Source organism: Oryza glaberrima, chromosome 2 (assembly GCF_000147395.1).
Source record: "Oryza glaberrima chromosome 2, OglaRS2, whole genome shotgun sequence".
NCBI lineage: Eukaryota > Viridiplantae > Streptophyta > Magnoliopsida > Poales > Poaceae > Oryza > Oryza glaberrima.
Genome location: NC_068327.1, coordinates 14,448,375 through 14,569,083, shown reverse-complemented (window position 1 = coordinate 14,569,083; position 120,709 = coordinate 14,448,375). Strand labels below are relative to the sequence as shown.

Genomic DNA, 120,709 nt, shown 5'->3' with positions numbered 1-120,709 from the left:
CATGCGGGTCCCGCTTGCCGGCGCCGCCCCCTCCATGATGATGTCAGCCCTGGGTATTATTGCGCAATAAATTGAGTAAGGACTTTTCTTTATTAGTAAAAACACAGTTTATCTTCTAAAATTCATAGGTAATTCATCCGAGCTCCGTTTAAGTCCATTCAAGTCTCAGTAAATTCATAAAAATGCAAAGAATCCATTAAAAATGGTTTTGTTTCCTGTTTCAGTAGTCTTATAGCATGTTTTGCTTGTGTGCTTTGTTTGTCGCGTAGATTTCGGCCGTTTCGTCGATCCGCGGTTTCTCGAAGACGTTGCTGTGGTCTCATCAGTGCGAGAGCAAGGCAAGTCATGCATTACAATTGATCATATTGTACCCAATTTACAAATATCCCTCATTTCTATTAAATGTTGCATTCTTTTACAATGTAATGTGGGATGGGTCCTATTCCTTAGCCACATATTGGTTACCTTATGCCATTGATAACTTGGGTATCAAAATGACTAGATGTTGGCTTAGGAAGTGCTTAGCCATGCTTAGTTCAACTAGTACACAAATGGGGATCACATTATTACATAGATTCTAACTATTAGCATAGCTTTGGACTGGTGCCACCGCAAGGGTGTCAGTTAATTAAAATATTCTGAACGGCGGGCTGTGGGTGCATGGTTTTGCTGGTCGCACCCATAGCAGTTAAGGACCGGTTCACGGGAAACCCTGGGAGACTTACCGTGCTTACCACAAGCGGGAGTGGGTAACTGCTTGATCTGAAGTATAGCTCGACCCTTTCCTTGGCACCGATGGCGAGGGTGGGCGTGATGGAGTTGGGTCGGCCGGGGTGTCCGGTTGTCTAGCTGCTGGATTCACCGCGGCGCAAGAGGGGACCACCCACTGCCTTTTGAGGGGTGGGGGTGAAACCTTAGCGTGGTGTGGATGGTTAGGGGAGGGTTATGTGGAGGGTCTTATCACGATTTCCCCCTTTGCAGTATCATGGTGATACTTCGGGGCATGGCGACATGTGTGGAATCGTGTCTTGTGGGTACAGTTGTACACCTCTGGCCAGAGTAAAACTATTCGAATAGCCATGCCCGCGGTTATGGGCGATCAACCAGATTCACCGTGATTAGTCTCACCCTAGTTTAGCTTAATGAACTGGTGTAGTTCAGGTGGTTGGTTGGGCCTGTTGCAACGTGGTGTAGCGTTGGACAGTGTTTGGTTAATATTGATTAATTACTACAATTGTTTTACTGCTTTCAACTACTGATTTTAAATGCCTGCTTTGTGCAAAGAGCCTTTAGCCTCCTTTGGTTATATACTGCATCATACCTCCTCTTCCAGTATGACTTGCTGAGTACAGTGGGTAGTACTCAGTCTTGCTCTCTTTTCCCCCACACCAGAGCTGAAGATCTTTCTAGTTGTAGCTGTCTTGTTGAAGTTGGTTTTGTCGCTGCCGTCAAGGATTGCCTGTGGAGTGGAGTCGCCCCACTGCTGAAGTCAAGCTTCCCGGTTTAGCTCGTTTTATCTTTTTCCGCTGCATTTGTAATCTTTTATATTTTTGTAAGACGTGGATCTGTCTGTCAACAATTGTCATTTGTGTACCCTGGCTGGTCCTGGACAGAGATTTAAAGCACATTCAGCTTAGAAATTCTAGTTCGTGAATTTCTGGGCATGACAAGTTGGTATCAGAGCCGACGTTGTCCGTAGGATAAGCCAACTGGAAAACCCTAAGAGCCCTCTGAACCCCTTTTCATCTACATATGCTCTTTGCACTTGGATTTGTTTCAGGAAAATTTGGCGGTTCGTTCTTTGATTTTTGGGAAAAATCTTAATCGCTACTTCAATTGGATTTCTCGACTAGGGACAGTCTAGGGTTTTAGAAAGATCTTATTTGGAGTTAATTCGATAGTTAGTCGAGAATTTATCGGGTGATATGCACTAAGTCGTGTCTAGGTTCGATGGGGCAGCTTTATGTGTATCATTATGGCTATGCATCTATTTTATGCATTAAGTTATTGTTTGGTCAGTTGCATTAGTGTGTTTATTTGAGTTCATGAAAAATGTTCTATGCATAAAAATCATCATGCTTCGTTGTTTATTTGTGTCATTTGTTGCTTTGTTTAATTTGGAGTTGAGCATGAATTGGCCCCTATCCCTTGTCCATCTTTAGATGTCAGACCTGTTCCTCGATCGCAAGCGCCGCTCCGAGCTTCAGAGTCGCGGCCCTTAGCTTTCTCGTCTTCTTAGTTTTGTTTGCTTGCTAGGTTCCGTGCTTAGGTTTGTTGCTTGTGGGTTAGTCGGCGGTCGATATCATGTGTCAGTGGTATGGCTGCCTTAATTAGGAGTTATGTGCCTCTTTTTCAGTGTTTTAATCAAGATTAAGATAAATGCACTTAAACTTATAAGAAAGATTAGTTTCTGAGCCCCCTGCTTTTCTTCCTTTTCTCATATTTCTACCTATCCCCCTCCAGATGGTGAAGACAAGGAATGGTTCCTGTGACTCCAACAACGCCAGTGGCAGCAAAGAGCAGATCAGTGGAGCATGTGCCAGCGATGCACCTAACAGCAGTTCATCCCCACTGCCCGAGAACCTAACGATTGCTCAGGTGTTGGACAATCAAACTCAGATGATGACGATGATGATGCAACAGATGCAACAACAGTACCATCAGGTGTTGCAGCAGGTGCAGCAGCAAGCACAGCAGCAGCAGCAGAACCTGCAGTTTGGTCTTCAACCACCCCAGTCCAAACTGTTAGAATTTCTCCGTATCAAGCCACCCACTTTCTCAAGCACCACCAACCCAATCAAGGCCAACGACTGGCTTCATGCCATTGAGAAGAAGCTGAACCTTTTGCAATGCAACGAACAAGAGAAGGTTGCTTTTGCTACACACCAGCTGCAAGGTCCCGCTTCTGTTTGGTGGGACAACTACATGGTGACCCGTCCAGCTGGGACAGAAGTCACTTGGTCAGAGTTTTGCCAGAGTTTTAATAAGGCACAGGTTCCCGAGGGAATCATGGCACGGAAGAAGAGAGAGTTCTGTTCTCTGCAACAAGGAACCATAATAGTTATAGAGTATTTGCACGAGTTCAACCGCCTCGCGCGCTACGCTCCTGAGGACGTGCGCACTGATGCCGAGAGGCAGGAGAAGTTTTTGTCGGGTCTTGATGATGAATTGACCAACCAGTTGATCTCCCGAGATTATGAGGACTTTGAGAAGTTGGTGGACAAAGCTATCCGTCAGGAGGAGCAGGGTAACAAAATGAACCGAAAAAGGAAGGCATCTCAATTCAGAACTACCCAGGGGAACAGTCAGAAGCCTCGCTTCATGATGGAACGTCAGGGTGGACCTTCCACCATGATTATCCGGCAGCATCGTCCCTACCACCCGGGTAGCTTCAACAAGAACCACCATAGTGGCAGTCACGGCAACAGCGTGAAGCACAGCCTCAACCCGACTCCAAGTCCACTAATGTTTCCAACTCAGTCAGTTCAGCCAGCTCTGCCTGCTTAGTCAAAACAGACCAAGGAGTTCGAAGGAAAGCCCGAACTCTGCTTCAATTGTAACAAACCGGGACACGCAGTTGGAAAGTGCCCGAAGCCAAGACATGCTGGACCCAAGTTTGTGCAGGCCTGTGTCAATCATGCGTCTGCAGAGGAGGCACAGTCAGCACCAGAGGTCATATTGGGCACATTTCCCGTCAACTCGACACCGGCAGTAATATTGTTTGATTCTGGTGCAACGCATTCCTTCATTTCCAAGTGTTTTGCTGGTGCACATGGGTTATCTTTAGTGAAGCTTAAGATACCTATGCGAGTTCATACTCCTGGAGGTGGCATGACCACAACTCACTATTGCCCGTCAGTGACAGTTGAAATCCAAGGGTTGATTTTTCCAGCCAACCTTATTCTTCTCGATTCCAAGGATCTAGATGTTATTCTAGGAATGGATTGGCTGACAAGGCACAGAGGAGTGATCGATTGCGCTAGCCGCATCATCAAGATGACCAATGCGAAGGGAGAAGTGGTTACCTTCTAGTCTCCAGTGCCACAGAAGCCAGGGATCAGTCTGAACCAGGCTGCTGGTGAAGAACAAGAGGTAGCAGTGGAGAAAACCACTAAGAAGTTGGAAGATATTCCCATAGTCAAAGAGTATCCAGAGGTTTTTCCGGACGATCTGACAACAATGCCACCAAAAAGGGATATCGAGTTCCGGATTGACTTGGTACCTGGAACTGCACCGATCCACAAGAGGCCTTACAGAATGGGAGCCAACGAGTTGGCGGGAGTCAAGAAGCAAGTTGATGAATAGTTACAGAAGGGATACATTCGCCCGAGCACGTCGCCTTGGGGTGCTCCAGTTATCTTTGTGGAAAAGAAAGATAAAACCAAAAGGATGTGCGTCGACTACCGCGCACTCAATGAGGTCACTATTAACAACAAGTATCCGTTGCCAAGAATTGATGATCTGTTTGATCAGTTGAAAGGAGCTACTGTGTTCTCTAAGATAGACCTACGATCAGGCTATCATCAGTTGAGGATCCGCGAAGAGGATATTCCAAAGACAGCATTCATCACTCGGTACGGGTTGTTCGAATGCACAGTTATGTCTTTCGGACTCACTAATGCACCTGCTTTCTTCATGAATTTGATGAACAAGGTGTTTATGGAATTTCTGGACAAGTTTGTCGTGGTTTTCATCGATGACATACTTATCTACTCCAAGTCCGAGGAAGAACATGAGCAGCATCTCCGGCTGGTACTTGAAAAGTTAAAAGAGCACCAGCTATATGCCAAATTCAGCAAGTGCGACTTCTGGCTTAAGGAAGTTCAGTTTCTCGGTCACATCGTGAATGCTCAAGGAGTAGCTGTGGATCCAGCAAATGTGGAGTTGGTTACCAAGTAGACCCCACCAAAGACGGTCACTCAGGTTCGGAGTTTCTTAGGACTTGCGGGCTATTACCGCCGGTTCATTGAGAACTTCTCTAAAATTGCTAAGCCAATGACACAGCTATTGAAGAAGGAAGAAAAGTTTATCTGGTCCGCTGAATGCAATAGGAGTTTTGAAGAACTCAAACGACGGCTGGTGTCTGCACCAGTCTTAATCCTGCCTGATCAGACGAAAGATTTCCAGGTCTATTGTGATGCATCTCGTCAGGGGCTAGGATGTGTGTTAATGCAAGATGGCAAAGTGGTTTCTTATGCTTCACGGCAGTTGCGTCCTCATGAAGGCAACTACCCGACGCACGATCTGGAATTGGCCGCAGTTGTTCATGCTTTAAAGATCTGGCGGCACTATCTCATCGGTAACCGTTGTGAGGTATATACAGATCACAAAAGTCTAAAGTACATATTCACTCAACCTGATTTGAATCTCCGACAGCGAAGATGGTTGGAGCTGATCAAGGATTACGATATGGGAATACACTATCATCCTGGCAAGGCTAATGTGGTTGCAGATGCCTTGAGCAGGAAGAGCTACTGCAATGTTGCATGGGTAGAGCAACTATGTTCTGAGGTTCAACGCGATTTGGAACATCTGAACCTTGGTATAGTTGAACACGGATTCGTGGCTGCCCTAGAGGCACAGCCCACAGTGGTGGAGCAGGTTCGCATAGCTCAAGCAAGTGATCCTGAAATAGTAGAGCTCAAAAAGAACATGAGAGTTGGAAAAGCCCGAGGTTTTGTTGAGGATGAACAAGGAACAATCTGGATGGGAGAAAGATTGTGTGTACCTGAAAACAAGGAGTTAAAGGACTTGATACTGACAGAAGCTCATCAAACCCAGTATTCCATTCATCCTGGCAGTACCAAGATGTACCAAGACCTCAAAGAAAAATTCTGGTGGGTCAGCATGAGAAGGGAAATAGCTGAATTCGTCGCACTCTGTGACGTTTGCCAGCGAGTAAAGGCAGAACACCAAAGGCCAGCAGGTTTGCTACAACCACTTCAGATTCTAGAATGGAAGTGGGAAGAAATCGGAATGGATTTCATTACGGGTTTGCCCAGGACGTCATCGGGGCATGATTCTATTTGGGTAGTCGTTGATCGACTCACTAAAGTGGCTCACTTCATTCCGGTGCATACTACCTACTCAGGGAAGAAGTTAGTAGAGCTTTATTTGGCAAGAATCATGTGTCTACATGGTGTACCTAAGAAGATCGTGTCTAATCGAGGAAGCCAATTCACCTCAAAGTTCTGGCAGAAATTACAAGAAGAATTGGGAACCCGGTTGAATTTCTGCACTGCTTACCATCCACAAACAGATGGCCAGACCGAGCGAGTCAATCAAATACTAGAGGATATGTTGATAGCCTGTGCACTTGACTTTGGTGGAGCATGGGACAAAAGCTTGCCGTATGCTGAGTTCTCTTACAATAATAGTTACCAAGCTAGTCTGCAGATGGCACCGTTTGAAGCACTGTATGGACGGAGGTGCTGTACTCCGCTCTTCTGGGATCAGACAGGGGAACGCCAGTTGTTTGGTACAGAAGTTTTAAATGAGGCAGAAGAGAAAGTCAGAGCTGTTAGGGAAAGATTGAGAATCGCGCAATCTCGACAGAAAAGCTATGTAGACAACCGCCGAAGAGAACTCGTTTTCCAAGCAGGGGATTATGTGTATCTCCGTGTCACTCCGCTCAGGGGAGTACACCGCTTCCAAACCAAAGGAAAGTTGGCACCACGCTTTGTGGGACCATATCGGATTTTGGAACGCAGGGGTGAAGTTTCTTACCAGCTTGAGCTTCCCTCCAACATGCTTGGCATCCATAATGTGTTCCACGTCTCCCAGTTGAAGAAATGTTTGAGAGTTCCTGAGGAACAGGCAAGTCCGGATCAAATCGAAATCCAAGAAGACTTGACGTATGTGGAGAAGCCGACTCGTATCCTCGAAACCAGTGAGAGAAGGACCAAAAACAAAGTAATCAGATTCTGCAAGGTTCAGTGGAGCCACCACTCAGAGGAAGAGGCCACTTGGGAAAGAGAAGATGAGTTGAAGGCCGCCCATCCGCACCTCTTCGCCAGCACTTCTGAATCTCGGGGTCGAGATTCCATTTAAGGAGGGTAGGTTTGTCACACCCTGAAGCTTTTCCCCTTTTTCTTGCTTTAAAAATTGGTTAAATAAATTGCCCGAAGAAATTATCTTAATTAACCTAGAGCTAAATCCCTAATTAATAAATGCATTTAATAATCAAATTCGGTGTGGTGGAATTTTTCTTGGGTTCCACACGTCACAATACATTAACAGGATTTTTAGTGGAATTTTCAGAGCCTTGGAAATAATTTTAACCAATTAAAAATGAGCAAGCGCAATATTTTTAATCCCAGGAAAATCCTTTTTCTCTTTTTCTTTTCTTTTCCCTCCTTTTTCTTTGTTGGGCCGTCGGCCCATCCCTCTCCCGCGGCCCCTCCTCCTTGTGGGCCGGCCCAAGCCGCCCCTCCCTCCTCTCTCGGGACGCTGACAGGTGGGCCACACCTGTCGGTCGTCTCCCACCTCCGGCCGTTGGAGCCGGAGCTCCAACCGCTGCAGCCGAAACCGACGTGCCGCCGCCTCCTCCGCTACTCCCGCGCCCACGCCGCGCCGCTCCCGCGTCCTTCCCACGTTGCCGCCCTCTCCCCCACATCTCCCGGCCCTCGCGCGCGCTCGTACGGGGCGGGATTCGAATTTGAATCCCCCCCATTCTCTCTCTCTCCACGCCCACGTCGCCGGCCAAATCGGCCACCTCCCCGGCCACGTCCGCCCTCTCCCGCACCTATAAATCGCTCCCCACGTCCCCCTCTCTCGTTTTTCACACTCGCCGCGCCCTCCCGTGCTTCCTATCGTCGCCGCGCCGCTCGCCCCTTGCGCCGCCGCCTACCGCCGTCTCCGGCCGCGCGCCACCGCCGCTAGAGCCGCTACCGCGCCGTGAAGCCGCCGTCGTCGCGCTCGCGGGTGCTGTCCGCTCCTCGGCCGCCGCTTGGTTGCCGCCAATCACCCCCGAAGCCCCGTTTCTCTCGCTCGCCGGTGAGCTTTCCTTTTTCGTCCATCTCCGGCCGGCCACTCTGGTCGTCTCGGTCGTCCTCTCCACCCCTAATCCCTCTCCTCCTTTCCTATAGGTGTCGCCGCCGCCCGTCCGCCCCTCCTCGTCGCCGGGTCACCGCCGCCTTTCATCCTTCACTCTAGTCGCCGTGCTCGCCGGTGAGGCTCCCCTCTGCTCCCCTTTTTCCCTCTCTCCCGTGTGCGCCACCGTCCTTCGCGCGTGCGCCGTCGCCTTCGGCCGCCGCCGCCGCTTTTCGCGCCGCCCGCCGCCGCCTCCCACGCCGCCAGTTGCCGTCGCCGGCGACCGCATGCCGTCGCCGTTCGCCATGCTTGCTGGCCGGCTTGAAGCCGAGGCCGAGCCCGGCGGCTACTCCCCGCACCGTCCGATCGGCTCGGGCCAATCCAGACCCTTGGTCTCGTGGACCGGCCGCCTTGAGCCGCTGACATGCGGGCCCCGCTTGCCGGCGCCGCCCCCTCCATGATGACATCAGCCCTGGGTATTATTGCGCAATAAATTGATTAAGGACTTTCCTTTATTAGTAAAAACACAGTTTATCTTCTAAAATTCATAAGTAATTCATCCGAGCTCCGTTTAAGTCCATTCAAGTCTCAGTAAATTCATAAAAATGCAAAGAATCCATTAAAAATGGTTTTGTTTCCTGTTTTAGTAGTCTTATAGCATGTTTTGCTTGTGTGCTTTGTTTGTCGCGTAGATTTCGGCCGTTTCGTCGATCCGCGGTTTCTCGAAGACGTTGCTGTAGTCTCATCAGTGCGAGAGCAAGGCAAGTCATGCATTACAATTGATCATATTGTACCCAATTTACAAATATCCCGTATTTCTATTAAATGTTGCATTCTTTTACAATGTAATGTGGGATGGGTCCTATTCCTCAGCCACATATTGGTTACCTTATGCCATTGATAACTTGGGTATCAAAGTGACTAGATGTTGGCTTAGGAAATGCTTAGCCATGCTTAGTTCAACTAGTACACAAATGGGGATCACATTATTACATAGACTCTGACTATTAGCATAGCTTTGGACTGGTGCCACCGCAAGGGTGTCAGTTAATTAAAATATTCTGAATGGCGGGCTGTGGGTGCATGGTTTTGCTGGTCGCACCCATGGCAGTTAAGGACCGGTTCACGGGAAACCCTGGGAGACTTACCGTGCTTACCACAAGCGGGAGTGGGTAACTGCTTGATCTGAAGTATAGCTCGACCCTTTCCTAGGTACCGGTGGCGAGGGTGGGCGTGATGGAGTTGGGTCGGCCGGGTGTCCGGTTGTCCAGCTGCCGGATTCACCGCGGCGCAAGAGGGGACCACCCACTGCCTTTTGAGGGGTAGGGGTGAAACCTTAGCGTGGTGTGGATGGTTAGGGGAGGGTTATGTGGAGGGTCTTGTCACGATTTCCCCCTTTGCAGTATCATGGTGATATTTCGGGGCATGGCGACATGTGTGGAATCGTGTCTTGTGGGTACAGTTGTACACCTCTGGCCAGAGTAAAACTATTCGAATAGCCGTGCCCGCGGTTATGGGCGATCAACCAGATTCACCGTGATTAGTCTCACCCTAGTTTAGCTTAATGAACTGGTGTAGTTCAGGTGGTTGGTTGGGCCTGTTGCAACGTGGTGTAGCGTTGGACAGTGTTTGGTTAATATTGATTAATTACTACAGTTGTTTTACTGCTTTCAACTACTGATTTTAAATGCCTGCTTTGTGCAAAGAGCCTTTAGCCTCCTTTGGTTATATCCTACATCATACCTCCTCTTCCGGTATGACTTGCTGAGTACAGTGGGTAGTACTCAGTCTTGCTCTCTTTTCCCCCACACCAGAGCTGAAGATCTTTCTAGTTGGAGCTGTCTTGTTGAAGTTGGTTTTGTCGCTGCCGTCAAGGATTGCCTGTGGAGTGGAGTCGCCTCGCTGCTGAAGTCAAGCTTCCTGATTTAGCTCGTTTTATCTTTTTCCGCTGCATTTGTAATCTTTTATATTTTTGTAAGACGTGGATCTGTCTGTCAACAATTGTTGTTTGTGTACCCTGGCTGGTCCTGGACAGGGATTTAAAGCACATTCAGCTTACAAATTCTGGTTCGTGAATTTCTGGGCGTGACAGTGTGGGACAGAGGGAAGGAGGGAGGAGAGGAGCTCCTCACCGATGAGCACGGTGGCCGGCGCGAAGGATGAAGGCGGCGGCGATGACCACGATGCGGAGGCACGGACGGGCGGCGGCGACACCCTAGGAGAAGATGGAGAGGCGTTAGGAGAGGAGATAACGACCACGGCGGCTTTAAACGCCGGCCGAAGATGGGGTGGACGGCGCGACTCACCGGCGTGCGAGGAGAGAGGCGCGCCGGTGGGATTCCGGCAACGTGAGGCGGCGGCCGGGAAAGCTCTTGCGGCGGCGAAACTAACGGCGGCGGCGGCTTGGCGCGGCGACGGCCCTAGCAGCGACAGCACGCGGCCGGAGATGGGCGGCGGCGGCGGAGCTCGGCGAGCACGGCGCGACGGCGGTAGAGGGCGTGGGAGTGGACGGTTAATGGGGGAAATGAAAGAGAGAGCTCGGGGGAGGATTTTTATGGGCTCTTTGGGGGCGAAAACGGCCGGGGATGGCCCCTATTTGGCCGGCGACGTGGGGAGTGGAGGGAGAGAGAGAGAGAGAGAGAGAGTGGTGGATTCGAATGCGAATCCTGCCCATTTTTGGGCGTGCGTGAGAGCGGGAAGAGGTGGAGGAGGTGGGCGGCGATGTGGGCACGAGCACGGGGCGCGGAGTGGGGTCGGGGAGGCGGAAAACACGGCGGCGTGGGCGGTTACTGCTGGGGCATGGTCGGCTGGAGGAAGGGGACGACCCCGACAGGTGGGGCCCACCTGTCGGCGTCCCGGAGGGAGGGGGAAGGGGAAACAGGCCGGCCCAACAAGGGGAGGTGGCGCGGGAGAGAGATGGGCCGACGGCCCATCAAGAGAAAAAGGAAGGAAAAGATAAGATAAAGAGGAAAAGGATTTTCCTGGGATTAAAAATATTACACTTGCTCATTTTTAATTGGTTAAAATTATTTATAGGGCTCTGAAAATTCCACTAAAAATCTTTTTAATGCATTAGGGCATGGGGAACTCAAGAAAAATTCCACCACGCTATTTCCAATTATTAGTTGCATTTATTAATTAGGGATTCAACTCTAGGTTAATTAGAACAATTTCTCCAGACGATTTATTTAACAAATTTTTAAAACAAGAAAAAGGGGAAACTTCAAGGCGTGACAAAGGTTACCCACCTTGATTTTGTGCCTACTTGAAATATGAAGCCTCAATATGATTGTTCACCATTCCAGCTTACCAACTATATTGAAATATCAATCTATTATGTAAGCTGCCTTTACAAATTAATTATTACTCTTTGTTGATAATGTTCAGAGTCACTGAGCTTGTTCTTGCTTTCAAATATGGTGCTGCTCTCATGAATATTGATAAAGTTTGCCATCTCTTCATGGTAGTTTTGTATGTTTGTGCAGGTCTTCCAAATTACACATAGTTCATTATGCTTGGGACAGAATAATACAATAGTTGATATAAATGTGCAGAAAAAACTGAAAGAAATTTCAGACTGCTTAATATTTTGATGTGAGTTTATCACGGGTGCATATTGGAGTGACTGAACAATGATTCTCATTGGTAATCATTTTCTCCTACCTTCTACTTCCTTCAGTTTCTGATATTCCTTTTTTACGAATTATATACCTCCGTATTTAAACAGCTTTTTATATATTTGTTTTCTATAAATATTAAATGATAATTACTCATTTTTCATTTTTTTTCGTGGTGGTACACTATGAGAATTTTCCGAAATACTATGTCCTGCTACATGGTTGCTGAATACATTCAAGGGCATTGCACTGTCCATTCCATTCAGTACTGGGCATATGCATTACATTAGGCACACACAGGAGAAACATGCCATAGATTAAGTCATAGAGTTCTGCCTTCAAATTTGGAAAGAAAAAGATATTCAGAGTGGCTTCAGCCTTCAGGTAATGTTACGCAAGCGGACAATAATGTTGTTATTAATTTGATATATTTTTAAGTGCTATAGAAATCGATGAAACTAATTCAGGTTTTGTAGACAGCTTGGTGATCAAGGCCTACCAATATTTAATGAGTTATGTCCCTTGATTGATACACTAAAGCTTATTCTCATAGGCAATTTTGATCTAGCAAAATATGTGTGCAATGGGTGCAAGTAATAGAAGCTGCAAGGCATATTATGAACAATCAAATTGTTTCTGAACTGAAGTAGCAGGTTTAATTTTGGTCAGGTATTTAATACAGACCAAATTTATAGTGGTAAGAAGTAACGAGAAATGCCCGTGCGTTGCACCGGGTATTGGTGGGGTGGCTGAAGTTTGATATTAACGACTTATCAAAAGCACACGAGATGATTATAAGTACAATGATAAAAAGGTCATGTTTGTTTTTGATAATTAATTTACTCTATATTTGGACGACGTAGATGACGCTTCTGACGTGTGTGGGCTTGATGGTCATGGCAAGGGAGGAATGAGTGGCGAACAATTAATGTGTCTCCTTTTGCATATAGGGCGACATATGGAAATTTATGTGATGAAAAATGAATGGAATTGACCTAAAGGCACCTCCCCAGATTTATATTTCCCCATATTTATATTTGTAGTTTAATTAAACTTTCTTCAGCATTTATTTAATAGAGTTGTAACCGAACCAAGGGATTTCTTGAGATTCTTAAGTTATCAATGGTGAGATTCTGTCAGGTAACTTCTAACCTTGAATTTGTTTCAGAAGTCACCAGATTGTTTAACACGCTAGATGCTATCTCACTGCAAGATCCTGCCTTTTTTTTTATCTGAAGTTATACTGAGCTGCTACCTCCTCAGGCTTCATTCTGTCCCCATCCGCACCTGCCTCGATGATGATAACCCTACCGCAAGGTAGTTGTCATCTTCTTTGGGTATTCACGCACATGTGGCAACACAACAGATTGGTACATGTGCTTTTCTACAGCCAGATCATTGCACAATGTCTAGAATTTTCTACTTATTTGCAGGGTGACATGAGAATTAGTTTATCACCCCGGTCGAAGGTATGCCCCAAAAACTAGATTGAATATATATATGTCTCTATAAAGGGATATTGTGTGGATTCTATGCAGCTTTCAGATTCGTATGCTAAATTCTATATAGATGTATATGCTGAATTTTATGCCCCAAAAACTAGATTGAATATACAGAACTATATTCAGCTTTTACTCTTTGAAGGTGTATATGCATGCTACCATGTTTCCTGCTAAGCTGTATATAGTGCAATTTACTACGTCCTCTCTTTTTTTTTTTATATATACCTTCACAGAAGACAGTAATGGATGCAGGTAGCTAACTGCGTGGAAATTGGTCTTCCGTCACTCATTCGCAAAAATAAAAGAGAAGCGTCTCCATTGCTTCTGAATTCTGGTGCCTTGCATTTGATTTAACCTCAGGATAAAAAGAGTCTTGGGATATATGGCTTCTTTACTTTACGGATTGCTCTTCCTGCCCAGTAAATGTATTTTGCAGCCTTCAAGCAGATAAGGATCATGGAGGCTCTCCAAATGATATATGCTTCTGTTCATAATCTGCTTGTGGGTTACTGTTTCTGTTGACACGGATAATTAGTCCATCTCTGTAGTCACAGATGACAACTTTTTTCCCTTCAATGCAGCCACATTTTTGTGATGCTTTACAATCTTGACAGGCAGTGCAAAAGGACCAATGCAGAAATCCATAAAACTGAACAAACAAATGGTCTATGTTAACTGAGATTATAAGCAAGTTATTTTTATACTGAAATATATTTGTCGCCCTAGGAATATTTGAGGGCTAATATATTTGTCAAGCTTAAATATTGAATTCCAATCCATGTGTACTTGGCTTCAAGGTAAACATAATTTTATTTCTAAGATGTCATTTTAGTTTACAGTAGATGTACACACTTTAACTAGGTATGCTGTTTTTAACTGTGAAACTCAATAGGTGTAACTCCTACTATTTAAATGCAGATTTCAAAACCAAGTATACCAAAATTGGCGTTGTACAGCAATACTGACTATTATTTGGTTTTTATACAATACAACTCTGCTAATAAGTATAGAATCACACCAGACATGTAGGCATATATGTGCACATGCGTAACCAGGTGACCAAGGAAGCTATACTATAGAATAATGTGAACTCCTTCCTTTTCTTTTTCTAATTAGACACTTTATTACATTGTATTGTGGTTTGAATGTAAAATAGACAGATCTGTTGCTCGAGGTTTCCAAACATTTATCAAGCTATGAAAAAAATTACATATTTGGTATCATTAGATGGAGTTGTTTGAATGTAAAATAGATAGATCTGTTGCTCGAGGTTTCCAAACATTTATCAAGCTATGAAAAAAATTGTATATTTGGTATCATTAGATGTCCTTCATTTTTATAGTTAGTGTAAAGGGAGAGTTATGTGGCATATTAATATTAAATTTTGTATTTATATGTCCTGTGTGTTACACGTCGTCGGAAAACCATATAAATTTGATTGTGTTTATATGCTTACTATGATATATAGTGCGGGAACGTGCCTTGCACGTGCACTCTTACTAGTATGGAATTAAATTAAGAGATATTACTTATACTCAAATTAAATATTATATCTCTATCTATACTATTCTAAAAATTAAAGATTCCGCTAAAATTTTGGTAGTCCCTCCATTTCATATTACTCCCTCCATTTCTAAATATTTGACGCCGTTGACTTTTGCTAAATATGTTTGACCATTCGTCTTATTAAAAAAATTAAGTAATTATTAATTCTTTTCCTATCATTTGATTCATTGTTAAATATACTTATATGTATACATATAGTTTTACATATTTCACAAAAGTTTTTGAATAAGATGAACGGTCAAACATGTGCTAAAAAGTCAAAGGTGTCAAATATTTAGAAACGGAGGGAGTATAAAACTTTATAACATACATTCATTAACATTGTCGAAACAAGATTTCGGCAATAATAAAAGGGGGTAGCTGTCAAGCTAGGAAAGTGGATGGGTTTGGAGACAAGAGATTTTATATAGGTTTAGGCCTTCTTATTAAAGAAGTAATACCCTACTCCTGTCCGGGGATGATTCCGCCGAGTGTGTTATTGATTGTATAATTGGGAGAAAAAAGAATCGTGCCCCAAGAGGCACACGGACCCTCCTTATATAGGGGAAGGGATCCGTAATACAAAGTACAGTCCATATCCTAACGGAATATGGGATTACAGATAAAATACAATCGTAGCTGACTAGGATCCCGGGTATTTTCTTGACATACAAGTTTAGAATCTAACCCGAGTCCTCATAAAGATATTCTATCTATATTTGGTATCATATATCCGACTAAAGTATAACTGTCATGCAGATATGGGGTATCCATAATCTCCACAGTAGCCCCCGAGACCTTCGCAGTTGACGAAACAACCTTCCCGAAACAAAAACTAGTAGTCCGAGTGCTTCAATTCAACTTGCTCCAGCTTGTCGAGTACTAAAAATCAAAAACTGTGAAGGGCAAAAAATAAAACATGGTGCATCGAGTAGATGCACCTAATTAGGTGTAGCCCCCGACTATATGATTAGTTGAAAAACTAAACATATAGTCAAGAACCGAGTGGTTTTATAGCGAAGCACGCATGGTACTTAGTAAGACACCCAGCCGACCGCTTCTCAACTTGAATATATCAAGGACAAAAAATACAAGAAGGGCCGAGTGATAAACACTTAAAAGGTCCAAAAATAAACATATTTGATAGGAATCCGAGTAAGAAACTCTTAAAATGTTCCACCAAATCATGATAAAAAATCATGGTAATTAATGAGTTCATTAGCCTAGGCTATAACCCTTACCATAATCAAAATAAGCATATAACATGCCAGGAGAATGACTACTAATAAACCAGTCATCTCAAATTAACCCAACAGCTCTTGTAGCCTAAAAAAGGTTACAAAAATGGTATAACACCTTTCTGTCAGGCACCTTTTCATGTGCATCATAATAATTCCAAAGAATTATTGAATCGCGTTAAAAAGGATTTTAATAGCATCGGGCCACATCATTGTGAGCACATATTGCCAAAGCAAAAAACGCCTAAGTCCCTAGGGATCACAACGGGCCACGTTGAAAACATATTTGGGCTGAAGTACTGTACAGGCCCAGGCCCATTAGTACTCCCGATACCCTAAAAATACCGAAGTCCAAACGTCATTTCGTCTTCCCCGCCGAGACTCTCACCATTCCCCACTCCATGCTACAGTACAGAACCGCGCCGACGAAGCTAGGGTTCATCAATCTGTTTCAACCCACCCTCAAAAACTTCACAAGATTTCTCCCCGCACCTACCGCTCCGATTCCCTGTAACACCCTGAAAATTCGACCGATGAAATCAAAACACTAAAAATATGGATTTTCAAAAACTTTTTAAATAAATTGCATCATGCCGATTTTGTTCGACTATTTTGTTGGATTCGGATTTCGGAGTTCATAACTCTCAAATAAAGAACAATTGATTAGGAATAAAACCCGAAATTAAACAAGTAAAATAAATGACTAGAATATAATTTAAAATAAGGTCGAGGTGAGATTGGAAACAAATAAAATATTGTCGCGACCAAATTAGCAATAATCAAATTTTGGTACGATGAAATAAGAATTAACCCTAATTAAAAATTCAAATAAATTATATAAATGTAATATGGGTGATATGAAATTAGGGTAAATTTTTAATTAGGATAACACAAATATGGAGTAAACTTCAATTATGCAAAAATTGGAATTTATAGGGCTATATTTAAATAGAAAATGGGCTAAAATTGGGATAAAATAGAAAAGTCACTGTTCATTGCACTCCAGGTGCTCGACACGGTCCCCCTAGCCCCGCCCCCCGCCCCTGCCGCGCGCGCCGCTCGCCGCGCGCCGCCCGCCCGCGCGCCGCTCGCCCGCCGCGCCGCCGTCGCCATCATCGCCGTCGCGTCGCCGTCGGCCTCGCGCCCCGTGCCGCCGCCTCGAGCACCGTATCGCCGCCTCGCGGCCCGCACCGCGCGCCCGCCTGCCGCCGCGCGCCCATCCCGTCGCCGCGCCGCGCGCTCGTCCCGTCGCCGCGCCATCGTCCTTTCGCCGTCGCCGTCCCGTGCCGCACCACCCGCCCATCGCCATCGCCACCTTGCGCCCCGCGCCCACGCGTCGCTCGGCCGTCGCGTCGTCGCCTCGCGCCCCGCGCCCTGCCGCGCCGCTCGCCCGTCGCATCGCCGCCTCGCGTCCCGCGCCGCGCCGCCCGCCCGTCGCCATCGCCGCCTGCCGCACCGCGCGCCGCCCGTCGCGTCGCCATAAGCCGCTGCCCTCCCCCTCTCCTCCTCCCCTCTCTACAAATACCCCCCTCCCTCTCCATTCTCCCCCACTTTATTCCCTCCTCCTCTCCCTCTTCCCCTCCTCCACACGCCGCCGTCACCACGCCGCCGCGCCGCCGCACTAGGCCGCCGCGCCACCGCTTTGAGCCACCGCGCCAACCGCGCCGCCGTCGTCCGCGTCGCTGCCGCCGTCGTCATCGTCGCCGCCGCTGCCGGTGAGCCGCCTTTCCCCCCCTTCGCGTCCACCGCCGTCGCCGCTCGGGTAGGGAGAGAGGGAGCCGAGAGAGAGGCAGGGAGGAGCCGGGAGGAGGAAGAAGGAAGGAAAAGAGAGAAGAAGAGAAAAAGAAAAGAAAAAGAAAGGAAAGAAAAAGAAAAAGAAATAAATAGGAAATTAGAGGGAGATTAGGGAAGTTTAGAAAATCTAAAATAATTAGAATTTAGTTATAGATTAGTTATAGTCGTAGGATTGTGAAATTTAATATAAAATATGGATTATTCTTGGTAATTTCTATAAGAAATCAATTCGCGGTAGTAATTTAGATGTAATTAATAACTAAGCAAATAGATGAATTTTTATAGACTATTGTGGATCATTTTTGGATAATCTCTATAAGTAATCGATTCATGGTAGAAATTCGGATTTAATCGCTAGGAATTTTTAGACGTATATTATATTTAATCGTTAGTCATGGACTAAATTAAAACGTATAATATTATAAGATAATTTTAGGATTCCGTCCGACATTTAGCTCGCGATAGAAATTTCTAACCTATTATATGGACATAATGCTCGGGTAGATTAAACTAAAAACTTATGATAACAAAATATTTATACCCGCAAAATAGTTTAGGATATATAAATCGAAAGTGGGTGTGCCCTAGTTCGCGAATAGTAAAGTTAATATAAAAGAATCGATTTTCGCGTTCGACTTCCATTTGGATTTATTTGGATTTTTATTTGAATTCTAACCGAATTCAAATCAATTTTCGCACGTAGCTATAGAGCCCGAGGGAGTTGTGGATCCAAGTGAAGGCCAAGACCCGCAAGACTTTGAGCAAGGCAAGTCATCACTATTCCTTGAACATGTTGATCCCAATTGCGAAATTGTTTTGTTTACAAATAAAATTGCATGCAATGATGAACATCCCACTTGTGATTATGCCATGCCTTGATTATTGTTTACCCTTAAATCTTTGTAACCATGTTTACGTATGAGTCCCTAGTCAACTATGACAATCGCTTAGAAATGCTATTCTAGAATCATGCAAACTCATATTTATCAAATGCTATATGCTTGAGAAATTACCTTTGGGAAGGTAATTGAGATGCGGCATGTGGAGACATGAGCGCCACATTGCCATGATGTTGAAGACATGATTTGTGAAAGGGGAAATAAAATTAGACAACTGTTTTCGACTGGGGCGGACGGAGGATTTGGGTGGTATCTGGAAAAGGCTAGTACCATCCCCGGTCAATTAAGGACCGAGCCATGAATTTAAGCATGAAACGACCCCCGTACAACCGTACTTCTCGTATGGGTATAGACCTAGCGGATTAGATAGCCGAGCGGAGGCAGTATCCCTGCATAGATGGTTCACCCCTGAGTGAGGCAGGTGCGCTACGGTGGGACAGCCGTTGAGGTAGGGCCGAGAGGCGTGCCCTACATCGGTGTCGCCATTGGTAGGACTGCCATGAGTGTGTGAGAGAGAGAACTTAACTTGAACCATAATTTAATATGTGTGTGAGACTTCTCTTTCCCGGGAGCGCCAGAACTCCTCTCACTGCTAGAAACATGGACGCCTAGAGTGCATGAGGATTTAAGTTCATGGAGCGGGTACTGCCAATGCGAGGTTATCGAAAAGCTTTGCCGTGACGCGTCTCATGTGTTGAGACGAGGCTCATGTGTTGGGTAGTCGCGGAGTGCGGGTAAAGTGTACATCCACTGCAGTGTGAGTAAACCAAATCTATTCGAATAGCCGTGCTCGCGGTTATTGAGCACCGGGACATGTATTACACTTGGCTAGACTCTAAATTCTTTAACTTGTGAGGGATGAGATATTGCATGATGATTTTTATGCTGATGGAGCCACTTCCTGAGAGGTGGGAATGTGGACGTTCTCAGAAAACCATGACGACTCAATGGCGGGAAGCTATCCTTAGGATCACAATGGATGGTGGACAGAACCATCATTGTTTAATATGAACACTGGTACTAAAATTTGATCAGTCTGTGCTAGGTCTTAGGCTTGTGAAAAGAATCACAAAACTGGCTTTGCGCAAAGGAACCATAGCCATCCTTTGAATACCCCTATCATGTGCATTCTTGCTGTGATGACTTGCTGAGTACGGTTGGTACTCACCCTTGCAAATATAAAATTAATCAGAAGCGGGAGATGAAGCTTCGGAGGATCCCTATGCCTACTACCAGGAGGGAGATGAAGACGATGGCGCTCAGTAGGTCTTAGTACGGTCGTTGCCTGTGGCAATGGCATGCCGCTGCCTGAATTCCGCTGCCTCATCTATTTCTGCTTTTGGATGTATTCCGGATCGCTTGGTCCGATAATTTAAGACAATGCCTGCGGGCCTATGATGTAATAATTAGCACTAGACTCTCGTGTATGAGCTTTTGGTATTTCAGCTATGAACTCGTGTGTACCAGACTACTTGATCCAGGGAAATGGTACTGTTTACACGAATGATTCCTGTTATAAAAACGGGGGTCTACATTCCCCATCCCTTTCCAGCCATATCTCGAACTAAATCAATCCATCCAGTTCACATTCATGGCGGAAGAAAGAGAGCTTCGAGAGTCAGTGGGCGCCCTCCGATGTGACGGAAGACAATCTGAAGGAGATGGTGGCACACGGTGTTCTTCCAGCAAAAGAGATCATCGGGTGGCGACCAGCATTTGGTGAGGCATTCCCGACCCCCGATACACACGAAATCGTGGTATTTGCTCATTTCTTCTATGGCGGATTTTCTCTTCCAACCTCGAGATTTTTCCGGGGCATTCTGAACTTCTACGGGATTAGCTTGCATCACTTGAACCCAAACTCCATAGCACATATTGCCAATTTTATCCACGCCTGCGAAGCTTTTCTGGGCATTGGGCCTCATTTCGCCTTGTTCCGCCGCATCTTCTTCCTCAAGCCCCAGCCAAACAAAAGCAACCCGTGCGTTGTTGGGGGAGCTGGTTTCCAACTCAGAGGAACCTTGAGCCAAAAATATTTCTCCATGCCCTTCAAAACCTCGAACAAAGGCTGGCATACGAACTGGTTCTATGTTCAGAATCCTGAGTCCGCACTCCCCGAGTACTGCTGTCTTCCTCCGGTTTACCAGGACACATGGAACTCATTGCCTATGGGAGATGAAGCTGCTCAGGCAGTAGAACTGATGGAGAGGATGATAAAGCTGAAAGAACAGGGTCTTCAAGGAGAGCAGATCACCCGGCACTTTATCAAGTGTCGGTTAGCTCCAATCAAAGAAAGAGCCCGCACAGCTTTTGAGTTTGATGGCAAGCATGATCCAAATCGGGAAGATCCAGATTCTCTTGACTTTAAGGTCATGAAAGAAAGAATGTACAAAATCTTCTCAAACGCTATTGTTGTCAGCTATTCACATCTGCTGCCCGTTGTGCCATTCAACGCATTCAACCCTCCTCCACCGGTATGCGCTCAAACATTTCATCCTTCCTCAAAATATGATCTTGTCTTCCAGTTGAATTAATTAACAATGAAAGATATTACATCCAGGAATTTGCTTCGATGAATTCGGATCCCCCAATCGCTCAACGCCGATCTCCCCGCCACCAAACTAGGCAAGGCAGCGGAGGACTAAGAATTCGGTCTAAAACTCAACCAAGTGCTTCTGATCCAGTCGGCCAGTCAGACTCTCGAAAGAGGAAAATGGTTTTAAGTGACGACGAAGCCGATGATACTACCAGGAGGCCTGGAGACTGAGAGACAACCAAGAAACTACCAAAACAGGCTACTCCAAGGAAGAAAACGTCCAGTCGCCCTGCGCCAAAGATCAGGAAGTCTTCTAGGTGCAACTCATATAACGATCTCTCTTGCATTGATGCGCATCCATTGCGGCAATAACACTGATAATCAAATTTGCAGGAAACCATCTGATATAGATCCGTCTGGGAAAGATTCTGACCTGACTAGTGTGGACGCAAGTTCTTCTAAAGAAACCGGGCCAACTGCCGAGGACCGTCCGAGTGACAACCAGCCGGCAACCGATAATGTAAAATCCGGTGATCAACCCCCGACTGGAAACCAGTCGGCCGAAGCCGAAGCCGGAGTTAATCAGGAGCCCCCGACTGGAAACCAGTCGGACGCAGGGCCAAGCCAAGAAATTCCAGAAGGTGGAGCTCAAGCAGACAGCCTTCGCGGTCAAGACGCCAGCAATAACCAGAGATCTGGATCTCCTTTAAAGGCATCCGAATCCACTCGTCCTTGTCTAGAAATCATTACGGGTAAAACACTTTGTCTGAAACCATGCCAACCCAAATAACTCTGACCAATTATCTAACCTCTGTCAGTGGATACATTAGGGCCAATGATCAGTGATGAAGAAGAAATTCCCCGCATACAAGCAGCTGAGGATTCACGCCCTCCGATTCTGGTCAAGTGGTGGGATGACAACATGCAGCCTCAAGGGATCGTGATAAATAAGCAAAAAGAGGACGAAGAGTTATGCCTACTGAAGAAGGCACTTGGTCAGGCAACCCGCATTGTAAACGTAAGCCCTCTGGTACCTGATCTCAACCATCTTGTTTGCCATTTAACTGATGCGCTAATTAAACTGTCTTGCAGAGGATTCATCTTAGGAACAAAGCTAAAACGGCAACCTTAGAGAGGCTAGTCCCTCATCTCGGGACCCTCGAAGCCACCAGGAGTCTGCTGCACGAGACAAAAGAGCTTGCCAGGAAAAATGAGCATGATCTGAGGAATTGAATTGCTGAGCTCCAAGAATCCAATTTTGAACTAAGTGGCTCATCAAAAGGTTTGCGCAGACTATGCCCAACTGACTTATACCGTTATCTTTGCAATCTTAATTTACAGTAATCAATGTAGTGCAAGCTGCCAAGATATCTCAGTTGGAGAAGCAAATTCAAACTCTGGAAAATGACAAGGCAGAATTGGCAAGTCAAAGAGACCTGGCTTTGAAGGAAGTTGAAGGTATCAACAATCAATACCTCAAAAGCCATTATCCTCCATATGCTGACTTATTAATATGAATCTGTCGATGCAGACCGCAAGATCAAATCTCAAGCTCAATTCGACGTCCTGGTTGGCAAGATCAAAAAACTTGAAGGAGCCCGGGATGAGGTTGCTAACGCTGCTGCCCCAATTGTTCAAGCGATGTTCCTTAATAACAACGGCCCGAGAACACTTGATACTTCTGAAATTTTCGACAAGCTGAGAGTTGCTCCGGATATATATTTCAAGAACATCAAAGAAGCTGGAAGTATGGGAGCAAGTATGGCGTTGGCGATGACTAAATCCCTTTATCCGAGAGTTGATATTGACGCCATTGATGGCTTTGCAGATGGGACGAGCAAAGAAGCTGCTCTTGACCTCATCAGTAATGCGCAGAAAGCGGCTGACAAAATTGCTGCTGATGTAGTTGAGAGATTTCAGGACACCGGTCTCCGACCGACTGGTCCTGATATTTCTGATGATGAAAAGACTGATACTGATTAATGTACCGATAGTCTTGATGATTAATGATGATGGAGGCACAATTTGTACAATACTGATGAATTTATGCTGTGCTTGATATCTTAACTTAGCTCCTGATTTCTTAAAAGTTTTTGTCAAACCTTGTTGAGCCTAAAACCCGCAAAAGTTGTTAAAAAACTTTCAGTCCTCATTGACTAAGCCAAGGAATCAAACAGGGCAATGATACATCAAGTAAGCAAATTGAATTGATAAAAATCACACTCCATTATTATTATAGTAGCCCCCTGACTGAAAACTTCGAGGAAAAACTTGAAGTTAGCAGTCAAAGAGGAAAGATACAAACGAAATGCCTAAGCGTAAAATCGACGAAGGTGTTCAATATTCGAAGAATTGTTGATGATAGTACCATCTTCGCGCTTGAGTCGATAAGAACCTGGCCGAGTGACTTCAGAAATTATGAATGGTCCTTCCCATAAGGGAGATAATTTATGCCGATCCTGTGTTGTTTGAATTTTCCTCAGAACCAGGTCACCGACTAAAAAGGCTCGCGATCGAACATTCCGATTATGATAATGATGCAACCCTTGCAAATATCAAGTCGATTGAATCAAAGCTGCTTCGCGGGCTTCTTCTAGTCGGTTGATGTCGTCTACTCGGCCCTCTTCATAGCCCTCCTCGTTGAAGTTCCGAAATCATAGTGATTCAAATTCCACTTCACTCGGCAACATTGCTTCTGCGCCATAAACCAAAAAGAACGGCGACTGGCCGGTAGCCCGACTAGGAGTACTGCGTAAAGACCAAAGTACGGACGACAGCTGATCTAGCCACTTGCCAGCATAGGGGCGTAGTCAGTTGAAAACTCGTGCTGTGATCCCTTGTAGTATCATGCCGTTAGCGCGTTCAACTTGTCCGTTCCTCATAGGGTGTGCCACGGAGGCATAACAAATTTTAATGCCGAAGTCTTCACAAAAGTCTTTAAATGCTCTGCCAGTGAATTGAGTGCCATTGTCAGTGATGATTCGATTAGGTACCCCAAACCGATGCACAATGTTGATGAAAAAATCTCTAGCTTTATCTGCTGTGATCGAGATGACCGGTTTAGCCTCAATCCACTTGGAGAATTTGTCGATAGCCACAAAGAGATGTGTGTAACCGCCGACTGCCCATTTAAATGGGCCGAACATGTCAAGCCCCCAGACCGCAAACGGCCAGGACAACGGGATGGTTTGCAACTCTTGGGCTGGCAAATGGGTTTGTCTGGCAAAAATTGGCAACCTTCGCATGTCTGCACAATCTTGTCCGCATCGGACACAGTTGTAGGCCAGAAAAAACCTTGTCGGTAAGCTTTGCCGACGATGGTCCGTGCAGCCGCATGATTACCACAAATACCAGAATGTATATCCTTCAACAATTGTCTCCCTTCCTTCGAAGATACACAGTGCTGAAGTATTCCTGATGGACTTTTCTTGTACAGCTCAGTCTCATAAATAATGTAAAGTCTGCTGCGCCTGGAAATCCGCTCGGCTTCATTTTTGTCTTGAGGGAGTTCTTGTTTGCTCAAGAATTTTATAAACAGTTCTCTCCAGTCGGCTTCGATCATGCTTACGCCTTGAGTATCCATGGTTTCAATTGTCTCTTTTCTGGGCACGGTTGGTTTGTAAAGACGTTCGACGAACACATCTGAAGGAGCTGCTTCCCGTTTTGAACCAAAATTGGCCAGTCTGTCAGCTGCCTCATTGTTATGTCGGAGGACATGGGTGAGCTCCAGTCCATCGAATTTATTTTCCAACTTGCGTACCTCTTGTCGATAAGCGGTCATATTATCATCTAGACAAGACCACTCTTTCATGACTTGATTAACAACCAACTGAGAGTCTCCACGGACGACTAATCGGCGAATGCCTAAAGAGACTTCAATCCTTAATCCATGGAGTAGCGCCTCGTATTCCGCCACGTTGTGGGACGCAGAAAAATGTATCCATAATACGTAGCTCAATCTTTCTCCAGTCGGGGAAATCAAGACGACCCCAGCTCCAGTGCCTGTAAGCCTCTTCGACCCATCAAAATGCATAGTCCAATATTCCATCCTTTCCTCTGGCATGTCTTCTTGGCACTCGGTCCACTCGGCAAGGAAATCAACCAAAGCTTGTGACTTGATCGAAGTTCGTGGTTTGAAAGATATGTCCAAAGACATCAATTCTAAGGCCCACTTCGCAATCCGTCCGTTTGCTTCGCGATTATGAAGTATATCCCCGAGTGAAAACAATGTGACCACCGTGACTGAGTGACTTTAAAAATAGTGAGATAATTTCCTGACGGTAATTAAGACACCATATAATAACTTTTGAACCTGAGGATACCTTGTCTTGGAGTCGGCTAAAACCTCGCTGACAAAATAGATTGGTCGTTGGACTTTTTGAATATGGCCTTCCTCTTCATGCTCGACAACCAGGACCGTACTCATAACCTGGGAGGTCGCCGACACATATAACAGTAGCGGCTCTTGTGGATGTGGCGAGGCTAAAACTGGTGGAGTGGTGAGAGATTTCTTGAAGTTTTCAAAGGCTTTTTGTGCTTCGGGTCCCCACTGGAAATTGTCAGTTTTCTTCAGCAGCTTGAAGAAGGGCATTCCCCGCTCGCCGAGTCGTGAGACGAACCGGCTGAGCGCCGCCATGCAACCAGTCAGCTTTTGGACGTCTTTCTGGGAGCTTGGCGGTTTCATGTTGACGATGGCGTTGATTTTCTCCGGGTTGGCCTGTATGCCTCTCTGAGATACCATAAATCCGAGCAACTTCCCTGACGGTACTCCGAAGATGCACTTTTCCGGGTTTAGTTTCATCTTGAAAGCACGAATGCTTGTAAAAGTTTCTTCTAAAATCCGGAATCAGGTCATCCTTCTGCTTGGTCTTGACGACTACATCATCAACATAGGCTTCAACATTGCGACCGATTTGAGTTGAAAAACACCTCTGAATCATGCGTTGATAGGTTGCTCCTGCGTTCTTCAATCCAAAGGGCATGGTGATGTAGCAGTAGGCTCCAAAAGGCGTAATAAACGAGGTCTTCAAACACTCGGATTCTTTTAGTCGGATCTGATGATATCCCAAGTAACAGTCCAAGAAGCTGAGTAACTCGCAACCGGCCGTTGAGTTAACCACATGATCAATGCGAGGTAACCCAAAAGGGTCTTTGGGACAAGCTTTGTTGAGGTCGGTATAATCGACGCACATGCGCCATTGCTCCGTCTTTTTCCGAAACAGGACTGGGTTAGCCAGCCAGTCGGGATGAAGGACTTCCTTAATGAAGCCTGCTGCTAACAGCTTGGTTAATTTCTCCTTGATCGCGTCCTTCCTGTCCTGTGCAAAACGGCGGAGTCGTTGCTTGATGGGTTTGGCGTCTTCCTTAACATGTAAAGAGTGCTCAATCACCTCTCTGGGGATACCAGGCATATCGGATGGTTTCCACGCAAAAATATCTTTATTATTCTGAAGAAAGGTGATGAGTGCGCTTTCCTATTTACAATCTAACTCAGCACCTATTACAACAGTCTTGTCAGGATCGGAGGGATCTAAGGGAATCTTTTTCGTCTTGGCATCACTTTCTTCGGTCTTCGTCAGCTTGGTTGCAGGCACTTTTCCCTCGCTTGCCGTGGACGCGGCCAGTCGGATCTCTTCGCGGGCGAGAGTGGTCTCGTGGGTTTGAGCCATCTCGCAACTTTCTTTGTCACACGTGACGGCTTGCTTGATGTCGCTCCGTAGTGATATGACCCCTCGAGGACCGGGCATCTTCATCATCATATAGGTGTAGTGCGGGACGGCCATAAACTTGGCTAGAGCCGGTTGTCCGAGTATAACGTGATATGCTGTCTCGAAATCAGCGACTTCGAAACAGACATTTTCTGTGCGAAAATTCTCCTGAGTGCCGAAGGTAACTGGAAGGGTGATCTGACCGAGTGGTGTAGCTGACAATCCTGGAATAACACCATGGAAGGGTGCATTACTCGGCTTTAATTCTGTGCGAGGAATTTGCATATCGTCCAGGGTCTTAGCGAAAAGGATGTTGAGTGCGCTGCCACCATCGATGAGAGTCCGTCGGAGCTTGACATTCCGAACCACTGGGTCTAGTACCAGGGGGTACCGCCCCGGGTGGACCACTCGGTTGGGATGATCCGAGCGGTCGAACTTAATTGCTGTCTCTGACCACCGAAGATATTGGGGCGTGTTAGGCTGAATCGCATTGATCTCCCGTTCTGTTAGCTTCTGTTTTCTCTTGGACTTATAAGCCAGGGGTCTGCCGAAAATATGATTAAGTTCTTTGCGATGATCTTGAAAACCAGTCGGGGCATCGTCTTCATCATCTTTCTTCTTTGATGTGCCCTAATCTCCGTCTGCAGGTTTGCGTGCGTTCTTGACGTATTGCTCCGCGAACTGTTTGTAGACGAAGCAATCTTTGGCCACGTGGTTGGAATTGGGATGATGCGGACATTGGGAGTTCATTATCTTGTCGAAGGTGTTGACGCGGGGACGTTGTCGGGAAGATGGAGATGTGGTCGCCACAAGTTCTTCGGGCTTACGCTTGCGATCCTTGTGGTTGTTACTTCCACTCCCCTCTGCAGTCGGCATGTCCTTCTATGGCTTTCAAGTGGTGCCCGACTGTTTGGACGCGGTGATAGCATCTTCGGCTTTGGCATACTCGTTGGCTTTTTCGAACATCTGCTTAACCGTCCTAGGAGGTTTACGTCCGAACTTGCCGACTAGGTCGTCGTGGCGAATGCCTTTAGTGAAGGCGGCGATGATGACGTCGTCGGTGATGTCGGAGATCTTGTTGCGTTGTTCGGAGAAGCGTCGGATGTAATCTCGAAGGGATTCTCCAGACTTCTGAATGACGTTGTAGAGATCAAACTGTGTGCCGGGGCGTTCGAAGGTGCCCTGGAAGTTGGCGATGAAGTGATCACGAAGTTCCGCCCATGATCCGATCGTGCCACGGGGTAGTCCGTGGAGCCAGGATCGGGCGGAGTCCGCTAGGGCCACAGGTAGATAGTTTGCCATGGCCTTGCTGTCTCCTCCTGCTGCGCGGATTGCGAGTCCGTAGACGGTGAGTCAAGACTCTGGATTGGTGGTGCCATCATACTTCTCGATTCCAGTCGGCTTAAAGCCGACTGGCCAATCCACTCGACGCAGGTCATTAGTGAAGGCAGCTACTCCATCCACGTCATCGTCGTAGTGATTTGGCGAATGGCGGTGACCTTGCGCTGCACGGCGCTGGTTGATCGTGTCGCGAAGGTCGACGGGACGCTGGCGAGGTGGAGAACAAGGCCGTTCAGTTCGGCGCTCCCTGTGATGTTCGGGAAGCGAGTGAACGGATCGTTCGTCGTGACCCCTGCTGTTGCGACTAGATCCTGTGCCGGTGACGCTGAGGCTTGGCTGATGATGAGGAACTCGGCTGCCAGTCGGGGTGCGGGTGCTTGCAGAGTTAGCTAGAACCGAGGCAGCGATCATGGTCTTCGTCTGGTTCAAGATGTTGACAACATGATCGGCTTGGTTGAGTGCGTCTTCCTTGAGGAGGGTGTCGAGGAGAGTGATTGCTGCAACCACGTTCTGCTGGGGGGTGCGAAAGACCGCTGTTCCATCGACGTCTTGTTGCCCAATGAGCTCTCTCGCTCGTCGCCCGAATTCCAAGGCGTGTTGCCGTCGATCTTCAGCCTCCTTTGCAACCCGTTCGCGATCTTGTTGCTCACGCTGTAGTCGTTCTCGCTCCTGTCGCTGTCGCTCTTCCTCCAGTCGGCGATGTTCAGCTTCTTGCCGCGCGCGATCTTGGTCCGCTTCTCGGGCTCGGCGCTGTTTTTCCGTTTCGTTGTCAGCCATGAATACGCCGAAGAAGAGGGGCGTGTAGTTATCCTCATAGCTGTCGTCGAAGTTGTCGAGGTCGCCGTGGTCGTAGTGGTAGCCGAAGTTGTCGTAGTCGAGAATCTTGGTTGGTCGAGAACTAACGCCGGGAGAGCTGCGGTAGCCATCCAACTCTTCCGTCGAGACTGTCCCAAGAGGTTGAAGTATAACGCCAACCTCCCTGGATCTAGACTGGATCGGGGCCGATGCCGGAGCTCGCCTAGATCTCCGAGTGGGAGATGTTTTGGCTGTGAAGATGGCCAAGTCATCAGGAAGTTTCATCAAGATTGCGGGATAGGACCCGTCGTCTTGATTTGGTCGCGGAAGAGTAGATTGGATCTCGTCCGAGTGGTTTGAAGCCGACTCGGGAAAGATGATCTTGGAGTAGGCCTCGGCCGAGTTCGGAATACCGAATGGCACGGGGACCTGGTCTCTCCCCGACTGGTTTGAGTCCGAGTCAAGGAGAGAGATCTTGCCGAAGTCGTTGGTGATGAAGTTGAGGCTGCCGAACCGGAACGCCTGCCCGGGAGGGAAGGTGAAGTCGTCGATGCCACAAACGAAACCCATCGCACCTAGTCGGCGAGAACTTGACGCCGCCCCTACCTGGCGCGCCAACTGTCGAAACAAGATTTTGGCAATAATAAAAGGGGGTAGCTGTCAAGCTAGGAAAGTGGATGGGTTTGGAGACAAGAGATTTTATACAGGTTCAGGCCTTCTTATTAAAGAAGTAATACCCTACTCCTGTCCGGGGATGATTCCGCCGAGTGTGTTATTGATTGTATAATTGGGAGAAAAAAGAATCGTGCCCCAAGAGGCACACGGACCCTCCTTATATAGGGGAAGGGATCCGTAATACAAAGTACAGTCCATATCCTAACGGAATATGGGATTACAGATAAAATACAATTGTAGCTGACTAGGATCCCGGGTATTTTCTTGACATACAAGTTTAGAATCTAACCCGAGTCCTCATAAAGATATTCTATCTATATTTGGTACCATATATCCGACTAAAGTATAACTGTCATGCAGATATGGGGTATCTATAATCTCCACAAACATCTATATGATTATGGACAATGCTAGAAAGTCTTATAATATGAAACGGAGGGAGTATGTCATAAGTGTTTGAGTTGGTTCTATGTCACCGTATCCAATTCGAAGTGACTCCACCCAGCTTAATCCAACCGGCTCACACCACCCTGATGCTCCATCCCGCGCCGCGCGCCTCTCCCCGATCGACGTCTTCTCTCTCTCTCCTTTTTTTTTTGCTATTTCTCCTTTTCTTTTCTCCCAATCATCATGTCCTCTTCCTCCCCTTTCAATCTCCTCTCTTTTCTCCTCCTTTTCTCTTTTTCCCTCATTTTTCTTCCAAATTTCTCTCCTCATAAATATTTTTTTAAAAATTATCATTAAGGTGTGTATGGGGCAAGAGTGTTACTTTGCAAATGTTTTCCATCTACAGTTAAATTCTTTTACTAATTGAATAGTCAAAATTTCAATCTTTGATCGATGACATATAGCAGAAAACATAAACGTCAACTTATGGAATAGCCACCCGATCGATTTCTGAGACTATGGAAAGGTGTACATAAGAGATTCTTCATGTGATGATGCATGAAGCGAGTGCAACCGGGTTTAATACTATATATGATTTATGACTTTGTTTTGTCATTGTTTTGTTTTTTTGTTTGTCATTTAAATTGGTAAAGTTTTTATCAATCGTGGAAATTGTCTTCACCCGTTGCAACGTACAAACATCTTTGGTAGTATGCATGGCCCCTACTCCAATTTGCATCTTTGCTACCGAATATGTTTGGTTTCTGCTTCCAACGTTCCCCCTTCCCCTTCTATTAGGTCTAGGTCGGAAGTCCCTTAAAAAATGTGATGGCCTTCTCCACATCCAGGTTGAATTACAATTTACACCAGATCGAGCAATCTTTTGTACCCTCCTAACTCCATCTCCCTCTTCCTTCTTGCTTCATCCTCCCGCCATCGCCGCGAGACATACAATCCCATGAAGCTTGCTCACTCACTGAAAAGAGAATTAATCGTCCTAGCTAAGTGTAATATCCCACATCGTACGAGATTGAGTCGCTAACGACGAAGAAGAAAGCAAATACTTGAAGAATGGGAAAGGGATTCTGATGTGACCATCAAATATATGCATACAACCAAGCATGAATGGACTTGTTCTGGTTGGTAGCCACGTCGCAAACGTCGCACTCGATCAAAGCGAGAGTTATCCCCTTATTAGAAGATCGAGCCACGAGAGAGAGCGTCATCAAATTCAGAGAAAAGAGGGAGGAGGTTGTCAACTTACTTCATTTTTTCTTGCCAAATCCTATAAATCTATAAGTGATCCTCACTTAATGTAGCTATTACCCAATTTCCTATCCTGTAGTTCATCCACATCATAAAAAAAAACGTCAATCATTGTATGAAATCTCAAAGGTTTGGATGCACCCAAATCCCAAAGGTATGGATCAGAACAGCCCAAACGAGAGAGCCCATGAGCCCATTTGTACGTAGCCTCCCGCCCCGCGCCTACTACCAAAAACGATTTTCTTGTACAAGGAGCTCTTTAGATTGCAGATAGACAGCACAAAATCGATTTTCCTATACAAGGAGCTCTTTAGAAAATTGATTTTCGCAGGCAGGCCTCTTAATGGTCCGCACGTAAAAATAAGCCTATTTTTGCAGGTGGACCTCTTAAGGGGCCGCATACGAAAATCAATCTTCGCGTGCTGACCTCTTAAAGGCCCGCCTACAAGTCTATTCCCCCTCCTATCTTCCCTCATATCAATTTCAAAATTTTTAAGTCCCATTCTTTATCTCCTCACCTCTCATTCCACAGCCTTATCTCCTCTCCCTCGTCAAGCGCGTTGTGTAATAGGGTAGCTGGCCCTCGGCTACGGAGTTCGTAGCCGCGCGCCGTGATGTTGGGCGAGGTTTTCCCCCTCGGCACCGATAGACAGAGGCAAAGAGGAAGAATAGAAAGTTTGTGATCAACTCCTTTTCTTCCAAATTCTGAATACAAAACTTAAGTAGGCTCTCGGGCCTTAATTCTTGGCGCTAATCAAATCATTGTAACTAATTATTCCTATTACTAAGGATCTGATTGATCCTTCTGTTTTCAAATCCACGCGCTAATCCTGCTCAGCCGCGCGTGATCGCGTATACGCCGTCGACGGCGCGCCTTCAGTGCCCCTGATCTTGCGGCCCTTCCTTGTATAGGTGCGGCCCCACATGACATCTCTCCCCCCCCTTGACGAGCAGCTTGTCCTCGAGTTGGAATGCTGGATAGCGATCCATGAAGGTGTCCACATCTTCCCATGTTGCCGATGTTGCCGGTTCTCCCTTCTACTCGATGAGGACTTGTCGCACTCCTCGAGCAAGCCGCATGCGGGTGGCACGTTCAGGTTCTAGCATGGCAGCACCGTTGTGGATGGCCGGCAGTGGTGGTGGTGCGTCCGGCGGCATTCCCACGAACTTCTTGAGAAGGCTGACGTGGAACACATCGTGAAGACGAGTGCGCGGTGGTAGTGCCAGCCGCACGGCAAGGTTGTTGATGAGCTCAGTGACTTGGTAGGGGCCAAAAAATCTTGGCTTTAGCTTGCCTTTTGTGACTTGAGGAAGCGAGGCCGGTTCGCGGTGGCGTAGACGCAGCCATACCCAGTCGCTGACCTGGTAGGAGACGTCGCGGTGGTGCCGGTCGTAGAAGGCCTTTTGAACTGCTTGTGCTTGCTTCAGCCGGTAGCGTACGTCAGCTAGGAACTTGTCCCTGTCTTCCATGTTGCGAGCTACTGCCGCCATCCGTGTTTCACCTGGTTCATATGAACGGATGGTTGGTGGGTCGCGGCCGTACACCACGCGAAACGGGGTATCCCGTAGTGACGTCTGGTACGGCGTGTTGTAGGTGTACTCGGCCCATGGCAGCCAGTGGATCCATTGTCGCGGCCGGTCGCCGGTGAAGCACCTGAGGTACATGACGATGACTCGGTTGGCCGCCTCTGTCTAGCCGTCGGATTGCGGGTGGAATGCTGTCGTCATGTGTAGCTTGGTGCCCATGAGTCTCATCAGTTCTCGCCAGAACAAGGAAGTGAACACTGGGTCACGATCGGAGACCATGGACTGCGGTATGCCATGCAGACGCACAATGTCGGTGAAGAAGGCTTGGGCAACCGACTCAGCAGTGTATGGATGCGCCAGGGGGATGAAGTGGCAGTACTTGCTGAAGCGGTCGACGACTGTGAGGATGACGGATTTCCATCCTACGCGCGGCAGTGCCTCCACAAAATCGAGGCCGATGTTGGCCCAGACAGCCGTCGGTACCGGTAGGGCCATGAGCAGTCCGGCCGAGTGATGATGTTCTGACTTGTACCTCTGGCACGTGGCGCATGCCTTGATGTAGTCCTGTACCATTCAGCGGACGTTGGGGATGTGGAAGTCGCGCCGGATGCGATGGATGGTGCGCTGCACCCCCTCATGGCCGTCGTCGTGGATGGCAGTCAGCAACTCTAGGAGCAGTGGGGAGGACGGTGGGATGTATAGACGTGTGTCGAATGCCACCATGCCGTCTATCAGTGACCAAGGCGCCGCGCGTGTGCCGGCTTGGATCTCATCCCGCAAGGCCCTGATGGCAGGATCGGTATCCTGTGCTTGCCGGAGTCGCTCGACGTAGTCGAACCATGGCGCAGAGATGGCGAGGATCATGCCGTCGTCGGTGCCGCGGCGTGAGAGGGCGTCGGCCACCGTGTTCAAGGCACCCGGCTTGTATTCCACAGTGAAGTCAAACCCAAGGAGCTTGCCGACCCAGTGGTGTTGTGGGATTTTTGCGAGATGCTGGTCGAGGAGAAACTTCAAACTGTAGTGGTCCGTGCGTACCAAGAAACGGCGTCCCCATAGATATGGCTGCCAATGCCTAATGGCATGGACGAGGCCGATCAGTTCACATTCGTATGCCGCGAGAGATCGGTGTCGAGGTGCGACCGGCCTGCTGAAATAGGCAACCGGGTGCTTGTCTTGGATGAGTACGGTGCCGAACCCGTGGGACGATGCGTCGCATTCGACGACGAATGGCTTGGTGAAGTCGGGCAAAACCAGGACCGACGCCGACGTGACAGCCGTCTTGAGCGCCTGGAATGCCGTGGTCACGTCGTCGTTCCACAGGAACCCCTCTTTCTTGAGCAGTGCTGTTAGTGGTGCAGCTATGGTGCCGTAGTCGCGGACGAACTTGCGGTAGTAGCCCGTCAAGCCGAGGAAGCCGCGCACAGCTTGAACAGACCGTGGTTGGGGCCAGTCACGGACGGCCTGTACCTTGGCGGGATCCATGGCGACGCAGGACTCGGTGATGATATGGCCTAGGTAGGAGATGGAGGAGACCCCAAACGCGCACTTGGAACACTTGACGAATAGCCGATGTTTTTGGAGAGTGTCGAGGACGGCCCGGAGATGTCGGAGATGGTCTGCCCACGTGACACTATATATGAGAATGTTGTCGAAGAAGACAAGGACGAACCGACGAAGAAACGGCCGCAGGACGTCGTTCATCAATGCTTGGAATGTGGCCGGCGCATTGCAAAGTCCGAACGGCATCACCAGGAACTCGTACAGTCCGTCGTGTGTGCGGAACGCCGTCTTGGCGACATCTGCTGGATTCATCTGGACCTGGTGGTACCCTGAACGGAGATCGAGTTTGGTGAAGAACTTGGTGCCATGAAGTTTGTCCAGTAGTTCGTTGACGACCGGGATAGGAAAAGCGTCCTTAACGGTGATGGCATTGAGGGCGGTAGTCGACGCAGAAACGCCACGTCGCGTCGGCTGTCTTGACGAGTAGGACCGGTGAAGAAAACGCCAAAGAGCTCCGACGAATGATCCCTTGCTCCATCATGACCTTGCACTGTCGTTCGAGCTCATCCTTGTGTGTGGCCGGGTACCTGTAAGGCCGAATAGCCACCGGCTGGGCACCCGGGGAGAGGACGATGCTGTGGTCGCGGCTCCGTGGTGGAGGAAGGCCTTGAGGCTCGGAGAAAACATCAGCGAACGCGAAGAGCAGTGCGTCAAGCAGGTTGTCGCCGGCTGTGGTGGTGTGGAGTGATGTCGTCTCCTGTCCTGCCACGCCCTGCCAGCGAACTTGACGGTCGCTGCGCCAAAACGACATAGTCCGGGAGGCGAAATCCCAGAGAATCGGCCCTAGAGACGCGAGCCAGTTGGTGCCGAGGACGACGTCATAGCCGGCCAGCGGTAAGACGAATAGGTCGGCCGTGAAGGTGTCCCCATTGATGACGACGCTGCTTGCCGGAGTACGCCGAGGCAGGGAACTCGCTCCCCATTCGCGACGGTCACCTTCATGCGAGCGCGCCGGTGTAGCGTCATGGCCGTGCGTGCGGCTGCGTCCTCGTAGATGAAATTGTTGGTGGAGCCCGAGTCGAGTAGCGCCAATAGGGTCGTGTCGCTGATCTTGATGTGCAGCTGCATGGTGGCGCTGAGGCGGATCCCGGCGATGGCGTGGAGGGAGATGTGCGGCTCGCTGTCGTCGTCGTCTTGAGACTCGTCGTCGGTGTCGTCTGCAGTTTCCAGCAAAAATAGGCGCTAGCATACCTTGTTGTGGCCGCGGCCAAAATTTTCGTTGTAGTTGTAGCAGAGACCGAGTCGATGACGCTCCTCCATCTTGGTCTGTGACAGGCGCTTGACAGGACGGCCTTCCACGATGGCCGTCGGCGGCTGAGCGTTTGGCGCAGGCAAGGCGAGACGTGGTGCCGGCGGTGGGAGCAGATCTCGTTGTTGTCGGACTGGTGGTGTGGCGCATTGCGCTCGCAGCTCCAGCTTGCGGGCCAAACTCATGGCGTGGGCGAGCGAGTTGGGATTGTGAATCTCGACGTCGAGGCTGAGCGGAGGTTGTAGTCCAGCGGTGAAGAGCTGCACTTTCTGTGCTTCCGTGAGGCGGCCGGCGCGTGGCAGCAGCGCCTCGAAACGGTCCTGGTACTCCACCACGGACCCTGTACGCTTGCAGGCTGCAAGTTCGCCCAGGGGGTTGGAATAGAGCGGCGGTCCATAGCGCAGATGAAGTAGCTCGGTGAAGCGACGCCAAGACGGTGTGCCTTCCTCTCGCTGGACTTGTATGAACCACATTTGCGCACCATCCTCGAGGTTGTACGAAGCCATCCATACCTTCTCCTCCTCCATGACGTGTTGCTGGTAGAAGTAGGACTCGCATCGGTTGATGAAGGCGAGTGGATCAGTCTTGCCGTCGTACCGCGGAAAGTCGAGCTTCTGAAACCTCGGCGGTCTGGGTGTGTTCGCCCGAGCTTGTCCTGCCGCTTGTAGACCCGGTGCGCTGATTGTTGAGGAGTTGAATGGCCTGTGAGTTTGCCTCGACGGAGGCTTGCAGCGACTTGATGGTGGCGGTGAGGGCTTCCAATGATGCTTGGATAGCTGTGTCTCCCATGGTGGTCAATCGCTGCGGCGTCGTTGGAGCGGAACTGGAGCGTGGTGGCTGCGGAGGTGGTGTAGCGCGGCGCGGCAAGGATGGCCTGGATCGTGATACCAAGTTGTGATAGGGTAGCTGGCCCTCGGCTATGGAGTTCATAGAGACGCGCCGTGATGTTGGGCGAGGTTTTCCCCCTCAGCACTGATAGACAGAGGCAAAGAGGAAGAATAGAAAGTTTGTGATCAACTCCATTTCTTCCAAATTCTGAATACAAAACTTAAGTAGGCTCTCGGGCCTTAATTCTTGGCGCTAATCAAATCATTGTAACTAATTATTCCTATTACTAAGGATCTGATTGATCCTTCTATTTTCAAATCCATGCGCTAATCCTGCTCAGCCGCGCGTGATCGCGTATACGGCGTCGACGGCGCGCCTTCAGCGCCCCTGATCTTGTGGCCCTTCCTTGTATAGGTGCGGCCCCACATGACATCCCTCACCACTAACTTACCTCTACCTCTCCCACTTTCCAACGGCGACCGACGGCGACGGCTCAGGAGATGGAGAGGCGCGGTGGCGGGTGTCGGACCCAACGACGGGTGCGGCTGCGAAGGCGGTGGAGAGGTGCTCGTGGCGGCCGCCGGATCCGAAGGTGGGGATCCGCAAGAGGCTCGACCTCTAGCGGCTGGATCCGTCACCGGCAACCGTTTGTAGAGCGGATCCATCGCCGGCCACCACAGGGAGGGCGGATCCATCGCAGGCAACTGCAAGGACGATGACGGCCGGCCTCGGGCAGGGTGAAGATGATGACGATGGCTAGGTTGGCAGCAGTGGTCTCCCATCAACGGTAGCGCCGAAAACAGTGTTAGATCCGCCGTCGCGGGGCCTCGGGCGGCTGGATCCGTAGCCGGCGACCACAGGGAGGGTGGAGCTATCGCCGGCGACCGCGGGGACTACAACGGCGGGCCTCGGGCAGGGCGACGATGACAACAGTTCTGCCGGCGACAACGGGAGGTGCGGATCCGCGGCGACGACGATGCCGAGGAGGAGGTGGCCGGGAGCGGGGTCCTCGGCCCCACAATAGCCGAATCTGCGCCGTCCCCGCCGATGATGAGGAAGAGGCGGACGGGAGCGGCGCCACCAGCCCAGCGCGCACGCGCGCTGACCAGATTCGCGCCTCCGCCATCGGATTCCCATGGTTTTGATTTTTTTTTGATTTTTTATATTTTTTTCGGATTTTTAGTTTTCCTTCCGGGCGACATAAGCATCCGCACGCGAAAATCCAATTTTCGTGTGCGGGTACACCACCCGCACAGAAAAATCAGATTTTCGTAGACCTTTTGGCACAGGTGGGCCAGGCTTCCACACACGAAAGTAGGTTTTGCTCGCACAGAAAAATTGTTTTTGTACTAGTGTGCCCCCCAGCTCTGTAACGCATGTTTCTCCATCTCCCGTTCCGCGAGAAACAGAAACCGCCGCCGCAAAGTTAGAAGACTTCATGGCTGTCATCAAGACAGTGGCATCATTTCCTCAACTTCAAGAAACCATATTTTCTCCACATCATGCCCCTCACATTTCTTCTATTAAGGTTCTGAATAAATTATATTTTTAGTTTTTTACTGCTTTGACCAAGTTAATTGAGGTTCTAAATGTAGAGATAAAATTATGAAAAAAAAATACCAGTGAGTTGCAGAGGTTGAGTAGCATTTGTATGAATTTTTACATGATTTTATCTTGCACCACTTACTTTTAAGATTTTATATAGGCTTGACATTACATATATGTTTTATTGTTAAGATGCAACTAAATGCTAAATAAAATTATAACTAGCTTATGTATGACCTTAGATGTTGTTGTTATGCTTGATTTCTATCTTTCTTGTTCATGTTTTCATAAGTTGCATGTATGCATATTTTGTGTCATAATAAACAAAGGTTAAGGTGAAATATGAATTATGTATGAGTAAATGTAATTATATAAATTTGTATTCATGAGATGTATTCAGGTGAATTGCCAATTTAGATGATGGATTCTAACATATGTCATGTTGTAATTTTAAGTCATAATAATTTTAGGAAATGATTTTCCATATTAGACGTAGGGTCATTTACTTTAATTACTATGTGATACTCCGCACTTTGCTGCAGTATTCATGGATGAGTATACGTTAAATATTGTCGAAATGATGAAAGTTGAAATGTTGAGAAAATAATGTATGGAAGATGATTAGATGCATACTTGTCGATCTCTATAATATAATATTGTAAATGATGTGTAATTGTTAGTGAGTGAAGATGTAGCATGCTTGCATGGAATTTAAATGGGTTAGAATAGTAATTGCTAGTGGGTGATCATGTGGTATGCTTGCATGTTGAGGTTTAGCTTCTAATAATTGTTAGTGTGTACCAACTATATTGAAACAATAGATTTGCTTCTAGTTTTAAGTAATGCACACGAGACCTATTATGAAGTGCATTTAAAATCCAAAAACACACAAAGAACTCAAATCACACCAAAACAATCATGCAAAAAATGCAAGCACACTCTATGTTTTATTTTATTCTAGAACTGCAATGGAAAGGTTTTAAGGGCATGTTCACTTTGATGCCATTTTCAACCTTACCAAATTTTGGTAAAGTTAACAAAAAAAAAGTGGCTACATTTAGTTTGCAGCCAAATTTTGGTAACTATATAAGAAATCCTAACAAAATTTTGGCAAGTTGCCAAAATTGCCAAAATTTGGTAAGGTTTTTTTGGCATCAAAGTGAACAGGCCCTAAAATTTTAGTTGGTAAAATTTTACCCATTTACCATGGGCGCTTAAGCCACTTGAAACCTTATTCCGGTTTAGGTGGTAAACTTTTCGGAAATTACCTAAGAAACACACTTTTGGTTATGTTACATCCGATGGCCCACATGTCATTCTAAATCGACTGAATTTGAGCCAATCCACTGCCAACCGTCATAGGGGCCAACCTATAATCCACTAGGAAAAGTTAGTGGCCGAAGGTGGTGGAGGTGGTTCGGCCGAACCAGCCTTGGCGGCCCCGGCTGCTTCCTTGCACATGGCAGCTGCCCATTAGTTGGTGATGGCGGTTGTGGGTGAACCGACCTCCACAACCGACATTCCAACAATAATTGGAAGCTATAATAGGATAAGCTCACTCACTTTCGAAATGCATAACAAAGTGGAGTACAACTCATTTTTATATTCTAGGCATCACTTTAGTATGTGGAATTAGGTAGAGAGTGAGGGGGAGCTCCGGAAGGAGTGTCCCAAATGTTGGGTTTGTCAACATTCTTCCACTGGAGTTTCGGAGAAGCACTGAAGTTATCGGCTTTCTTCTCTCGCTTGTACCTCGGCGGATGCTTCTTTGAATGAAGTAAGTATTCGAGACGTTTATATGGTATTTAATTTATTTGCTTAAGTGACATATATTCCTATCTTTGCGGGTTCCTCGCTTAGTATTATTATTGAGTGCTTTAGTACTAGGACTCTTGATAAAGAAGGAAGTTCCTGCACAATATAGTAGAGTAGTAATCAATAACTTAGACATGCTATCTAGGTTAGCGGTTATCTTCATTTGTTGTGTACTCCACGGAAAGTGAAGTAGACAGCAGGAGGTGATAGTCATATCCTTCAATGTTCAAGTACATTATAGAGCCGTAGTCCGGACTCTGCTTGGTAGACCGGGGGAGTCGGTGCCCGAAGCCATCGATAGTTTAGTAAATTAACCCATAGGAATCATCTATGGCCTAAACCTACCATTAGTTGTTGTACTTAGATAAAGTACTATTCTTACGCTATACACATGTTCCCTGTGAATTAATACTCTTATCTCTTAGAATACTCTAAGGTAAGGTGCTACAATGGAATCCCCATGATTCAGTACATTTGGAATACTCTGAGGAAGGTAAGGTGCTACAATGGAATCCCCATGATTCAGTACATTTGGAATACTCTGAGGTGAAATGCTACAATGGAATCCGTGCGCTTGCTGATTTATTTGTGAGCGTATCAAGTACCAACAGTGGTGTGTTATTTTTGTATTCTGTGTAGCATGATCCTATTCTGGTCTAGCAGAGGGAGAGGGAATTAAGTTGGGGTCCCAACAAAATTGCCTTCAAATTAAAGTTTGTGGAATATACCATCAAGTAGAACTTGCACACCAGTAGCTTAATTAACTTGGCATACGAGTAGTATTTATAATATTGAACGGAAACTAAACAAATTAATGGCCGACAATTAGGTTCGCGGCGTAACAACTAGCGTAACTGATATAAGCTAGTATCATATATGTTGTCGAATAGCAGCAGTATGTGAATCAGAGGCCCATGCAGTGTGAGGTTGGGTGGAATTAGAGCCTCTCGCCACGAATCCTCCTGGCAAGCTGAACGTCCTTGGACATGACGGTGACGCGCTTGGAGTGGATGGCGCAGAGGTTGGTGTCCTCGAACAGACCCACCAGGTACGCCTCCGCCGCCTCCTGCAGTGCCAGCACCGCGTGGCTCTGGAACCTCATGTCGTGCTGCACCCACCAAAACATCGCAAAAATCAATTAACGTACATACAAGCATCCTTAGAATAGAATGAATCGATCGACATAATTTAAACGTTTGGTTACCTTGAAGAGCTGTGAGATCTCCCTGACGAGCCTCTGGAACAGCAGCTTCCTTATCAGCAGCTCTGTGTTCTTCTGATACTTTCGGATCTCCCTGCAGTTGGAGCAAAATTACTTCAGTCTTCATGAGGGTTAAGCATGTGATGGTATGGAAAACATTGCTCTGAAATTTTCCTCAAACAATTTGCTTCATCAGAGTTCGATCGATACAACAGAAAGAAAACGCGGAGATGCTGGATTGAATTCTATTATTGAAATAAAGGAACAACCAGCGTGAAATTAGACGAAAAAAATTGTGAATATGTATATACCTAAGGTTACATACCTAAGGGCTACGGTCCCAGGACGGTATCGGTGTGGCTTCTTAACTCCTCCAATGCACGGAGCAGACTTACGAGCGGCGGCCTGCATGTTGATCGATTGTAATATATATACATCAACGCACGTGTTGGCAAGCGAAGCAAAAAAAAATTATGTACGGTAAACTATTAAATAATGTATTGTGGAGGTGAAGGATATATTGTACATGTATAGCAGCGACGAGTTGCTTTCTAGGCGCCTTTCCTCCCGTGGACTTGCGAACAATCTGCTTAGTACGAGCCATCCTGCAGCAAACCATGCGCACGCATACACATATATAGACAAGAACATTATTCACACGTTGGCTATATACAATAGTAATACATCGGCTTTCAAGACTCTTATAAGGAGAGCAAGCTTTTTTTTCATCGCACGGAGGGGAAAAGAGATTTATAGATGTCGGTTTTAAATGAATCGGTTTTTATGAATCGATACATATGAGAGATTTTATAGTAGTGAAGTTAGAATGGCGAGAGAGATCTGAATTTATAAACCTTATCCCAAGACCTTGCAATGTTCGCAATAATACTACCCCTATATATTTAAATAACTTTTTTTGGTACTTAGCGTGCAACTTTAACCACTATTTTTGAATCAAAAAATAATAATAATAATAATAATAATAATAATAATAATAATATAAAAGTAAAACAAAAAATATAAAAATCTACCCATATGATTTTTAGTTATGTTTTAAACTAAGTAATTTGAGAGCTAGATTGTTGAAGTTTAAGAAGTTTAACCGAGTAAACTCAATATTGTCACATATTTTTATACGGAGGAATTAGCCACTCGTTCACAAAATTAGAATGGACACATTACCTTTCGAGAAAAGATAAAGGCGAATCCTACAAAAGTATTTACTCCATCTATTTCAAAATAAGTTTATTTTTAGTCTTCATTATTTGTGGCCAATTAAATGAACCTCTATCGTTTCGTCTAGTTACCTATCCACCATTTTTATACTATTTTTTTATTAGTAGAGTTATTTTGGATAGAGGGACTACAAATTAGTACAATTAAAAGATGCATGAAACTTTGCATCACATCAAAGAGCTATTGACGAAGCAACTATGCTTGAATAATCAATAAGTCAAAATAAAGCTAATTTTGTTATAATATTTGAATTGAGAACTAAGAATATAAAACACCAAGAGAAACTTTATAGAGATCTTGGGAAGCTAACGTGTGCGGAAGAATGGATGATAACTCGTACCTCTAACAATTCGAGGGCAGTAACCGCTTTGCTCTTTCAGGGATGGCCGACTACTGATCTGTTTCTTGGTGATCCGGACGGAGAAAGAGGGCAATTTATAGGCAGTCAGGAGGGAGGGTTTACCATCTTGTGAACCGACTTAATTACTCATGAGCCTTTAACGTGGGGTCGTTTGATTGCCGTCGGTTTGATCGGACGGCTAAGAGGGTTCGATTAGGTGGTGGCACGGATCAGTGGTGATACATACTGCCCTCCTATTGGCTGTCGCTAGTAGCACAAGGATCCCTGTGTAGCCCTCCTATTGGCTGGGTACGTAGCTTGTCGAGGAATTATGGGATCCCCATCTTCAAAAAAGTTGTTTTCCATTTTTTTTATCGTAGGCTATCGAGAGAGACTAATTAAGATATTGCATACATTCATACAGAACAATTGTGCTATTTTATACCCTACAATCGGTACTATAGGTGCCGGAACAGCTAAAACCACCTGTAATGCCTTTTCCTCCTCCGCGGACTAAAAACACATAAAACCGGCACATTTAAACAAACCATAGGTGCTGGTTTTTAAAAAACCGACACCTTTAATATAGGTGTCAGTTAATTACAAACAAACAACACTCATAAATTATAGGAGTTGGTTTTTTTAAAAAAACCGACACCTACACCCAACTGAGCTGAACTGGTGAGCTAAGCATCGACCTTATCCATTCCACACGTCTTTATCTCTCTCTTGTCTCTCTCTCTCACTTCTCTCGCTTTTCTCTGTCACGGCGGCGGCCCAAGGAGGTGCCAGCGGTGGCGGCCTCACCCTCCCCTTCGCCAGATCCAGCTTGAGGGGAGGTAGCGGGATGGGAGGCGACGGCGGCCTCTGGTGATGACGGTGGCGGCAGCCGTGCCCTCCCCTCCACCAGATTCGGTGGGAGGGGAAGCGGCGGACCACGGTGATGGCAGCGGCAGTGGTTGTGCCCTCCCCTCTATTAGATCCAACAGGAGGGGAGGCCACAGTGGTCTCCAGTGATGGCGGCGGCGGCGCCCGCACTCTCCCCTCCGCTAGCTCCAGCGGGAGGGGAGACGGTGCACCTCGGCGACGGCGGCTGCGCCCTCACCATGTTAATCTTTTTAATGTTCATTGATGTTGTTGATGTTTATGTGTTGATGTGTGCTTTAATCTTGTATGTATTCTTTGATCTTGTCGAGATGAAGTGGAGCTGCTCGATAGATCGGCTCGAATTGGGCCGATGCATTGAGTCGTTTTTTCTTTGTTCATGGAACCTCAGAGGTGCCGACTAATGTGTATCGGTTGAAAAAACCCGACACTTTTAGCTATTTATGTACTAATGAATATTCATCGTATTTCTAATGAGGTGTGAGACCTAACAAACTAATTAGATGAAGATATAGTGTCTTCTAGTCTCCCATCTTTTCATCCCTATCAAATAGCCTTCCTTCTAATCAAACTCGCACCTCATATGTATGCATGCAGTGTGGTCATAAAATAAGGTTATATTCTGATAATTTGTGTATGCTGCTAATCCGCCTCTAATGTTCTAGAAATGTAACTGTTCTGGGATGGAGGCAGTTAATAAAAAATATTAGGATTCAGAAAATAATGTTAGTATGTTAAAGCACTTTCACATATGCAATGTGGTCATAAAATAAGCTCATAATTTGTGTATGTTGCTAATTTATCTCTAATCTTCTTGAAATGTAATTATTCTGGGATGGAGGTAATAATTAATAAAAAAAAATTAGGATTTGACATCAGAAAATAATGTTAGTATAAACTAAAGACGATGCGGGATGCCGTAGAGACAAGACGGTTTGCGATGGCACCTAAGAGTGAGAAGGAGGAGACAGGCGGGAGGCTTGTGCGATGAGGAAGGAGTGGGGAGCCGATCTGCAAGGGTGAGTGGGCTGACGTGATGGGGCCACGGCGTCATGTAGCGAGGTTGGTGGTTGGCAAAAGAGGACGTGTGAAGGAAAAGGTGTAGGAGATTGATTTGCGTATTGTAGATCGAAACTGAGTGATGAGCACATGCGTGATTTTCTACCTGGGTGACCCTGTGATGGCGTCATAGTGGAGAGGTGGGGGTGGTAGTCTGTGAGGAGCAGCGATGGCGGCATAGTAGAGAGCGGCGGGCGGCAAGGTGGAGACAAATTTGTGAGGAGGCATGATGGCGGCATGGTGGAGGGTGGGGTGACGTGGTTTCTGGGTTGGTGCAATGGTTACTGCTAGAGAAGATATGGGAGTGAGGAGGGGAGGCCGATAAAAAACATGGCTGAATTGTTGGATTTGGTGATTTTGGGATGTTGGATTTATTTAATGAATGGGTGAACTATACGTATACGTATAAGATACGGTGTATATAAGATGAATGATATAATATGTAAATTTAAATCTCTCATATTATATCATGATAGCACACGAGCACCGGAATGAAGACTACAAAATAACACAGGAGCAGAAAAAATAACGTGTATATACATTCACAAATATAATTTAAGGTCATTACATGTAAAAAAAAAAGAAGCCATTCTCATTTCAAGGCTCCCCACCTCAAACCTGAACCTCTGGACTCAAACACGCCAAGGGGGGCATTATAAATACGTCCTTTGTACAAACAGCCAATAAATAGTTAATTTACAAGCGCTAAACAAGATAGTAAACATATTAACTTAGAGAGCAAAATGCATACTTACAATATGAAATAATTGCAAGGCGTCTTGCAGACAGTGGGCAGTCTCCTCCATTCTGGATACGAGTGATATGACTATGCTTGCTCAGCTTCATCCGGCCTTGACCACGCGCAGTCTTGCACGATGAGATTGATGCCTCTGACCCATAGCTCGACGCTGGACGCGGAGGTGGCCTCGAAGTGGATCTCCCTCCCGGTCACCGTCTCCACCATTAGGATCAGCTGCTCCTCGCTGCCCGTCCTGATGATCCTCCTGTTCCTCCTCCTGAACGCCGCGCTGGGCCCCGCCCGGGCCTCCCTGCAGGCCACGTTCCTCCGGCGGGTCGCCCCCCACGTCAGCACGCCGGACCGCATCATCCGCACCGCCTTGCGGTGCGGCGGACCCCGGCCCCCGCGCGTGTGCTTCGTCAGCTCCTCCCCGGCGAGCACGTGGGCGCGCGCCACGTGGTCCAGCAGCCACTCCTCCGTCGCCTTGTTCGACCTGCCGCTCCTCCTCGCCACCGACAGCGCCGTCTCGCTCCCCGCGTCGGCGGCGCCGCCGCGCGACACCAGCGCCCTGCACGCCTCCAGCTTGCCTGCGGCGGCCGCGTGCATCAGCGGCGTGTAGCCATCCTCGTCCATCGCGTTGGGATCGTGGCCCATCTTCAGGAGCTGCGTCAGGGAGGAGGTGTCGCCGATCCGGGCCGCGTAGTGCAGGGGTCTGAAAGATGGCTGCTGGCCTGCGATCGCATCCGCGAGCGAAGCCTGGAGTAAGATCTGTTCGAACCGATCTCTGGTTTCAGGAGCTCTGCTTCGGATGATCGACATCGCGGATTTCCCTTCGGCACTCGTGGCAGCGATATCTGCCCCCGCCATCACTAGAAGCCTGAAAATGTCAGCATGGCCTGACTCTGCAGCAACCATAACAGGAGTGAGCCCTGAACCATCAGGCCTGTTCAGATCTGCAGCTGAGTAGTGTAGCGTCATTAGAAGAGCTTCTGCACTGTCACTTGCAGCGAAGAAGTGCAGCGGAGAGAAGACGGTGATATCCGATGAAGTGATGCAGCCTCCGCAACTCAATGCTCTGGAAAGAATGTCGATGATGGTTGAGCTAAATGAGCTTTTCTTAGCAAGCATTATTGCTGTGTCACCTGCATTGTTCACTATCCCAAGGTCTGCCCCTGATTTGATCAGTTCAAGAAAGCAATCGGAGTGTCCACACCTCGCAGAGACCATCAGAGGAGTGTCCCCAGTAGAAGTCTGCGCATTGATATTAGCCCCATCCAACATGAGTTGTTTCAGTACGGGCGCATGACCCAACCTTGCAGCAAAATGTATTGGGTAGGAGACGTGTGTGCCGTTTGTCATCATTATGGGAAATCTGGGATTGGCACCAGCATTTAGAAGCACGCTTACTGCATTCGGGTTCTGACAGAGTATGGCATGGCAAAGAAGATTTCGACCCTTGCGTGGGGTTTCCAGCAACCATGGTGCTTTATCGAGCAGCAATTTGAGGATTTCACCACTGCATTCGTAGTACTCTACTGCACACCAAATGGCGTTGTATTTTTCCCCAAGGCATGCACCAACACGAAGTTCTTCACCCGTTGCAGAGTCCCAACACCAAGAACCAACTTGCACAAGACAGTCCAAGTAAGAGCCTTCCTGCACACAAATTTTGATACAAGTATCATTCTAAGAATGTGGAAACATTCTAAATTAGCATAGTACTCCTAAATAATGTGGAAAATTAGACTGCCTAAAATTTCGTTTACTGAAAAAGGGACGGCCAGTGCGTTTAGCATACTGGAGTGGAGTGGAAACAAATTTGGATTGCTTGGCATACAGAACATAAACTTAACGGGGAAAGTAGTCGGAGAAACAAAAATCATCCAGACATAATGCATCCCCACTTGTCATATATATGGCTGCCTTGAATCTACAGAAATGGTTGGAATTGTTGCAAATAAAAAAAAATGGGTATTATTAGATAATGAGTTTTTCTTCAAATAAAAACAGTGAGTTAAGTAGGAATGGCAATGCACAACTAAGCATTGTGAACAGAGTACTACATCCATCTCTGTACCTAGACTAATAAGAACGCTTAAAAGATATTCAGTTATTGCAGATACCTCAATCAAGAGTTTCACAGTTGAAATTTGCCGGCTCATTACTGCTGCCACCAGTGGAGTGCAATTCACATTAGCATGTAGTGCAGGCTTAACAGACCTCAAGAGGACCCTAGCCATGGAATTAACGTCAACCCCATTCTGACAAAATGAAAGTGAACCAGTAAACACACACATATATATATACACAAGAAAATGTTATCTTTGTAACTGGCTGTATATAACTGATATCATTTGATCAGACCTGCAGTAGTATGACCACAACATCATCAAAGCCTCTTGAAGAAGCAGTCACCAAAGCATGTGCTGCAGCTTCAGGCTGTATCATCTCTGAACAGACTAATAGCCGAACGGCTTCAGCCTCAGCAAAAAGAGCAGCCTCTGATAGGGAATCTTCACAAGCTTCCCGAGTGACTCCAGCCTGCAGAAGCATCTCTAGAATATGGATGTTTCCTTCACGTGCGGCAGCTGTTGTTGCATAGCCTAGAAATAACTTTTGATTAACATCAGCTCCAGCAACCTGTATTCAAATATCAAGTCAATTACTCCATGAACACAATTTTAGAGTATACATAATTCATAATACAATATATTTACTAAGATACTGAATAATTCCCGGCTGTCCTGTTAAGCACAAGCGTCTTCTTTTCGTCTTCTAGATCTTATCTCCTTATGGCTCACTCGTGCCGGCCTATACATCATTCGATCAGTTTTTCGTCATAATTTTCGTGAGAAAGCAATTGTAATGTTATCAGATAGTTTGAACAAACCAACTCTAGTTAGCACTATGCAATATTTTCATCATGACACTTCTCATAACTGTTTAGAACTGACTGACTGGCTAGGTCTGTTAACCTGATAAACCTGTCTTTAGGCATGTCTATGTCACATATATCTAGATACTAATACGGCTCCAATATATATGCAGGAAACAATCGAATATCTGTATTATATGAAAGAATCTAATGGTGCATGTGGCTTCTAACGATGCCATTTATGGACTGATGAACCTAAATCAAGACAACGAGAGTACGAGACAATATCAGCATTATGTCCTCTGTGCGACCTCGTTAAACCTCTACACTGAACCTAGCTATTTCTGTACCTCAAATACCGAGCAGTATACTTTTTTACAACTTGATACACCAGCCACCTTTCCACCACCTCCACTCTAATAATCAGCCTTAAAATTAAAGCTACTGTAGTTAGAAATATTCCAGCTATTTATCTCTATTAGAAGGCCGCTTAAAATTGCCAGGTTTGACATTCCTATAGTATGCTAGCTATCTCGCTCTAGTATAAAATCTCATTGCAAACTTAGGTCCCTTTTTTTGGCTTATCATGTGAAGGTTTTCCCAAGTTCTTAATTAATGGTACGTTTTCTTGAAAGTTTTTCTTTACCAGCATTTCTTAGAAAACTTTTTTTTAGATGAACATTTTAATATTCAATTCATTCATTTGTGCCCTGGAATAATTGTCATAAACTCAGGTTTAGCCATCATCCATCAACTATATCAAACGGAACCGTGCACCTGATACATATCTTATTGTGCGGTTCCTGTATTAGCGTATAAAATATACATGCATGTTCAATATACGTGTAAAAAATATATCTACTATTATACTTCATATGCCAAATAAGAAAGCCTTAAAACCGCTTACATGGCTACCTTCCCAATGAGCTCTACGAGGTGAGGTGACCACACGGGACTCCGCTTACTACCTTTTTAAGAACATTATCATCTATAATATTAAAGCACATGGATAACAAAAAATATTTCCCTCTAAAAATTGGGCCCACTTTCTCAGTAAAATCAGCTTAGAGTTAACAACAGTAAAATCTGATAATTTATATATAGCAAAGCTTGGAAAATATACTACTGAGAAATTGCTTAGCTTCCCAATTTCCAAATTTCGAGAATGTGCTCAAGGTGAGTTGTGATGTATCTCTTGTGGGCATTGGACCTGTGGTAAGTCAATAGCAAGATCTGCCATCTTCTCAAGGACACTGTTGAATGCAACTACTAATCTACCTAACTTTGTAAGGGGCTTCACAGAACAGGTCCAAGGAATCCCATCTGTTTTGTATCACATCAAAGGTTTGAAGTCCACTTCAGGCACTTGTATAGTGGGGGCACTAGGAAAGATTTGAGCATCGGAACACCACCAACATGAAAAAACTCATAAAACAACATAGCTTGTGATGAGAAAAACATTTTTCATTAGGCACTGCAGAGTTTTAGCCAAGGAGTACATGCTAGTCAAATTAATAAGTGATATAGAAGCTTCAAAGTGGAACCGAAGCCATCACATTCTTGTCTTGAAAACAACCGAAGAAGATTATCCATCCCATTCCAGAAGGGAGAGCAGTTGCCATCACACCATACCAAAAGGTGTAACAAGATTACCCATGTCCCTAATCCTAACTCAATTCAGTGATATGCATTGGCAAACCTGCTAATATTCTATAAACCACCATTAGAATAGACTGATAAATCTCTCCACTACAGTAATAATTTTAACAGGAAAAGAAGGGGATCAGCAACAGCCATTCGTTTGAATGGTTTTAGTTTATTCTTAATAATTTAGATCAGAAAACACTCATTCATAATTTGTGCGAATTTATTTTGGATTACTATGAAAGGGTACAAGTCATCCAGAATGTTTTTTTACTAATCATTACTTCCAATTTATTCAGAATTCCCTCCGAACGTACCTACTGAACAAATTTGAAAATTTTGTCATGACAGACAATGCGCACAAATTATTTCGCTCTAAAAATATTTGGTCAGATGATTAAACCCTTGGAGATTGAATGTGAGGGGATTCAAATCTTGGAAAGTGAGAGAAATGACCAATCTGTTGACGAAAATTTGGTTACGATCCTTACCAGGAGGGTGCGAACAACTTCGGCATGACCGGCGTGCGCGGCGGCGAAGAGCGGCGAGACGTCGGTCTTGAGCTCGCGGGACTCCACGATCACCTCCCCGGCCGCCTCCTCGCGGAGGGCCACCTCAGCGCACCTCACCCGCAGGCGCGCCACCCCGACGCGGCTCGCCGCGGGCACGCCATCGTCCGTGTCGTCATCCGCTGCGGCAGCGGCGGCGGCGGCCGCCAGGCACGCCTCCACGGTCGCCACGTCCCCCCGTAGGGCAGCCTCCACGAGACGCTGAGCGGGCGACGCCTCCTCCTCCTCCCGCGCCGCCGCCGCCACAGCGGCCGCCCTGCGGCGCGACATGGCCGCCAAGTGTGGGAGGCGGCGGCGGCAGCGGCGTCTAGGTGGTGGCGCTCGCCAGGTGTTTGCGGTGTGGTCGGCGAGGAGAGCGAGGAGGCCGCTGGTGCTGCGTGGCTGCTAACGTTCGGGTGGCGAGGCGACTGGCGAGACTTTGGGGAGTAGGTGGAATTCGAAGTTTGAAACTAGTCGCACTGGTATAAAAGTGCAAACGCGTGATTTTCTGAAGTAAATATCTGAGTCAAATTGTTTTTGTTTTTTATTTCTTGAATATTATTTTTAAAAACAAGCCCCGTTCAGGTCTAGAAGCTTTTACTAGTGTTTTTTTAAGCAATTTGGCGCGCTTTATTAATCTGCAAACATAATTACATCGTTCACTATAACGTTCAGCTAGAAAATTGGAGTCTCATCAATCCAATTACAAGAATTCTTAAACTTAAAAGTATAATTAGCTACAAGCCTACAACATGTGCCACACAATTTGCTTCCCTATTACAATGCTCAACAGAGACTAACAAAATCATATATCAAAATCTGGCATTCATATAAAATTGCCGCTGCCGTAGTTGCTTAAAAACCTCCATCTTGCATCGTCTCCACCACCTGCAAACAATCTGATTGAGTAAATAGTACTCCCTCATTTCCTAAATGTTTGACACCGTTGACTTTTTTAAATATGTTTGACCGTTCGTTTTATTCAAAAAAAACTTTTGTGATATGTGTAAAACTATTTGTATACATAAAAGTATATTTAACAATAAATCAAATGATAGAAAAAGAATTAACAATTACTTAAATTTTTTAAATAAGACGAACGGTCAAACATTTTTAAAAAAATCAACGGCAAACATTTTTAAAAAAATCAACGGCGTCAAACATTTTGTGATGGAGGTACTATCTTGACAACCAATCTGCTGGGCGAGGATGAGTCCATCCCTGAGGACGTAGGCTTCTGCCATTGCTGCATCAGCAACATGAGACAAGTACCTACAAGAACTAGCTAAAAAATTCCCTTGTGAATCTCGTTGACAGCTCTGGTTCCTCCTGTACTCGAGACGATGTCAAAGGAAGCATCTATGTTTACGAGAATTCCTTCAGGAGGTTTATGCTATCCTTCCCATGGTTTTGCATCCGACTTTTTCTTCGCCATCTTATAATTTAGTGTTAGAGCAACAATAGATCTAGCAGCCATCTGAATCCTTTCACCATTCACTACTTGTCTTCTTTCCCACCAAATGTACCATCCCCTGTTAAAATCAATTCAGCAAAGCTTTTACCAGTGTTTCTTTCAGAACATGTGCCATTCGGAGTGAGAGTTTCAAACTTATAGTCCCTCGTTTTCTTTGTACATGCTTCTCAAAATGCTAAATGATTTTTTAAAATAAAATAGAAAAGTTGCTTTCAAAAATAATATTAACTACTTTTAAATTATTTTAAGCTAATACTTAAGGGACTACTTATTGATCTTTCAAGAGAGAAATCTTTCAAAATTTTCAACTAATGGATACAATCCGTTTTGAATGAAATAAAAAAAAAGATAAACATTGATGAGGACATAACTAGCTCGGATATAACCATGAATACCTTATGTATTAATCAAATAAAGGTGCATATGTTCTACATTAGATTTACTTGTTATATATTTGAACAAATGTTGCTACACAATGAGTTCTGTGTGTTTTCATTTGCAGAGGTACTTGCTTGGGCGAAGGAAAAGAGACCGAGCGTAACTAATGCATGAATGATTAAAGAAGTTGATTAGGGACCAAACCAAGAACTTCTCCAAGTCTACTTCTACCTCACCACGTCACTTTTGGCCCATAGAAGACAAGAGATCAAGTTGTACACGTTTTGTATTCGGATTCGGGCCTCCTGACAGCATCAACTTCAAACGGACCTAGCCACTGATATAGAAGGAATTTCAAGGCCCATGAGTACTTGTTGAAAAACTTATGGAGTATACTTTTAGATGGTTTTGGTCCCACGTCAAAATTCCTACCAAACTGCCGGGAATCTGCAAAACAAGCCACGTACCTCATCCAGTCCGAATCTGATTTGGGTGTTGGGCCTTGTAACTGTGTCGTGGGCTTAGCCCAAGGAGGTGTGCGCCCTAGGGCAACCCTAGTACGTCCCTAATCATATTAAATCAGTAGCTGTCATCGTTTAGAGTCGGGTTTTGCTTAGATTAATCTGTTAAGAACAGTTTCGCCGCTACATCGGTTTGTGGAACCCCAAATTCGAGTGTTTAATTATCCATATGCAATTTGGTTGCAATCTATCTTGTTCTTGCTTGTGTTCTTCGATTCGCATGCAGGGATTAGCCTTCTCGACGAGGTCAACCGGGTTTCGGCATGGTTGATAACCAGAGGAGACGTGGTGCTGCGATTGCGGGGCTCAGTAGCATGTTTGTTCAGAAGCCGGATCGAGTTATGTCGCGATTCCGCCCAAATTGACTGTTTATCAATACTTATCGGAAGATCGGGACCTAACACCCTCATCAGTTGGTACCAGAGCATGGTTGCCCGTTAGGTAATTTATCTTCCCGTAACCAGAAAATTGCCACACAAAAATATTTATTCTTTACCTAGACAATTTGAGCCGTTGCATTGTTCTATTAGATTTTGCGTTGTTGAATTCTAGATTGCATCGTCGTGTCGAGTGCTGGTTTAGTTTTAGATTTAATTTTTAGTTTTGAGTATTGCATCTGTTCATCACTTTCACTTAGGTGTAGGGTTCGTCTGTGAGTTGTACGTCAGTTTTGGGTCCAGTTTTGTATTTCGTCGGTTGTTGCCGAGACCTTGAAAAATTGAATTGTCTCGTCATCGAGATTCCGTTTTTATACTTTTGAGAAGTTTTTTGTCGGTCAAGTTTGGAGTTGCGGCTAGGGTTTGCGCTTTTGCCGAATTTCCCTTTGGCCGTACCCCTCCCCATCCGCAACTACCACCTCCCCCTCACGACCGACCACCTTTATCACATTGTTTGGTATTTTGGTGGTTGTAGATTTGAGATATTTTTACAAAAACGGAACCTACATGATGTGAGCATTCCATTTTTGAGGTGATCTAATTTTAGTTTTACACTTTGCATTTGAGACCCTGTAATATTCATATTTACATTTGAGTCCTTCTTCGAGGTCAGTGGTTCAATTCTTGTTGAAAAAAAGTAAAAAAATAAAAAAAGAAAAGACAGAAAGGTGCAAAGAAAAAGAAAGAAAAAAAAAGCCGCACCTAAAAAAGAAGAAAAAGGCATAAATGTGCTTAAAAAAAGCCGCACCAAGAAAGAAAAAAAAACCATTCATCCTTGGAGTATGTTTTTAGAGTGCAGAGTTGTGCATTGATTCATATATAGTCCTTAGTGTTGTCGGGTGCTTGCTTGAGCTAGAGTTGAATCTAGACTAGGCCAGCACATTGACTAGTACTTTGAACTATTATTCAACTTTGCATTTTCTGATTAGTATAATTGCATTCCTTTGCTACTATATATTGTGCCTCCCAAGCTCCACATATATTCTTCTGGTCAGCACCGCTTTGATCCTTGCAATCGCCACATCACGTTCTTCAAGGTGTCACAAACCAGCCACCGGTTGTATCGTCCTTAGCATTGCTGGTAAGACACTTGTAAGAGCTTGGTAAGGTGCTCTATTTGGCTGAGTTGTTGAGGGGCACCACTACACTGCGTAGCAGATTATTAGGGATAACCTTCATTGTTTGTTGTTGTTTTTGTGTTTGCAATGACATGTATGAGTGGCGCTCAAAATCAGCGATACCAACAAGGTGCACGTGATGATAGTACTTTGGTGCAACAAGTGCTAAGTTCTCAACTGGAGAAAGCGGAGCAATGGCAGTACCACGAATTATTTGAAACAAAGTTTGTGGTTAAGGATAGAGCATGTTGTACTATAATCGATAGTGAGAGTTGCAATAACTTGGTGAGTTCAGATTTGGTTGAGAAACTTGAGTTGCCTACACAACCGCATCCTCATCCATATTACATCAACTGGTTCAACTCTTGTGGTAAGTTCAAGGTAAATAGAATTGTGAGAATAAACTTTTCGATTGGAAATTACCATGATACTGCCAATTTTGATCTTGTCCCTATGCAATCATGTTCTTTGTTGTTTGGTCAACCATGGGTATATGATAATAGTGGTTTGCATAATTTTGTTGCTAATACATACGCATTTAGACATAATGGTCGAAAAATGAAATTGGAACCAATGAGTTTTTCTGAAATTTTCGAAGATAATCTTGAAAGTATGAAGAATGGAATCGAAGAAATTTTTAAAGATAGTATTGAAAGGACGAATAATAGAATCGATGAGATTTTCAGAGATACCAGGAATAATACTAATATTGTGAAGCCTTCAACTAAGTCTGAGTTATTACAAAACGAACGTAATGTTGTGCCTATTGTTTTGGATACTAATATTTTGCAGGCATCTGAGAATAACCAAGGTAATGAGAAAAAGAAGAAAGATGAAGAGGAAAAAAGACTTATCTATAGCTCCATGCATGCTTGAAGAATGTTCAATTGACCAAGCACTGATAATTTCTGAAGATGAGAAAAAAGGTAATGATAATGGTGCTACAGCTACTCAAGGTATGCATATTTATGATGTGCCAACTATGTCCACTACTTATGCTACGTTAGAGCAACCCATAGTGGAACCGATTGTTGAAATACCTTTGTCACAAAACAATTTGCTTGATGTTTCGTGTGATAAAGAAGAGTTGTGCGATGCTTCACTTATATCCATGCCACAACTAGTGAATGAACATGTTAGTTCTAAAGTAGAGCCACTATGTGTTGAGTTTAAACATGTTATTCACATTTCTAGCGAGAATGAAGAGCTTAAATTGCTATCTTCTTTAAATACTTGGGGTTATATTCAATTTGATGATCTTTGTCCACTCAACAGCTTAGAGAAGAAATTATTTGCTAGATTTGAATTGCCATGTCCTTCTGATGTGATTTTTCATGTTATTGGCAATTATTATAGTAAAGGAGAATATAATGTGCATCGAGTATATATTTGTTCGAATTTGACTATACCTCCTTTTCATGATATGCATTGTCTAGGGGACCGCATGCGTATAAGTAATTATCTATCTAGTTCCTATAGTTGTTTAAATGAGTTACAGGTTGGTTTGCAAGAAGGGGAGTGTTGTGGTTTTTCGACTACAAAGATTTTAGGATCCAATCATATGGCTATCAAGAAATGTTCCTCACCCGATGTTGTGATAGATAAAGATGAGTTCAATACGCTCCATGAGAAGGTGAAACCGAGGACGGTTTCCAATCAAGAAGGGGAGGATGATGAGGACATAACTAGCTCGGATATAACCATGAATACCTTATATATTAATGAAATAAAGGTGCATATGTTCTACATTAGATTTACTTGTTATATATTTGAACAAATGTTGCTACACAATGAGTTTTGTGTGTTTTCGTTTGCAGAGGTACTTGCTTGGGCGAAGGAAAAGAGACCGAGCGTAACTAATGTATGAATGATTAAAGAAGTTGATTGGGGACCAATCCAAGAACTTCTCCAAGTCTACTTCTACCTCACCACGTCACTTTTGGCCCGTAGAAGACAAGAGATCAAGTTGTATACATTTTGTATTCGGATTCGGGCCTCCTGACAGCATCAACTTCAAACGGACCTAGCCACTGATATAGAAGGAATTTCGAGGCCCATGAGTACTTGTTGGAAAACTTATGGAGTCTACTTTCAGATGGTTTTGGTCCCAAGTCAAAATTCCTACCACTCTGCCGGGAATCTTCAAAACAAGCCACGTACCTCATCCAGTCCGAATCTGATTTGGGTGTTGGGCATTGTAACTGTGTCGTGGGCTTAGCCCAAGGAGGTGTGCGCCCTAGGGCAACCCTAGTACGTCCCTAATCATATTAAATCAGTAGCTGTCATCGTTTAGAGTCGGGTTTTGCTTAGATTAATCTGTTAAGAACAGTTTCGCCGCTAGATCGGTTTGTGGAACCCCAAATTCGAGTGTTTAATCATCCATATGCAATTTGGTTGCAATCTATCTTGTTCTTGCTTGTGTTCTTCGATTCGCATGCAGGGATTAGCCTTCTCGGCGAGGTCAACCGGGTTTCGGAATGGTTGATAACCAGAGGAGACCTGGTGCTACGATTGCGGGGCTCAGTAGCGTGTTTGTTTAGAAGCCGGATCCAGTTGTGTCGCGACTCCGCTCAAATCGACTGTTTATCAATACCTATCTGAAGATCGGGACCTAACACCCTGATCAAACATATCAACAAGCAGTTGTAAAAAAGTTGTAAAAACTAACTGAGTGAGTGCTCTATAACTAATATAAATGCTTTGTAACTTAATGTAACTGAAAGATGGATGTTGAGGAACACGAATCTTGATGTAAGATCCTACAGATGAAACATTGAAAGACAGATGGAGTGCAAAAATCTATCACAGATGAAATAGCAAAACCTAATACTTAATTAATAGAGTGCTAATCCGTCGCTCTATTTTACGTGCGTGAAGAAGGTTCCCATCTTACACTAACGAACAAAGCTGCAGCAATGTTAACATAGCGAGAGTGTCGAAGCAAGATAATGTAAGCTTTTCTTTTCGTCAAGAGCATTCTTACACAACTTTTAGTTACCTATATTATATAGCTAACTTCACCATTGCCTAGCACAGAAAGTTAATGGGATACTAACAATGAAAGAATAGTTCTCATCACTGTTAACATTGCTAATCCTGCTATAGTATGGCCATGTACATTATTGCTAATCCTGCTATAGTATGGCCATGTACATTATGGTTCGATTGACATACCAATTCATTATCAAAACAATAAAACAAGTTGAAGAATGTAATGTAACCACAAATTAGGCTACATTGCCTAGCAATTCATCGTCAAATTAAACGATGACACGGGCATGCCTAGCAATGTTCCTTCAAATTGATCCAGACTTTCTAAAAACCTTGGGATAAGAAAATCGTGATGGATCCAAAAACCTGAGATGGTTGAGTTGAAGCGTAGCCTTGTGAACTTTATAATTATGGTTTAAACCAAGATCGTGTTTTAAAATATGCTTTAAACTTTGGCTTTATGCAAAATGAACCATATTATACCACTTCTTTGTTCCTGTTGGCACGCGAAATTGATCCGCGCAACAACACGATACTAACCGTGCTTATGTGATGATCACCGGAGTCTTTCCGAGCAAAGCAACAAAGATTCCTCGCTTTCGTGGAGGAGAACCGACCGTTTTCCAGCGCAAAATGGCAAAGATCCACCAAACCCTAGAGCTTGGCAGTAGAGAGAAAAAGCACGGGAAAGAGAAAACAGAAATAGATGAAAAACTAAATAAGTAGATTGATTTTGTTCGATTGGTCCCCTTCCAATCGGCCATGCACCTGATATATATACAGACGTGCTCCGGTCTTTAGCAGATGTATTCGGCCCACGTATATAGAAAGTACCAAGTAGCGATCAATTCTCTAAGCCGAATACAAAACAAACCAAATCAAACAATGCCTTATCTCAGTTGACATACGTGCCACCTTGTATTCCCTTCCGTATAAGCTTCGGTGTCAAAACAACTAGCCTCATCTCTGCACGATCCATTGGTCTTGATATAGCCCAAACCCATGTTGTTCTGTGCATGATCCAATAGGCCCACTCAACTGCAGCATACGTATACGGAATCATACGGCAAAAAGACCCGCATAACGTATATGCACCTCCATGCAGATATACAGCACACGCACAGTCTTGTGAAGCAGACCATCATGCATGAATCTTCCAAGCCATCAATCTGCTGCTGCTGCTCTCCAGATAATAGCATCATACCTGCACTTAGAAGACAAAACCAAACTCCTAAAGAATATATTCAAATCATCTAACTACTCATTAAAAATAATCTGGCCATTTGAACTACCTAATCGGCCAAATTACATTATTAACAGTTCCCCTTTGCATTATTGCACATCTCCGGTATGGCTTGGTAAGTACCATGAGTGGTACTTATTCTTGCTCACATCTAATTCAGAAGATGTATGCTCTGTAGAAGATGGCTTGGATTGCTAGCTTGTACCGCCATCAAGTGCCTATTCAAAACTACAAGAAAGTTACATACAAGCTAGATATCAGTTATATGAAAATTATAATATAATTACACTATAAGCGCATTGTATTTACATGTGAGATATTTTTAGAAGATAATTTCTCGACAAATGTATAGCAAATCTACCTAGAAATTCTCATACTAAATCGACCTAGCAAATTTATAGAAAAAAATTAGAAAAAATAATTTAAAATATTTGAAATTCGGATTGAAAATAAAGGGAAAAAGAACCCAAGTAGGAATACAATTTTTAAAATATCTATAAATTCGGACTAAAAATAAAGAAAAAAGCAGAAGAGTTCAAGCAATAATACAATTTAAAATATCTAGAATTTAGATAAAAAATAAAGGAAAAAAAATAAGAGTCCAATTAGAAAGACAAACTAAAATATCTGATATTTGGATATATAAGTTAAAAAACAAAATATCAATGTCATTTAATAGTGTGGCTACATTTTTAATATATGAAAAATAGCAACTGGATTGCCATAAAAATTTTGTAAAACTTGTAATTGTTGTAATATACTCCCTTCATTTCGTATTATAAGTCGCTTTGACATTTTTAAGTCAAATTTCTTAATACTTTGATCAAGTTTATACGAAAAATATAGCAACACTTATATGACCAAATTAGTTTCATTACATCTAACATTGAACATAATTGAATAATTTATTTGTTTGGTGTTGAAAATATTCCTATATATATAATACTTAAAATGTTAGTAGTGGTGGTGTCCATTCCCACACCACCCCTACCACTAACATCTGGGCACTACAATCTATACTATTACACCACCTTTCAACAAGTCATCCCCTATTTCCGATATCTTAATGGCACAAGAGATTTTGGACTTTAATGGGATATAATAACGCTGGCTATCTATTTGATCCCCACAACGCCAGATCACAAATAAGATTTATATTATTATAATGTGGAATTGCTATTTCATGGAAGTATTCTAAGCAAACACTAGTAGCCACGTCCTCCAACCATTCTGAAATATTTGCATTATATGAGGCATCACATGAATGTGTATGTCTTTGCAGAATGATAAACCACATATTAACATCTTGTGGTACTGGTTCATTAGAATCACCTACCATTATCTTGTGGTACTGCTTGTGTTGTTAGATGGAAATTGGTTATATCGAGAGCAAATCACTAAGAATATTGCTCCTAAATTGTCTTATCCTCACGAGCTTCAGCAGCATGGAGACAAATATCTTGCAAACTAAGTCATGTGATAATCTTGCTGATTTATTCACAAAATCTCTATGATACTACATATTATTTAAATGTGTCGAACGAATTGGTACGAGACATCTTAAAAATTTGGAGGATTCAGAGAGAGTATTTCTCTCTAAAAAATATCTTTATTATATTACACTCTTTTCTTTCTATGAGTTTTGCCTTTTAAGTTTTCTCATTCAAAGTTTTTAATGATGTAATATCAACATAAGATATATGTCTTATCATTTTACTTTTCCCCATTCAGGTTCTTAATAACTGTAATTATACACATCCTACTATTTTTGGACTATATTATGAGCCTTACTCATAAAAGTCTAAAGCAGCTTCTCATCATTTTCCCAATTGGGTTTTTGAGGAGTTTACCTAATATACCTAACGTAATAATTATTTTTAAGATTTTGCTAATAATTGACATATGATCAAAGGCTGGATTCGATCAAGGGGAAGTGTTATGAAACGTTGGGGGTGATCTCATCCATACCTTTGGATGGGATTAACTCCCGATGAATAGGCACGGTGGTTGTGCCGTGGCTCCTCGCTCTTATGCTCCACGCCAAGGAACTGCAGCAGTTGGGCCACGTTCCCTCACCCTCTTGATGCTTCTTGGCAACCGGCTCGATGCTTCCCATCCATCATGTTCTTCGGTTACAACCGATTCCCTGCATATATACATGTATGATCAATATACGAATTCACTCTCTCACTCAAACCCTATCGCTTTTGCTTTGATTCTCAACAGCCCCTTCCTCTCCTCAGCCAGCACCCGCCTCTCCATCTCAATCCACGGCAGGCACTCCATGTCCCTTTGGTTCGCCCCTTGAGAGCATGGTTACTACCCGAGCTATTAAAAGATGGAACTTGAGTAGTCGGCGAGATATGTAACTGATGAGCAGTGCAAAGACGATAAATACTCGGAAAGGCAATGTCATCCTTGGCCATCTAACAATCCTGGACCATGGCTAGACTTTCTTTTCCTTGAGCTGGGGGCTCACAGAACAAACCATTGAAGGAGTCCGGTATGGATTAAATCCACTGCACTCACAGGATTCAAATTTTAGATGTTCAAGGTCTTTTCGTCATCCATTACGTGCTTGCAAGCCTGCGGCTCTCCAAAAGGTGAGATGAAAAGTGAGGTTAGTTGTTCACCAAAAACTGTCATGCCCGCTTCTTCTGTTGCCCAACTCTAATCCTATGCATCATGGTCTGTAGCTCTTGATGCTACACTATGTGTAATATGACTACTCTACATTTCTCATGCTGATCTATATTGTTTTTATTTTATCTGAAGGGAAATCACTTTTATAGCCCTTGTATCAAAGCTGTAAACAAAGAAGAAATCATTCTTCTTGAGATTGAATTGCATTAGCAAACAAAAGAAGCAATTTTTATCAGTTCGGGATTGTACATAATTTATTTCTCGTTTCGTTCTGCCAATAGCTATTTGGAGAACTATTTCAATATTGAAACAATTTTCTTTCTATATACTACATCCGTCCCAGAGTACTTGTCTCTTTAGGATTCAAATTTTGGCCGTGTTTAGATTCAATTTTTTTTTGCCAAAAAGTCACATCGAATATTTGGACACATGCATGGAGCATTAAATGTGGACGAAAAAAAACCAATTGCATAGTTTGCATGTAAATTGCGAGACAATCTTTTGAACCTAATTACGCGATGATTTGACAATGTGATGCTACAGTAAACATTCGCTAATGACGTATTAATTAGGCTTAATAAATTCGTCTCGCAGTTTACAGGAGGAATCTGTAATTTGTTTTGTTATTAGTCTATATTTAATACTTCAAATGTGTATCCGTATACTTTAAAAATATTTTGTCCAAGGAACTAAACACAGCCTTTGTCCCCAAATACTTGTCACTACGGAGTACAACTTGTCCCATCAATCACTTTCTATTCAAAAGTTTTTCTATTTTACCCTCGATAACCATTCCACTTCTCATCATACATTACTTAATAAGGGGTATTATAGACTTTTTATTAAACCTTAATCTATCCTAAACAACCTAGAATGACAACTATTGTGGGATGGAGGGAGTATGTAGCTACACAAGAATTAGTTATGGCAATTTGTAGAACTATTTGGTTACCACAACAATTTATCCAAGTTATAATTCATGCGCCTCAAACCTCTCTTCCTTAATTATATAAATCCTTTTATTCTAAGAAAATAAAAGAAATCAAGAGAACATTTGGTTTTCCATCACTCTTACCATGTTCAGATAGTCATGGTCCACAATGGTGAGCATGACTCTTTTGTTCGTTTGGTCAGTATCGAAACAAAGAAAATTAGTTTTGTACGATAGCAATCAAATTCCTTTGTTAATCAATTTCAGCATTTTACTACTATGTTTAGCACAATCACTTTACAAATTTAATACTATTCACAAGATTTCCCATTACAACATGCGGGGTTTCATCTAGTTAATTCTAAATTCCATTCCCTCGCTATCCATCAAAGAGTCCCCCATCCCTTTCCCTTCATTTTCTTTGTAATTGGGATGCTCCTCTCTTCTGTGCAACCAGCACATGCCTTCCACGGGCTAGATCCAGCACCAAGCCGCACCACATCACCACCTCACAGCTTCGTCCCTATCAACATATTCTGCATTAACGGTGTTGTCTAACTATTGGCATCCGACCCTGTTCGGCTGCAGGGGATGTGGCTGCACCATAGGCAAATGGACCACTGCAGCCATTGCCTGCTGAATAGGCCCAATAATGACACAGGCTTTCTCTCTCCTACGTGTTGCCCCACACTTTTGCCGTCGTAGACAAACGTGCAAAAATGTGAATTATTATTTAACACAATCCTGTTTTACCAAGTAATAGCCCACCATTAGAGATCGCATCAGAGAAATAGTTAGAATTACCTTTAATTCGTCCCTAGAATTCTAAAGGCCATCACAACTCCATCTTGTACTTGCAAAGAGCAAGACCTGGTCATATAGCTCTAAGTCAGGCATCAAATAGCTTTGATTTGCATTATCCGTAGGACTCCTTATATGTATCAAAATAAAAAAGATGTACAATCCAATTTCTCGATTCAATAGAAGCCCAAAGAGGTGCAAAGGGGGGTTATACAGCAAGGGTGAGTACTTCCGTACTATACAGTACCTTATGTACCATCACCATCTTCATTATTCATCAAATGACAGTCTATTTATAAAGGGGTTTCCAAAAGGAAGATTTACAAAAGCTAAAATACACTCGTTGAATAGAGTTTGTAGCAACTCCTCATAGCCTCCAATCCAGGAGATAGGTGTGAATCACGATTTAATTTAGCACTACACAGGCTTGTATCCTATACCCATAGCTACTCTTAACATGTGTCACATTTCACTAAATGTGTTATCATGATAAGATTACATAACTTTTCCCATATTTCCATCTATTTTACTCCTTGGTTATGTTGAGTCTAACAACTCTCCACACCACCATGCTAGGTCTGGGTCCAGTCCGTGTATTCGACCGATGGTTGGCACGATTTACATGGTTCCCTGATACGAATGACAGGGTGATTAGTCCTTATATAAGTAAACCATATGTAGAGAGAGCCCTCACTTCCATCATCAATCATTGCATACCTAAGCTCCTCCTACCTATCATATTATTGTCCCGATGATCACCATCATCATTGGTTTGTCAATCATCTCATCATTATCAATATTATTATTTTAGAAATATATTTTGATGCAATTATAGGAGTAATATTCTATAAAATAGATTTTTTTAGTTGAAACAGAACCATAATCATCTATATGATCAAAGAGGAACTTGCGTGAGCACCAAAAATAGAAGTAGACCCGGTCAGCTGTACCATGTATTTCATACCGGACATTGTGTTATGTAATTCCAGCACAAATATTTATTATTAATTAATCTCCCAATTGTTGCTGCTCGGTTTTGTCTCCTCGTGTTGCTAAAGTCCAGCCCCTAGCTGAACCGGACACCAACAGCAGTACCCACCGCCAGCGAGTTCAGTGGTGCATCATCCTCCTCCACCCTTAGCCTCTCTCTGTTATGGCGGCCGCCCACCTCCTCACCGCTACAATAAACACCAACACAGTCGCCGGCATAACCATACTACCGGTGAGTTCTTGCTTCCTCTCTATCTCTACTACTTCTGCTGATAGCGCTGCTATTCTCTTTGTATTTCCTCACCACTTCCTTGCCAACTATACTACCAAGGTGGTTTAGTGGAACTTCAAGATTATTTACAGATAAATTACTATGCTTGGAAGGTTTCCTACTTGTACTGCCAGTTTGGTTGCTAGGTTGCTTTGAGATTGTGACATCTGCTACTGCTTGCCTTTGAATTGGGACATTTATCTACCTCACTTTTCTCCATCTGAACTAGTACAAACTCTCATTAATTGGCACCTAGTGCTGGTACCACTGCATGGTAGTTGGCTAGGAGATGTGTCTACTTGTTGTAACCATGCTTTGACCGACTGACCATCGATGAAAGAGGATGTGCTTTGAATAAGAACTAGCGACTCTTGAATGTATGCTATAGACTACCTGATGCAAGACGACCTACGAAAAAAATGTACAGTCAATTGACATGGCCATAGCCACTACAAAGGAAATTGAGTGATGTTAAGCAAAAATGGAATTCCTAAGTAAAAAATTCGTGGGTTAACCAACAAATCACCCCTTAAACCTCGACAGGACTTTGAAGTCAATCTTCTTGCGCTGCTCCTAAAAATGAATGCGTGAGGACATTTGCAATGCATTTATATGATTAATCATGCAACATAAAGTGAATATGTACGCGCACAATACCACACTGGTCTGAATGTCCAAGATATTACTTATTTTTAATGAACAAAAGCAATACATCTGAAATCTACATTAGAACATCACATATGTAGGTTGGTGGTGGCCGATGAAATACATGAGACGAAAGACTAATTATCAATAGGTTGATGCAAAAGTTTCTACGAACAATGAGTGTATCCTATCTTTTAGGTTCTGACAGTTTGTGAATTTGTCATCATGTTTGTACATAAACTCCATTGTCCTTGCCAGGTTGAAAATCCTCTCCAATAATTGCTTCGGTTGGACATTAGCTAGGGTTAACCACTCGTGATTAAAATCTTTCCATGTGTCTTCTATCAGTTCCTTGATCTTTTCACATGCATTCTCAACCGAGACATTGTGCTCCTTCATGTAGCTGCCAATTGTTGGGGCAACATGTAACTCAACTTGCTCTCGCTACAAATACAAATGCTGAGTTAAAACATATTGGTAAAATAAATAAATTGCTCCCCTTATCTCTTCTTTTTAAAAAGTTCAAAGGTTAGGCCAAGCAAGAGCTACTAGGTCCTTCCTCGTCCTCGTCAAGCATGCAATTATTGGTAAAGCAGTAAGCATAACGCAATTACTCTGTATATTATTTTGTTTTCATCGAATCAAGTGCCTAAATACCAAATCAACTACCCCCATCTTCGTTGTATCTTGTTGTTAACAGTGGCTCCTCATGTAGAGTCGATGTTTTTCTCTCTACGCCCCCTCTCTCTCTCACGCACACACACATCAGATCAACATCTAATCTACGTGACAGAGCTATATGCTGGTGCACTACCTAATTGCCTTTGTACATGCTCTAATATATATTTTCCAACTACTTCGCTAGTTACTAATGATAGTATCTCAATGATCCTTGGTTATATATGCAGTAGCATATAATTTGAATTGCTTTTTTTCCTACAATTTTTCATGGTGAATTTGCCGCGAGTTAAATTTCCCGTAAAGTCATCAGCGAATTCCCCATGTTTTCAGCCATTCGTAAGTGCAAACCACCATCTGCTACAGTATGTTCCCATTCTACCAACTCAGAAAAAAAACACTTGATGTGCATATAATTTACAAGGAAAAAATGTAGTATACAGCAAGAGGATCGATATGTACCACTACACAACATAATTGGAGTGTAAAATGCAATATATACATGGACAAACAGAAAAGACAAATGCATACTTCCTATCATGTCATGCTTTTCATATTCATATTTTCGTGCATATACATGAAGTATTGGATCAATTTGTACATGGTAGCACATACCATAGATTGTTTGCTACAATTTTGTAATGGGGTGTTTTATACTCGATTATGTGTATTTTTAATGTTGTTAGCATGGAAGTGTACTAGCAGTACACTTGATACTTTCCCATGAAGCATTACACTTGATACTTTCCCATGAAGCATCATCATGCTCCCCTATTTATATTTTGAAATTACTATTTCCACCCTTTTATCTGATAAACAAATTTAAATAATCACCGAATAGTAGTATTGCATAGTTAATTACCTCGAATGTCTCAAGATCATCTGATAGCCTCAAAATTGTGCAAAGTGCACACACTATTCTAGGTGCGCTGGAAACCCAAATAAATGATTCTGCTGTTGCAATGTGGTCCATCCCAACAAATGAAGCACACGATAATAGGTAACATCCGCCGGACCTTGTTGAAATCTGCAAGTGCTCCTCAACGGTAGCTGGGACATATCTTGCATCACGCCATTTCACCTCTATATTAAATGCTCTAACCAGATCTATTGTCTGTGAAATGAAGTTTGGTGGTTTTTAGATTAGATGCTAACCTACTATCTCACTCGTTGTATATTCTTGAAGTTAAATATGTAATTTCCTGGTGTTTATAAAATACACGAAATGTATAGGCATCAAGATGCATACAAAGTTTCTGAGGTAAGACATGCGGAACTTCTCCTCGTCTGCCAGCAAATCTTCGATATATTCATAGGCATCTAAAACCTTTTCATAAACAAACTTCATGTATTCTGGGATATCATGAGCAGCCTTGCGATCCCACCTGAACATAGAAACATTAGCAAGTTATATGAATATTGTATTCATCAATAACAAAAAAATGGTTCAAAAAAGTACATATTTCAACTCTACATAAAATGGCACATATCAATAATTGAATACATAGTTAAGAAAATAAAAAAATCGTTCCAACTCCTAGCTGCAGATAATTCTCCTTTTGGATAGGGCATTGTGAAACAACATCAAAATGCTCAGAAAACATGAAAAAAACATTAACTTAAGTTCTTTTGCGGCAGCTGCCATTAGCGATGGTATAGTTAGAAATATTTACACATAAAATTCTGGAAGTATGTGACATTTGAATAGATATAATAATTCAAACAATTTACAACATAATATTATATGGTAATCACATCTAATTTATCATCATGGACTCCATAATTTTTTGTTTAAAAGAAAAGAAAGATTATGTATGGATATTATGCTAATTTAAGTTCAAGATTTTTTTTGCCAGATATACAAACAATATTAAGAAATATGGAATATCCAATATATATATATATATATATGTATATATATGTATATATGTATATATATATGTGTATATATATATATATATACACATATATATATATATATATACACATATATATATATATATATATATGTATGTATGTATGTATGTATGTATGTATATGTAATGTGTGGACCAATAGATAAGTATGGGCTTGTCCATTGTTATAGGTTTTCTTTGGGTTGTGTGCACAAGGCATAGAGGTTACAGCTACAAACATATTACAATCATCTAAAAATAACTCTTTTCTATGCCCACTTGCCCACTTGCAAGCTAAACAACCTATGGTTATCATTTTGGGACAACAGATACATAATGAAGCTAAAAGTGTTTATTTGGCTATTGCTAATGGAATAGACTTAACACGGTGTCATGCTATACAAAGAAGACACTATTCATTCCATGATGAACATGAATGTGTCATGAAGATATGGTCCACCTTTTTTTTGTCATGTTGATTTGCAACCTATTATTGTTGGAACTATTTGGGCATTACATGGTAACTACATTTGAACTTCACGAATATGATTATGCACATAAGCCAACTGCTCCAGATGTCTTTATTTGTATAAGTGGTAACAATTGCAGCTTCATATAAGAAATGCGAAGGTTTTTTTAATAATGTGCAACTATTTTTCCATGTATGGAAAATGCAATTCATGGAGTTTTCCATAATTCTATTTGTACTTTTTTTTTATTTTTTCCTCCATTGTAAATATTATACATAATTCTGTTGGAGCAGGAACGAATTTTGCAAAAAGATCCAAAGAGTGCATTTGGTTGGGGGTGTTTTTAGGAGGGGTTGGGAGTTTATAGGGATAGAGCTATATATTAAGTACTCCTTTTGGTTCAGGGACATGTGGATTTTGGTAGGATGGAGATGGGGAATTGAGGGAGGAACTCCCTGCTTAGTTCTTGTTCGGTTAATCCCTCTCAGATGGGGACCTATTGTGGAGTGGAATTATTCCTTTCTAATTCCCTCCCTCTTGGGGATTAACCAAACAATGCTTTAGGGGGTGCGAATTAAGAGAGAGTTCCTCCTTTATGTTGCATAAACAAATGTTAGCCACCCATTTTCACTTAAGATCTAGTCTCCATCTAAACTCCTTTTGAATTCCCACTACCTCTACCAAACAAAACATTCGAATTAAAAATTAAATTATCATGTTAATCTCACGATCAATTCACTCATCTAAACTCTCAATCCTCTTTTCCTAAGTCACCAAACAAGCTGAAAATTAATAGCTATAGGAAATGGGTTTGTAAGTGTTGAAGATGCTCTACTAACAATAAATAATCTAAGGTGAAGTTTTGCATTTTAATCAGCACTATAATATGGCCATTTCTTTAATAGACACGTTGGAGGAATCGAGGGACCTCACTGTACCCGAATGGAACTTTAGACAAGTTATTAAGGAAAAAGCCCTTATGTAACTTAGATATAAGCAGGAAGATGGGTAAAAGAGATGCACGATAAGATGGACAATGCTGGGTGAAGAAAACACAATGTTCTTTCATGCAATGACCACTAAAAGGTAAAGAAAAGATGTTCTGACCCAAATTACCACCACTGATGGTAGGGTAATACCATGCCTCAAATAGTTGCATTAGTCCATTCTACATGTTGAGCATGCTCACAGACGTATAGTACCCCACTTAAACATTCGTACTCATTTCATGTAAAAGGGTTAACTGGGGATACCAGGGTTGGAGCACTAAAGGCTTATAATCATGCTCTCGCCCACTGTTGGCGGCTGTTAAATGTCAATTCTATACCGCCAACATCTGCATAAAGTTCAGACAATAAAACATCCAACATAGTGATAGGTGTTTAAACTCACATATTACACAAGTGTTGGTATATTTTTGTATGCAGATGATAAACCCTAAAGTTGGGAGGAAAATCAGACTAAAGTAAGGAGAAATGTGTATCCATGCAAGGATGGGTTGTGAACTTCATCAAAATACACAGAATCAACCCAAAATCCTGAGAAATAGATAGAGGAGGTCCAGGGGGGAAGATGGGCCAAGAGCTAGGCCAGATGGGCCCAGCCCCCTGGTTCGGCCGAACCAAAATCTCATCCATCCATGCTGGGGTTTGGCATGGACGGTCCTAATTATCTCCTGATGGTGGTTGAGGGGCATTTCCGATAATTCGCATTGTATAACCGTCATACCTACCCCTATATAAGGACATCATCTCACTCACTTCAACACACACTTCCAAGCTCGAGCTGAATTATAAGAGGCTCTATTGTACTATATAGTATACTAGAATAGGAAGAGAGTAGAGCAGAGGAAGTTGGAAGAATTCTGGAGTTGTCGGTAATCTTCTCCTATTTCTTTTATTTTATTTACTACTCTGAATTCAATATAATATTCTTCTTGAGTAATTTAGATTTATCTTGTGAGAATTATCTCTTGGTAAGTTCCTAAATAGCATACGGGATTATTGTTCACTATAATCAACTAAAGTGATTGCTTTGGTGAGTTATAAACACTAAAGTAGATATTAATTGCTTAGACGTGGTGTTTAGGTAATTGTTATCCAGTAAATGTTGCGTATCCCACAGTACGTTTGAGGTGGGTGTAGAGGTGGTGATAGTCCTCGAGATCACTTAAGTTCTCCCTGTTCGGGTACGTAGTAGAGCGACATCTGGGAACAACGGGTTGCCAGTGCCTGAAGTATTGCATTAGGATTAAAGTTAAGCTTTCCTTAGACACTGTTTCTCGTTAGTAAATCCTCTCTATCCTGGCCTATCATCTGCTTGGTGTCCTTGGATGAACCGGAGGAAGATCTGACCACACACGTTCCCTTGGATTCGATACCCTTGGAATACTCCGTAGGGGAAGTGCTATATCGGTATATCCGTGCGCTTGCGGATTTTATCTGTGATCGTAAGAAATACCAACACCCACCTAAACTTTAGTACTAAACCATCACCATGCAACACCATACCTAGTAAAATGGGCATAAACCACACCATTACTACTGGCTACAAACGGGCTGGGGTGTTGCAGGTTTTTAGTGAGCATGGTGAGAAGGCTGCTACCATATGGCAAACTTTATAGCAGAGGATGGGCCCTATCACCTTCGTTTTTTGGTCTAGGGGTTGTAAGTCTCATACAATAAATATGCTTTCTATGCTAATCCATGTATCTAATGATGATTTCCAATTATCTAGTATGTTGACACACTATTATTCATGAATGCCTCTAGAAAAGAATTGCATTGTTTTAAACTAGTATAGAGGTCAATTATCAAAAATCCTGCAAAATTCCTTTGAAATAGACAATGAGAAGGCCTATACTCTCGCTATTGTATTTGGCTGTTCAATTGGCTCCTTACAATTTACTATCTAGGTTTACCACCGGGAACACTAGACTAAGGTTATTAACTTTGCCCTTATGGTGGACATAAGTGAATGAAGATGGGCATCTAGTGCTTCCTTTCTTCTTAATGGGGGTAGACTAACTTTGGTAAATTCAATTCTATTAGATTTACCCACGTACTACATGTGCTTCTTGTCCCTGCAACAATCAGCTATTGAAAGTATAGACTGATCTAGAAGGCGTTGTCTTTGGAGAGTCTAACATCAATTCCAGCAAAAAGTTCTTAGTTTTGTAGCATAGATGTGATGCAAGTACTTTGGATGATTACTGGTACCGTTGATTGATAGACGAAACAACAAGGATGTGTCGCATTGGAAACACTATGCACCTCAATGAGCCACTTTCACTTGGTGTCGTTTGTGACCTTTTGTAGAGAGAAACCTTGCAGCATCTTTTCTTCAGTTGTGCATTTAGCATTTAGTGTTGGGTCATGATTGTTAATCATTGGGATACATCTTCCAATTTCGTAAACATGCTTGTTTTAGCAAAATATGCTTTCCAGTTCTCCAATTCTTTTGGAGAAAGTTCATCATGGAGCCTGGCATAGTTGGAAGAAAAATGAACTAGTGATTTTTTTTTTGGAAACAAAGCTTCACTTGCTGACCAGTGATGTCTTTTTAAAGAAGATCTCTTTCTTCTTTTATATAGCCTAAAAATCCCATAGAATGACTTTGTAGCTGCCTGGCTTTCTTTTTTTTTTTTTGTGCTTGGTTTGTACATGTCTTTCTCTCCTTTATTTACTACGGGGTCTTGCGTTATAGTGGTTTTAGTCAAATTGTTTTTTGCTTTTCATTGCATTGGAGTGGAGCGAATATGGTCGATGGCTTCACACTTTTACTTTCAAATAAATATACCTACCAATTATATAATATTTTTGTTTTTCTTGTGTACTAGTTTTATTCCTACTAAATCTTTTGTTTCATGTAAGAGTATAAATATATATAAATGGATGATACGAACCTTTCCATACATCTGGTGAAAACTTCACACTCCTCTGTTGATCCATATATATCATAAATATCATCCAAGAGTGTCACAATTGCAATAACCATTGTTAGTATAATTCTGCCTCGTGAGTGTTTTGGTTCAAAGTACACTCCTACAATCCAAAAATAGCATTCAACAATTCTATCTCGAGCAAATGAGAGCCTTGATTCAACCTGTAGATCCTTCCACCACCTGTACATTTTTACGTAACTATTAATTTCACTATTACCAATTAAATTATATAAGCTACATATTTAATATTAAATTAAAATTGAATATAAGTAGATTGTTCCTAGAGCTTTATCAAGGAAAATAATTAGAATTAACATTAATACTGTACCTTGAAATTATTTTGAGCTCTTCCTGGTAATGGAGTTGCATAATATTAGAACTCAACTTTGCAAGTTCCAATATAACTTCATGAGTTGCATGTTCTTTTTCATAAGTCAAGATATGGTCCTTTGCCTCATATATTCTTACTCTCCTTGGCAGAGGGATGCTAAGTGCACATTTTGTTTCATGGGCTAACAACCCTTCTAGATTGGGCAATGTTGATTCAAGATACCTTTTGGCGAAGGAAATAGCTTCACCAAGTATTATCTCTCCATGGGTTCCGAGATATGCAGCATTGTACAGGGTTAATATGTCCCTTGGACTATTTACAGCAAAACAACCCCCTTCATCTTTAAACTTTACAAACACGTCTATAATATGGAATTGAGTGTTATGAATAATATGATGTTATATATCAAACTATAATATAATATGAGCTGGAAAGAATTATCATCATAATGTAAATTAAAGTGAAAGGAAATATCAATAAATTTGTGAGAACTCAGAAGGCATATCCCAATTCTCAACTTCCAAGAGTCCTTTTGGAGTTTCTTAGGCACAAAAGTCCAATACATAATCAAATATGTCAAGCATCATTTTCTGAAATTATAGGCATAGAATTAAGCATAAACAAAAGCCATGAGAGGTAAAATTCAGAATGAAAATACCATTGCTATACCCAGTTGTGGGCATAACACAGTGAATAAGATGAGCAAAAGCACAAAGGTGGTTAATTAAGCACTGAGAATAATGAAGGATCTAGCCATTTAATTAGATTCTACGTGTATCACCCTTTGCTTCCAAAGACCCACATGTAAATTTTTGGTATGGTTCAAGTTTATAGGAAATTTTAAAAAGCCCTTTTTGAAGGAATCCATAATTAAATTGCATTAACGGTAATGAACTTGTCAGCAATTTAGTACATAAACTTATAAAAGACTCGTTTTGGTGCACGAACTTGTATAGTTCATGTGAATCAGATCAAAATGTCTTGATAATGCTAATTTTATCAAATTGATGTTGATTAGGACATGATGTGCACACATATAATGATTATGCACAAGACATGATATATTTGCAGACTTCATCATCGGAATGATCCTTCATCATCGGAATGATGAATTCATTTATTTCTAACCCTTGCATATTTGCTCATTTTCATATCTTTGTTTATCATCACTATGCCTCATTCTAACTATATAAATTGCACCTACTTGACCAGTTTATATATCGTCAATGCAATTTACCGTAAATTAATTAATTACTACACTACAACTACAATAAATATTAAGTTCCTGATATTTGTCAGCTGACAATCGCCATGATGTTAGTGCTACCAGATCAAATGAACTGCTGACAGATCAACCAGATCTTTTTGGTGCCTTTATCATATACAATTATATTAGGACACAATTATTTTGGTTTTGTTTTACCTTGTGAAACCCTGTAGCCGTGCTTACGAAGTAGATAAAACCACAGAGCTACCGTATGAAGATCGTCACAGTCCATGACATTTGTGCTGCTTATTTGCACTAGCAAATCATTGATCTGCTCCTCAAAAAGGTGGTCAACACAAAGGCGCTCCAATGCATCAACGAGTTGCAGTCTTTCAAGAAGGCTACAGGCAATTGAACTTGTTATCATAGTTGCCACTTCTTCCTTTAGTTTCTCTAGTCGTATCATCCATGCCTGCAAATAATAATAGAAATTCATTTGTGACCCACAAGAAAATTAGCTCATTACAAAATTTCATAGTAATTTTTTGTTGTGCAGAAAAGTTTGTAGGGAGGAGGACGAGTGAAAATTCCTTCCAGCATTGTGAGAAATTTTTTCCCGTTGGCTTTTGCCTGTGACTTTTTCATACTAATAGGAAGTTTGCAGGGAGGAAGTTGTTGCAGGAGAACTCATGTTATTTCGACTAATTAATCTCTCTAAAGAGTGACCGAATGCTATTGCAAAACTCGATCTTACATTGATCCCTTCGGCTAAAAATTAATTAGGAGGTGTCTGGTCGTAGAATACGAACGTAAACGGTAATAGTAACGTATTCAGGGTAATCCTATCTTATTATAAAGTTATCCCCCACTAACTTCTTAAGCTTAACATGCAAAGATGCCAAATCATCATCCACTAACAAGATGTCACATCATCATCCACTAATCCACTAATTAATAAGATGCCACATCATCATCCACTAACAATAATCACATTTAAACATCATGCAAACATGTTATATTATCTATAATTTTATAGTTTTTATAATTTAAGAGCTTTTAAAATACAAGCATGTTAAATTATCATCCCACATAATTCAAATAATGTTTCAATGTATATCTTTATAATGTTATCATACTGAAATCCCACAGCAACGCGCGGGGTTTCACCTAGTTTCATGATAAGTAAGGCCATGCTAGAGAGATCTTCAAGCATATAGAACTTATTCCAGAATCTCCAGCTCTCTTAGACTATGCAGAATCTTATCTAGATTCTAAAAGTATATAACTATAGAATTAGAAAATAAATTAGAAGACAGAAGCTGAAAAACCCATCGTTTTTAGATTCTCAGAAGCTGACTACCAACCAGCTGTTTCTCAAAATCTTAGTCATCGTAAACAAGACCTAATACTCTAGATACCAAATCCATGCTGAACTTAGACTTTCCAAGTTATATTAAAGTAGTTTATTAAAATGTTACATTTCATACTAAATAAGAATATAATAATTAATCTAATGTTATCAATCATGAATCCATACCTGTGGAACTTTTAAGCTTGAAATACCCAAAAACTATAGGAAATCTGGAATTGGGAGCTTACATAAATATATCATAAATGTCATGAGTAACTAGTAAAAAAAAGTAGGCAACATGCAGAACCATAGATTAAAATATACGCATACCTTAAAATAAAGGCATAACTAACATATTTTAGTCTCTCATGCACACCGAATTCTTAAGAAGTACTACTCTGTCCTAGAGAAAATGAATTCCTACCTACGAAACTAGGCACACATGTGTCTAGGTTTGTAGGTAGGATTGGTCTTTTTTTTTTGGGGGGGGGGGGGGGGGGACGGAGGGGTAAACTAGATCGTACGTAGTACAAGGTATAAAAATTAAATAGCTAATGTGTACTCCTTCCATCAAAAATATACTATCTCCGCTTTTTAATAGATGACACTGTTAACTCTTGGTTACACGTTTGACCATTCGTCTTATTGAAAAAAATTCTATGTAATTATCATTTATTTTGTTGTGAGTTATTTTATCAGTAAAAGTATTTTAGGCACAATTTATATCTTATACATTTAAATAAAATTTTTGAATAACACGAATTGTCAAACATGTGGCTAAAGTCAACAACGTCATCTATTAAAAATGAGAAAGTAACAACTTAAAATATGACAACTAGTACCTATATATCTGGATAAATGATATTTCCAAATATTCAACTAAAAATTGGTATCTACTGGATGAGGTAGTAGTTGGTTTAGCCCAAAGTTAAATAAACTTTATTGTAATGGGCCATCCTATAATGCATCCGTATTCATATCCAAATAAGATTACAGTTTTTGCTAAAAATATGCTGTCATATATTTCTAGTTTGATTTCAGTTATGTGTAATACGTTTGTCTATTTCCAATCATTTTTTTTCAAGCAGGTACTCAATCATTTGTATGATGTTTCCTTTATATAATGACTAGTCGAAAAATTAGATAGATCTCCCACCCGTCGGACCCAACGGCACAACGGATCTTGACCGCGCCCTGATCGGGGGCACCCAGCCCAATGGCTGGTGGGCCCCCGTCACACTGCGCCATATAAAAGAGGGGTGGAGGCCGGCACGGCACACGGTACGTGATTCATCGCCGCCGCCAACTCCATCCTACAAACCCTAATCCGATCGAGGGGGCGCAGCCAATGACGGAAAACGCCACCGCCGCGCCACGACCTCGCCGGGATCGCCCACGACCACAGCTGCAACAACAACCGCCGCCATCAAGCAATCCGTCGCCGCCGTCCATGTCAAGCCGCGATGACAACGACGATGTCCGGTGCTTCTTCCTCCACAAACACCTCAACCGGTCGGTATCTAAACCCCTCTCCCTTTCATCTACAATGTCGTTCATCAATCCCAAATAGAACCACCCGACTAGATCTAACCTAGGTGATCCTAGTGCAAAGTCTAACAGTGGTATCAGAGCCACCCTAGTGATTAGATCGGTTCGGGGATAGAAATCCAAAGAAAAGAAAAGCACAAGATCCGCACGGATCAAAAGATTGAAACCCTAACCCTACCTTGTCGCCGGCCGTCGCCGGCAAAAGGGGGAGGGCAAAGGGCACCGCCGAGGAGCCACTCGACGACCGTGCGCGCACCTACAGGTGCACGCACGCACCGGCGAGGGGGCCCGTGGCGGCACCGCCATCTCCGTCGTCGCTGATCTCTCTCTCACACTTCACGCGGGTGGGGGGAGAAGAGAAGAGAAAAGCACGCCGGCCATGGCGCGCCGGCGCGAACGTCGCAGGCGACAGCGACGCCGCTCCGTGCGGTCGCGAGAGAGAGAAGAGAGGCTAGGGTTCGGTCGGCCGGCGGCTGGGGTCGGGGTTTTGTCCCTCTGATCTCGGCGCCCGGCCGTCGGATCTAAACCCTAGCCGATCGGACGGCCGACGGCGGATGGTCTGAAAGCGGCCCAAGAGGGGCGCGCGCGCACGGCGGTTTCCCGGCCCAGGCCCACGTTGTGGCCTGGGGGGTAAAAAGGGGGAGCGCCCGCGCGGGGCCGACCGAGAAAAGTCCGTTTGAGGTCCCTCGGGGGCCGAAAATAAAGAAAAGAGAATAGTAGCAATTTTTCCTTTAAATTTTGTTAATTTTGATGCAAATTTCAATAGAATTTGATTAGATTTTTGCATGTTTTACCTCTGTTTAAATTTGAACCAACGGGAGAATTTTTACAGAGAGTAAATAACAGAGTTTTGCTACTGTTCATATGAATTTTATATATTTTTCCGCTGCAAATAGATGAAATTGATGAAAATTGATGTTTCTAAAATTAAATTTCGAACCAATGGGAGAATTTAATTTTAGGAACATTAATTATGTGCTATGATGTTGTAATTTTCTGACCAACGTTGATAATTGCAATGTTATAGTTATGGCTATGTGTTATGTCTAATTCTGCCCAATGGTGATGTTGGCTTAATGCATAATATTTAAATGTTAATTTTGTTCTCACCGCACATGGTTATTTCAGGTGGCTACTCCTTGATGGGTTGCATTAAAGATATCCCGACCCTGAAAGGAGATAACTACGCAAAATGGAAAAGAAAATTCGACCTTGCTTTTATCTTGGGAGAGGTGGACTGGGTGTTGACTATCCCATGTCCTATAGAACCTGCTGAACTTATCAGAGGTGAAAATGAGTCAGATGCTGACTGGCAAAAGAGACAGAGGGACAATGCTCCTCTCATCATGTCGTATGACATTGAACAAAAGAAATGGTCCTTAGCCAACAAGAAATGTTTGGCTGTGGTAAAGAACACGATTGAGCCAATCATATTGGGCTCAATCCCAGAGTGTGATGCTGTCTCAGAGTACCTTGAAAGAATAAAGAGTCAGTTTACTGGCTCTTCAAAGACTTATGCTACACAGCTTGTGACAGAAAGGTACCATGGAGGTGGTGTTAGAGACCACATACTTAGGATGAGCAACATGGCTTCCAAGTTGAAGCCAATGGATTTGGGCATAACAGATGACTTTCTGGTCCATCTGGTTATGGCCTCATTGCCAAAGCAGTTCGACAATTTTATTATCAACTACAACATAAGTCCAGAGAAATAGAACTTTGAAAAGCTCATTGCTAATTGTGTGCAAGAGGAGGAGAGAATCAAAGAGTCAAATGGTAGTTTAATTAACTATGTTAAAGATAACAAGAAAAAGAACCATAAGTCTCCCACCTCAAAAGCTAAATAGTCTCAGCATCTGCCTCAGCAACAACAGTTCGCTATTGAGAAAGATCAGTGTCTCCACTGCAAGAAGACATGACACTACAAGAAAGACTGTCCTGACTTCTTGAAAATGATCATGGCAAGCAAAGGTGAGAACATTATTACATTTGTAAATGAATCTCATTATGTTGGTTACTCTAGATCCACATGGTGGATTGATTCTGGAGAAACTATTCATGCTTGTAATTGTTTAAAGGCATTCCGTTTGACGAGGACTACGCAAAAAAGAGAAAGCTCCATTAGAGTTGCCAATGGAGTTGAAGAAAAAGTTGAAGCTGTTGGAGATCTTCCTCTAGAGCTTGCGAATGGCTTCACACTTTTACTTCGAGATGTCTTTTATGTTCCTTCTTTGCAAAGAAACTTAATAAGTGTATCAAAGTTGGATTTTGATGGATATGGTTGCCGCTTTGGAAGTGGCAAATGTGAACTATGGTATAATAATGCATGTATTGGTCTTGCTGTGTTGCGAGATGAGCTTTATTTGTTATCTCTTTCTGAGAATGTGAATGTTGTGTCCTCATTGACAAGAGAAAACAAGAAAAGAAAGAGAACTCCCGATGTCTCATCGAAATTATGGCACTGTCGTTTGGGCCATATTTCGAGGGGGAGAATTGAGAGACTCGTTAAGAATGAAATTCTTCCTCCATTGGAGTTCTCAGACTTAGAACAATGCATAGAATGCATTAAAGGAAAATTTGTAAAGAGCATAAAAAAGGGTGCAAAACGAAGCGCGGGAATTTTAGAGATCATTCATACAGATATTTGTGGTCCATTTCCTGTAAAAAGTCTGGATGGCTATGACTCGTTCATAACATTCACAGATGATTACTCCCGCTATGGTTATATTTATCCAATTAAAAAGCGATCAGAAGCATTGGATAAATTTAAGATATTCAAAGCTGAAGTTGAAAATCAGCATGATATAAAGATTAAAGTAGTAAGATCTGACCGCGGGGGGGAGTACTATGGTCAACATACGCCTTATGGGAAGTCCCTGGACCTTTTGCAAGGTTTTTGTTAGAGAATGGAATAGTAGCCCAGTATTCAACACCGGGCGAACCTCAACAGAATGGGGTAGCTGAAAGGCACAACCGTACCCTTATGGATATGGTGCGCAGCATGATGAGCTACTCCACACTACCACTGGGTTTATGGATGGAGGCGTTAAAAACCGCCATTCATATTCTCAACAGAGTTCTAAGCAAATCGGTGCCCAAAACACCGTATAAGCTATGGACAGGAAGAGTACCCTCGCTAGCTCACCACTGTGTGTGGGGGAGTCCTACAGAGGCTAAAGTATTTAATCCAAAAAATGGGAAGTTGGACCCCAAAACAGTCAGCTGCCATTTTATTGGCTATCCTGAAAGATCAAAAGGCTATCGTTTCTACTGTCCAAACAGTTACACAAAGTTTGTAGAAAGGAGACATGCCGTCTTCTTGGAAGACGAAATGATTAGGGGGAGCTCGGTAGTTCGAGAAATTGATCTTAAGGAGAGGCGGGTGTCTGTACCCGCTCTGTCAACTCAGGAACCTTTCTTCTCTCTACCTGCTGATGTTGTGCCTGCAATGCCTATCATTGCGGTACCAACACCTGTTGTTACCTCTCCTGTGGCAACAATAAATGAAAATGAGGAACCTGTTATAAAGGATTCAATGGAAATCATTGCCACACCAGAGGAGGAGCTGCAACAGCCTCAAACAGATAATGTGCCAGTACAGGAGACTCAACAAGAGCCTCAGTACAGGATGTGCCAAATGTGGTGGCCCCTAGAAGTTCTGAAAGAGTCAGAAGATCGGCTATCCGTGATGACTATAAAGTTTATAATATAGAAGAGTCGCATATGGAGGATGATCCCACCTCATATGAAGAGGCCATGAGAAGCGCTCGTTCATCTGAATGGTTGGAAGCCATGAAAGATGAAATTAAATCAATGAAACTAAACGATGTTTGGGATTTAGAAGAAATTCCTAAAGGAGCCAAAACAGTAGGTTGTAAGTGGGTCTACAAAACCAAATATGACTCTAAAGGGAATATAGAAAAGTTTAAAGCGCGACTTGTGGCAAAAGGCTTCACGCAACGAGAAGGGATTGATTACAATGAGACATTTTCTCCAGTCTCTTGTAAAGATTCCTTTAGGATTATAATGGCACTAGTGGCACATTATGATTTGGAATTACATCAGATGGATGTAAAAAAGGCATTTCTAAATGGAGATTTGGAGGAAAAAGTATACATGGCGCAACCGAAAGGTTTTGTCATGAAAGGAAACGAAAATATGGGATGCCGTCTAAAGAGATCCATTTATGGATTAAAGCAAGCTTCGAGAAAGTGGTACTTGAAGTTTGATGGGACAATAAAGAAATTTGGGTTTCAAGAGAATGTCGAGGACAACTATATTTGTTCAAAGTTTAAGAATGGAAGATTTATTTTCCTAATTCTGTATGTGGATGACATTCTACTGGCTAGTAGTGATGTCAGTCTACTGTAGGAAACAAAGAAATTCTTGTCCTCAAACTTTGACATGAAAGACCTCGATGAGGCTTCATATGTTTTGGGCATAGAGATTCACCGAGATAGAACAAAATATGCATTGGGACTTTCTCAAAAGACATATATAGAAAAGGTGTTGAAGAAATTCAACATGTACAGATGCAGTGCTACACCTGCTCCTATAGTCAAAGAGGAAACGTATGGGGCATCGCAATGTCCCAGAAATCAGTATGAGCTCAATAAAATGAAAACAAAGCCATATGCGTTAGCTGTAGAAAGCCTACAGTACGCGCAAGTGTGCACACGACCTGATTTGGCATTTGTTACCGGGTTACTTGGCATATTTCAGAGTAATCCAGGCCCAGAGCACTGGAAATTGGTAAAGAAAGTCTTGCGTTATTTGCAAGGAACAAAATGCCTCATGCTGTCTTATAGAAGATCAAAATCACTCCAGATAGTGGGGTATTCAGATTCTGACTTTGCAAAAGATAACACAAAGTCAATATCGGGATATGTGTTCACCCTGGCAGGAGGAGCTATTTCATGGAAAAGCTCAAAACAGACTATCACTGCAGGGTCTACTATGTATGCCGAGTTTATAGCATGCTATGAGGCAACGGGGCAGGTGAATTAGCTAAAGAAGTTCATATCCGGTTTAAAGGTGGTTGACAGTATTGAGAAACTACTAAAGTTATACTGCAACAACGAACCCGCAGTAATGTACGCTCACAACAATCAGTCAAGTGGTGCTACCAAACACATTGACATAAAGTACTATGTTGTGAAGGACAAAGTCCGGGATCAAACAATCAGTCTCGAGCACATTAGAACAGAAAGGATGCTCGCAGATCCGCTCACGAAAGGCCTACCACCCAACGTGTTCATGGAACATGTAGCCGGCATGGGTTTAAGGGAAGCCTTATGAATCCTGGACTACAGGGCCCAAAAGTAAAAGTATCTATTTCTGAATAGAGATGTGTATAGTGGCTGTCGAATCCATCGGTGATTGACCGTGACGATGAAACATGCTCTATTTACAAATCTGTGATGGAATAGAAAAAGCTAAAAGAAATAGTGAGATCAAGGGGGAGAATGTTAGATAGATCTCCCACCCGTCAGGCCCAACGGGACAACGGACCTTGACCGCGCCCTGATCGGGGGCGCCCAGCCCAATGGCTGGTGGGGCCCCGTCACACTGCGCCATATAAAAGAGGGGTGGAGGCCGGCACGGCACACGGTACAAGATTCGTCGCCGCCGCCAACTCCACCCTACGAACCCTAATCCGATCGAGGGGGCGTAGCCAGTGACGGGAAACGCCACCGCCGCGCCACGACCTTGCCGGGATTGCCCACGACCACAGCTGCAATGACAACCGCCGCCGTCAAGCACACCGTCGCCGCCGTCCATGTCATGCCGCGACGACAACGACGATGTCCGGCGCTTCTTCCTCCACGAACACCTCAACCGGTCGGTATCTAAACCCCTCTCCCTTTCATCTACATTGTCGTTCATCAATCTCAAATAGAACCACCCGACTAGATCTAACCTAGGTGATCCTAGTGCAAAGTCTAACAGAAAAATTACAGTCTAAACATATTTGACTGTCTTTTCATTAAATATAGTTAGTCCCACAAATTTATTATTCTAGTTCGTTTCCATGCCAATAATATCTGTTATGTGTTAAATTTCATTGAATAAACACCGCCAACAAAAAGGTTAGACGGTATCGGCGTAGTTAAGGTGAGAGAAGAGTACTATAGGCTGAACTAGTCAGTCTAATTTTATCCAACATCCAATCCAACGTTCTGCGTATCGGCGTACGAAAAGAAAAATGTGCAGGCTGGACGGGAAGTTCTCGAGCCATTTTCCCCTCTGGTATGTACTCATTCGGTCAAAATTTTAAAAGAACAAATAAATACAAGTGAAGCCATAGAGAGAAAGGGATCCGATCGAGATCAACCTGCTGCTGGGTGGAATCCGTTGGGCTGGAATAGTGAATGAAGAAATCACCCCACACGGACGGCTGGAAATTGCCCGGATTATTACTCATGCCCAACCGATCGCCCACAACCCCTGTAAGCTGCTGCTGCGCTTGCCGGCGGCACTGCAAAGCGCCCCGGCGCCGCCGCGGCTGCCGCCACATCCATGAGAGACTTGAGCTCCGTCTCTGTGACGCAGCAGCGGCGAGCTGGCCGTTGCTGCTCCACTGCCATGACTGCATGGAGAAGGTACTGGTGGCCATTGCAGCAGCTGGCTAAGTGGCTAGCGCTCTGCGTCTTACTAGCTAGCTAGCTACCCTGCACCTTCTGCTTTGCCAACCTGAGATTGTTTATATACTGGGAACATGCATGGTGCAATACGTGACTCTTGGAAAAAAAAAATAACTGCAAGAAACACTTGAACTACAGACAATAAAAAACACCTTGATAAAATTCATCCAAGGTGGGAAAGGGGCCGGGCCGGCCAACACCTCATTTTATAAAACCCCACGTGCTCCTTATAAAATTCATTATCCAACAATTTATCTTCCCAAAATATTATTTGAGAGCCGTTTCTAATACGAAAAGACCCAAACCAAAGAATCTTCCGCTTTCCAAAAGGCTTGAGATAAAGGTTGTGATCCCAAATATTTATTACTCTCCACCTATATATAAAATTTCATATACTCAAATCTTATATTTATCAGCGATAAGAATAGACAGTTATAAACTTTCCACAATCTTTCTCTTTTTTGTATGTGTTGTTTATAAAATTCATCCAAAATACAACTGTGCTTTTCATCCAAAATAGTTGTACAACTGTGCTTTACCCAACACGACCGGATCTATGTTTAGATTTGTTATACATAAACAACACATACAAAAAAGAGAAAGATTGTGGAAAGTTTATAACTATCTATTCTTATCGCTGATAAATATAAGATTTGAGTATATGAAATTTTATATATAGGTGGGGAGTAATAAATATTTGGGATCACAACCTTTATCTCAAGCCTTTTGGAAAGCGGGAGATTCTTTGGTTTGGGTCTTTTCGTATTAGAGACGGCTCTCAAATAATATTTTGGGAGGATAAATTGTTGGATAATGCCTCGTTAAGAGTTCAATTTCCTTGTCTCTATTACATAGTTAGGCACAAATAGTCGACTATCTCACAAATCTTTCAAAACAATCCTCCAAACTTTTCATGGAAGAGATTTAACCGGAGCAAAATTAGCTGCTTGGCATAATTTATGGCCTCGCATAGCTGATTTGGTTTTGACACACAGGAGAAAGATGAATTTTGCTGGAATCTCACCCCTAATGGGGTCTTTTCAGTCAGTTCTCTTTATTTAGCTCTTGTCCATAGGAGTATCCCAAATATTAATAGACGCATTTGGAAGATTAAGGTACCGCTCAAAGGGAAGATTTTTCCATGGTACCTACGTCGGGGCATAACTCTAACCAAGGATAACCTAGTTAAGCGAAAGTGGAAAGGTAACAAGAAATGTTGCTTCTGTCATAAGGACGAAACCATTCAACATTTGTTCTTCCAATGTCATCTTACTCGCCTGGTTTGGTCTTTTATTCATTTGGCCTATAACTTACAACCTCCTCAAAATGTGACATATGTTTGGGCGTTGGCTTACATGTGTTCCTAATGACATGAGAAATCTAGTTTTGATGGGTGCAACGGCTCTTTGTTGGTCCATTTGGCTAAGCAGAAATGGGGTATTTTTTGATAACAAGATGGTGTCTTCTCCTTTGCAGGTTATTACTTTAGTCACCCGGTGGCTTCGCACTTGGGCTATCCTCCATAAACCGGGTCTTCGGGATACAATTGTGGTGCTATCGCGACGTTTAGACCAGGTAGCACAGGAGTTTTTTACCCAGGAGTATGGTTGGCGATCTAGTCTACGGATTGATAGCCACTAATATTTCTGTTTCGTGAGATGGGTCTTCATAGGTCTTTCTTTGTGTGTGGCTGTGTGTATCTTATGCAAAGGCTGGGAGTGGGCTTAGTTGAAATGTATCATCTTGGTGTATTTGACTGAGTTTTAATAAAACTTCCATTATCGAAGAAAAAGGTGGGGAGTAATATATGTAGAATATTGTTTTTTTTAAAAAGTACACTTAATTTATACACTTCCAGTAACTTGTGCGCCATAAATTCACCCCTGCGGCGATCTCATCTTGGCTGGACCATCTTAATTGAGAAAATTCCCTACATACCTCTGAAAAGTTTCCAATGTCTTCTATACCCTTGAATTTTACCTCATCCCCTACATGCCCTTGAGTTTTCATGCCCTTCAATTTCTATTTTGATCTCCTCTATCCCTATTCCGTTAGTTGACCGTGAGTTGACTGTTATTTTTTTCTAAAATGACCATATCGCCCATTTCCCGTTCTTACAGATACATGCTATCTACTCTACTTCATAATTCACAATGTGAAAAATTTTAACTCATGATAAAATCAAATGGGACATAATTATTTATTGAAAAGAAAATTTAAACTATTGAACAATTTTTTTTTTTGACAAAATCCATATAAGAGTTTTAGCTAGAAATTGTGAACCAAAATTATTATTTGTTGGGTACAAATTTTGATGAGAACAATGTATGAATATCATAAAAGTTAATTTAAAATTTATTTTAAATTTTTTATATTTTTAAAATTTGTTGTCAAATAATTATATTCCCTTTGTCTATTTACAAATAGATCTTTTTTCATATAAGAATTGTGTTTTTATCATTAAACTAGCACATAAGTATAAGAGAGGGGTAATATAGTCATCTTCAAAAAATTTAACGGTCAACTCACGGTCAACTAATAGAATGAGCATAGAGGAGATCAAAATGAAAACTAAGGGGTATATAAGGGATGAGAAAAAATTCAGGGGTACATAAGAGATTGGACGAATTCTCAGGGATGCATAAGGGATTTTCTCTTCTTAATTTGCCAGTCCCCTACCCTTTTTACCTCTCCCACCACCTTCCTAGCTACTCGTTGTCTTTGTCTTTCAACATCGAACCAGGGACGGATTTAGCGTATTAGCAGTGGGGGCCCTGGACCCCACTCAAATTTTACATATATTACACATACCCCTAATCATATTACCAATAGGCCCCCACTGCACCTGACAAGAAGGCCCCCATTCTTCTGGTTTTCCTTCCTTTGCAATCTCTATGCGTGCGGTGAGGACAGTGTTGAGGACTCGAACCGTCCACTCTCCTTCCCTGGATCCCAATCTACAAATCGTAATTACCGGAGCGATTGAGGCCATCAAAATCTGGTGCTTCCCGCAGTTCGTCGTTTCCCACAGCCTGCAAGTGCCGGCGCCGAAGGAGGCCACCGCGACCACCGCCTGGAGGCTTCACGAGAGCCACGGATGGCGGGATGTCGGCGTCCTTCCATCGCTATCTGCCCAACAACGCATCTCCGTGCCAATCGCGTCACGCCGCAAGTCGTGGACAGTCTCTATGGGCTATGGCCACGGCCCATGCGGCCATGTCGGCAAGCCTCATCTGGTGCACCTGCAGCCTGAAACCCTCTCTAGTTGCTGCCCTTGGTAAGTAGCCACGGTATGTTTTATGTTTACATTAGCAATTTTGTCTTTCAAAATTTTGAGCCGTACTCCTCTAGTTTGTGGTAGCACTAATATCGTAATGCAACATCTCATCAATGATTTGGTAGGAAAAGATAATGTCATATATTTGTAATAAAAAAACAACAGCAATAATGAACACTAATGGAAGGAATCTAGTGCAAATGCATCAAAACCAATAACTAGACAAAATTTTGAAATGCCTCAAGCCCCTCAACCTACTGAAGTACTGATTCAGACAAGCTTCCTTGGAGTAATGTAATATGTCATAGTCATTTTTATGTAGGATCTGCAAAATAGGTGAATTTACTTGGGTTTTCTAACTTGCTATATATAAGTTATAAAGTTAAGTTAAATAATTTACATACCACAGATGCCCCCAGTCAATTTTTATCCTGCATCCGCCCCTGCATCGAGCCCTCCACATCCGTACAGGATATCACCAACAACTCTAGTGACCCAGCCTCCATATACGGAAGGAAGATAAAGAGAAAGAATAGGAACGTAGACAGTGGAGATACGATGCAATAAGTGCTTAATTAGAACATAATTAAGGAAAACAAGGGACCGCCTACATGGCATATGACGGAAAACACCTCCTAAAATCTTACGAAGTCTAAACTGTTGGATCACTTCTCTTCTTCCACGCACAATCAACCTACCTCCTTGACCACCACTGCGACACATGCCGCCGCCCCAGCCTTTCCGGCCAGCCGGAAGGTGTCCACGGTGTTGGCGTGTCCAAGCCCCCGGTCGGCCTCCTCCACCTCCTTCCTCCATCTCTCCTCGTTAGGCTGCCGCCTTCCACAATGATCCCTCTAAACCCGGCGAACTCGCCCCTCTTCCCCCTCCCGCCACAACCTCTCACCCTGAACCTAACCGGGACCATTATACATAGGTCCTGTTAGAATTAATTGGGCCTATCTTAGTAAATTCCAAGGACCCACCATCAACATTAGAGATTAACACCATAAGGAAAACCATGCCGCACTACTAAAAAATACACAGAGGTCGGCACTTAAGGTGTTAGAATAGTTAAAACCGGAACTATAGGTATTGGTTCTAATGAAAAACAACACCAATACTAAAAATGCCGGTGTTTTAAAAAGAACCGACACCTATAATATATTACAGTTATTGGTAAAAAACCGAGCGACCGATCGACACCCATGTAATACCGTCCTTATCCATACTCGCGCAGTCGTCGCTCTCTCTCTCTCTCTCTCTCTCTCTTGCTCTTGTTCTCCCCGCCCCCTCCTCCTCTCTTTCCGCACCCTCTCGTCTCTCTCTCTGCCAGCCCTCTTCCCCCTCCTCCTCTCCTTCCGCCCCCTCTCGTCTCCCTCACCGGTGGTGTCCCACGGCGGATCCAGTGGCCCTCTTCTCCCTCCCCCTTTCCCTCCGTCTCCTCTAGCCTCCCTCCCGCTGCGGATCCGGTGGCGGTGGCGATGTCGGTGGTGGCCGTAGGCGGATCTGATGGCGGTGGCGGTGTCAGCAGTGGTCGTGGGTGGATCCAGCGGCAGTTACTCTCCCGCACGTGGGCAGTGGTAGTGGCGACTTCTCCCGCGGCGGATCCGACGACGGATGTTGTTGTTGTTTTGTGATTTTGTGATGATGACTGTGATATATGATGGTGATTTTAATTGTTGGTTGATTGTGGTTGATTTTGGGGAGAAGCGTGGTGGATGTGCTTGGTGCATTGGCTCGAATCAAGCCAAAGTTTTTTTTTTTGGATTGTTGGGACCTCAAAGGTGCTGTTCCAAAACCGACACATTTGATTTATATCATATGTGCCGCCTTTCAGATGGGAAATCCGACACTTATCTTGGATTTTGAACAGACACCTTTCTAGGTTTCTATAGTAGTGATGGGTAAATATCTTAACTTAAATACGTTGTAATTGGAGTGCACCTATTGACCGGTTGAATTGGTGGATGGAGTGCCGCATGCACGCGCCAAGCCAGGGTGGGGGTGTGGGCGTGTTGGGTGATGGAGATGGAATGGGCTGGCTGGTCGGGTGCCCGTTTTGTTTTTAAGAAGGAAACCGATGAGCATTGATGGCTGCATTACTCCTGTAACATGGGGGAGGCATGAAGTGCCAGCAAACCTGTATGTTTCTCTTTTGAGTGTCTTCTTCTCTCCACCTTGCACGAGATAGAATCACCAAAAAATTTGACAAATGACCCTTTACAAAAGCTAATTCCGAAAATGAACCACGCCAAAAACTTATTCCAAATCTGAACCGGGTGCTCAGCGCCTAATAACCTGGCGCTGAACCTAGGCATGTCAGCGCTAGGTCAACTGGCGCTGAATACCGTTCCACCGTGGAAGGCTTGCCGAGTCGGACGTCCGACGTGTCAAATGTCAGCGCCACCCGACTCGGCGCCGAGACGCAAACTTAAGCGCCACGCTATTTGGCGCCGAAGTGATTAACTTCAACCAGAAAGGGTGCGGGCTGGTTTTGGTTAGAGATATCAGCGCCAAATAGGTTGGCGCTGATCTAGTTAATGTACGTGCCATTCTATTTGGCGCTGAGGTTCGGCAGACAGGTATTTGTACAGCTCCTTATGTCCCTACTTTTAGGAGTTGAAGAAAACAGAGCATTTCGCTGGTGATGGGAGATGAAGAAAACATAGAATAAAACAATGGCATGAATTGAGTGGATAAGCAATTTGCAACCAAAACATTGTTGTGAATTGAAAAAAAGAAGAAAGCGAACCAAAGCTGGGCGAAATACAACCATTAGTTCATTGGATCCATAGAAGTCTGCAAGCATTAGCTACATACGTAGGTACCAACATGTGCGTAACAGCCATAGCATTACATAAGGAGTTATGAGAGCCTTACATTAGGAGGTCTATACAAAAGTCATTAGCATTGGCATTAGTAACTTACTAGTAGGCCAAATCCTGCAGTACCATTACACTGACTAGAGGACTACCATACTTACAGAATCAGTAGCACCATGTGCAACACAAAAGTATACTAGCGGATTAAGCGAAATGCCACGCGGCGATGGCGATGATAGAAATGAGGACGACGACAAAGGCAGTGCCGCAGGCTTGGAGGATATGGAAGCAGGTGCGGAGTTCCTGAAGCCAGGCCTCTAGTTCCTCGTTGCGGTTAGCTAGGTTAGCGAAGTGCGTCACGGTACCTGGAACGGACTGCGCAAGTGATATGTGAGTAAGTAAGAAGCATGTTTGGAGCAAACGTCAACAAGGGTTTAGTTCAGTTATGGATAATGAAGTCGTGCAGAAAGTTATAGATAGTAACATTGAAATAGTAAATTCCATTGAATTTGAGAGGTGATCAGAAATGCTTGAAAAGAATGGGAGAAAAAATAATTCAACATTCAATTGAATGAGTTAGCATCCCTTTGCATGGAAATAAATGATTGTAACAATTGTAATTTAATTTCATCTTTGAACGGAGAGATTTTTTCTATTCAAAACATACATTTCAACATTAATTTGAATGAGTTTGCATGAATTGCCAGGAGTTATTAAAAAAACACTGCAGGGAATCAATGAAGCACCTAGTTGCGTTACCTGAGCAACAGCACGGCGAGAAGCTGGAGATGGCGGAGGAGATGGATCGAGGAGCACCAAAGGCGCAATCTGGGCGTTCTGAGGTGTCCACATTGCCAGCGGGGATGAATCGGAGCTTCCTTCGGTGCTCGTGTCCATAGTTGTTGATGGGGAAGTTGGCGCAGGCTGGGAAGGGCCTACGATACCCAAGTGGGGGTAGTGTAGCCGCCAACACCACGGGAACCGGAGGCCCTTCCAGCCGAACTGACGGCCGACGGGGGAACCCTAGTGGTCCTCCTCCCCGCGGGGGATGCCGACCCAAGGGCGGCATGGAGTCCCCTCGAGCTCCCCTCTCCAGCTCCAACTTCCCCGTGAATCATGCCGCTTCCCCCAACGGAATCCCCTACCAAGCCCTGCTCAACCTTAACCCTAACTATGCCGAAGCCCTCCGGCGGCGTTAGACGGTCACTCCGGAGACGCATGGACCAAGCTCGTGTGTGAATGGAAGGTGAGGAGTGGTGGGAAGGAGTGGGCTAGGGTTGAGAGAGTGTAGAGCGAGGAGAAGTGCAGAAGGGAGACCGAGAGAGAGAATGAGGGGAAGAGAGAAGACAACGACCGGGCGGCGGTTGTCCAATATATATTGGGGGAACTCGACGCCATGGCGGGTGGTGCTAAGCCAGGGTACCGGCTTGTAACCTAGAATCGTTGGTCGGCGCCAAAGTATTTGGCGCTGACCTAGATCAGTTCAGCGCTGGCCAGGGACCGATGACAGGGATTGAGTATTTCGGGGCAAGTTGGCCTCATCCTCAGCGCCAAATTGCGTGGCGCCGAGGAAGGCTAGGCCAGCGCCGCGTGCCTGGAGCGCTGAACTGGTTGAGGCAACCTGCCATCAAGGCTCGTATGTCAGCACCAAATGATATGGCGCTGACATGCGGCATATCCGCGCTGTATACCTGGAGCGCTGATGTGAGAACTTAAGCTGGGTTGGGGGGGTGACGACCTCTGCGCCAAATATGGCAGCGCTGTCATTAGTAGTGTCAGCGCCATCTGATTTGGCGCTGACCATCGCCATCCAGGAAGTTTGCAGAGCAGGTGCATGCAAACTGGATAGACAGCAATTCACAGGCAGCAAACGAACACAGCAAGCAGTAAACAGCATTCACAAGAAGTAGTGCATCGACACATCCAAAGTTTAACACATTAAGAGTAAGTTCAGTCGTAGGCAGCATATCCCTCGAAACATAACCATCAGTTCTACACATAACCATCAATTCCACATAGTAATAACTTGGGGTTCACCCTAATAGTGACAATTGAGAAACACAAACGATGGAAAAGCTAGTTCTTTGACTTCTTCCTGACTTGACCTGGTGTCCACTTGTCCGGCTGCTTGACAACCCTACGTGGGCGACTCCCCTGCGATGGTTGTGGTGCATCATGGAGTTGGGAAGGGCCAATCTCGTCCTACTCCTCCTCGTCCTCCTCTTCCTCTTCTTCCCCTCCAACCTCCTCATCCTCCTCCTCATGCTCCTCAACCTCGTCGGCTGCATGGGGGCCTCGTGCAGTCCTTGATGACTCGCCAGTCGTCCTAGCTGTGCCACGGACCTGGGGTTCAGCAACATCGAGAGCCCTGCATCCAAGCCGTGCAGCCAACTTCCGACAACGCACACGAAGTGTCTGCCACGAAGATAGATGTCAATACATAATCATTGCTATGCATAGTACGGTGGGAATGAGTGCAGTACATGAAGAGCGCTACGCAGGGTTGAACTCTCCCCCTCAGACTCGGGAGCAACTCCAAGGGCCACGCCAGCATCGTTCACTATTCTGAGGAGTTCGTTAGCCTGGAACAAAAAATTAATGTGAGGTCTAAGAGTGTTAACATGGCAATTGTCAAAAATTTTGGGAAAGACATGCAATTTCTCACCACTCTATCACGCACTGGCCCATGCTCAATGGAGGATCCTGTACAGGTTCGGCGGTCGTACTCATTGTCGACCTATGGCTCGTTTGCAATATCATCTTGCGTCCACGCCGGTCGAAGGAAAAGGCGGTAGTTGTTCCGTAACCATTGGAGGTACTCATCGAATTGGCGCTTGTTGTGCATAGTGCCGTCCAAAACTCAGTTCCGCTTGTAATCCAACCAATCCTGACAGTGGCGCCAGTGGTACGTCCGCCAATCTGTTATGCGCTTGTTCTTTCTCCTGTCGAGCCTACACCAAGAAAGGAACATGTTAAGTTATCAAATTGAACTGCAACTAACTAAATTATGTATGTGAGAGTATTACTTGTGCAGATCAATGTCTGTCGAAATGACTTGGGGGGGGGGGGAGTTCTGCTATCTCCCGAACTGACGCATAACACAGTGGCATAGAAGGAACTCCACCACGTAGAAGCATACCAATGGTGTCACGCCCAGAAATTCACTAGTAATTTCCGAACTTATTTGTGCATAAAATCCTCGTCCAGGAATCAGCCGAGGAACACAAACTGACAATTTAATATACAGATTCATCATAATAATAGCGTTACATATTTACAAAAGAAAAGAAAAACAGCAGCGGAATAACGGTCTAGCGAAGCTCCGGCTCCACTCCCACAGGCAGCTCAACTGGGGTATATGCCAAACGTCTTCTCCTTCGCAGCTTGTCTTTAACTGAGGTTTGATTGATTATTGCAAGGTGAGCATATAACATACTCAACAAGCCACACAGCAAATATGCAAGTGCACAAGGATACCAAAGGATGGCATAATGTAGGCTCATTTGCGAAAGCAGCATTTAGCAAACATTTAAGAGTAGTAAAACAGTAGAGTAATTAATCAATAATTTTAATCAACACTGAACAGCACACCCATGCTGCACATGCCCAACCATCTTGAACAACCATACCCGGCTGAACAGATCTATCTCCAAACCAGGAATGTATCATTCCATACCAGGAGCTAATCAAATTATTACCAGTTATAGCATCATTTATTATGGTGAAAAGTGTGGGACTAATCACGAAAGACATTGTTAGACCCGCCCATGACCGCGGGCACGGCTATTCGAATAGTTTTACTCTGGCTAGAGATGTACCTCTATACCCACAAGACATAGCCCCACAACATGTCACCATGCGCCTCAATACCACCACAGTACCTCGGAAAGGAGCTGTGGCAGTACCCCTCGCACAACACAATCCACCACAGTGCACCATTCCTAGATCATAATCAGCCCCTTATAAACAAGGCATGGACTCCCCAGCGACCCCCGTGGGCTTATCTCCGCCACTTCTCAGTCTGGTGCCTCGCAATGAACCATGCTATACAAAAGGTAAAGCCGTTGCCCATGCTGGCTTGTGGTTGGCACAGTTAATGTTTCACAACCGAAACTCGTGAACCGGTCCTTAATTGTCATGAGCACGACCATCAAAACCATGTGCTCACAACCCACCATTGTCAAGTTTTAGTTGGCAAATTAATTAATTAACAAATCACGATTAACCATCGTGAGCTACTATTAAATATCCATTATTAAGTAATAGTGAAACATTAGTTATCCCGATCGTGTGCTAATATTCTTAAGTATGGCTAAGCAATTATATCTAATATATCTAGTTGAACTAATATATAAATCCAACTAGTCAAATATAACCCGAGGTAATCAAGAAATAGGGTAATCAATGCAAATTGGCCATAACAAAGGAACAGGTTTGCACCACCCGGTGAAATTCGAAAATAAATGCAAAGTTGAAATAAATATAGAATTTAAATATAGGATCAACATGCTCAAAGGAATTGTGTTTGGGATCTGTGTGACTTGCCTTGCAATATTCGGTCTTCAATTAATCTTCTTGAATACTTCCGACGCACTCACAAACCTTCGAAACGACGGAAACGACAAGCTAACACGCAAAACGAGAAAAACACTTAGAAAATCCAAATAAAGAGTACATATAAAGTAAACAAACTTATAGATCATGATTTTAGATGAATTTTGAGACTTGAACGGCCTCATTCCGATTTTATATGAATTAGTTACGAATTTTATAAGATTTAATTCCAATTAAACCTACTAAAGAAAAGACTATTCCAAATTAATTAAACCATTTACAAATAATTTATAACTGAGATAAAAGATTAAAACAACCTCCGGAAAAGATTAGGTTATATTTGGTAGATGATATATATTAAAAAGAAATAATATGTCACTGAAAAGAGACTTATATTGAGATTAATTTTGACCGAGAGTTGACCAAGATCAAACGTTTTATATTTTCAATCTAGGGTTTTAAGAGCTGCAACGTGGGACAGAGCACGTGGGCGCCATGGAAGATGGACAGATTGACGTGGCGGCTGACATGGCAGCCACGCGGGCACAACGGTTGGTGGCTCTGGACAACAGCGGCGACAACCAACGGTGATGCTCCAACGGAAACAAAGGGCACAGGAAGGAATAGGAGGACACAGCGAACTCACCAGTGGTGGCGACGACGAGAAACAGCGACGGGAGATGGCCGGCGACAAGCTCCAAAAGGCGAGGCGACGAGGTACTGTCCATGGTGGCGACGGCGTTACGGCGTCCTTCAGCGAAGGAAAACCGGTGGCCGGGCTTTACCTTGCTCCTGTGAACCCAACGGTGTCGACGGCGACCGAAGGCGACGACGGACGACGACGAACGGCGCGGCTGGAGGCTCGGCGACGATGGCGGCGCTCCGGTTCACGACGACGGGCAACCTCCGGTGGGATTTGGCGCAAAACAACCAGCGGCCGGGGTAGAGCTCGACTTTGCGGAGCCGAGGGAGGTGGCGGCGCTGACCGGCGACGGCCGAGGCAACAGCGAGATGCGGCTGGAGCGGCGCCGGCGCGGGGAGAGCGATTCCGGTGACTGCGGAGAGAGGGAGAGATGGCGGCCGAAAGAGGGGAGGGAGGGGGCTCTATATATAGCCATGGGAGCCCGGAATCGAGCCCACATCGACGGGAAAAACTCGGGAAAGTTTAGGATCCTCGCCGGCAAAGGAAAGATTGATCCCCGAAATTGGAAATGATTTCCATAGAAACATTTGGAGATTTCTGGGGGAAATTGTAGAGGAGATTGAGAGGATTCCATTCCCGCAAATACTTTGGAAAGAGGAGAAACGAGGAGGTCGGATTTTGAAAGGGGATCGGCGGCAACTGTGCACGGGACGGCTGGCTCGGCTCTGCCTGGAGCTTGAAGAAGGTACTGTAGCGATAGGGAGGCAAAGCAGACTTCCAGCTGGGCTTCTTCCAAGGACTGATTAAAGGAGGGACACAAAGCAGACTTGACAGAGACAGGAAGAGGAGCTGCTGGATCGGCTGGGCTGAAGAAGAAGGGAATGGGCTGAAAAGGGCCCAAGACTAGGAAGAGGATTATTATTACTTTTCCAAATAAATTAACCAATGAGATGATATATCAATTGTTAAAAATACTTCCAATGCTCAAATAATTCCAAGAAAATTCTTGAACATACTTGGACACTCTAAGTATTTACAAAATTGAAACCAGCTCATTTAATGATTAATTTAATATGTGAATAATTACTGAAATATTCTTTGTATTATTAAAATTAGGAATTGAGCTCCGAAAAATCCGAGAAAATGCAGAGAGTATAATTAATCATGGAGAATTTAACAAAAATTAAATCCAACCATGCTTTATATTTAGGAAATTTTATTTCCCACATTTAACTTCACTTGTAAATTAATGAACATTTAATATAAATTCTAATATTAATTTATTAAATAATTTATAAATCGTGAAACGAAAATCAGGATGTGAAAAATGGGCAAATTAAGGCCTTCATCTCATGTTCCACATTGCACATCGCGTTGAGGCCCAACTCATTTACTTCCTGTGGGCGGTATGGCTCCCATTCAACCTGTCCAAACAACAAATAAAACGAGTAAGATTGTGGAAGTTACGCTTATCACATTGCAAGCTAGTTCGTTGGAATTACCTGTGAGGGCTGGAGGCTGTCTATCTCGTTGGCGTAGTGGCGGTACATGGAAACCTTACGACCCGTCGGTTGGGGAACCTCATGAAACAAGTAGGCAACTGTGGGACGCGTATCACGGTCATCAAGAGGCCATGGCGGGTGATGACGCCAGGACGGTCTAGCAACAGGCAAACGCAGCCACATCCAAATATGCACAATTACACATTATGAAATTCATCGATTCGATTGCAATATACTAAACAATACAAGGACACTAAATGTAGCTTCGAACAAACCTGAAGTAGCCACAGACAACCACTAAGGTTGGAGTCCTTACTCCTCCTCCTGCAAGCATCGCAAAGCTGGCAATAAAGCCAAGCCAGGGCAGCTGAACCCCAGCTGTACCCTCCCGCCTTAGTCCAATCTCTGATCAAAGGTAGCCACATCCATGATGCCATGTCACCTCCGGAGTCGGGGAAAAGCACGGTGCCAAAAAGGTGAAGAACGTACGGCCTACAGTGCCTATCAACCGTGGCATCGTCCGCCTCAGGGGGGCATTCCTCAAAGGTCTGCCGCAGCCAGAAAAGTGGTACTCCAGATGTCTTCGACAACTTCTGTCCTTCAGGAGCTTCTGGAGGTGACTCTCCCAACAACTCCTCCACCATACCTCTCTATCCACCTGACCTTGTATCATCCGAAATAGCAAAACCCTTTATCGGGAGGCCTAGAATCTTTGCAACGTCCTCAAGGGTCACCGTCATCTCTCCACACGGTAGGTGAAACGTGTGGGTCTCGGGCCGCCAACGGTCTACCAGTGCTGTCAGTGCCGGCCTGTTGTACACCGGCATACCCCCCCTGGGCCATGTTGGCGAAGCATAGAAGCTTGGCAGCTCTCAACTTCGGGATGAAGCGACCATCCAAAGTGATGGTAGGGATGTGGCTGCGAACTCGAAGCACCGGGAGCACCTGCACCATAAACAATATGAAACATGTAAGAAATCATATATTAATGTCCGTTGATTTGGATGAAAGGCGATATGGGGAACATAATAACTATTTTACCTCCCCTGTTGCTATCCTAGGTGCCCGATGCTCCGCTTCGTAGTACTCCTCTAGAGCTAGCGGGTGCTCCATCCTGCACAAAAGTGAAATGCAATATATTAGGATTGACATGTATGAAGAAAATAGTAAGAATAGATATTGCAATATTAACAATGCGCACACGCCTTACCTCCCCTCTAGCACTAGATGCATGCCCCCCTTCTAACTCTACGCCTAGAACACCTTGAGGGACGATCCTTCGATTTGTCTCGCCTTGGACACGTGGTTTTCTTGTGACCCTCTTGATGGCATATGGAACATCGATTAGGGATGGGTACTTCTGAATTGGTCGGGTTAGCATGTCCTCCTTCTACCACGTCTAGTTAACAATAGTGACATGTCCGACACGTAGAATTCTCCATCGTACGTTGGCCACTGCGATGGACTTAATTACGGCTCAAACCTAGGGGCATACGTGTTAATCAAGGCTCGATTGCTGAAATCATTGCACAACCTTGGCGGAACCTCGACATCCAACCCTCTTACATACTATTATCATGTGTGAGCATGGCATGTGGTAGAGCATCGGCCGTTGGCATGTACAAGAATTCCGGGATGCCACAACACAGTAGAGTCTTCCTCCCCACTGAACTCCCCCCGGGGTGACTCCACCTTGCTCGGTTACCTCATATTTAACAGACTCAAAATCAAATAGTATGGCACGTTGCCCCAACGTTCTTCTCTTCTGTGTCTTTAGTTCATTCACGACCCTATCCGGTCACATCTTGCCAGCTCGAAAGTTAGCGGTAGCTTCCTTGTGCCTATCCACGAACCACGAATTGCTCTTACTAAAAGTGTAAGCCACAATTGCGGTCACAGGCAATTTCCTAATACCGCGAAGAACATTGTTGAAACTTTCTGCAAAATTATTTGTCATAAAACCAAATCTGCGGCCTCCCGTGTCAAATGACCTCGCCCACTTCTCCTTGTCTGCCATATTGTCCTCCAACCACTGCCTACCCGCTCGTCTATCAACTCCATCAGACGATTAACTTCTTGAAGGAAAATAGGCTTCTCATTAATTTGGATGATACGTTCAAGATCCCCCGTGCTGAAGAAGTTTGCACAGAAGTGACGCATGCACCATCTATGGTTAATTGGAGCATGTCCGGGGATTACATCGTTGATTGAGTTCATGATTCCAGGGTGCCTGTCAGATATTACACAAGTGGCTCTAGCAGGTCCAATCAACCGTGTCCTTACGATACGCAAGAACCATCTCCAATTTGGTGTGGTCTCCTTCTCTACTAGCGCAAATGCAAGTGGCACAAGACTATTTGCAGCATCAATCCCAATCGCCGTCAACAAGGTATCACCAAACTTGCCTGTTATGAACGTCCCATCTACTGCAAGCACCGGTCGAAGATGTACAAAAGCTTCCACGACCTGCCCAAATATCCATGCGGCTCTGCCAAACACGCGTATTGCGACCCCCATTCACATTTATTGATTTCTCAGGATGTGGCTCAACACAATAGTACATTGATGGATTCCTTGTCTTCATAGCATTCAACAGAGTTGGCAACCGGACGTAAGCCTCATCCCATTCTCCAAAAATGACCCTCATAGCCGCTTGCTTCGCTCGCCAAACTTTACCATATGATGGGCGGTACTTGAAGATAAATTCCACAGCTTCTACTATAGCAGCGGCAGAGATTGTAGGTTCAGCCCTTACAAAAGGTTGCAACCTATTGCCAATGAAATTTGACGTTAGCTGCAAGTGCTTCCCCAATGCCACTGCACTTCCACAAGTATGCCCTTCCCCCACCCCGGTTATCTTCCACCTATTTCCATCCACCTTCCGAGCTCGAACCTCCCATTTGCACGATTTTTGCTGACATGACACCGTGTACCTAACAACTGCGTCCGAATACTTGACACGATATGGCCGGTGCACACGAATTGAGTACCCATGTAGCCATATCTTTAATTCATCCATGGATCGGAATTCCAACCCTTTCCTCGGCTCGGCACCCATTTCATCCACTCCACCGTCGTATTCTAGGTCACCATCGGCAACCACAAGGTCGGCATTACTAAGATCTTCAAACATTACAATGCTAGCGTCCCTTCCCACAACTTTCTTGAACACTTCCCTTTCTTCCATTGACATCATGCATACCGGACGGTCATCTTCTAAGTTAGAAGCGTACTCATCCTCGTATGCTCCATCAGAATCATCGGTCCTTTCATCCAATAATGCAGGGTCCAGCCCATCATGGTCCAACACTTCAGCACACTCACTATAAGTACACGCCCCTTGCCACATCAGATCTCGAAGAGCACTTACTTTCTGACTATCAGTTATTTGTTCAAACTCCTCCTCATAGTCACTATCTCCCTCTATTCTTTCATCATTTCTACTCGGTTCATCCGGTCCTAAGTCTTCTGTCTCCTCCCTCTCACTATTGGGCACAACGGTTCGACCTGACGCCCTCGTGGACGAACCACTCTTTGATTCATACTCATCATTGCCCGTTGCTTCATTGCTAGGCTCATAATACAAATGTGGCTCATCTACTTAGGGGGCTCATTTTGCTTTTACGATACAACCCTTACGTACTTCTCTCACTTCTATAGTGGCAACCACATCAAGAGACTTGAACCGTGAGTCCTTCACTATCTCAACGTATGCTTCCCATTCGGTCTCGCCATTCAACTCTAGCATTTGCTTATGTGAAATTGGCCCTCCCCCAACATCATATCTACCTTGCATGCAAAGCACCTTGTCGGACCAACCCAAAATATCCTTCGTACGACACACGAGCTCTTCAAATCTAGGCTTAGATGGAAAAACAATGGTCTTCACTGACATCCCTTCGAACTTACTACCACCATGACTCGACTATTTCACACTTCCACCATAGTGCACACGAACAACTCTCTTCATCTACAAATTACGACCACCATCGAAAATAATCACGACTATTAGTACAACTATTTCAATTCAATAGCACAACACGAACGATAACACTACGGTCACTCATACGAATTCTCTATGAACTTTCCGAAAATGTTAAAAACAACCCCTTACACAACCCTATCCAATCCCTAAATCAAAACCTAATACCAAACCCTAATCCTAAACCCAAACCAAACCACCAAACCCTAACCCAAATCCCTCATTCCAACTAGGGTTCCTTAGCAATGCATCATATTCCCCTGTAAATTACCCTATCCAACTCAATTAACCATTGAATCGATTAAACCCTCATCCCTCATCTCTTCAATCCCACTTTCTTCACCCAACCAAAACACCAAATGCAAAGAAATTCGGATGTTTTCGAGGGGATTACCTTACACCACAACCTCCACCACTTATCCCCTCCCAATCCCCTTGATTCCCCAAGGAATGGAGGAGTATTATGGCTTTGAGGGGAGAGGCGCCGTCGCTGTCGCCGCCTGCGTCGCCTGACTGAGGGAGGTTAACTGGGAGAGGATACCTCTCCCGGCCGGCCCGTGCGGGCCTAAAAGATTCAAAGTTCAGCGCCATACCGACTGGCGCTGAACTTTGATATCTCAGCGCCGAGTCGGGTGGCGCTGACATTTGACACGTCGGACGTCCGACTCGGCTAGCCTTCCACGGTGGAACGGTATTCAGCGCCAGTTGACCTGGCGCTGACATGCCTACGTTCAGCGCCAGTTTATTTGGCACTTAGCCCCCGGGTCATTTTTGCAATAAGTTTTTGGTACGGTTCATTTTTGGAATTAGCTTTTGTAAAGGGTCAATTTGTCAAAATTTTTCTAGAATCACTGTCTCCCGTGCAGATTCCTTTGCCCTGTTCATGGGAGCAACGACTGCATCCACGATTCTACACCAACACCGGGAACATCACCACCGACACCGGAAACGACACCACCAACGCTGCTTCTGGATCCGGACTATTCTATTCTAGGTATGTGTTCCTATAATTGATTTTAAGCATGTTACCGGATGCTTTGGTTTTGGTTAGCATGTATATGTTTACATTAGATTTGGATCACTCTTATGCTCAAATTCATACTTATTCTATTATTTTTCTAAATTAAATTATGCTGAATATAATGACTAGATTTTCTATAATATATAATATACATTAATCCACATATCTCGCAGCAAAACGCGGGGTATCAACTAGTAGAATAAGAATAGTAGCAACCCATTAGCTAGTTTAAACCATAATTACTGACAAGCGTGTACAAGCAGATTTCACGTTAGAGGGCGTTTTCCTCGTGTTGCACGTGAAAGGTCCACCACTTCGCTTGGTAGTTGATCGCTCGTCGAACATCAACACAAAGAGAAATTAATGTTAACTTTATGATGGTATCCATCTTTTCTAATATAGTATATCCTGACATTTTTTTAAGAGATGTTTTATGGTGGTCTCCCCGTTAAATATAGACCATTCATATTCTAAATTAATAGGTCATATTTATTTTTACTACACTCAGTAAGAACTTATAAATTATTTTCTGCTAGTGATAGTACTTGCAGTAGAATTAGTGCTACCGATAGAGACCATCATAAAAATATTTTATTTTTATTTTTCAACCTCAACTATTAGTGAATATCTTTTCTTGTACAAGTAGAATTTATAAATCAATGGTTGATGATAATATTGGTAAGTAGAATACCAAAAATAGATGCCACAGTAAAGCAATACTCAAAAGAAATTCAGTTCGTTAGCTAAGTATATAGGTTGCGTTCGATACTGTCGATTGGTTTGCGTTCGATACACGGTCCGGTTGTATAGAATAACCGTACATGCATACATGCGAACGACTTTGAACTGGTGGAAGCGGACGGTTTTTATCAATCTGGTAGCCAGGGGCATATGTGGTGTACAGACAAAAGCTTGGGACAACCTATAGAAATTTGATAGTTTTTTAGCTGAAAAAAATTCAAATATAGGCCGTGTTTAGTTGTTTAGGTATAACAATTTTGAAGTATACGGACACACATTTAAAGTATTAAACGTAGACTAATAACAAAACAAATTACATATTCGGCCTGTAAACTGCGAGATGAATTTATTAAGCCTAATTAATCCATCATTAGCAAATGTTTACTATAGCACCACATTATCAAATCATGGTGTAATTAGGCTCAAAGGATTCGTCTCGCAATTTACATGCAGACTGTGCAATTGGTTTTTTTCGTCCACATTTAATATTCCATGCATGTGTCCAAACATTTGATGTGACGGAAGTTTTGGAAGTTTGAAAGGAACTAAACACAGCCATAACCATAGTATAACTGTAGTGTAATTGTATTATCACTTAAATGTAACTACGGTGTATAACTCATATATATGTAAGTTGTATATAACTAATTAGAAAGCTGTGAGGGGGTGTTTGGCTTCATAATGTTAATCTGTCACAACTATTAGTACCTCTTAAGAACGATATACAAAACATTGGTAATAACTCGATTGACAAAAATGATTGGCTAGACCGAAGGCTATTTATGAGGATAGAGGTTGTGATAATAGAAGAGTCAACCCAACCACTGCTTAAAGATCATTTGGTAACAAGTAAGTCCATTAACTCTCTCAACTATTGCCCTCATCAAGAAGTCACCTCTAGGAGTTCAAGGATAAGGAGCAGATCTTGAACTTCACTAGGCAGTGGTGGCAGCGATGGAGGAGCTTGACGAGCCGAGGACCACAAGTTAGTGGTGCGGAGATGATGGTTGGCGACAACAAGAAGGGATGGATGTGAGATGGCAGGCAGGAGCTTGGCGTCAACTGTGCGGGAGAAGTGGAGCTTGCTAGAGCCACTCGCACGGGGGGGAGCTCGAGCCCTACCACTACCACGTGGAACCGGCATTCGTGAGCTCTACCAACAACTCTTTGCTCCTCCACTGTGAGCCAGCTCTGCCACCGGCACCAGCTGTCCCCACCACACCGTCTCAAGTCATTGTGCTGGTCGAACATTGGCAGAGAAAAGATGCACGGGATTCCTCCTTGTACGATGCCATTAGAGCCATTATTTCAATATGAATCCACGTTGTCGTTGCAAGATTAACTTGTGCCGAGCTTACCCAAATCTTTCTCTGTAAAATCAAAGTGTGTTTGATTGTTATTTTGTGATGAACAATTGGCATGTAAGATACTTGGTTTTGATATTTGGAGATTATGGGCAAAGTGATTTTGTCACCGGTCAGACTGGGGTGTGTGTACCGGTTAGATTGGGGTGATTATGAAAAGAGTTTACAGATGATGAACAAGTGTTTCAGCCGAGGTAAGCCAGTCAGACCGAGGAGTGCCCACGGTCTGACCGGCCAATGCTGTGTCAGTTTCGATTTCGGGTTGTTTCTTGGGATATTCGTGGATAATTCATGTTTATGACTTCTAGATAGATACTATGCGTATGTAATACTGTTGTGTGCTAACAATGAGTCAAGTTGGTGAGAACTTGTGCTCAGATATGGTTTCTTGGTTGATGTATGTTGTCGACGGGGGATACCCGTAGACCGGATAAATAGGGCATTGGGGTACGTTGGTACAAGGATCTAGACGATACGACATCAAGACAAGTAGAGAGACAAAGATTATACTGGTTCAAGCCCCTCGTAAGGTAATAACCCTAATCCAGTTTATATGAGATTGATAAGAAAAACCACATAGTACACAGAGAACAGATGAATCCAGCATTACCGACGAGATCCTTGTCGAGATGGTTCAACGAGATCTCCCGACGAGTAGGCTCTGTGTCCTCCGGCTTCGTAAACTATAGTGGGTGTGTTCGCGCTATGATTCGATGCCCTGAACCCCTCAGGGGGTGTGCCTTTTATACCGTGAGTTGCCTTAGTCTCCAAGTAGAACTCAGAGATAACGAACCCTGCACGATATAGAATAAACCCAATCCTCTCCGAGTAGGACTCTGTTAATCACCAGCCCGTGAGGATATTTTCCACAATATCTTGTAGATTTCCTTATCACATACGGAAACATACCATATACATGAAGGTATACCGTATCTGTATTTTCCATAAGGCGTGGAATATGATGTATGCCTTATCCGTAATCATGACATATGTGTAGGTGAGTCTTGATGCCTTGAGAGAGCATTGCCGGTGATGGATCGGGAGTCAACTCGGCAGAAATGGCGTCCGGACTATCATGATACCATACGGGATGCTTAGGCTAAAGATTAATGCACGTGGTTGGTGAAGATTCCATATGAAAGACGATGGAGATATTATGTGCGTACGGGATGCGAAGTCGAAATTTGGTACAATTGGAGTTTGTAATGTTTGTTTCTTATACGGGAAGGTTTCCTAGGGGATTAGGATTTCTTGTAAAAGGTTGGTTCGTGGCTTTTGGTTGCCTACTATGGGTATAAATAGAGAGAGTGAGTGTAGCCTCCCGTTATCGATTTTGAGAGAGTTGAGTGTTGGTATTTCTTAACCTTACAGATAAAATCCGCAAGCGCACGGAAAATACCGATGTAGCACTTCACCCGGGAGTATTCTCAGGTATCGATTTCCACAGGGAACGCGTGTGCTATCTCCGGTTCAGATTCATGCAAGGACACGAAGTGATAGATAGGCAAAGGATAGAGAGGTTTCACCGGTGAAGAAAAATGTCTACGGAAAGCTTAACTTTATTCCTATTGAGGTACTTCGTGCACTGGCCAACTTGCTACTCCAAGATATCGCTCTACTATGCACCCGGACAGGGAGGACTTCAGTGTCTTGAGGGTTGTCACCACCCCTACACCCACTTCACACCTACTGTGGGATGTGGAGCAAACACCGGAAATTATCTACCTAGACACCGCACCTAAGTAGATTAATTACTTACTTTAATGTTAGCTACACACTAAAGCAATCACTATATTTTAGTTGATTATAGTGAACGATGATCCCGTACTCTGAATAGGAACTAACCAAGAGATAATTCTCACCGAGCAAAACTAAATTACTCAAAAGATAATTCTATTATAATCAGAGTAATTAACAGAGCAGAAAGAAACAGAGAGAGGATTACCGACAACTCCGGATTTCCTCTGACTTCTTCTACTCCACTCTCTTCCTATTCTATTATACAATATAGTACAATAGAGCCTCTTATGATTCAGCTCAAGCTTGGAGTGTGTATTGAAGTGAGGGAAGTGAGGTCTTTATATAGGGGCAGGTATGACGGTTAGAAAATGTGAAATGTCGTTTTTGCCCTTCAACCACCATCAAGAGCTCATCCAGACCGTCCATGCCAAACCCTGCATCAGACAGTTGCGGGAGTGGCCAGGCCCAACAGGCCCAAGTTTTGGCCTGTTGTCTCTCCTCCTCCTCTATCCATTTCTACGAGTGGAAGGCCCAATTGAAGATGTTTTCTGGTAGTTTCTAGCCCACTCTTGATATGGATAGGAATTCTCCTTAACTTAAGTCTATATTTCATTCATCTTTGGCGGTTTATTACCTGCATACAAATACACACCAACACTTGTGGAATATGTCAGAATTAAACTCTATTACTATGTTGGATGTTTTTTTTCTTTGATTTATGCAGGCACTGGCGGCATAAAATTTATCATTAACAGCCGCCAACATTGAGTTTAGAGAAAACTTAAGGTTTCGAGTTTAATCGACATTTTCGTGAGGAGTGCTGCTGTTGCACTTTGTAAACACAGAGATAAGTAATAAAGTTTTGTTGAGGAGTGATCCTCTCTAGTGGGAGGCTGTGAGGCCCCCCTTTGTGAGTTCAGCCGGGGGAAATGGCGCGATGATCAAGAGCCCACTTCCGCTTGCGGTCTAATCGCCAGATCGCTCTCGTGGTTGTGAAAGACAAAGGATTATACAGGTTCGGGCCGCTATGAGCGTAATACCCTACTCCTGTGTGTGGGATTATGGTTAGCTTTTACAAGAAATTTTGAGCTCTAAGGGAAACCTAGCCGTTCTTCCCCCGAGCTCATGTTGTCTGAGAGTCGTCCCTTTTCTCGGTGGGTGAGGTCCTCCTTTTATAGTTCAAGGGGATACCACATGCATCATTTGCACCTACACCTCCATGGGAGAGTAGGGAGGGCACATGGCCCTAATCATACCGCTATCCTTTGCTTCAACCGGAAGCAACATGGTCGCCTGGCTTCAGGTGGGGCTCAGCACCGCCCCCCGCCTCAGGCGGGGGACATCCCTGTCGTTCCCTATTAATTGTATGAAGACTTTGGCGGCTCACCACGCGCGTGGGGCGCCCCTAGCAGCGTGCCGATGGGACAGGGCATACCTACCCCCACTCCACCTGACACAGGGCGGAACATGGGGGCACTGCCACCCGTCCCGTCGCCTGTGACCGGTCACAGGCCGGTCAAGCTCGATTGACATGGGTCAATCGAGCGGCGCCGCACGTCCCCCCACACCGCACTAAATACGACACGGGACGGTTGGGGCGCCGCGCATTAAAGGCGCGGAGCAGCGTCTTTCGCTCCGCCCGCTCTCCCTGCCACGTGGTGGCCGGCCTCGGGCCTCGGGGTAGCACGCCCTGAAAGCCCGAGGGGTGCGATGTGGCACCCCGAGGCCCCCTGGCCACCTCAGCGCTACCCAAGGGGCGGGGGGAGACGAGGCCGCGTAGCCACGTGACTAGAAGGGAAGGATACTTCCCTCTACTGTGCGTACCCCCAGGCCCATTTCACCGACAAGTTTCAATCTACTACGAGGGATCTTTGATTTGTGTTTGCTCGAGTTCGGCGGTCACACCGGCAGGACACCGGCGGGTACACAGCGGTCAGACCGACGGTGGTGACAAGCGACAATGGTGTGGGCAGCGGTCAGACCGGAGCAACTCCACTGGTTAGAACGGAGGTTGTCGACCGGTCAGACCAATCACCATCGAATTCGAGGGTAACTTTTAATTCCACTAAAAGTTTCGGTTTTTGGGTACGCCAACCATTCACCCCACCTTTGGTTGGTTTAGTTCTTTGTTGTCTGATCCTTCATTCTCTTGAGGTCGTCAGTGCAAGCCTCTGATTGGAGCCTTGTTGGATAATGGGTCGGAGGAGCCCACTGGTGTAGGGCAGAGCTCAAGATCGTGGTCGGGTTGGTTGTGCTCCACTAACTCACATGGGGCCCATAGAAGGAGTGGAGAGAAAGAAAGAAATGTGTAGGATGAAGAAGGCCCTAACAACAGGCTTCGGGCTTCCTATTTATTTGTTACCCCGTTCGTCTCAAAATATAGCAATCTAGTACTGTATATGACACTTCGTAATGCTATGAATCTGGACACGAGTATAGTATTTTTTTTTCTAACTGGGCATTCCACTTAGACAAAAACCACTATAATTCAGTGAAAACTACTTTAGGGGTGTAAATTAGATTGTATTAATAGTTTAGGGCGTAAAATGTCGGATTTAAAGTTAGGGGGTGGTTTTAGACAGAGTAACAGTTAAGGGGTAAATTGAAATGTAGTACGTGCACAGAGCACAGAGAGAGTCAACAATGGATAATGCATGAGAATGTTGAAAATAAGAAGGAACGCTAGTGAACAATGGAATTATTGAACAAACACGACAAACTCACAAAGCACTCGACAATTCACGAAAGTATGGTAGGAAACAGAGATACAGTCTGAACTCGTCTTGACTTGTTCCAGAAACACGCGCGATTTATTTCTTTGACCGCTCGACGAACTAGTTAACAGGAAACGCTTCCACAAGCAGCGAGCTAATGGTATCCTTGAGGTTGTGACAGTACGTAAAGTTGTCGGCTTGGTTGTAGATGAACTCCATCGTCCTCGTCAGGTTGAATATCGCCACCAGCAGCTTCCTCGGCTGAGCACTGTCAGGGTCCAGCCACTCATCGTTGAAATCTTTCCACTGTTCCTCTTTCAGCTCTTCGATCATGAAACGTGCCATTTCGATCGAGACATCGTGCTGCTTCATGTAGCTGTCGATTGACGAAGCGACATGAGGCGTCAGCTGCTCTCTCTGGAGGCAAACAAACGATCAAACTATTTAGCTCATGCTTTAATTTGCTGAAGAGATTACCACATCACTGAAAATATCATTCTTGATTGAATATCCAAGGGAGGGAGATGATAAGTATATGTTAATTACCTCATATGTTTTGAGATCATCAACTAGTCTGAGAATTGTGCAGAGTGCCAGCACCATCTTAGGCATAGTTGAAACCCAATCAAAAGATTCCTTGGTCGCCGTAACATCCATTCCAACGAGTGAAGCGCAAGCAAGAAGATGACAGGCCCCAGTCCTTGATGAAATCTGTAGGTGCTCTTCTACAGATTTTGGGACATAACTTTCCTCGCGCATTTTCACCTCCCTGTTGTAATTTCGAACCAGATCTTCTGTCTGCAAGGACAAGAGCATATAAAGATATGGGTAAATTTAACATTGTTAGGAAGGTACCGGGAAATACCGTATTTTCTAGTTTATAACTTGATACCTTCAAATAATAGTTATCTTGAGGTATTAAACTTTTTAGTATAAAATGTTAGTATGTAAAGGTACTTTCTTAAGAACCATACAATTTCTCTAGATTTAGATAGAGAAATGTCAGACAGGACTACGTGTATGAGAGATTTGTACACAGATCGAAATACAAATGTAGTAGCAGATGGAATGAATATTAGTCATATAAATTAGATGGAGATAAATGCCAAATATGTGCAGCCAAAAGTGACTTACAAAGCTTCTGAGGTAGGGCATGCGGTATTTCTCATCTTCTGACAGCTCTTGCTCGATTATCTGGTAGCTCTGAAAAACCTTTTCCAGGACATGTTTCATGCAGTCCGGTAGTTCATCAGCCACCAGCTCCCAACTGCACATCAAAATTCTCTATAATGCCCTTCTTTTTTAGGTATCAATCCTTGTTCGTTCACATATATATGTTCGGAGTCAAACTAAAACACCAGCCTATTTATGTGGTTAAATCAGGATTTCCCCACAAAATGAGGCCTATTAATTTGTTTCTTATTCAGTTGACACTTTTGTTCAATTTTCCCGACCTATCCATGGACAATAGAAGCCCATTTCTTGTATGTCAGCTAGCATTTCTAGTTAACCATGACAACGCATTGAAAGTAAGTATAAGGTGGAACTTTGTTTCATTAAATTGAGCTGATAAAATATATTATTACAAGAGAAGTACAGATAATGGATTTTCTTACAAAAAAAATGCTGACACCAAATTAAAATCAAGAAACTAGTAGCCATAGCAAACGGCAAAACGATGCCTTTTGGCTTGTGTGGTCATAAGATCATGGGAGTATAAATATTTATTGTGTTAAAACGCAAAAAACAATCTATGAAAAATATTTGCAAGAATTGATTTAATACAAACAAAACCAGGGATGAAACAGAGGTTCAAAACTGGTTTGAAAATTTTGCAGTTCCAACCCTTAATTATATATATGGTCATGTTGTTGGATATTTCTTTTGAGAAAACTTGCAGTCAATAAGTAAAAAAAATTGATCACTCCCTCGATGAAATAAATTGGTCAAAAAAAGGTTGAACCAATTTTTCATCACTCCCTCTTTTTGACTAGAATTGATCACCAACCACTCCCTTCTTTATCAAATTTAAAAGGTTGAACAATAAATTATCTAATGTACAAGAAAACTACCAAATTACATGAAATAAAACCTACAATTCATAAAAAATTATATAAAAAACCAAATTACTTAGATAAAAAAAGTAAAGTAAAACTATATATAACAACAAAATTGCAACTAAAAGGTATATATGGGTAGAGCTAAAAAAATTGAAACATTTTTTTACTTCATCATAAATAGAAAAGTTGATTTCTTTCAGCTACGAATAAAAGTTGTGCATCGGGATAGGGCTACATACCTTTCTAGACACTTGGTAAACAATTCACACTCCTCTATTGTTCCATAAGAATCGAACGTATCGTCAAAGATTGTTGCAATAGAAATAACCTTGGTCAATATTATTCGACCTCGTGAACAATTTGGTTCATAGTATACTCCTAACATCCACAAGTAGCACTCCACAATTCTGTCTCTAGCAAATGGGAGTTTTGATTGAATTTGTAGATCCTTCCACCACCTATATATATAATATCAAAATGATTTATTTTACATGTACATAGGGCTATTTTTAAACAACAATCGAGAGAATTCATTTACAGTTATGTTCTCTTTCAATTTTACAAGGTCAATTAAGTTGGATTTGTCAACCTCTGCCATTGGATAAATCAGGACAAGTCCTTTAATTATTATTACTTGAACTTTTTGCTATATTAACTAATTTTGAAATAGCATTTGTTACTTCACCTTGTAATGATGTCCAACTCTTCTTGGTATTGGAGTTGCATAAGATTAAAGTTCAACTTTGCAAGTTGTACTATCATATCATGCACTTTGCCCTCTTTCTCATAGGTAGATATGTAATAGTTTGCCTCATAAATTCCAACCCTTCTGGGTAGGGGTATCTCAAGTGCACATTTTACCTCACGTGCTAATGATCCTTCTAGAGAGGGCAACATTGAATGCAAGCATCGTTTCGTGAATAATATAGCATCATCAAGTATTTTCTCTCCATGGACCCTGTAATGCGCAGCATTGTAAAGGGCAAGTAGGTCCATTGGATTTTTTGCTATGAAATTTCCCTCTTCATCTTTGAATTTCACAAACACATCTGCAATGCGTGCAATCAAAATTGTTAAGTCTATATCCTTTTGAGAAATTATAGAATGACTTGAATACAAACGGACCCTTTCGTGATATAAAAACCTGAAGAAAAATAATTGCTATATATAGTGTTCTTGATTCTCCAGATGTAAAATTGTCAATGAGATGAATATAAACAGATTACAGTGCTAATGCACTGTAAATTCAATGGTAGAACAATAAATTATTCTATCATACAAAAATTGCAAAGTACATGAAAAAATTACAAAATTACATGCAAAATATTTCAAACTTATATAGCAATAACAGTTAAATTAACTCAAATTACACATTGTATAGCACTGCAGTTTTAGTCTTAGCAATGTGCAATTTTATGTGACTGGAAATTCACAAATCGTGAGGTGCCAAAAATCTAATAAATCGCTATTTAATTAATCTTTATGATGTAATTTTATCTAATAAATATTAATTAGGATATATGAAAAGTTATGTTAGGAAAACATATACCTGTGGATCGATGGACTCCGTTATTACAATTAAGAAACACAAAACCTTATCTTAATGAGAATATCATGGTAACTCGAATGACGGCCAGGGATCCTAGCTTTATGCTAGTTTTCAGACCACTTGTTATCCATGAATCAATGTCAAAACAATGAAAGAGGAGTTATTCATTTTTTTTGTTTTATTTTGTTTTACCTTGTGAAACCTTGTATCCATGTTTACGAAGTAGATAAAACCACATAGCTACTGTATGAACATCGTCACAATCGTTGACGTTATTTGAGCTGCTAATTTGCATTAGCAAAATATTGATCTCCTCTTCAAAAAGGTGGTTCACACAAAGGCGTTCCAATGCATCAATGAGATGCAGCCTCTCCAGCAGGCTAGAAGTAACTGAACTTGTTATCATATTTCCCACTTCTTCCTTCAGTCTCTCAAGTTGTACGATCCATTCCTGCTAAAAATAATAGCAAGTCATTTCTGACCAGATATACCTTTGGCTCAGTTCTCTAGTTGTATTTCTCAACTCATCTCTCTCGTGTTTTTCATGTACGTGCTTGCCAAATTATTAAACTGTGTGGTTTTTTTCAAAAATTTTCTATACAGAATTTACTTTCAAAAATCATATTAATCTATTTTTCAAAAAAAAATTAATACTTCATTAATTATGTGCTAATGAGTCGCTCCATTTTATGTGCACAAGGGATTAGTTTCCAACAACAAATGCCGAACATAGCCTTAGCACCTTCAGAAGCAACATAAAACACTACAACACGAACCCCCCTTCACCAACAAATAGCTTGAAACGGATCCCACAGGCGTTGCTGGGTCCAGATGGGCCAGCATCTGACTCAGCCTGAGTCAATCCACCAACATAGAAACCACATCATATCTGATATCTCCCCACCCCACCAGCCACCGTGCACAACAGTACTCAACCCTAACATCGTGATGCAGATCCTGATTGCCAAATTCCCCATCCCCCAATCCCTCTCATCTCGCTGATGGAACCACGCCGTCTCATCGTGATGGGCTGGAGCACTATAGGAGGCTAGGCCTCATCGCGGGGAGCGAGGAACGGCTGACAAGGCGCATCGACGGGCGAGCGGAGACACATTGACAGGCCGGCGACGCCATGCAGATGAGATCGCGTGGTAAGCGAAGCGCCTGGCTAGCTGGAACTATGGGAGCTCTACCTAGCATGCCGATGTGCATGGGGCACAGATCAAGGTTTGCTTGGTGCCTGTGTGCTCCTGAATTCCTTGTTTCTTTGAGTTGCTCTGTTGCGATCGACAGTTCTCGTTCATGATTTGTGTTGATGTTGTACAGGATTCCAAATCCTTGCTTCAGTCAGTCAAGTAGTTGAGTCGCTAATTTTTCTTCCACGGAAGAATCTACAACATCCTGTAACCCCCTTTGTTATTTGTATGGGTATAATCAAGCCATAATTACTAAGATTGTCAATGTTTCTTTCTTCAGAAAAAGACATACAATACATAATCCTGAAGATATTTGCTCCAGACAAAAAGGTAATCTTCTTTCTCAATTATGATCATTTTATTGAGCACTTTGCTTCCTAGTATTAATGACCTCTTTTAGTTATTTATCTGGCACGGTAGTTATTAGACTGACTCAGTAGGATCCTGGTTACTGATTGAGGCTAATTGTTATGTGCTCTTTTCTAAGCTCCATAATAATTTTTCCTATGTTACTTACATGAACAAGGCATGTTCTGACTGAAACGAAGAGCCTGATTTTGATTTCTGATATGGTAGCTGTTAATCTGCTGAATCAATTAGGATATACTGCTAATTGTTTCGATCTACCAACCCTTTTTGTAGGGGACAACAACATAATCAATTATGAAGATGAAGATGCCTCTGGCAAGCTTGCAACCTGTAAACAGTTAGCTGTCTTAAACTCGTTCTCATTAATTTGGTGTCATAGACTGGTGGCGATGTCATATCACTACACTGCTTAGGTGATAAATTTGAGCTCATCAATTTAATGGCAATTTAATAAGATTAGATCAGCTACAACTTTGTCTTCTACAAAAGAAAATGTAGAATCATAGAAACCATATAAGAACCTAGTGACACACTTTGATATAATTAATTATCTTCAGTACCAGAAAGAAAGAACCCATGTGAATTTTCGTACTGTCCTTGTAACTGAACCTTATCCCAAGAACTAGTTAATGAAGCGATGCAGTTATTAATTTGTAATCTAGTAGAGAACTAATATTCCTGCTTCTCTTAGTTTTCAAATTAAATAAAGTAGAAAAGTGCTGAGATTTTCAATGTTCTATTTTTCTTCAGCAAAAGACATATGATACACAATCCTTAATCCTGAAGATGCTACAAACTAAAAGGTAATCTACTAGCTTCCATTTTGTTTCCTAGTATCAGTGTCATCTTTTTTTTTCTCCTTTTCTCTTTGCTACTTACAAGTAAATGCTGATCTTTCAGGCCAAAAAAAATCAAAGGCGATTTCGTGTATTTGGACATTTGCCAATACGACAGGAAGAACTGAAGCAAAGTTAGATAAAAATGACAATATTTGTATAGTGTAAAACTGTAAGCTAGACTTTTGTAATTAGTATTATGTTGTTGTGTATTGACAAGTTGTACTTGTATCTTTGTGAGATCTTTGTGAAATATTATATTGATATTTCTGCTTACAATATATGGGTTATTTCTTTCAAATGGAATCAATTGTACATCAAATTATGGTAAATTATTAATTGGAAATTGGTATATGTGAATGATCAGTGGCAATTTGTAAGTTGCAATGCATATAATTATCTATTAGTATTGTTTGCATCCTGTTGCTAACTTGCAACGGATAGTTGTGTGTTACCAACGCTTATATATCTATTGCTACAGACCTGCAACGCATAGACCCTAGCAACGCCAGCATAGGCAACACATAGTTAATGTGTTGCTATAGGAGATTGCAATACTTATTTGGACTTTTAGCCACGCATGTATACGTTGCTGAAGGGGGGTTCCTCTTGTAGTGAAACATCTCGTTCAATCCTACGACTAAAGGTTTGATCAGATAATATTTTTACATTTTCTATAACAATAGTTTTATCATTCTTGAGAAAATAACGGGAGGTACCATATTTAAGCGGTAGTACAAAACTTGATACCTATGGGTCCTGGTGCCTCGAAATATCAAAAATTTTTAGTGTAAAATTTAGAAACCTTAAGATAATTTCTCAAGTACAATAAAAAATATCTTTATTTTAAGGTTCTATACGACATAGTTTTTGGATGCTTTTTCATTAATATAATTTTTAACATTTCGTAAGTTCTATTTCTATTGTTATAAATAGAAATGACTCGTTATATTAGACAAAAATTAATGGCATAGCTAGACTAATTATGCTATTCGTAGACCATCGTACAAAATCTTATATTATTGTAACTGAGAGAAAGAGGTCTGGTCGATCAACCTGTTGTTGGTAGGAAGCTGCAGTAGTGCTGGAATGGTAAAGGAAGAAATCACCCCATATAGACGGGTGGAAGTTGCAAGGGTTTTTGTTTAACCGATCATCAACAGCGTCCTGCTGTATTACGCCTGTAGAAAGCAGCAGCTGCTGCTGCGCTTGCCGGCATCGCAAAGTGCCGGGGCTCCGTGTCCGTGGCTGCCGCCACGGCCTCCTCCATGGGGGAGTAGTCGAGCATTGTCTCTGCGACGACGCCGCAGCGGCGGGCTGGCAGCTGCTGCTCCACGGCTGCGCATGCACGGAGAAGGAGGCCATCGCATGCAGCTAGCTAGCGCTCTGCAATACTACTATATATTAAACTCTCTCCAAAACCTGTACTAATTTGTTGTATTGGTCGCGGCAAGCTGGGATGGTTTAAATAGGCTCGATCAAGGGGGGATGCGAGACGTATACTGGACAACACGTATGCATGCATCGTGCTACGCGTGCTTATTGATGGGTAAAAATTGCGAGAAACACTTTAACTACGTACAGATAATAAAAAATAGTTTTGAGATGTTCCATGCATGTGTTCATAACCAGATCTAGGAAGGAGACCCCGGCCCCTGCTGTTGTTCATACTAAAACCTTTTTTTTTAACGTATGCCTCACGTGTTTCTTATAAAAATGAAATGTCCTTGCAAATCAACAGGATCGAACTATTTCAGATGTTCCCCGCAAAAAAAAAAGAAAAACAAAAAAGAAAAGACTGTGTCAGCAGCAGCAGGTCCGAGGACAGCGACGCTCGACTCCAGTGTCGCTACGGATGAAAACAGTTTGGAAAACGGCTCGGAAACGAAACCACCGCTACCCCATTTTTGGATTTGGAATCGAAAATCAAATATATGAAAATAGAATCTGATATTATCGAATACGGAAACAGAAGGAATACAAATTGGAATATAAAAACCCCACAAACTGAGCTTCCAATTTTTTTTTCTAAAACAATAGATAAAAAATTCAAATTTAAGCAACTAACGATACCACTTCATATCATAAGGAATAGCGATAACATCACAATTCACAAATCACTTTGGCAACTCCAATTTTCCATCTTTTGAGAGTAAACATTCTTCGGAAAAAACATTCTGAATTCGTTGCCAAGAAATTCTCTGGAAAGTTTCCGAACGGTTGAGTTGACAGATAGTGTCCTTACTGTATTCATTTCCATGTCCGAGAAAAATTCTAAATTTGTTTCTATCGACGTTTGAGATCACGACTATGATATTTGTATGGTATAGGGATCGTTTGTATCAGGTATATGTAAGATTGAGGTAAAAGAGATGGAGACAAGGATTTTTATATAGGTTTGAACCCCTTCACATGAAGGTAATGACCCTACTCCTGTTGGCCGAAGCAGGTGTTACTCTTTATTCAGCTGAATCACACAAGTACAATATTTGGGATAACATAACTAGCTGTCGTCAACATGGCGGCACGAACACTAACACATAGTCGACGACAGGGTAGTCTTCCTACTCGAATATTAACTCTTCGAGATCAGAGATGGCGCTAGATCTAGGGGTGAAAATGGGTCGGGTTCGGTTGGATCTCACCCTTCCCTTATCCTAACCCATATTTTATAATCAGAATCGGGTCGGACACGGATAGTGCCGAATATGGATACAAACTCAGATAATGTTGGGCAAAAACACGGAACGAATACATACCAAAATGGATGCGTACACTATCGGTTACAAATATTTATTCAGATATCAAGCCGAAGCAACAATCTTATATACCACATAGGCAATAACCATTTAACAATTCTATATATCCATAATACAATTATATTAGGCCATTAGGACCTTAGGAAATAAATAGGGTACAATACATCATAGTAGAACCAATACATAGTACCAAAAAGTGCCTCACAAAAACATAACATGGGTAACATCCGTATAATTATCTGAGTAACACCCGGATTGTTTACCGGATAACCCGTATCCGTCGGATACCATGTTCCCGAAACCGATCTCATATCCGCCAAAAAAGACCCGTATTCAGACCCGATATTCGTGAAAAATCCCGGGTACCCGAATTTTCGACCCGAATTTGTCCTGAAATAATGTGGCCGGGCGGGCGGGCGGGAAATACCCACCCCGTTTTCACCTCTAGCTAGATCCCTCTTGTCGGCCTCTGCAGGCACTAGATTGAGTCTGTCTAGGCTAATCTCTAATGTCGATGTTTGGCGGCGTGTGTTGGTGTCTATTATGACTTCTGGGTCTTCCTGTGTGTCCCCCTCTCCTTCTAGGGGGTCTTGTATTTATACCCATAGATGTCCCATTGTCCAAGTAGAACTAGGGAGACAAGTACGGATACGATCCGAGTAGTCCTTGTCGTTTCCATATAGAACTCTACTCGTCCTTCCTTATCCGGAACTCCTACTATATACGAGGTATGATTCCGTATAAGACTTGGTATATGGTGGACCCTACCGAGCTTAGTCGATTACTATGTGGTATCCATAACCCTGACAGTAGCCCACCGACTTCAATGCAAATGAACAAGTTGATGTTCTCGACCGAAGACCTTGGAATAACAGTTGTCATGCTCGCTTGACCAATCTCGGACGACCGAGAAGGTGTGGAGTATATGGCTTAATTCCTTATCTTGTCATAGTCAAGAATTTGGGTTGAAGTCAAGAAATTTTGTCTCGGCGGGTACACCATTGCTTTATTCCGTAATCCTTATCGAACTCCACCAACCGTTCTTGAGTAATCAAGTAGTTGTAGAGTTTGCGACAAAGCCCTGAAGTCTGACTTTCCTGGAATCAAAACTCACAACAGATTGTTAGATACAAATAACCCCCCGAGCAAATGCTGAAGGGTAACACGATATAATATGAATTTGAAAATTAAAAATAAATTGAATTTGCATGTGACAATAAAAGAGTATTCTCGCTAAAGCTGCTCTCAGCAATTGGAGTATGGTACCATTCCTAACCCCTAGCTGTCTTTATGGAAAAGTCCTTATTTCACAAAGGCAGCTTAAATCTTATAACAAACCAAGCTGAAGCTGACGAAATCCTAGCCCTCAGGCGTAAAGTTGGGAAAGTCAGTTCCTAATTACATGACTTAGTTAATATGCATTCAGAATAGTATAAAGGAATGATAGGATCGACTTCAAGACAGGGTGATATAAGAAAAGGGGATCAATGGACAAATATTGCACATACAAACACTTACAGAATTCGATGCACATGGGTTGATGAGGTGACTACCAAACAAGGTGAAAACCGAGTGTGTACTTGTACTCAACAAATCGCAGAGGTAGTGGGAGAATCGTACGCTGCTGATCGAAGACCAGTTGTAGTTGTTCCTTGACCATTGGAAGTTGAGGTGCGAGGACCGCTACGTCGCTGGTTGAAGGACCAGTTGTAGTCGTCACCTCAACCAGAAATTCGGGAAAAAAATCTAACCGATACTTTCCATTTTCAAAAAGTGGTATGGAAATCGGAAACTTTCCGAACTATTTTCAACCCTACTCCTAAGGGATGACCCAGGAGGCACGTTTGCTTCAGCCAAACAACCACTGCACCGACATACCTAGCTACCACATCTGACGACAGCGTCACCATCTTCCTCCGTCCATCCGCTTATCTTCCTTCCCTCCTTTTTTTTCCTCTCTATCATCCATCTCAAGATCCAGATCCATAGTAACTTACACATGAGATTGGTGGTGGTAGAGGCTAGCCGACAACGTTGGCTTAGTTAGGCAGCTGGTTAATATATGGACAATAGCCTCTCCCAGTTGTCTTGCCATCACCTTCGTTACCCGTCAAAGCGCAGCTGCTAGGATGACAGAGGTGGGGCTTCGGCATCGGCTCTGAGTAATAGGGGTACGGCGATGTTGGAGGTTTGCGTTGGCTTCGGTTGCTAGAGCAGCGAGCGGTGGTAGGACGGCATTGGATGGGCTATGGTGCCAGCTTCAGGAGGAGCGGCAACTTAGAGATGATTGAAACCAATCGACAGCAGTTTTGTTGGTTAGTGGAGCAGCATGCTACCACCGGGAGAATGGGGCAGCTTCTTCAATGCACACCACGAACTCCCGTGAGGCAGCAAAGATGGCACGGGAGGTGGTGTTGCCGGGCAGTAACGCCCCTAGGGGTGATGGCTGCCAGTGGGGATATCTACATTCAGATATAGCCACTGGACGGCTCCCATGTTGTCATGACTTTGCTGCCCACCGTCGTCCTCTCCTACTGGTGCGGATGGCCAGTGCTCACCGTCGACATCCTGATCGGCCGACTGACCGCAATCACCAGCCATGCTGCGCCCTTTGCCAACATCCTGCCACACCGCCGGTAGCACAGCGCCCTCCCTGGCCTCCTACTGTTGTTGGCCACATCGCGCCTTCACCGGCCTCCTGTTGCATCCAGCCGCACCATGCCACCGCTATTGTCCACGCCATGTGCTTGGTGATGCGTAGGAAGAGATAAATGCGATGTGGGAAGAGATAAATTCGATCATCGTTTTCATTATCAATGTGGAAAGAGATAAATTCGATATCTGATAGTAAGAGTAAATTATTTATCGATGCACGGAAGAGATAGTAAGAATATATGTTTTTTCAACACGGGAAGATAAGGCGAACAGAAGGGGTAGTAAATCGGGGCACAGATAGTAAGTAATTTTATTTCTAAAAAAAAGATAGTAATTAATTTTTTATATACACGGGAAGAAAAGGGGTGTGGGTGTGTAAAAAAGACAGGAAGGGGACGGGAGATTTGTAGGCTTGGGGTAGGCTTGTGGGAGGAAAACAAAGAAAACGGGAGAGGGAACCGGACGCACGGTCATGAGTAGGGATGATAACGGAGTGGATAGTTTCTGTCCGCTCTGGAGAAAAACGAATATGGATACCTCTCGGATAGTTCGGATACGGATACAAATACGGATATTTTCTCCCAGATACGAATACGAATATGGTATCGGGGTTTCCATCGGATACGGATAATAATTCGGATATCTGGTGAACAGTGTTATTTGGATATCCGCAGAAGCCATAAGACATACCCTATTTCTTTATAACTCTATGACCTTCAATATACCATTTTAAATTTTAATAGTAATACATCTCTTAACACTAGTCCACACTATTAATATTACTTAAATTTTTAAAAATATTTATAAATTATCCTATATTTTATATAAAATGAGCTGATTATATATGTTGATACTTGTTTCTATTAGAAGTTGAGTTGGTTTTCGTGTTTCGAGAAAAAAATGTTTCCGTATTCGTGTCCGATCATATTCGATTCTTATTTGTATTCAAGATAATCCGTATTTGTTTCCGTATTCGAGCTATCCGTATTCATTACGGTATCCGGCAAAAAAAATGAAAACGGATATGTTATGAGCTTTAACCGTCCGTATCCGCTCCGTTTTCATCCCTAGTCACGAGGCGAACTGATCATGAATTGCGCTCAGCGCTCTGGTTAGCATCACCACCAAATTTATGTTTTTCTAAAAGTGCAGATTAGTGAACTGTTAGTGTTAAGCCACTTGAATCAGTGACAAATTGTCTCTAAGGTTCAAAGGACCGAATTTATTTCGAACCGTTAATAATAGCATCTTGTTTGTGTAGTACTAGATTGGAGTCTGACAGAAGAGGAAGAAGAGAATTCAGGTCAATATTCATCCATCAAAGTATATAAAATCCTCATGGGACAGAATAACTTCCACATCTCTTATAATTGGCTCTAGAAAAGTTATGCCCAACCAACACATAAGATTATTTTCTGGCTTCATATTAATTGAACACAAGAAACATGGTATGTATACGAAGGAAAAAATTTAAAAGACCAGACTACAATTGTGTTTTATGTTGGGGAACTCAGGAAAAACCACATAACATCATTAATTTGCCATGGTTATCCATAAAGTAAAACATTCTTTCAAAGTACTAATGCAATAATGGATTGATAACTTATAAAACATAAAATGTACATTACAAAGTTTTATTAATATATTGAGTAGATTGCGTTTAGGGTCGTGTTTTATTACCTAAGTTTCACTTTAGACCATCTTTTACCCCATCCTTTTATTTTGAACTAGTTTAGTTTCCCTCAGGGCCAGCCCTGAGGGGGGGCGAGTGGTGCGGCCGCTCTAGGCCCCCAACTCAGAGGGGCCCCACCCCGCCCCCTGCCCTGCAGGCCTGCGCCCAGCGTGGCACCGAACAGATCACAAAACAGAAACCACTGCGTCGCTAGCTAGTCAGCGAGATTATGCCGCCACCCATGTCTCCTCTAATCTCTCCTCACACGCGTGTGATCAATCGACAATCTAGGGCAGCCTGCATCCATGCAATTCCGGTGCCAACCGCTGTTCCGCACGACCACACAAGGTGCAGGCTG

The 120,709-nt window shown here is 43.4% G+C and overlaps 4 protein-coding genes and 2 long non-coding RNA genes across 7 annotated transcripts; 1 reads left to right on the top strand and 5 right to left on the bottom strand.

Annotated features, from left to right (window-relative positions):
- Nucleotides 1-40,683: 40,683 nt before the first annotated feature.
- On the bottom strand, nucleotides 40,684-41,663 carry LOC127764784 (histone H3.3-like). Its single transcript, XM_052289698.1, has 4 exons — nucleotides 41,586-41,663; nucleotides 41,385-41,464; nucleotides 41,063-41,153; nucleotides 40,684-40,966 (listed from the first exon to the last, which is right to left on the bottom strand). Exons 1-4 carry the CDS (start codon nucleotides 41,661-41,663, stop codon nucleotides 40,796-40,798), a joined length of 420 nt encoding a protein of 139 aa, XP_052145658.1. The 3' UTR covers nucleotides 40,684-40,795.
- Nucleotides 41,664-45,100: 3,437 nt separating this feature from the next.
- LOC127764596 (uncharacterized) lies at nucleotides 45,101-51,101 on the bottom strand. 2 transcript variants are annotated; one of them, XR_008015924.1, is made up of 5 exons: nucleotides 50,329-51,101; nucleotides 47,683-47,958; nucleotides 47,442-47,579; nucleotides 45,335-46,974; nucleotides 45,101-45,245 (listed from the first exon to the last, which is right to left on the bottom strand). XR_008015924.1 is itself a non-coding variant. In XM_052289491.1 (4 exons), the coding sequence occupies exons 1-4, from the start codon at nucleotides 50,674-50,676 to the stop codon at nucleotides 45,406-45,408; spliced, it is 2,331 nt and encodes a 776-aa protein (XP_052145451.1). In that variant the 5' UTR covers nucleotides 50,677-51,101; the 3' UTR covers nucleotides 45,101-45,405. The 2 variants fall into 2 exon arrangements, 1 of the variants encoding a protein (XP_052145451.1); XM_052289491.1 differs by having other exon boundaries at nucleotides 45,101-46,974.
- Nucleotides 51,102-64,864: 13,763 nt separating this feature from the next.
- On the bottom strand, nucleotides 64,865-82,906 carry LOC127761190 (alpha-terpineol synthase, chloroplastic-like). Its single transcript, XM_052285437.1, has 7 exons — nucleotides 82,586-82,906; nucleotides 73,569-73,824; nucleotides 72,143-72,506; nucleotides 71,776-71,994; nucleotides 66,756-66,891; nucleotides 66,369-66,620; nucleotides 64,865-65,272 (listed from the first exon to the last, which is right to left on the bottom strand). The coding sequence occupies exons 1-7, from the start codon at nucleotides 82,865-82,867 to the stop codon at nucleotides 64,973-64,975; spliced, it is 1,809 nt and encodes a 602-aa protein (XP_052141397.1). The 5' UTR covers nucleotides 82,868-82,906; the 3' UTR covers nucleotides 64,865-64,972.
- An 8,043-nt stretch (nucleotides 82,907-90,949) lies between these two features.
- On the bottom strand, nucleotides 90,950-91,938 carry LOC127764664 (uncharacterized). The gene is made up of 3 exons (XR_008015930.1): nucleotides 91,660-91,938; nucleotides 91,478-91,576; nucleotides 90,950-91,409 (listed from the first exon to the last, which is right to left on the bottom strand). It is a non-coding gene; the product is annotated as an uncharacterized LOC127764664 (long non-coding RNA).
- A 15,341-nt stretch (nucleotides 91,939-107,279) lies between these two features.
- On the bottom strand, nucleotides 107,280-114,669 carry LOC127763815 (alpha-terpineol synthase, chloroplastic-like). The gene is made up of 7 exons (XM_052288611.1): nucleotides 114,322-114,669; nucleotides 111,057-111,315; nucleotides 110,001-110,364; nucleotides 109,555-109,773; nucleotides 108,390-108,522; nucleotides 107,802-108,053; nucleotides 107,280-107,672 (listed from the first exon to the last, which is right to left on the bottom strand). The coding sequence occupies exons 1-7, from the start codon at nucleotides 114,628-114,630 to the stop codon at nucleotides 107,376-107,378; spliced, it is 1,833 nt and encodes a 610-aa protein (XP_052144571.1). The 5' UTR covers nucleotides 114,631-114,669; the 3' UTR covers nucleotides 107,280-107,375.
- On the top strand, nucleotides 111,654-113,546 carry LOC127763816 (uncharacterized). Its single transcript, XR_008015759.1, has 4 exons — nucleotides 111,654-112,390; nucleotides 112,703-112,759; nucleotides 113,180-113,232; nucleotides 113,330-113,546. It is a non-coding gene; the product is annotated as an uncharacterized LOC127763816 (long non-coding RNA).
- Nucleotides 114,670-120,709: the final 6,040 nt, after the last annotated feature.

What these genes read in the sequence shown, in the direction of transcription:
- LOC127764784 (XM_052289698.1), bottom strand. Translation starts at nt 41,663, where the DNA reads ATGGCTCGTACTAAGCAGATTGTTCGCAAGTCCACGGGAGGAAAGGCG. An exon ending in AACTCGTCGCTGCTATACAT is followed by an intron (nt 41,465 to 41,585) that starts GTACAATATATC and finishes ATCAACATGCAG; the next exon opens with GCCGCCGCTCGTAAGTCTGC. An exon ending in CCTGGGACCGTAGCCCTTAG is followed by an intron (nt 41,154 to 41,384) that starts GTATGTAACCTT and finishes CTCCAACTGCAG; the next exon opens with GGAGATCCGAAAGTATCAGA.
- LOC127764596 (XM_052289491.1), bottom strand. Translation starts at nt 50,676, where the DNA reads ATGTCGCGCCGCAGGGCGGCCGCTGTGGCGGCGGCGGCGCGGGAGGAG. An exon ending in AAGTTGTTCGCACCCTCCTG is followed by an intron (nt 47,959 to 50,328) that starts GTAAGGATCGTA and finishes ATTTGAATACAG; the next exon opens with GTTGCTGGAGCTGATGTTAA. An exon ending in CTGTGAAACTCTTGATTGAG is followed by an intron (nt 46,975 to 47,441) that starts GTATCTGCAATA and finishes ATTTGTGTGCAG; the next exon opens with GAAGGCTCTTACTTGGACTG.
- LOC127761190 (XM_052285437.1), bottom strand. Translation starts at nt 82,867, where the DNA reads ATGGCCACCAGTACCTTCTCCATGCAGTCATGGCAGTGGAGCAGCAAC. An exon ending in CGGATTCCACCCAGCAGCAG is followed by an intron (nt 73,825 to 82,585) that starts GTTGATCTCGAT and finishes TATTATTTGCAG; the next exon opens with GCATGGATGATACGACTAGA. An exon ending in ATGATCTTGAGACATTCGAG is followed by an intron (nt 65,273 to 66,368) that starts GTAATTAACTAT and finishes TTGTATTTGTAG; the next exon opens with CGAGAGCAAGTTGAGTTACA.
- LOC127763815 (XM_052288611.1), bottom strand. Translation starts at nt 114,630, where the DNA reads ATGGCCTCCTTCTCCGTGCATGCGCAGCCGTGGAGCAGCAGCTGCCAG. An exon ending in GAGTTGGACATCATTACAAG is followed by an intron (nt 109,774 to 110,000) that starts GTGAAGTAACAA and finishes TTATATATATAG; the next exon opens with GTGGTGGAAGGATCTACAAA. An exon ending in TTTACCAAGTGTCTAGAAAG is followed by an intron (nt 108,523 to 109,554) that starts GTATGTAGCCCT and finishes TTTGATGTGCAG; the next exon opens with TTGGGAGCTGGTGGCTGATG.